Source organism: Tyto alba, unplaced genomic scaffold (genome assembly GCF_018691265.1).
Source record: "Tyto alba isolate M040663 unplaced genomic scaffold, T.alba_DEE_v4.0 Super-Scaffold_32, whole genome shotgun sequence".
Classification (NCBI taxonomy): domain Eukaryota; kingdom Metazoa; phylum Chordata; class Aves; order Strigiformes; family Tytonidae; genus Tyto; species Tyto alba.
Genome location: NW_024881307.1, coordinates 2,212,366 through 2,353,675, shown reverse-complemented (window position 1 = coordinate 2,353,675; position 141,310 = coordinate 2,212,366). Strand labels below are relative to the sequence as shown.

General features: G+C 50.1%; 1 protein-coding gene across 2 annotated transcripts; it reads left to right on the top strand.

The window, feature by feature from the left end:
* Positions 1-28,418: 28,418 nt before the first annotated feature.
* On the top strand, positions 28,419-106,633 carry ETS1 (ETS proto-oncogene 1, transcription factor). Of its 2 annotated transcripts, XM_032982267.2 has the most exons (10): positions 28,419-28,525; positions 35,300-35,382; positions 37,401-37,545; positions 81,409-81,528; positions 82,190-82,390; positions 85,782-85,859; positions 86,787-87,035; positions 90,483-90,743; positions 100,811-100,929; positions 101,555-106,633. In XM_032982267.2, the coding sequence occupies exons 2-10, from the start codon at positions 35,311-35,313 to the stop codon at positions 101,768-101,770; spliced, it is 1,461 nt and encodes a 486-aa protein (XP_032838158.2). In that variant the 5' UTR covers positions 28,419-28,525; positions 35,300-35,310; the 3' UTR covers positions 101,771-106,633. The 2 variants fall into 2 exon arrangements, with proteins under 2 accessions (XP_032838158.2, XP_032838160.2); XM_032982269.2 differs by lacking the exons at positions 28,419-28,525; positions 35,300-35,382; positions 37,401-37,545 and adding an exon at positions 57,662-57,799.
* Positions 106,634-141,310: the final 34,677 nt, after the last annotated feature.

Below are 141,310 nucleotides of genomic sequence, written 5' to 3'. Positions count from 1 at the left end.
ATTTTTTTTCCATTTGAGACACATTTGGTTAGAAAGAGCCCTTTGATTCTATTTCAAACAGCGTGAAAACTCAACATTTAGGTGTTTTGATATTCTTTCAAAAATAAATATTCCTATTTTCATGATTCCTTCCCCACCCACCCCACCCCCCCCCGCCCCCCCCTTTTTTTTTTTTTTTTTTAACATATTTTAGCTGGAATAATCAAAGCTTCAAAATCACCAATGAATTGGAAAGTGCATTTTTTGCCCTGCTTGGTGGAGTTGCCTGTCCTGGGGGACCTGGCTCATCGCTGGCTGTTCCTCATCCTGCTCTCGCTGTGACGTTGCTGTTGACTCCAACGGGACCAAGACACAACCAGCTGTCAGGCAATGGGAAACTTTGTTTTTAAGTCTGAAAGCTAAAAGATGCTTAAGCTGCTACCATAAATAAAACGATTTGCCAAATGCAGGCTTGCTCCTAATGCATCTTTAGGATCAGTGGACTTGGCAAGCGTTGGGATGAAGGGCTGAGGATCTCCACAACCCCGAGGCTGAGCCGCGCAGGCTGCAGCTGAGCTGCAGGCAGGGCAGAGTGGAATGTATAGGCTTCCTGCCCAGGCTATATCTGCCTGGTAATTATAGAGACAGCCGTGATGTCACCCAGGGTGGAGATTTACATTCACCAGCATGAAATTTCGCATGAGCAGCCTGTAAAGCGACGTGGCGCTCGCCCCCTCTCCAGCACGCGCGCAGATTAATGGGTCTGCGAAGGAAACCATCGCCCTCCTGCCATCCGTCCCGTACCTCGCTGGCAAGTGGAAAGCTGCTCAGAAGAGAGTGACACCGCAAAACGCCGCAGCTTTGCCTCCGAGAGGGGAATTCTTTCCATTCCTCCCCAAAGCCGTGCCCCAGATTTTGTCCTGGAATAAAATAAAATCCTCCAAGGATTTACTGTGGTGCTTATTAAAGTTTCCAGCGTGCTCTGCGTGTCTCCTAAACACCTGAGAAAGACGAGCCTTACCCTAGAAATCTCGCCATCCAAAACACCTCCTCGCCCAGCAGAAACGTTGTCTCTGGGCAGACAGCCACGTCACAAGCTGAGTAGCTGGTGGAGGGTGAATTATTCCTATTACTTAACATGCTACAAAAATAACAGCCAGACCACTTACTCCGGGGCTCCCGTGAGAGTCTGGGCACAAGCTGAGTCAGAAGTGGGTGCCACCACCCGCCGTGGGTAGACCACTGTGAAGTGACTTGCATACCAGGAGTGGTGTGCGTGGCTGTGAAGTGGCTCCTCACATTGAAAAGTCCCTTGTGCTGGGTGTTGTGATTGCTGGTCGATTTGGAAAGTGATAATTTCGGCTGTCCCACAAACTTGTGGGGCCTGGACGTCCTCGTTCCCCGTCTGCATCAGAAAAATGGTCATAGCTTCCAGCTGAGCTGGCTCGAAGAATTGCAAGAGTTAAAATAGCAACACTTAGGAAAAAAATATCCCCCCTTAAATCTGGAGCTGCCTGAAATATTTCAAAGCCCCACATTGCCCGGTGTACAAGTGCAACTGGGATCACAGCTCTCTTGTTTTTAAATTTCCCCACCCCATGTATGCACTTTTTATCTGCTAAATTCAGATCACCTGCCAAGGTCACAATGATCATCGCAGCTCCAGGGACGGTCCTGTCCCTGCACAAAGGCACAAACAGTTCCTCTATAATTAGTCAGATTTTTCTTCATATTAAAGAAAATACAGTGTCCCCCAGAGAAAGATGCAGGATTTGGTGGCATGTGGAAATACTGACAAATATTTTCACCGAGTCCAGGACCTGACTGTTCTCTGCTTTAATCAGACTCCTTCTTGCACTCGTGGTGGTTTCACAAGGCGCAGAAAGATTTCCAGTTTTCAAGGCTTGAGATTATTCACTGCCCTGATGCATCTCGAAATTGCCAAGGAAAGATATACATCATGGTATTTTCCACTTGGCTGGGCAACATGAGATGGACCCGGTTGGAGGCAAGCAACCTTGGCAGACAAGGAGAAGGATGCTGAAGCTTCCCATGCTGGCCAGAGACAGGACAGCACCACCCAGAGAAAGAAATGTTATTTGTGCAAAGAAGCCAGTATCTGCTCCCTGAGCTACAGAGCGCTTATTTTCCTTATTTATTTTATTTAACCCCTTGCTCCAGGGGAATTAAATGATGCAGAGATCAGAGCTCAAACCTGGTCAGTGGCAAATAAATCAGGTTTGCTGGTGTAGAGAAATCTCTCTGCGTTTCTGCCTGGGCCTTTTCTAAATGCCTGCGGAGGAATGAGCTTAGGCAAGCTCCAGAAAGGGTGGTTGAAAGGCACAGAGTGGAATATCTGTCTTTATTTAACTTGGAAGCAAGGCTGCTCCTGCCTTTCTATTGCCTACTGAGGTCACCGCTGCAGCCGGCCGTGCTTGCTGGCTCCTGGCTGCTGGGACGTGCCGCCCAGGACCCGCTGGCTTCTCCATCCGACAGCCGGCCACCGGCAGAGGTGTTTTTCTTTGCATCGCCGGTTCCCGGTCTCGCCGGGAGACCTGCTTGCACGCCAGTGCCTGTCACCAAACTGGAGTTCCACCTCATCTGCCAGATGATTCATTTCTCCTGACTTCAGACTTTTTTCTACATATATATATATATATATATACACACACATATATATTTACATATGTAAAACCTACCGCAGCGGTGTCTGGGAGGTGGAAGTGCCCTCTTGTGGCACGCTGTCCCCTGGCTTTGCTCCCAGGGATCCCTCTCACCAGCTGGGAGGAGTGGGATGGGGGTCATGCTCTCTGCGGGACGCAGCGGGGGCGGCCGCTTTGAGCAGGGTTGCAGGATTCGAGTTCAACTCCCAGCTGCAGCAAGGCTCAGACCAAGGAAGACAAACCATCCCACTGTCTGCCTCCAGCATCACAGCACGGTGCACAGATGAGCAGATCTGAAAGCTCAACCGACGGACGAACGTCACGCAAGATGATCCAGACCCAGTCACAACCTTTCAGCTGTGATTACTGGGCTTTCTTTGAGCAAGCACATGAAAATTGTAAGCAAAATCGGGCCCATTGGGTGGCCAGGGCTGCTGTGAGCACTTGGAGGCATGAGCCAGGCTGGGGTCTAATGCCCTTGGACCTGTCATTGACTTGCCAAGTCACGCTGCGGAAAAGACGAGTGTTTTTGCATGTTTTTACACCTGGAGGACTCAGTGAGCTTAAATCAATGAGATTAAAGCAATGCAGAAGGTGGGCTGGGGCACCGGGGCTAAACTGAGAACTGGCCCCATTTGGGTATGGCTGAGGTTAACCGGAGCAGAAAACCAGATCACGATGTCCCCACTTGGGATTGCACCAGCCTGGGGGCACTGGTGTAACCCAACGAGCTTCCCTTTCTGCGGGGATGTGACCTCCCGCCCTCCGAAATGGGCATTTGTCCATTTTAGGTATGTTAACACAGCAGCGTTTCCGGGCCAGGCTATCTGAAGACTCAAGGACATCCCACGACATCGACTTATGCTCAGGCCACCAAGCGAAGATCATCCCAGCAAGGACTCAGGTCTTGGTTGGAGAGACCCAGGTTTCCATTCCCGCATGCTCTTTGTGGGTGAGCTTGGGCAAGGTGCTGCGCCTTGCTCCCGTTGGCTTCCCAAATTCCATCTCCGCGGAGCTGCGGAGCCCTGACCACAGCCCATCGGTGGTGCCTGTTTGCACTTTGGGATGAGTTTGCAGAAGGAGAATGAGAACACTTCCTTACCACCCAGGGATGCTATAAATACAGTAAAGATTATGTCATGTGCAGATGAAACAGGCCATAAATGTCCATCAGAGACACCCACACGGCAGGAGGGCAACAGCTCTGCATGGGGGTGCCCTGGGGAGGCAGGTGTCCAAATCCCCCCGGGATTTCATGGCTTGGTGACCAGGGATGTGAGTGCTTTTCCCTGGGAGCAGGGACGGTGCTCATACCTGCGCTGTCGACGTGCCGTGAGGCTTTTGTGGAAAATCCCATCATGTCACATCAGAAAGAAGGTTGCGACCTGCAGGCTTCACGAATATGCCTTCTTTCCCCCTTTTTTTTTTTTTTTTTTTTTTTCACAGTTATTTTTTGTTGTTGTTTTGGCTTTATTGGTCTGACCAGATGTTCTAAACATCTGGCGACGGCATGTTTATTGTTTAGGCTCTTCTGCGTTATGTTAGTGACATAGCAGCAGAGAAAGGAGCAGGAATGTCTCTGTCACATCTTCTGCCGCGTAACCCAGATGTTTCGGCATCTTTGCCCCTGGTCCCCTGGTGCCCAGTAGCACCCTGTGGCGGGAGGGTGGCTGGCACCACAACGTCCCCTGGCTCTCCTGTCATGGCTCCAGGCAAACTGGGCAACCTCCAGTTTTTCCCAGTGCCAGGAAGCTTAGTTTTGAGGCACGGTACAGAAGGAGATGAATAATCAATGGGTTTGGCTTTGGTAGGGCTCTGCTTCGTGACCTAGAGAAAGTACCTCGCTAACATGCTTTAAGTGCCATGTAATAAGTCACATGTAAAGTTCTGGCTGAAAGTTTTCCCTGAAGAAAGGTAGTGATAAAATACTATTTTATTTTCGAAGCGAAAAGATTTCACAGACTTGCCTCAACTGTAGAACGGAAATATTATTAGGAAACTATAAATCAATATTTTTTAGTTGTTTAAAGAAACGAGATAATCTTTTATTCAACAAAAATAAATTGGGGGCATAAAGTAAAACATTTGTTTTTCCACTCTTGAGCCGAGAAGTCCATTTTATATGTGTGTGGGGAAAAAAGCCGAGCACGCGTTCTGGACAAGCTCCATTTATGAGCATCCCCCGTCTGTCGCAAGAGAGCACACACTGTCAGCTCTCCAGCTGTGGTTTTGAACTGCCGGCCTGCGGTGAGCAGGAAAGTAATTACTCTATAGCGCCGTTTTCACAGCTCTCTTTTATGGAGACAGTATTGTCTGGAAGCAGGGTCTGTCTCGCTAAATATTCACTGATAAAGCTGCAGCTCGCTGCTCCAGAAGTGAAACAGGAAATTTATCCAACACCTCTGCAGAGCTGCAGAAAGCAGAATGCTGGAAGATTGGAGAGCGTAAAAATGATTTCAAGGTACAGAAGTTCTTGGCCTGGGCTTTGGGCTGTGAAAATTGAGGTTGCTCTGCTGACATCAATACAGATTTGCTGCAGCAAGGTGAGGAATTTCATGATTGCAAAGGCATATTCCCAAACAAAATTGTCCTCCCTTGTTGTGGTCTTAATAATAAAGCTCCAAACCAGCTGGCTGCTCTGTCTTACCTCAAACCAAAAGGGGATTTGTGTTTTTACCATATTACCCATCAACTTCAATTATCTTCTTTTTCCCTCTGTGTGGGAAAGAAGACCCATGAAACGAGCCAGAAGGGAAAGAAATATATTTTTATAGAAACAAATGTGTTAATTCTCCCATCTCCCCATCTCTAGGGGAGTGCTTAGAGAGGGGGGGGGCTGTGAATCAGGACTGCTGGATCTTATTTTAGAGGGAGCTTTTCAGGGATGCTGAGGGGATGCCTTGTGGCTCATCAGCCGCTGAGTTTTTAAGGAGTTACAGAAGACACCTGGAGCCACCGAGGGTTTTGGCTGCTGTGTCCCATCTCCCAGGTGTCTCAGCTCCACGCTGAAGGGATGGGCTATGTTAGTGCCTAGCTGGGGATCAGGATGTATGGAGGATTAGAGGAATTACCAAAGGCTTGCTGGGCAAGCTAGCAGGGTGTCAGACAGTTATCGGCACGATGGAGAAGCTGTATTTCTAGTATGGCTTTCCGTAAGAGGCAAAAACCTCAGCTGAGTTGGAAAAAGCCCCATCAACTGCTCCTTCTTTCATCTAAGACTCAGGGGATCTCAGAGAGGCTCCGCGTGCCCCAAGGCAGTGACTCCTGAAGGAGGACTGGGTCCACAAAGTTGTTTTTCTCAGGCTGGGGCCTGATGGAGGGCACAAGGTGAAGGGCAGGTGGTCAGACGGGGCACGAACAGAACCGAAAGAGAGCTGCGAGCTCCCCAGGGCTGGCCTGGGGAACGTCCCCCAGCAGCAGCGATAACTGATACAGCAAAATGGAGAACTGCCTCGCCTTTCTCTCTCTCAGTTTGGGGAAGTGAGAGGGATATCTCCTACTGCAAAATGCCTGCAGATGCTGATGAAGAGGTCCAGCAGAAGCATCTGCACAGTCCCGGAGAAGGATGATGTTGCCTTTGAGCGTGGAAGGAGGCAGCCCTCAGTCCGGGAGGAGAAGCTGTGGTCCTCACAAGCGCACGGTGCTCTTTCTTGCACCAGTGAACGCCAGGATGTGCCTCATAACTGGGCAGCCATGGGCTGATCACCACACGATGCAGCCCCAAAGCCGCATCCGACTGCTCTCTGCAACCTCAACAGCAATGATTTCCACCTGCCCGTGAAGATGCTTTCTCCCACCTTCCCCATCTTTGCCCTTTCACAAACACAACCCATGGGGGGCAAAGAAGAAGAGCTCCATGGCTGCCTGGGCAGGGCTGGAGGGGAGCTGGTGGAGCAGAGTGGGGTTCAACCCACGCTGCAGGTCCTCCCCGAGCTGAGCTCCCCCATCTCCTGGCTCCCAGCACGGTAACACTCTGAAATGCTGGCACCTTGTGGCAGCTCGGAAAAATAGCATTTTTACCGAGGCCAAACCTGCTCTTTGAAATCCCTCGCCATTTCAAATCCGGTTGGATGGGGAGGAAATTCTGATAAGCAGAGAGAGAAACTGGGCACATTTGTTTGGGGAGAAGGTATGAGGCTGCCAAGAAGGGATGTGGAAGTCCTGCTCCTCCCACCGCGCTATTTCTGCAGCAGCCCTGTCCCGGCTGCACAAGCCTTTCATAGGATGTGGTCTTTCAAACAACAAACTTCCCAGATGGATTTTGATCCTGATCCTTCCTCTGTGCCATATTTTGCCCTCCCTGTGGTATCTGGGCTGGGGGTCTGTGTCAATCAGCCGAGGCACCGAGACCACATAAGACACTTTCCCTCATCCTGGAGATCTCTCTCATCTGATTTTGGAAGATCTAAGAAACTTGAGGTTTGATGGCAGCTCTGTCCCCACCGGCCAGCAGTGCTAAATATATTGTAGGGGTAAAAATTATCTGTGGGTTTGGCTCAGATCTTGTGAAACTCTTTTTTTGCCAGATGGACTCTCAGCTGAGCTCAGCTGCAGTGCTGGGAATCCTTATCCAGCAAAGGAAGGGTTATTTAAACCATATGAACAAGTGAGTTCCCACAGACACAGTTTAAGGTTGATTCATATAGGTGCTCAGCGGGTGCCAAATCTCTTCACTAAGAGTCTGGACAGCCCTCCTATAGAAGCACAAATTTTTATCTCAGTGCATTAAATTGTCAAGATACTGCAGAGCGACTCCCCTCCCTCCCTCCCTCCCTCCCTCCCTCCCTCCCTCCCTCCCTCCCTCCCTCCCTCCCTCCCTCCCTCCCTCCCTCCCTCCCTCCCTCCCGCTCCTGAGCTGCTCTCCCAGCGCCGATTTTCCACGCACGCTGCTCCTGGCGTGGAGACACTGTCTGAGATGCTCCAGGAGCTCCTATGACCATCGCTGCTTTACGGCTTTGAAAACGTTTTGGGGACATGGAGCCCTTTAATAGAACAGGAAACGTCAAATATTACATGGATATAAATAACTCAGTAAAAGTGCGTTACAAGAACATCTGGTTTTGCACACTCCCATACAGTCTGATGGTACTGGGAGAGAAACAGACATAACTCTCAATTTTTGTCCACGGCAAGAGGCTTTTGGATGTCAGCAGGGCCATGCCTTGGTCACCTGAACCTGCCCAAGAACAAGTCCCCTGTCAGCTGTGATGGAAATCCAGGATTAAGGATGGGTCCAAGTCAGTAGTAATAGTGAGCGGACATATGTCCTACCTCCGAGGCACAGTCCTACTTGTCATCAGCTCTCCCAAATACTTTCTCCTGCCTACCCGAGTTGACTGTCCCATCCAGGTTAAGGCTCAGCCAGCTGGCCCATGGCCAAGGGCAGTCTTGCTCAGGCGCTGGGAGACGTGAGCTCAAAAAACCCATAAAGGCTGAGGTAGATGCAGGTGTCCATATCGCTGTCCTTGTCACCTGGAGGTGCTGTGAGCTGCCATCTCGTCCCTGCTCCCCGTGGCTTCATGCCTTAGCTTAGGGGCAGGAGGATGGGAAGGTGTCAATAGAGATCGGGGGAACCAGGGAGGTTTTTTTCTGCAGAACATCTCCTTGTCTCGCAGCCCACGGGGGGATGGAAGGGCCAGGGTGGCTACACGCTCCCAGGGAGAACATTTTGTGAAATGTCTGCTTTCGCAAGTTGTGCTGGGTTGCTTCTGAGAAAGATAACCAACTTATAATGAATGTGCAGACTTGCTGAAGCAGTGTTTTTACAGCCATGATGGGTGATGGAGTATGATGCCTGTAGAGAAAAGACCAACTTAAGATAGACCCATTGCAACAGTGGGAAAGAATAGACAGACTTTTGGGGGCAAGATCAGTGACTGCTTTGTGCTTTTATTTTACTGGTGAGACAGCCTGTGAGCATTTCATTACATGGAGAGGCTTCTGTCATATAAGCTCAGCTCTAAATATCTTCCTCCTTTATTAGAAATAACCATTGGCACAAGCTGCCACGGGAAGTGATGGATTCTCCATCTCTTGAAGTCTTTAAATCAAGACCGGATGCCTTTTTGGAAGAGATGTATAGTCAAACAGAAATTATTGGGCTCACTGTAGGACTAAGGGGATGGACTCATATGGCCTGCGTTAGACAGGAAGTCAGCCTGAATAATCTATGGTCCTTTCTGGCTTTAAGATCTATGAAGGTTCAGATCTGCAGCCAAAGTGTGGGACTCTTCACGTGCCTTTAAAACAAAAGCGCCCCAGGGTGTGGGAAAGCCTCTGAACTGCTTGGAAAGCTACCAGTACCTATGGATTTATTTTCACTGGTACCTTAAGCAATGCCATTTCCCAGTAAATTATTTCTTCTCTAGACTTTAGATGGGGAGAAGAACTCAGAGGGCCGGATGGGGACCCGGGAGGCAGGCAGGACACTGTAGGATTTGGGCTGCACCCCTACTTGGAGCGATAACTTCTGCTGGAGGGACCAGGTACCACAGCATGAAGAAATGCCCTGGCATGGCTGCTCCAGACTGCTGAGTTTGGCTGCCTAGATCTGCCGATATGGGATAACCCTGTGGAGAGAAAAAGAGGGGCTGGGGAAGATTTTGTCCTCGGGACCTTCGCACTTACCGGCTTGCCACAGAGCAACCACCCCCCTTGAGGGCGACCTCTTCCCCAGGAGGAAAATGAGAGACATGGCTGCTCAGCCTGATGCAGTAAAATAATAAGTAAACCAAGGCTTCGTCGGCCAGAAAAAGGAGGGTAGGCAGGCAGGTTTGGAGTCCAGGAATGAGTCAGTGTGAGCGAGGTGTCCCTGCGCGCCGGCCGGCGGCTGCGGGGTGCACTCGGGTATGTCACCGCGCGGTGAGGTTCAATCGTACCCGCCGGGACCCCCCGCCCCGCGGTTTTCGTTGCCCCACACCTGCCTCTTCAGCCCAGGTGGTGGTTGTGGTGGTTTGAGCTGGGAGCAGACTGAGCCTCCGCCGAGCTCGTTTCATGCTACCCACCAAAAAGCCTCCAAGTGCTCGCGGCTTTTGGCTCCCAGGGGTGGTTGGGCGCTCGAGCCATGATTGCAAATGCACCTTCTCCACCATCCACCCCCTTCCTAGTTCTTCAGCGTTAGGGGATGACTCTCTCCCACCCTCTCATCCCAAGTAAACTCATCTCACAGTAATTACAGCAGCAGGCAAAGCTGGTGCAAGCTCCCTGGCCCTGCAAGGAGAGTGGCCAAAACGAGCGGAGCTCAGAGAATATATCTTTGGCTCCATCTCCTCTTTTCAGCGCTTGGGAGATGAATGTGGAAAGCAAGCCAGAAAAGCCAGTAGTGAATGAATCCACTGGGTGCAAAATTAAGATGAAAAGCACGATCCGGATCTGTTAACAGCACCGTTGCACTCCAGATCTTACAAGGGTGAACCGAAAAGAACAGAGTCCAAAGACGGAGTTTATGAGTTTATAACCCTCGTGCACATTTTCCAGCTGATCTAACAAGAAAAAAAACATGTTGCCCTATAACTTTTGCCTCCCTGAAGGAGACGAGGAGACAGAAGAGGAGTCTTTCTTCAGCTACAAGCCTGTCTGCACCTGCCAGATCTTGTGACCTCGGCCTAGAGGAAGGTGGGTTTGTGCTACACTTCACTGGGGCTCACTCATCTCGAACCCTTCTCTGTTGTTTGCTGGCTCCAGCCCAGGGCTTGCAGTGCCGGCCGGCCGGCGGCAGGCGGCTCCCAGTGATGCTTTTGAGGCCACAGCTTGTTGCAGGGTTAAAACAAGTCCAGAAATACAGGGAAGGTGAGAGTGTCACTTCAGAGAGAAGCAAAATGTAAAGTATTACGCAGATGTTTAGTTCTGCAGGGAAAAAAAAAAAAAAAAAAAAAAAACCAACAAAACAAACCAAAACAAAACTCAAACCCAAACCAAACAAACAATAACAAAATAATAAGAAGTACCAGAAAATATGTACAAGTCTTCCGTGGTGAAATGCACCCGCAGTGCATCCAGCTTTGGCTGAAGCTCAGGTGCTTTTTTCATGTAGCGGTAAGTCTTTCGAGTGAAGTTGGCAGTTTAGAAACTGTCCTCAAGCCTTCAGATTCACCTTAGCCTTAAAACCAAGCTTCTTCATTACAGGCAAAATGCCTCTAGATTTCCTCCTCTTCTTAATTTAAATGAAAATATTGTAATGTTGTAGCTCAAACACTTGTGCTAATAGATGAGAGTTTGTAAGTGGCATTGCCTTGCTGCTGATAATAAAAGGAAGTGAAACTGGTTTAAATGTTTTCTTTCATTACCCAAGCAGAAAGCAAGCAAGCAAGCAAGAAGACTAATGCATGATGTTTTTTCAGTTGTAGGAATGGAAGGGCTTCACTGTAACACCAGTGAGGATTTTGTTTGCTCTTGCTTTGAGTTGGAAAACGTGCTTTTAATGCAACTAAAATAAATATCAGAAATGTGTGTGGGTTTGTTGAAGTGGGAGCACTAGAAGCATATTGCACCGAGCCTGGGTAGGTTTGTTGAGCCTGAGGGGGGACTCAGCAACGGCTGTTACTCAGTCACGATGGGCAAATCCTCCCTTTCCTTGTGCTTCAGTTTCCAGCTGTATAATGAGGACAAGAAAATCTTCCTCCTCTGTGAGGAGCACTGAAATCCTCTGTGGGTGAGCACAGGGGGGGGCTTTGTCCTGTAGGTACCACGTTGCTCCCATGGACAGACATTCTGCTCCCTGTGGATGCCCTGCGTGGACCTTACCCCGTTAGTTAATCCCGCTGTGGGGTAGGATCCCCTGATGTACTGTGATGCTCCGACATCGCCCCACGGAGGTGCCTGCACTGGCATTTTTTTTTTTTTTTTCAGAGCCGTGTCACTTAACCTCTCACTATAGCTCAGCTCCCGACCCTTTCGAAAGTAAATACACTCCTTTCCTACGGTGGGGGGTGACAGCACTTCCCTGCCCTACAGATGTGCTGCAAAGATAAACAGCCTGAAGGCTGTGAGCTTCTCTCCAGGTGTTGCGACGGGGGGCAACCGGCGGCAGAAATAACCCAGAGGAGCAGGGTAACACCCCACCTGCGTGCTCCAGACCTGCTCCCCGCGAGCACAAACCTCGCGACAGCACGGTGATTTTTGCCAAAGCAAGGATTTGCTTGTGCGCAATAATTCTGTTTTATCCGAGGACCTTTGCTTGTCCCCCCCGGGGAGCTTGTGGGGTGCAGGGAGGGGGGGGACCCCCCCCGGGTGAGGATTGCCTTCAGGAGGCGTGCTTGTGCTTTCGTAGGCACTCGCCGCCCTAGAAGGGAGAGGTGAAGCAGAGATGAAATTCCTCCTGTTTATAGCAAACCGGCTGTCGAAAACACAGCGCCTTCGCGGCAGGAGATGCGGCTTTCTGGGAAGGTGCTGCCCGCTACCACCGTGAATTAAAAAAAAAAAAAGCTTTTAATGGTGAACTACAAAAGGTTTGGGGCTTTGAAGAAGCAAAACCAACTTCTAGGATGCCGGGTTGGGAGGAAACTATGGGCTTTGGCATTACGAGTAATTGCACTGCGGAAGAGAAGAGCTTGTTGCCTGTAAGATGTGGAGATGCTCCAAACCCCAGTGTGGGTCTTACGTGGGAAGGTGTCCCGAAATGGGTGCCCCTTTCTCGTTTGGGTGGAGGCTGTGGTCATCTCCACTTCCCACGCGGGGTGGTTTGCCAAAGCACCCAGAAGTGGCTGCCCTCTCCTAACCTGCACCGTGACCTCCGGAGGGGAAGAAATACAGTGGTCTGAGCAGAGGGAGGGGGAATCGGGAGTTCCTGAGCAGGACTGGAGAAAAAAGAAAAATAATTTGGAGGAAGATAAAGTCTCAGCCCCAAATCCCCTTATTCCTTCCCCCAGGGCTGCATCCCCCTCTTTGCATCCTCTTCACCAGCTCGGGGAATGGGTCTGGCAGCACTTGCTCCCTGCTCAAGCCTTGCAGCTCCACAACATTTCTGAGCAGGATCACCAGAAAAGCACCCAGACGAAGCTGGGGGGGCCACGGCTGCTTGCTGCGATTCTCCTCTTGATGAAAGCCAGTGGGGTTTCTCACCAATAAGGCAGGAGTGAAAGCAGGGCCTCAGCATTCGGTTTCTTTTTATTAAATTGCTTGTAATTCTAGGCAAGGTCCCAAGGCCTGCCGAAAGGGCTGTGTTCATCATACAACAAAATAACAGCCATCATAATTAATAAACTCTAATGGGAAAACACAGAAGCCAGAGCGCAGGTAAATGACAGGGGCAGAGGATCCTTTTAATGTCTAGAGGACTAGCCCAACACACTTCCCTCAAAGCTGAATGCACTTCAAGCATTTTCCGATCATTTAAACATTCTTGGCTTATAACTTGCATTGCGTCCCTTCGCAAACACGGTAGCTGAGATTTCCAGGGCGGTGACGCTGGGAGCACGCGTGGATTTGCTGTCCCCACTTAGCCCAGAGCGGGCTAGATCCTGCTGTGGTCCCCCCCCTTGTCCTCTCCTTTCCTGCCAGCCCCATCCCTGAGCACATCTGGCCTCTGTGGGAGCGCGGCCAGAGGAGATGGAGAGGATGGGAGGGTTGGCAGTCGTTTGGGGCTGGGAGAAAAGGGGGGAGCGGGAGCGCTTAAAATAAACCTGATCCCCTCATGAGTGTTATTGCAGCCGTGCCGGGTAAGGCCGGGGCTGGGTGCTCCCAAGAGGAGTGCTGGCCGCCAGCAAAAATCCTCTTAACAACAATTAATGGCATCTAATTACTCTTTCTTTTGTCTTTTATTTAGCAACGGGGCTCAGCCCAGGAAGTCCTGGCTTCCACTGTTGGAGTGTTTTGACTCTAGGACTGAAAATGGTCTCATTTCTTGGCCAAGCATGACCCTGAAGGTCCCCAAGCTCCTTCTGGTCCTCTCCTGCCCACCACGTACGCCCAAGGGTGCCGGGTGTCATGGAAACATTTCCCCCTCTTCCAACCCCAGCTCCTTTTTTTCCCCAATGTCCCCTCAGGGGCTGTGTCTGTCCCAAAGAAGAAAGCCAACAGCTTGGAGGTGTGGGATGAAATGGTTGCATTAAGCCAAACCAGTGGCCCCACTATTGGCTCATACTGGGAGCCAGAGGGGGAAGTAGAAGAAAAAGGCCTGATCCTTCCCTGGTATCCTCTCTGAGTGCTGATAGCCACAGAGCTGGGATTTCCTGACCCAAAAGTGGTTTCTTTAGTAGCCCTCAATTGATTTTTTTTTTTTTTCTTTTAATTTCTTGAGCTGCTGCTTGACCCTGTGCCAGCCTTTCATCTCTCCTGGCAGTTTCTGATAGCATCCGTTCCGTCGTCCTCCTGCGGTGGCCAAACGGGCTCGAAGTTGGGACGCAGCAGGATTTGACCCCTGGCTCCTGGCCCAGCATTTCCACAGATGCAGGAGATGAAAGAGCGGGACCATCTCCGTGGGGGCACTTGCAAGGAGAGAAGACCACAGGGATCAACTTCAACCGCGTGGAAGGAGCAGCCCGATGCTGAACACCAGCACAGATGGCGCAAGTGGGCTTAGGTGTCTGGGATGCAGAAGCAGCTCGCTGCAGACAGGGATTTTTTGGGAAAAGGTGGAGGATAACCACAAGCCAGTCCCTGCCAGAGCAAAAGGCTGCAGGGACTCCCCGTGCCCCGGAGCGTGCACGGCGTCCCACTCCCCAGCGTGAAGCCACGTCTGGGGAGGGTGGGTGTGCAGCAGGGTAGCAGGATTTACCTCGATCGTTTGGAAAGCATGAAAATGGGGGAAAATTCTCCCTTTAAGTTGAGGGCAGGGGAGTGACCCCTTCTCTGGCCCAGGGCAGGGCAGCAGCCACACGTGCGGGCAGGAAGAGGCTTTAGCTAAAATAAGCAGATGGGTGGAAAAGGGAGGAGAGGGCATTAAGGAGATAACAGAAAGTTTAGAGAGGAAAGTCAGAGGAAGTGAGATGAAAACAGCCTGAATGTCATGAAAAGGTGAAGCCGAGCCTCACGACAAGCCCCCCGAGCACCGAGATTAGCAAAGCCGTGTCGTGACGTGTCAAGATACACTGCAAGCTGCCCCCCCGGCATCCTCCTCCCTCCGGCATCGACCCGGGGGGTCACTTGGAAAATTGTAACGTCAGACGCCGGCTCCCGAGGGCAGCGTGCAGGCAGCCTGCAGCATGCACCCCTCCCTCGTGGGATTGTGTTTTTATTCTCTCCAGAGGACAGCCCGCTGCTCTGTAGCATGCAGAACGTCGCTGGCATTTGGGAACGAAGCGCGCAGAAACGCTCGGCTCTGACCATTTCTAATGTGGGACGGGTTTTGTTTCAAGGGCTCGTCCACGTGTGGGAACAGAGCTGGTGTAACACTCCGCTGCTGCTTCAACCTTATCGTGAGCCAGATTGAAACACTCGGGGGCTTTGTGTTTTCCAAATGCAGAGCAAGCTTACGAGTAAGCCCCCAGGTGCCATTACCTCATGTTTGTTTGCGCTGGCTGGGACTAACACCAGCAGCATTTGGTGTCAAAGCCCTGCCAGACACCTTTTTGCTTGATGTAATTCTTGCGGCAGCCACCCCAGCACCGAGGATGCTCTTTGGCCCTTACGGTTTACTCCCATTTCCTGGCTGCCAATCTTCATTTAACTCATTGAGCTCTGCATCACGACACAGCCAGGGGGATGAGCCTCGTGGCCTCGGCGGAGGAGCTGGGGCTGCAGCAGCTGGAGAAAAAGGAAGAGGAGAGGATCGGGGAGATAAAGCCCCCTCCCCAGCAAGCCTGTGCTGCAGCTGATAAGAGCCCTCACGGGTTGTAATGGGAGCCCTGGCTGCCTGTTTCCTCACAAAGTCATGACTCAGGGATAATGTTCACATCCTCTGAACGGCGAGGGAGCTAAAAATACAGCCAGGAAAATGAGAATGAGCGAGCAAGCATGAATGAGAGCGTGAGTGAGAAATGCACTGGGGAAAAGAGAGAGGAAGCATGAATGAAAGAGCCTGGGAGAGAGAGAGTGAAAATAGCCGGACCCTTCCAAGTTTCCAAGCTGCAAACCTTTGCTTGCAATCAGCGCTCTGGCAAAAGCATGCTTGCGAGAATGTAAACCCGTCCCGTGAATTTGTCTTTGCAATCAGCCCTCCTGGCATCACCCCCGGGAGAGAGGGAGGGCAGGACACCCCTCTCCAGAGGGGCTGCATCCCCCGGGGACGCCGCGGGGGGCTTCCCCGTGCCACCCACGCCGCAGCATTGTCCGCGAAGGAGGGTGTCCTGCCTCCTTGGGCAGACTTGAGGATACAAAGACACGCTTACGCCTGCCCGTGCACAGACCCAAACGCACAGGCAAGCCGCCCCACGGATGCACACGCCGTATGTAGTCTCTCCTGGAAGGAGGGATGTGCCTCTGCCCTCGGCGTGGGTCCTCGCCAGGGTGGAGTGGGCCTGGGGAGCCCCACTGCTCCCCCCAGACCCGGTTTCTCCAGCATTTCCCAGTGATTTTTTTTTTAATGAGTGCTCTTGCTGTGAGTTACTGCCTTCCCCCTCTCCGAGCCCCAGGCACCTGCACGCACACAAGAGCTCATTCTCCTGAAAAGACAAATTATTTTGCTACCCCACCCCACCCCGTAGCCCCCTTATAGCGCAAACGGCCCCTTGGATCTGAAATGTGTTTTACACATTTATTGCGGCGCTGAGGTTTCACCCGCAGCCTCCTTGGCACTGGGCGCCGAACCAGCGCAGAGGAAAGGATGCTCCCTGTCCCCCATCCCCTACAGTTCCCCTCCTGCAAAGCCAGGGTGGGTAAACGGGCCTTAAAGCAGGTCTTTAAGATTAGGAGAGTCTCTTTACCCGGGGTAGAAAGTTTATTCCAGAGCAGGATTATAAGAAGTGGCTCTGGGTGCTTGGGAACCGCCTGCAACATCGTTTTCTCTCTGAAGGGGAAACCTCCTGCGGAAAGCAAAGCCCCTTTTGTGCAGACTGCAGGAGTTCGGTAATCACAGAGAGGTTTTGCTGCCGAAATGCCTTTTTCTGATGTCTCCCCTCCCTCGCCAGCTCAGCCGGCAGCGCCGGACATGTGGGCTCGGGCAGGCGAGCGGCTGGTCCTTGCCCGCAGCACCCAGAGAAGGCTGGCAGGGAGCAGTCGCCCCGACACATCCCATCTCCTGGCACGTGCCGGAGCCTTGTTTTAATTATTTCCTCCTGGGGATCCGGCTGATCTGACACAGGCCCTCGCCCGCCACTTCCCCGCTCCTGGATTTCGTTCTGAGTTTCTTTTGTCCAAGGTTCCCTCCGAGGTGTTGGGCTGGGAGAGGGATGCTGCTGCGTGGGGCAGGGAGAAGTGGGTCTGCACATCCCGGGGGTGAGCCCATGGGTCTGTAAGAGCCGTTAGACACGCACCGACCGTGTTTAACACATCCCTGGGAGCAGCTCTGGAGCATGCAGGTGTTGCAAGGGTGTCGGGATGCCGGGGCCAAGCTGCGGGATAAAATATGGGGAAAAAGGTTCACGGCTGGATGGGGACATGTTACCATGCTGGCCCTGGTCCCTGGTGCTGATGGCAGGGGCTTTGTGGCAGAAGACCCTCATGCCAAGGACTAAAGGTGCTAAGAAACCCCTGAGAACCCCACTGCCTAACTGGGATTGGCCTAAACCGAGCAAATCTAGCCCAACATGTGCTAAATGCGTAAAAAAGAGCAATTCTTGCACCCCTCCCCCTCCCAACCTGCCCAGGAGTTGGGCTGCGGAGGGGACGCAGGTTCCTAAGCAACATTTTGGGGGGAAATAAATAAAAAGGGATTGCTGACTCCTGAGTCATATAGGTCCTGTAGGCACTGCAGGGTGTCTGGCAGCGGGAAGACGCGGCCGGCTGCTGTCTGGGTGCCTGGATGCCAGCGGGTCACGGAGGGACGAGAGCAGCCAGCAAAGCCCGGCTAAATTTGACCCATATCACTGATAGGAAGCGAGATTAGGTCCTTCTCCGTCATCGCTGCCAAGCCCAGCTCTCCTGACAAAGGCCCCAGGGGCGAGCCTGGTGCTAATCCAAGGAGCCAATTTTAGAGCCCGCTCTCCGCAGACAATCTCTGATTGTTTGGGCTGTTTTGAAGTTTTTCCCAGCCGCACCGTCATCGCATCCTGTGACTCGGCAGGAAAGGCTTTTGCGCAGGCACCGCTGCCAAAAAGCCCAAGAGGTGTGACGGCGTGGGCTGCATGTCCCCCCCCCCCCCCCAAACCCCCCGTGTCCCCCCTCCTGGGTGTCGGGGAAGGGGCTTGGTGACCTCGGTGGAGTCGCTGGGGAGAAGAGGGTGGCTCCAGGGAGCAGATTGCTGTGCCAAGGGGACTGAACAGAGATGGGGCAGCTCAGAGCCACCCAGCCCAGGTGTGGGGGACCCCCCCCCCCCCCGGCTGCTGTGGGGGGGTGGAGGTGGCTTCAGCCGCGGGGCACCCCGAGGAGCTCAGACATGGCCATGAGATGCCGAAAGGAGCAGGGGATTTTCTCCTGGGCTGGGGGAAAAGCCATTACAACTGCAGCACAAATCCTCCCCGTCATTCTCCTGCTAATGAACGTATTTTTCCTCCCCACACGCCTGCCTATGCACCCCCAGAACCATTGCACCCCCTTTTCAGCTCTTCACCCGCAGCCCAGCAGCTGCCAGGCACGATCCAGCTCTGCCCCTGGGTTTTCCCTTTCGGCTGTCAGCAGTTTTGCCAGCTCTCTCGCGGCCAAAGCAAGCAGAGATACCTGAACCTGCCATGCATCCACTTCTTGTCTGGACTCAAGATGTTTCAAAGCTCTCCCCTTTCTATTTCTATCCTTATTGTTATCCTGCCTTGAGAGGAAGGTCTATTATTCCCCTCCTCCTTTTCTCTCCACAAAAATGGGACATTGTTTCTTCTTTCTTTGATTTAAAAGCCAAAAACAGTTATAGGAAACTGTTCAGCAGATGTTTTACAGTATGAACCTAGAAAAAAAATTAAAAAAAAAAAATAAAAGCTCTCCAATTTTGCTTGAGGATCTATATTTAGCCTAATGCTTCCTCCGATTCAGGGTTTGTGTTGGCATAGATGAGGCGTAGGTTTAAGCACTTTGATTGTAGTATTTATTTTATTTCTCCCATTTGCTGCATCCATTAAAATCTGGAGCTGACTGCACGAGCTAATGAAGCTCATTCAGGGAGGAGGTAAATTCAGCTTGCTCTGTGTTTCAGCAAGGTCCCTTTCAGCCCACAGATGCTCAGGGAGGGATTGAAAAAACTAATTTCTCATCCTATTTGCATTAGGATAGGCAAGGCTGTGTCCACGCTCATGGCAGCGCCCTGTGCCTGTGTCCAGGGTGGCCAAAATAAAACGAACCTCCTGGCTGCGATTTATAAAGTCTCAGAGGGAGATTTATAGGCTCTGAATGAACTGATGCTGTGAGCCTTGGTTCGTCGCAACGCACTGAAAATGGCGTTCGCTGATTTTTGGAAACAGCTTCAATCAGGACAGCCAAAACTCATCCCGTAAACCTTCCCCAGGCCAGACTCCTGCTGACTTCAAAAACCAAAGGACTCGGGACCAGCTGAGCGAGACCTTCCGGAGGAGGACGAGGGGTAACGGCGCCAGCGTGTGTGTTCCTCCCTCAGCCAGCAGCAACAGGACAAACCTCATCTTTGCACCGTGAGATTGTACTGAGGATGGGAAAGAAAAAACCCACCTGCTACCTGCAGCTCTGGGAAAGGCTGGGCAACGATGGCACCTCACCCTCTGCGAAATCTGGCCCCCCCATCACCGTGTGGCCCCTGGTCCCAAAGGCTTCCAGTGCCACTTGGCAAGGCAGACCGAGGAAAGGTTTGCTGGTGGAAAATCAACACCGGGAGCTTGCCCAAGGGACTGAGGGGAAGCCAATGCCACGTTATCACCGCCTGGTGAAGGCTGAGGTGTTCCCCTTCTGAGAAAAGCATCTGGAGCGGGAGTGACAGCCCGGTGATGCTGCGCCACGGGATTCTCCATCAGCCCTCCCTGCGAGCCGGGCTCCCCTTCTCTCTCGCTCTCAGCACGAGCCAAAATTTCCGTATCCTGCTGAAGGGCATAGGGGTGGAGCTGCCAAATGCACCCCGGGCATGTCGAGGGAAAACCTTGGGGAAAACCTGCCGGGATGCAGGTTCCCCCGGGCTGGCACTGCGGGTACATAGGCTTGGGGTGCCCAGCGGTGGGAGCAGGAGCAAGACGCTCAGAGGTACCTCTGGGATGCGGCTTCTTCTGGACTTTGTGCTAAAAATTCACATTTTGCAGCTTATGAAGGGTGGGGATACCAGGACTTTGTGCTGGGCCACCTAAGGGGTGTCTGCAGCGGGACAAGACAGGGCAGAGACACAGTAGATAGTAAAAGATGGAGAATCAGCAGCAGAAGAAACCAGGTGTTACTCAAGTGCACAGAAGGTGTGTGTTAATGAGGATACGGCTCGTTTGCTACAGCCAGGCCATCAGCTAGCCCAGAGATCCTTTGCAAACCTCCTCATCCTAATGGAAAGCCAAATCTAGGACCGAAAGTAAAGCCAAATCTAGGACCGAAAGTAAAGCCCGAACTTGCTTACTATTGGAAGTTTTTAATCAGAAGAAGCCGTGCTGTGGTCTTATTTCCAAGGCTGTAAACCCAGAGCGTCTCCACTGAGGTGGGAGGTTCACAAAGGCACCCAGGTATAAGGGCAGGGAGGAATTAATCGATGCTGGGACATGGGCTGGCCTTAAATGTGACGTTGGACATCACTGGCAGTGATCTGGGCTGTGGTTTCGAAATTGAAATCAAAGCTGTGTTTCCAGACATTAATGGCTTGTTTGTTGTCTAAGATGGTGGAAAACCAGATAAAAGCTGTAGCCCGAATGACCTGTTTGATTTCCAATAGGGCATTGTTCGTGCGGTTTCTAAATAGCCTGCATTAGAAAGACAGAGCAATTAAAAAGGCAAACTCACCCAAATTCATGGGCTGAGCTCTGGGATGATGGGGAGATAAAGGTCTAATTCATAGAAACATCTTTGGCTCCTTTATTTAGGATTTCTGTATATGCAGACAACCAGGAATGTCATTTTTTCCAGACTTCTTTTTGCATAAATTAGGATTGTTTGCTGTTTGTCAGCTAACCCCGTCATGACCCCTCCCTCCCCTCCATCCCCCCTTGCTCTGCTTAAAACCTGAGGGCCCACGCTGGCTCCCACAGACTTCTGTGGGTGCTGGGAAGGGGGAAGGCGAGCTGGGGCATCCCGAGCTGCCCCGGGGTGTCTTTCTTGGAGAGCTGTGGAGCTGCAATAAGGATGGGCAGGTTAATGAAGTACCTAGGAGAGGTTGTAGGACACCGGCGAGGGTCCCCCCTCTCTCGGGTAGGTGTGCCTGCCTCAACCATCCTCGGAGGATGGATGCTGGGGCACAGTCATGCTCTTGGGGTCACAGATTGCTGCATGTGCTGAGGAAACGCCTCGGGAGACACGAAGAGTTCCTTAACGCAGCCTGGGTCCGGGTGGAAACCTGCTCGGCCCTGGGAGTGCTGATAAATGAGATGCTGCTGCTTCCCCTCCCACCCACACACTTCCACTTTCACTTCACATGTGGGACCCAGCACTGCGATCCCCAGCCTGGCCATAAATAACCCCTCCATCACCAGGCAGTCATGGTGACAGCGTGTATTAAGCCTGCCGGTACAAGCGTTGTTTTTCCTTTTTTTTTTTTTTTTTTCCTCCTGGAGCTCTTGGCATCCTTCACGGAGGGGAACATCACACCTCTCGGGGGATGTCACCTGTGTCCTGTTATCCCGTTTGAGCTCCCCCGATAATCAACAGAGGATACAAAAGAGAATCTGTCCAAATGTGCTCGGTAGAGCTCAGGAATTAAATATGAAAAGACACAGCTGTTCTGAAAGCCTAATCTTTGTCACAGACAAACTTTCCTTGACCTGGAACCATGTGGAAAATAAACAGAGAGGTAAAGGACATGTTAATAACTCACTTCCACAAAACCAAGCCTCACATTTCTGCTACCGTATTTTTTTCCCCCTCCTGCTCACTCTCGTAACAAAAAGTATTTTGTAGGACACGTACATTTTCTCATTGGATTAGGCGTGCAATTAGAGCAGTGGACTGAAATGTCTCCAGACTATGTTCAGCTGCTGGGCACATCACACAGCTTCCCTGCCCTACAGTTTCTCATACAGAAACACAGGATAGGAATAGTTTCTTTGCTGAGCACATAACTCATGTTTCTGGCTGGACAGTGGTACCCGGGAGGACACAGGTTTCAGCTCGGACCTCCTGAGATTATTGTAAAAACCATCAAACCCTTGTTGTCCTCTGTTGTGGGTCTGTCAGCTAATGGAGAACAAAAAGGTCCGTTTGATATTGCAAAAAAAGCCTCAAGAAAATGAATGTTTCCCGGGTTTATCAGCTGTATAACCCAAACGCAGTGGTATCTCTTAATTCTCACGTTATTCCAGTTCTGTCTCCCCCTCACCCCCAGCACAGTGGCAATTCTGACACGGAAAAGATGCGAGCCATGAAAGGAGAAGCCCAGCGACTTCAAAGGGTGTGCTGCGTTGGGTCGGAGTCAAGTGATGAGTCATGGAATGATGGTGCTGGAAAGCTAACCGCTCTTTTCTCCAGGCCTGGGATCACGCCCGGGGACCACGAGCTGATTTATGGAGGCAGCTGAGATGCTGTGCTCGGCACCGAGGTGTCCCTCCGCACCTCCCGAGGTCTGCAGGACCACCTTGAGTGGAGCCAAGCGGAAAACCTGGGCTCCTTCTTTGCAGCCCATTCTCCAAACGCCGGCTTCGGCCCCGCTGACAGTCCTTAGGGGCAGAGCAGGAGTTTTTTTGCTGTTCCCCAACGTTTTTGGAGGCACTGCGCGCCAGGGGGGAGGTCTTCCAAGCCCAGGGCACGGAAGCCACCGCACCCAGCTCTCCAAGCAAGGTCACCTACACGACAAAACCCAATATTTAAAGAGAGCAAGCAGCACAAGGGGACCCAGCTTTCAGATTTCGGCTGGTGTCCTCAAACAACAGCAACAGCAGTAATGATGGTTACAGCTTCCCATTCATTATCATCATCGTTTAACCATAATAAGCTGCTTATTACTTCCAGAATGGGTTTTATATGACATTTTCACAGCGGTGCTAATCTTATTTTTTTTTAAAGAAGATGCAAAGGGAAGCAGTTCAATGATCTCAATTAATTTTCTGTATTTTTACACTGGCTTGAGAAGCAGTTGACTTTCTTAAAATGTCAGGATTTTTATCAACATTTTGAATTTCACTACAGCAAGATGCAGGGAGTATTTTAACAGATAAAAGAAAATAAAAATATCCCTCTTTTTTTTACCCACGTGCTAATAGTAAGTTAAGTAATAAAGAGCAAGTGATTAAGTGGCTGCTGAATTCATTTCAAAATCTGGCCAGATGTGTTCGAGCAGGAATTGTTAGTTGATAGCATTTTTGTGAATCTGATCTTTATTTATATGCTTGCCTGGGAAAAGAGCACTTCTGAAATCTGGCTTTATAGTCTTAGATTGAAAGATTTTGGATGAGGATTTTAATTTACAGATTTGAAGAGGGTATATGTGATGAAATCCTATCTGTCTTTTTTTCTGAGTTTATCAGATAGTCTAATAAAAGATCCCCCTTCCAACCAACAGGCCTGATTTTTCTTGAAATGAGAGAAATGGTAAATGATGACTGATTTTTCTGTTAAAATTTTCATAAATTATAAATGATTTTCTTTTTTTTTTTACAGATTTCAGGAGTTCCTGTGCATCCTTCCCCTGTGTTGTCAGTGGTGTGAGTGGAGCAGGCACCTACACAAAGGAGATTAGAATGATAATATTTATGCTAGCTTTTAGAAAAGTGATTATTTTTTTTGTGCTTACTAGGCAAAAATCACAAATTTGAATCTTAAGGGCTCAGACTGGCAATGGTATGGCTAGAACTTCCTTAGAGATGTTGCTTAACATCAGAGTTAGAGCTGAGTGGTAATTTCTCACTTCCTCTTCCAGCATGAAAATATGGATGGGACTTGGTGTTATTTTAGGTTTTATCATATATATACACGTATACGTATTTATAGTCATGTGTGTAGACTAAAAATGAAAACTCAGAGTTGAAGGAAGGAATTTTTCTGCACATTGTATCACACCCAAACCAGTCTAACATCTTCAGACGCCAACATTATTTAAAGCCCATTCCTTCACAGTTCTCGTATCCCTTGTAGAAGTGAGATAAACCACGTATGAGCAAGTTTATAGCAATTCACTCAATCCATATGAAGAAGATTTAACTGTAGCAGCTTCTAACTTAGTATAGCCTCACAAAAGTCACGTGTGGGCCAGTTTTAAACATTCAGGATGCTTCTATCTCTTCTCTTCTCTTCTCTTCTCTTCTCTTCTCTTCTCTTCTCTTCTCTTCTCTTCTCTTCTCTTCTCTTCTCTTCTCTTCTCTTCTCTTCTCTTCTCTTCTCTTCTCTTCTCTTCTCTTCTCTTCTCTTCTCTTCTCTTCTCTTCTCTTCTCTTCTCTTCTCTTCTCTTCTCTTCTCTTCTCTTCTCTTCTCTTCTCTTCTCTTCTCTTCTCTTCTCTTCTCTTCTCTTCTCTTCTCTTCTCTTCTCTTCTCTTCTCTTCTCTTCTCTTTCTCTTCTCTTCTCTTCTCTTCTCTTCTCTTCTCTTCTCTTCTCTTCTCTTCTCTTCTCTTCTCTTCTCTTCTCTTCTCTTCTCTTCTCTTCTCTTCTCTTCTCTTCTCTTCTCTTCTCTTCTCTTCTCTTCTCTTCTCTTCTCTTCTCTTCTCTTCTCTTCTCTTCTCTTCTCTTCTCTTCTCTTCTCTTCTCTTCTCTTCTCTTCTCTTCTCTTCTCTTCTCTTCTCTTCTTCTCTTCTCTTCTCTTCTCTTCTCTTCTCTTCTCTTCTCTTCTCTTCTCTTCTCTTCTCTTCTCTTCTCGTCTTCTCTTCTCTCTCTTCTTTCTCTTCTCCTCTCTTTCTCTCTTTCTCTTCTCTCTACATTGCTTCTCTTTTAATGCATATCCTGTATCCATTACATTGTATCCAAGAAGGGGGATTTGAGCTTCTCTCTGACCCAAGGATAGAAAACCCCTATTCTCTTGCTTTTGAGCACAAATATTTCCCCCAACTTGTAAAGGTCATGCAGCATCCTTGGGCTCCATACAAGGAGGCAATTAATGGGGTGTTCATCCCCAGCCCGCTGGCCAGAAGGGATGAGCTCTGGTGGTGCCTCCAGTTTGTTCTTGAGGCCAGGCAGCCTCAGCACCTGGAGACCAGATGTGCACAGCTCTTGGTGGACCACTGCTGAAGCATCTGGGGCACAGGCTGCGTGTCATTGCCTTGAGTTTGAGGAGGGGCAGGAGGGAATGCTGCTGCAGCCTGGGCGAACCTGCCACTATATTTACAAGGACAGGCAGCTCCTTGATCTGTCTGTATCGCCTTCTCCCAGGGCAAAGAGAGGCTGGGAAGGTAACCTTCCTAATCAAGATCTCCTTTCTTTGCTCCTGTGTACTGAGGTCAGCATGTAACACCACCTAAAAGCAGACAGATTCGGGTGCTCAAGGTAATTTTATCAGTTCCTGCACTCTTTTTCCAGCGTAATATGGAAATGATGATACTTATAGATCCATAAAGGGAAGTGGAAGCTTATTACATGCTGCTTCTCACCCTTAGTGCCTTATGATCCTCAAGCCTGACCACAAATCTGTAGGATCTTTCCCTGGAAAGTGATCCGGGGGCTGCAAGGGGGTGAACTGCGGTGGGTAACAGTCAGTGAAACTCAGAGCTGTGATTAATTTTGCCCAGGTGAACCATGTTCACTCCCCAGCTCCAGGATGAAAACCGTGACCCTCTCCCATCGTAGCCACCTTCACAGTGAACCTGCTCTCATTTTCCTCTAGCTCCATTCCTCTAGCTGCAAAATGGTGATGAGGATTTCTTAGGTTATTGGGAAAGGGGCTGTTTCTACTGACACCTATGTCACCTTCCAGAAGGAGCCTGTGTGCCCGTGTGCCCCTGAATTTAAGCAGCCTGCCAGTGTGCAACCCGTGAAACATCCACAAGACATCTCAGATTTGGTAAAAACATTAATAACTACTTAAGTTAAACATTAAGGAATCATTTTATTTTTTTACGAGTACAAAGAAAATCCAAACCATCTGGAAAGGAAAGTACTTCTCGATGCACAATGGCTCTATGATAAATTCCACGAGCTACCCGAAATTTAACCCAACTTTTCGCTGCGGGCTGAAGCAACTGGCTTAGGTGACTGATGTGACAGCAGTGACCCCGAAACCAGGCGACCGCGTGCAAGCCGAGCGAAGCGATCTGCACGCAGCAGACGTTGTGCTGCCTCGTAAGAAACAGCCGAAACCAGAAGCCTCTCCATTTTGCAGACACACAGTCGATTGGACAGCCATAATACAGAGGCTATTAATATATAGATTACTGTATCATCGGAAGAACTGTCTGCTGCAGAGCAGAGCAGCCAGCCCAGGGAAAGACATCTTGTCTGCAGCTGCCAGCGAGGTTATCCTGCAGCCTTGGGAAGAGTTGCCCAGATAAAAATTGATTGCTGGATACGTTCCACTCCTTTGGCGCTCAGACGTGACTGAGCCTTTGTACCAAAGCCCAGGAGGCTGGAAACCTTCCCGAGAAGATGGGAACCCTGTAAATAATTTCCTGCGTTAAAATAGCTACAAGAGTGATCCGTGCCTTACGGCTGCAAGTTCAACAGGTAAGGTATATTCGGGTCACCTGTAGCTGCGTGTTTCTGAGTTAGGGCAAGGGCTAAAGGAGAGATTCATTCTTCATTTAGAAGCTTGAGAAAATCCTCGAAGGACCTGTTAATAGTTCTATGTGCATAAATATTTGGGTTTTCTTCTTACTTGTCACTGTGCATTTGAGCAATCTCCTGGACTGGAGGTGGGGGGGGAAGAACTGGAGAGACCTTTACGCCTGTGAACACTAGTTTTGCACGTTTGATTTCTCTGGGAAGCACCTGGCAGCAGTAGATGCCACAGAAGCCCTTTGCAGGGCAGAAATTATCTACATGATAGCAAATACAGTTTTGGTCTGCACTTTACAGATGTCCACTTAGCTGAAGAAATCCAAAATACCCATTTTTGGACTGGGAAAGGCTGTCCCCGGGAATTATTTCTCTCCCCACCCGTGCTTCAGCTGGTATTTCCAGTGACAGTACTTAGACGTACACGCTGCATTTTTTTATTGTGAGGATGCTGCAAGCTTCCCTGAAAACCAGCCACTTCTGCAAATATTCTAGCAAGCAGAATATTACGGCGACAGTGCATTGAGGCAATAAGGACTGTGTCCCGTGGCTGTGTCCTCTTTTTTGCTGCTGCATTACAGCTTGCTATTAAAATTTCTAGGGAAAATGACAGCAGTTTTTTTCCAGCCTCCCATTTTGCCCATAGAGAAAATGTCCCAGAGCAGCACCTATGTAACCTTTGGTGTTTGGGCTTTTCCCTCCGCTCCTGGGGCTGTTGGCAGGGGCTCAGCCGGAGCAGTTGTTCACGAAGACGAAGTGATGGGGATCTGAGCTGGAGCGGGAGAGGATTTTCAGCCTGGAGCCCTCTCCTGGAGGAAAATGCAGCTTTGCTGCCTGGAGAGTGAGAGCAGGAGAGGCAGGATGGGCACGTCCTCCTGCATCCAGGATCCGCGAGTAGCGCTGGGGCTTTGGAACTCCCTGGCCAGGCTGCGAGGGTCGGGCAGGGGGAGGCAGAGGCGTTAGGAGAGGTGACCCCCCAGTCCCGTTCTCCCAGAACAGAGCGGGTAATTTACGCTGAGGTTTTGGGAGTCAGCCTGCTGCAACCTGTGTTTCTGCCCCTCTCCCTTCTCCTGCCCAGCTGGGAAAGAGCTTCTGGTCCCAGCAGCCTTCTCCTCCCCGGAGAGCCCCTGGCATCCGTGTTAAAAGCAGTCTTTGGGGTGATGCATGTTGGCACCTTCCACCTCTATCAGAGGAGGGAGCTGAACCAGTGGCTCCCAGTGCTGCCTGAGCGTCTCCCCTCTCTGGTGCCTTATATAAGGGGAGATTGCTTCAGATTTTATGTTTTTAAAAGCAAGCAGCAGCTATGATGGCTTTTCTTTTTTTTTTTTTTTTTTTTTTTTTTTTTTTTTGGCATGCTTGGTACCAGAGGCATGTGATAAGGGGGTTCAGGGTATGCTACCAGGCTGGATGCTTCCCTGGGCTGGGGAAGAGAGGCAGAGCACAGCACTCTGGAGCCAGCAGTGCGCTGGGATCAGCAGGGGAGCAGGAGAGACAGAGGTGCCCAGGGGACTTTTTAGGAGGAAACAGCAGTTTCTGCCATTAGGCACCTCCAGGCAGAGGCAGCAGCTGAGCTGAGGTTTGGGGATCAAGGCTGGACAAACCTCACCTTGGTCGTGCTCTGTGTGCCTTTTTTTTTTTTGTTTGTTTTTTGTTTTTTCAGTCACCCTGCAAGAATAAACTCCACTTCACAGGGGCTTTGTGGGGCTGGAGTAACCCTTGCAAAGCCCGACGAAGCCCTCGGATCACTTTACAGGAGGCAGGAGCAGCGTGGAGCCAAAGGCCACCACTGCAGCCCAGCACCCCGCACCAGGGCGGGGGGGCTGCCCCCCATCACCCCCTCCAAGCAACACTTTTATTTTTGTTCCCCGCCGGCGTGACATCTGCCAGAGGTGGCTTTTTCCTGGCTGGCGGTGGCTGCCGGAGCGTGAGCGGCATGGATCTGGCTTTTCCCACCGCCCTGGATGCGGGGCTGACCACTCCCCCTCCCTTTGAATAGGCGGCCCTGCTGCAAACACTATGGTATTTCCATCCTCCCCAGCTCCAGCGCAGAGGATAGCACCAGGTAGTTGGAAAGAGATCGGAGACAAGTGTGGGAAGCCGTGGAGGACATAAGCTTTTCCCCTGGTCTTTCAGCTAAGTAGTAAGTGGCGGTGGGGAGAGAGTCTCTTTAAACTCTTTTGTGGGTTGTAGGTACCTGTGTTCATTTTCAGGACATCTAAGGTTTGCTTTGCTGGTAATTTACTCTCTCCATTTCCAGTTTTACCCAGTAACTGATTCATGTGTTTGCTAGCAGTACCGCAGGATCTTATATAAATGCCTGAGCTGATGCTTCCCTTTAAAAACCCCTTTTTTATATATAGAGTATATAAATTTTATATGTATGTTTAGGAAAATATTACTATTTTCCTCGTCTCGGTAGCAGGCTGCACCTTGGCATTATTGCAGTGGATTAAATTTGCAGTTCCTTTTATATTTTGAGTTGCATTTCGGTTTGGATGGGGGTTGGTTTGTTTTTGTTGTGAGACAGGGGGAGAAGCAAAGTGCCCGGGGTCAGATGCTCCCTTGGCTCCCTCCAGCCCTGTGCACGGACAGACAGACTAGGAGCAGACCCCCTCAGACTGGGGCTGATTTCTGTCTGTGGAGGGGTGCTTGTAAAGGGTTTGCTGCCGCACTTCCACGTGTTTTCAATAGAAATGCCATCCCCCCCAAAAAAGGGCAGAAAGTGCCACAGGTGCCAGCGTTTGCTTTTGGGAGGAATTGGAGCTCCGAGTGTGACGGCCACAGGGACGTGCTGCCGTGTCGCTGCTATTCTTTGGGAAGGGCACAATCCTGCACCCCTCGCCCAGCCGAAAAAGAGCCAGTGGGAATTGTGAGTCCCCAAAGAGCACAGCCAAGGCCTTCCCCCTTCCCATTAGTCTCTAAATCATTGCTTTGCATGTGGCCACTCATTTGGTATTACAGTTACCATTAACTTCCCATCCTGTGCTGTCAACTGACACCTTTTGGGGGCTGTGGGCTGGGTCCAGAGTGGTTTCCTGCTTACAGGCTATCCGTGCTGGCTCTAATTCAGCTCGTTTTTTAAGCTTTCCCCTGCCTATCATGGAAACAGTTTGCTGGCAAGCCAGATTTTTTGGGCTACCCAGGCATTTTCTCCTTGGGCAGCAGGGAATGGCACCACTCACCCAGTGCATTTAGTGCACCCAGCACTGGGATGTGTGTGTGTGTGTCCCTTGTCCTCAGCTTCACTGCTGCCACATGCTACCCCAAATCAGAAAACCCCTCCAGTGCACTTTTCTTCTTTATACGAGGCACAGAGAAACAAAAGGTAGCCTAACTTTCTAAAGTGCTCTGGATACCTGATGAAGGGAGGCGCTTAGTGGGATTTTCAAAGCACCATCAGATCTGGGCAGGCTGGTCCTCAGCATCCTGCTGCGGGTCGTACAGGGAATCTGGAGCAAAATGTAGACTTACAGCTGGGCCGCGAATTCCTGGCCAAGATCCCTTTGCCACAGGGCAGATGGGGCTCTCTGAGACTGGGAATGTATGCCAGATCCCTCCCTGGCACAGGGGATCCCTCACTGAGCAGTGGGAAGCTCATCCAGTTCTTTCCCCCTTTGCTTTGCCCCAGCTGAGGATCTGGCCCATGACGTTGTCTATTATTTCATGAAGGGAAATTCGTGAGTGAAATAACAGATGACCTAATTAACACTCCCCCCCACACCCATTCACATCTTCCTGCAATTGCAAGTAGCTGCTACGATCCAAGAGAGAGCAGCGTGACTTAATGGCAACAGCCTCCCTGGTTTAGTATCCCACCTCAACCCCTCTCCCTGCCACGACCTGTGCTGTCAGCTCGCTGTAGATTTGGCGGTGCTCGTGATGGTGGCATTAGTTTAGCTTAATTATAAAATAGCAGCTGAGCAGTAGGCGAATGAGCAGGGTAAAGGAGAAGTGTAAAGCAGAAAGCAGTTTACTACCAAGCAGAGAGCAAGGGCTCGTTGGTATATAAGACTGGTCCAGACCTTAACTGTCTTGGCACTATCTCACGAGCTCTGTCATCCGTCCCAGCTAGAGTTTGTCAAGCCAAATGGGAAGGCTCTTAAGGTACCATCATACCTCCTTCAGATCTGACAGCCACTGAGAAAAGAAAGGGCACGGCGTTAAAGCAGGAAGCGATGTGCTGACAGGCAGCCCCCCTGCCCCTGTGAGCTGCCCCGTTCCCAGAAACAGCGCGGACAACCTTCTTACGGCAACGCTAATCCGACCGCAGTCACCACCGTGTCGTTAAGATAGTGGCTCAGGGGCTCCGATCCTCGGCCTCTCGCCCTCACTTTCCCTGGACGACCTTAGCCAAGCCGTTTAATCTCTTGGAGTATTTACAGAGGGTGCAGAAGGGCAATTGCTATATTGGCCTGTTTACCACAGCATCCTTATTTACTGCCCTGCCCAGTTTCCCTTCGGTAAATCAGGTATTATCTTTGAGAGCACCGCAGAGTTTTTGGGATCGTAACAAAGGGGGGATCCCCTGATATGAAATGGGGACAGGAGGTGGCCGATCTGTTAAAAAGCATGGTTTGCAGATAGGCAGGGAGAGAAGCATACTCATTTCTACTGCTTGTATCCCTGCATTAGAGATGCTTCTCTTATTTGAAGCTGGTGCCAGGGTTTGATGAATTGAATGAGGTTTTTAACATGCCAACAGATCAACAAATACTCCTTCCCCTGAGAACTGAATTGGCAGGCGGCCTGGAAAGTGCCAGGATTTCAAGGGTTAAAGCCTTGCTGAAGAATGTCATTTCCACGAGCTATTTTCCCCACCCCCTCAAAGATGATAAATTATTACTTGATGCAAAAATAAAATGGCTATCACTAAGCAGCTTTGGGTCAGCGAGCTGCCAGCGCAGCAGCCCATGGAGGATGGTCAAGTTGAAGACGCTGCTTCTCATTTTTAAAGTCTTCATTCACATTCCTGAAGTCAGAAATATTTTGATGGGAGTTGCTGATGCTGCCCCATCCTCCCGGCTTCCCATTTAGCCCCATGGAAAGGGATTCGTGCTGATTTATTGGGATGGAGAAAAGCACCCAAATGATGTTTTGTGGATGTCCCAGTTGTGCCACCCTGCAGCGACACCTTTACTGGGTTGCCAGCCTGGGGCTGAGGGATATGGGATGGGCAGAAGCCGAGTGTGGTCCTACGGCTCAGAAATTTGGGGAGCAATCTGAGCTGCAGGATTTTACAAGAGACGGGGGAGACCCGTGCACAGAGCACCAAAGTGGGAGACAGAGATGGGGGCTGCTGGTCTTGACTCTGCCATGGGAAAAGTCACTGTGGCCTCACTCCACTCCCCTTTCCCCATCCTTAAAACAATATAATACTAAAACACTATATGGGAATATTGTGAAGGGTCTTCATATACCCAATAGAGAAAGTTTGCTTTGGTTTTATGTACATTTTTAACTCCTTCCTAGCTTCTGCATGGGCATGTGTGTTAATCATGAGGACAAACAGCTTCTCCCTTTTTAAACTAAGCTTGGTCATTCATTAAAAAAAAAAAAATCTCTTGTAAACGAGAAGGGATGGATGTTGAAATGAAATTAAAATTTTAATTTAGTTTAGAAATGACCCAAGAGTCTAATAGCTTTGGCTGATACTTGATCAAGTCCCAAAATAAATGCTGTTTCTTCCACACATGTTTTCACAATAAGACAGGAATAATAAGAGCAAACAATAAGACTGAAGTCAAGCTGTTAAGTCATTAAGGATTTTACCAAATGGCTCTGATTCCCCTCTATTTATTAACAGCTCTCAGCAAGCTGTGGATCTTGATTATCTTGGTGTAAATCTGCAGTGATTTCCTTAATATTGGCCAAGTTACCTGCCATGAAGAGCGCTATCATTGAATTTATTTCAGCTGCAAGCTCCTGAGCGGTCATTAAAGCTATCTAATGGCATCCAAGGGGAGGAAAGGAACTATTTAGGCTCTTATTAGAGGAAGCTAAAGAGAAGAAAAACATCGCTCAAACATCAGGGAAACTTGCTGACAGTGAGAGATGTATTGGGCTGTGAAGTAGTTTCCTATGGGAAGTGGAGGAAGTTCTGTTAAAATTAGCCTGGACAAAGCGCTCCAGAGCTCCCTTTCTGCTGTCATCTTGCCTCCCGTTGCTGGCCTTGCATACCTGTTTTTTTCCAGAGCCCAATTATTTTGTGCACAGAATCTGCTCACCTGCCTTTTTCAAGCGTGGCTTGTCTTCCAGGTCCTTTTTGCAGCCTCAAGCCCGCGTGTCTCTGTTGTTTAACCGCTGTCACCCATGAAATCTGCATCAGGTTGGGGGATTGACTTTAACTTGTATTTTAGCTGGCCTTGCCTTGAACACCCAGGGGTGTGGGTGCAAATGGTTGCTGAGGTTGCACTGTATTTCTCACCCCCCCATTTGTGCTTTTTAGCAGCACAGCTTGCAGGGGAAGAGAAACTGAAAAGCAAACTGTTCTTGCTATAAAGCTGTTGGAGCTGCAGTCTAGAGATGGTAATTCCCCTTTTCCAGTCCAGGGCTCGGGAGGAGGTTGCTGGTGCTGCTTTACAGCTCTGGCAATCTTATTGATATTCTTTATTGCATGAAGCAATAAATCCTGGGTGTCAGGATGGGTTTAGTGCTTCTCCTGTGACTGAAGCACATGCTGCTTCGAGCATCAACGTGTGGTAACTTTGCTGGAAGGTTCATCTGGCAACGGCATCCTGTGAAAGATGCAAATGACATTCAGCGAGGCATGAAAGCAGTTCTCGAGAACTGGTGTGCCTTTGGTGTCTTGATCAAAAGAAAAAAAAAAAGAACAAAACAAAACAAAACCCCAAAACATCAACAAAAAAAACCCCAACTGCCTATTGCACAAGCTGCAAAGCAGGAAAGAGAGCTGCTCATGGGGACTGCTCTTTTAACTGATATTTTAATGCTGTAACTCCTTACTCTCAGACATGTGTGTGTCATTGAAATAGGTGAATCCGGCTAGAGATTTCTCTGTCTCCATTTTGCAGTGTCTGTCTTGCTTTGGTACAATTTGGCAGCATTAGTCTTTACTCCAGAGCAAGAGGGAGATCAGTCCACGTTTACGTGAGATGGTTTACACTTGTTTAAGGTTAGGATCAGGGGACAGGCGTGTGATGGACTGGGACTGAGCACCTTGCCCTTCATTATCCGAGTTGCAGAAATGGGCTCCGTGCACCTTCCTTGTTTTACCCATCTGCGAGCTGACCCAGCTGCAATGAGATTTAAGCAAATGTGTTTTAACGCCTAGTTCGAGCAGGCTGGCAGGGTGTGCACAGATGCTGAGATTAGTTAAGGCTTCTCAGCCACAGTAACTTGCAGCATGTGTGTTTTTTGGGTTGCTCTAAGCACAAAGAGAAATAAGCTCATTGTTCTTTCTCCATGTAGGTAGTTCTCAGTTTTGTGACTTAAAAAGAGAAGTTTGAAAAAAAAAAAAAAAAGAATAATACTGGTGTTAGAGCAAAAGTTAGTAATAACAAGCAGGAAATGATGATAATAATTTAGTACGCATACACACGCAGGTGTTTCACATTTGGCCATTAGTCACAGAGCGCGGTGGGAGGCGCTGCCTGTAGTCCCGGTTTGCTGAAGCGGTGAGCGAGGCTCAGCTGCAGCAGGCTCTGCCCTTTGCCTGGATGTTTGCTAACGGCTGGCTGGCCCCTGGCAGCCGTGGAGCCCCCCCCGGCCCCGTGAGCAGGGCAGGAGGGGAGGCTGGGAGTGGGTCCCGGTGCCTCCGCGAGTTATTTGGGGGCGCAGCAGCGGCTGAAGGTACCGTGGTTGCGCTGGCTCTGTCTAGAAGATGTCTCGGGCAAGTGTTTCCATCTGCAGCGGTTACAGTCGGTAGCACAGGAGGGCTGCAGAAATCAAAAGGGAGGTGTTTGAGAGGAGCCAGAGCTGCTGTGTCCTCAGAGAGGTTAAAGCAGCGGCAGCTCTTCCGTCTCGCAGGCTGTGCTGTGGATCAGCGTGATGAAAATAGCCATCCCCCCTGGCTCCAAGTCATGTCCTGCCTGAGTGAGCCCTTCCGAGCCCAGCCTACTCCCCCTTTACTCTTTTCTCCCAGCACCTTTAAGTCATATTTCCCCAAACACAGAAAGTGCCTTGGCCTTCCATTTTCTGCCGTGCATTTAAAGGAGAAGGGGAGAAACGTCTACATATTTGAAAACAGAGACAGTGCAGCTCCTTCACCTTCAGCTACGCTAATCAATGATTAAAAATCACGTATGATGAGCAGCACTGGTAGACGACTTGCTCAGAGGAGTACACCCCGTGCCAGGAATGACACGTGAAACCGTGACAAGCTCCTATGGGCTGAGATGGTTATTCAGTGCACTGCAAATACGTCTCAGCAATGCAAGGGAGAGCTTTAGCAGGGGCAACGCAAGCTAACGCAGGAAAACAGAAGATGTCTCTTGAAAACAGTGTTGTTCTTTGTGAAACTGTTTTTGACAAAACTTTTACAGGAAAGGTGTTGAGCTCAGCGAACCGGTGCCTTTATTTATTTATTTATTTATTTTTCTCAAAAGAAAAAAATTGGCAACAATTTCCCACCTATTCTACAGCAAAGGAAATATGACCTCATCTTCCCCAAGAGTAGCTCCATCAGCTTCCAGGTGATAATTCATTCACCATTGTCAGTCTCTCATCAGTTTACACTAACGGATCTGTGTGTTTGCATTGTTGATACAACACGTCTAATCACAATATCTGCTATTAATACAGATATTTTTCCTCTTAACTTTACCAGCTTAAACTCATTAAGATGATAGTCTGGTCCTAGCTTTATATGGCTGTGAGAAAGCACAGATTTAGTGGATGCAATCAATTTTTATGCCTTCTGCAGCAGGGCATCTAATGTCCGTCTCCATTTCTGCAGGCACCTCTGAGATGATGAGTTACTATATGGACACAACCATCGGCAACACAGCCCCTTATCCTTTGGCTCGCCCTGGAGTGATGGTAAGAAATGAGTCTGGGTTATTTTTCTGTCCCTAGCAGTGGGTTTCCTCTGGTTGCTGTGATTTTGCCAGCCCATTCACTGACACCGCTGAATCGTTCCAAGGTTTCACATAGCTCAGAACAGTGTCCGAACGCTGAGTGTTTACCCAGAGCTTATCTGAACCTCTCGAGCTCGCAAACCTCAACTGGAAATAGGATCGCTGCATCGGATTTCCTGCGCTTGTGTTCGCAGGAGGATTGTTAGGGTAACCATTGTCCCGGTGCCTCCGCTCCCCGTGCTGACCTTCACTGATGAATGCAGTGGGATCAGCACAAAGCAGATCAGGCTTTCAAAAAGGTTCACTTGGCTTGGCCAGAGTTTTTGGGCCACTTTGGTGCTCCCTTTTCCCAGCCAGCTCCTTTCTGTCTGTGCAGCTGATGGGTGGCTATATATCACATATATTAGAGTGTGACCCTGGGCATGCCCGTGCCAACTGCCAGCAGCCCCGGGACGGCTTTAGCGGGGCTTTGACCCTTATTCAGAGAAATCACAGTAATAGACATTTGCCCAAAGAATGCTGACCAGTGTTAAAGATCCTAGACAAGGTCAGATGAAAGCTGTGACTCTGAGCTGAGACACCAGGCTGTGCAGAAGGCTTGCTAGAAAGCAAAATTTTCACCAAATTAGGAAGAAAAGACCACTCTGGTGCATGAATTATTTCTCACACTCCTCAATGTTTTTCCTTTAAATGGTTCCAAGCATGCATTTAGCTTTTAAATATTGATTGGAAATGAAACAAAACTATTTCCCTGCAGGGAAATAATAATAAAAAATGAAAGCATCCTGAATTTATTTATATGTATGTATATGGTGTTAACCTCTTATATAGTGATATACACATATATGTACCGTATATATATTATCTAGTATATAGGTATAGACACATATGTATGTATGGTAAATAATGTATATAAGTTGTATATATACACAGACTATATATACATATTTATAAATATATATGTATAAAATAGGTATGGATAAAATACTTATATCCTGGGATTATTTCCATATACCTATATATGCTTGTATATATAATACATATATTTTCTTTATAAAGTATAAATATAGCTTTATATGCAAGAAAAACAAACATGCAGCGTATGGCAGTTATAGCCTTGGATTCCATATGTGTGGGTATATACAAGCCTATATCACACATATAATCAATACATATATAATATAGTATGTGTAAGCATATATAATATATCACACATATAATCAATACATATGTAATATATTAGGTGTAATCATATAATAATAGAGTTTATTTAGTAATACATATGTAATAATACATATGTTCATATAAATATACATGTGTGTATATCCTTCATGTGTGCATATCTATATACACATGTATGGATACACACACATCTGTGTCCACAGACACATAAATATAGCTACAAATAACATATATATATAAACAAACATAAATATAAACATAATAATAAAAAATAATATCAGTATAAACAGGAATATGAACAGAAATATGACAGCTTTCCCCAGCTCCTTCCAGTATGGGGTTGGGCTTCCCCATGGTGCCCAGGCTGCGACCTGACCAGGGCCATGGCCTCTCCAGTCCCCCACAGGCCCCCCACGTTTTTGGGGTGCGATCCGTCTTCCTGCTGCCAAAAAATAATGGTTCCAGCTGGTGGGGCTGAAACAAGCTCCCTCTCATGGAGGCTGCCCTCCCCACAGCAGCGCTGAGGAGAGCCCTCTCCTCGCTGCCATCTTGCTGAGCACAGCCTCATTACAAGCCTTCGATCTTTCTCCTCATATTTGTTCAAAAAAAAGGGCCTTTTCGGCCTCATCACGACGCCCCTCAGCGAGGCGGGTTTGGACGAGACTCTTTCTTCCGAGCAAACCCCGCGGGCCTGGGGCTTTGGGCCTGACCTGGGGGAGAAAGGCGCACGGCCAGCTGGCACAGGGCGGCCATTTTGGGGTTCCGCTCCCCCGACACTTTTCCCTCTCCTGCTCCCAGAAGCAAGGTGCCGCCGGCCCCTGCGAGGATCCCTGGGTGACCTGCGGCTTTCAGTCTGCCTGCTGCCAGCCGAGGACGTGCTGCCCGCTCTGGGATGAGCCTGCCACGCAAGAGGTGCCCACCGGCCTGGAGCACTACAGCACGGGTAGGACACCATTTTGGGGGTGGCTCTGCAAACCAGGATGGCGGCTTTCCCCCTCTGTGCCGTGGGGCTTGGCAGCGCGCTCAGGTGAAAAGACAAGACTTAAAGGCTCACCATGCTCTTGTTTGTTGCCTGGCATGTCCCCCCCTTGTCTCCTTCCTCCTATATTTGCTTTCTGCCCCAGTCCTAACTTAAATTTATTGGGGTGTTTTGCCCTTAATGTAGCCGTATGACGTGTACCACAGCATCAGAAGGTTGGTACCTGCCTTGCTGTTCGTCAAGGGTCTCCCTCAGTGGAGATGGAGCCAGAAAGCAGATAAAAACCTTAACACTGCTTTGTTTGACTACTCTGCTGTCAGAGTGATGCTGAAGGATGGGAGCTTGCTTCTTCCCCGCTGTGGCTGGAAGAACCCCTCTTCTCTTTCAGGTGGTGACTCTGATGTTCTGTGTGCACCTCCCTTGCATTCAGGGACTGCAGCCCCGGTTACTGCTCCCTGGGGTCCTGACAGACATGGGGGTCTTGACAGACATGGGGGTCTCCGGGAGGATACGCAGGCAAGCAGGACCTGCCAACCTGCCGGTTGCATCTTCAGCATTTCTCATGGCGTTTGCAGGACTGACGTCCTTGCCGGTGGCTTTGGAAAGTGGCCTCCATGGAGGGTTGAAAGGAGCCGGGGACTCCCAGCTCTTAATTCCACTGTGGCAGTAATTTTGGGTCTCTTGCTCTTGTAGCTCATTTTCCTTGCTCCTTGGGAGGGTGGTGGCATGGTCTTCAGGTAACCACAACTGGAGATGTGTGGTCACGCTGCGCTGTCAGGGCTGCACGGTTGCAACGTGCTGCACAGCTAAAGCGATTCACTGACTTGGGCTAGATGACCATCTTCTCTAATGCATGAGTAATCTGACAGTTGTTACAAAATCGCCGGTGACTAATTCTTGCCCTGTACGTTGTTCAACCCGTGAATCTTCAAGCTGAGCTTGCAGTTTGGGCTGCTTCTTGTATAACCAACTGGCAGCGCGGATGTGGGGTGGATTGGTGGTCCTCCTCCCCGTGGGGTGGGTGATGAGGCATCTGCAAAGAGCCCGGTTGTGCTGTGACAGAGGAGAGGGCTCAGGTACGCTGTGGCACAGGCCAACAGCCGCAGGAACTAAGTGAAAGAGCTCAAGTTGCATGAATGTGACCTTTGCAAAGGGCCAATATGAAGTTTATGTTTCACTTAAGTCCCACATAAGCCTATCATGAAGCACTTAAATCCCACGTAAGCTTTTGCATGGCATGTGCTGGTCTTCTGTGACTTGTTCCTGGCTCGTTAGTTATGCACATTGGCCCCTTGGGAGGGGGAAAGCCCTGATGTTTAGAGACTTTTTGCAGCTAAAGAGTTCAGCAGAACCAGTGACTGTTGCGGTCAAATGTACAGTTTGAAATCTCTCCTTGGCAAATATTCAGGCATTTCAATTTTTTTTTTTTCCCTCCTTTGGTGAGCACTTGTGTGTGAGCAGGAGATGGATGCAGAGTGCTGTGCCTATGGCTGGAGCTAAACTCTGCTGCCTATTCCCAGCCATTCTTATTTCAGCTATTTGCTCAACTCCTGTGGGTGACCTCTCTCAGCATGATGTCAACTCTGCTCTGATGAAATCTGCCCTTGCAGCATTTGGATTTACTCAAACATTTTGCAAATCTGTGCCTGGAAAGTTTTCTTTGTGTTTTTTTTTTCCCTACCCTCTCCCCTTTTCTGTGAAAGTGCTCTCTCCAGGGACCAACATATCTGCAACCCAGATCTTCATTACCCCATGCTGGGTCTGTGAAATTTCTTGTTGCAGAGACTGGAGCCTGGCTCAAACCTCAGTGAAGCCAATAAAAAAAAAAAAAAAAAAAAAGCTGTCATTGTCTTCAACAGGTTTCGATCAAACTTTTGGTACATTGGGATGGATAGGACAGTCCTCTAATTCTCTTGCAATACCTAAGAATTACTTTTCAGTTCTTCCTGTTGCAATGCAAGGTACTCTTTCTCTGATTTTTTTTTTTTTTATACTGCTGTTTCTTCAGTCTAGAGCACTTTCTAATTTTAAATGAAAGGAAACTCTCATTTGTATATACCGCTAGGAACGGTCTTTCATTTCTCCTTTGTGTTTCGGGTGTGCATTAAAACCATTTGTCATCTATTCTTCTGGTGTACTAGAGGCTATTTTGGTTTTCATGGTCTTGATGCTGGTGAAAGAAACAAGTCAACAAGGAAAATGCAAGTGTGAATATATCCTCTCGCAATAGAAACCCACAACATTTCTAAAAGTTTTAGAGCTGCTTGCGTTTAGAGAAGATATTTGCCTTTGAAGCTTGAGTGAGTTTATTTACATTGTGCTTGAAGTCTGATTAGATTATTCAGTGATATGGATAAAGGAAAGCCTGAAGTGGATTTAGCTTGTTGATAAAGACAAGAAGTGGGGGTGGTGTTTTTTTATTTTTTGTTTAAAAAGCACAAATTTGGAAATGGTATAGAGTCAGTTCTACTTGTTAGCTTGCTACCACAACCCACAGCGCATGTGTTGGGACTATTACTGCCTAGAGAATCAACCTGAACTGGGTCCACAGCAGGCAAAGGGCACATCCCAGAGGTGGTAGCAAAAAACTGACAAGAAGTGAGCTGCTGCCTGTTTATGAAAGGTAGTTCTGCTCTGTGGGCAGGTGGGAATAGGAGTGTAAAGGCTGCTGTACCTTAGCTGAACCATCTGGCAGCCAAAAATTAAGGGTGCCATGTGTTTGCCTAAAGCGGCAGGATTATTGAAAGGATGCTGAAGGCCACACTTAGCACTGTATGTTTAATTCACAAGTTAATAGTATCCCAATATTACCCTCTGGTAATATTTTTTTGGCTGATACAAGGCATAAAACTGGAGCAGAGGAAGAGATTTGATAGTGGTCCTATAATTTCAGCATGGACATAGTCCTGGCTGCGCTGCCTTTTTGAGCCAAGGCCACTTTGACAAGCCCTTCCACTCTGAACGGGTTTGTTTTCCTTAGTGATAGGGGAGATAAAACTGTTGTTAATGACAAGCGAGTGATAAAAAAGTTTCTACGACTGTTGTGCTGAATTAGCATGCTTGGACTGAAGGTGCTCCCAGCCTTTTGGACACTACAGGAGCATTTGGGAGAGTGATCTTGCTTTCACTGAGGCAAATGGGATTGGCTTTGGGAATTTGCAAGGCAAGAAATTAAATGAAAGTGTTTTCTAGAGGAAAAATTAGAGCTGCAGCTCTGACTCTGCTTCCCAGGCTAATGAAAGCAGCCCTGCAGACTTTGGTCAGGCTTCTTGCAACGAGACACTGTCACGAATAAAAACCATCACCTTAGGCTCATCCCCGACACCCAGTGGGATTCTGTCCGGTGCTATGGGAAGGCACAGCACAGAAACCAGCTTTACCCAGTCTGTGGCTGATGCTGACCGGCCACATTAGCTTGGTGCCGCTTCTCAGCCCAGAATATTTTTGAGTTGATTAGCTTTGGGGGTGGCACATCCCTCATGCAGCAAACTGGCATCTGTCTCCCTGGTGCTTGGTGGACCCCTGCAGCCTGGGCCGTAGTGGTGCTGTGCTGGGTTTGGCAAGAAAGCAAAGCCCTTGTAGCTGGAGCAATGCATTGCAGCTCGCCGCATTGCCCCATGCCAACAAAATAGGGATGCCCTCCCTTTGCCCCCCACCCTGCTAACGCTGGCTGTGATCTTCTTTCAAGCCCAGCTCCCAGCTCAGCCTGGACTGCAGGCAGGAGTCCACGGGGACCACCTGCATCCACGGTCATCTCTCCCTTCTTTTCCCCGTGTTGCCCCCTCCTTCACCGCGAGATCTACTCTTTCCCTGGTGAAGGTCCCCAGAGGAAAGCTCTTTCTGTGAGCTGTTTCTGGGCCGCCTTCCAGGCCCACGCTCAGAGGAAGGGGGCTTGGGGAGGAGGAGAGAGGGGGGAAGGTGAAAGCTGACCAGGCTCAGCCCGATGGCTTCTCCAGCTGCAGCACATTTTCTGAGTGAAGCTTTTTTTTTAAAAAAAAAAATCAAAAAAAAAAAAATCTGCATTTTTTTTCATGTCCTTTTATCCTATTTTTAACTATGGCCTCCTTCCTTTTCTCAGCCTCCTCCAACACTTCCCTCCTCCCCTGCGCTGCTGCCTCCCCCGCACGCTCTCTGCAGAGATGAATGGGCGTCTTTTCACAGGGCACGCACATCTGCTTGCGGCTGGAGACCTAGCAGCACTTCTCAGGCAGCTCTCCTGGACTGGCCAGTCTGTCCTGTCCCTCCTTAATAAGTGAGGGACAGGCAAGGGAGGACGTGGAGGAAGGTGAAGGGAAACAGAATGGGGAATAAAAAAGGGGTGAGCCACCACAGGGAGGAACGAACAAGAGCTGAGGTGATGGATGCCAATTAATTTCAAGGCTCAGCAAAAGCCATGCACAAAATCCTGCCTCTGCCCAACCTGCTGCCAGTGGTTCCCCCAGATCTGCAGCTCTCCCTGGCCATTCACTCTGGCCCAGGGGATGAATGAGCACTTTCTGCTGGGCTCTGTTGTCATCCTCAAGCCTTGGGATCTGGTGCTGTTTATAGCCTGGTTGGAATGGGCTTTTCTTTGACCTTTTTATTTTGTGGCAGGCTTTGGGCATTTCACTGGCTCCGGTTAGTCATGTCACACCTACTATACTTGGGCGCTTTGGGTTTGTTGAAGGTCATGCATAATTTTCTCCATGAAAAGCGCTTACTCCAATCTGTCGGTGGAGAGAAAAGATCCCCTTGTGAATTAATTGCAGAGCTGTGGGCTGACTGTGGTGTCTTAGACTCCCCTGGCCCTTTTGCAAGGGCCCTGTGAAGAATGCTGAGCAGTTATTGGTTTTCTCTTCAGGTCAGTGGGAGCCGGACTCAGTGTCTGATATTTGTTGTTTCACAGGTGAGGAAAACACATACAGGTGATGCTATGATACCTAGTTATGCTCCCTCTGCATTGTAACCTGCCACAGGTCAGCACTTGGAGAGGTTTATCTGCACTGAAGCAATAGAATTACAAAAATCCAGGCTTTCACTTTTCCATTTGTTTCCTGCCTGACTCTGGAAAAATCCCCGTCTTGCCTCTCAAAGACAAAACCCAAGGGAGCTCCCTGCACGTTGGGTCATCACCAGAGAATGAGCGCTGAGCTCTTTTCCCACTTGAGCTGCAGACTGGTGTCAGCTGGGGATCAGCTGCCGCACAGGGAGGAATCTGAACAGGGAGTTGGTCCCCTGGATGAGGCTGGGTGAAAGCTGGAAGGTTGTTGCTTGGGTTCTGGGCGATGCCTACAGGTTTGCTGAGGGCCACCAGTATAATCCCACCAGGATGGGAGCTCAGCAAGAGGGAAAACGCAAGTTATTGTGTTGCACCAGGGCTGTTGAAAAAATGAGCAGCAGCACTGGCAGCTTCGGGATGCCACGGGGAAGGAATAACTTGATGTAGTGTCAAGGAGGAAAGGGGCTGAGCAACAGGCTATTCAGGGTTTCTGTGGTACCTTGAGGATGACTGCAGAAGATGTCTTATTTTGGGCTGGTCTTGGAGTAGGGCTGATGCAGGGATAGAGTGAGGTGGCCGTACCTGTTTCTTTTTCCAGAGGAAGAGGCCATCCTGCTCCATCAAACACTTGCTTCAGACAGGCCACACAAAGCACAGCTGATTTTTTTTTTTTTTTTTTTTGAGCTTTCCCAAGCTCCTGTGCCTACAGACCCACAAGCATTTGCTTCTGGGGAGAGTGGGGAGCAGATCACCCTCTCTAGAGGGTTTGGTTGCATGTGGCTAACCCTTCTTGTAGCAGCACCGAGGTGGGCTTTGCTGCACCAGCAGGGAGGGCAGCGTAAGTGAGGCCAGCTACTATTTTCTCTCTGGACAGACAGGAATGTCTGGGTGATGCCAGGAGACCTATGTGCAGGGCAGGCAGAGGAGGACATGGGGAGCGCGGGGGGCTGGGACCCTGGAAACAGCCTGTTTCTTTCAGCTCCTGGCAGCATGAAGCACCTCTCTCTCCCTCCAGATGTTCGCTGTGTTTATAGCTGCTGAAGCAAGAGACTGAACTCTCTCATTAATACATTTCTCTCTCCCTTTTTCTCTCTCTCTCTCACATTGAAGCCAGAAGTCTCAGCTCAGAGGTTGCAGCTGGAAAGGAGCTGGGGGTGAGGGGTGGGAGAGAGAAGGGAGGTGTATGCAAGCCTCCCATCCCATTCAACTCCCCCTCTCCACTTTCCTCCCCCCGAATCCTCCCAAAATACACATGCCCTGAAAAAAGAAAAACACTAGCAGATTTTTTATTTCAGAAAGTAAACACTTAGGCCATGGGGGTCTGGAGGTTATGGGAAAAGAGGAAACCATTGGGCTAATCAGGCTGGGACACACTTCCCCTGCTGAAATAAACCAGAAATCATTGCATTACAGGGCGCCGCCGCGGTTAACCCTGGTGCTGCCAACGCAGCTGAGCGCCGGGGAGCTGCCGAGAGCCCGTAGCCTGCCCACGCATTTTCCCCCAGTCCCTGGTTTCCAGCCAGGGCGAAGCGCCGATGCAGAAGGGGAGCCAGCACTCTGGAGCAGCCCTTTGGCATGCCGGTCCTTTGGGAACAAGCCTTTGGGAATTTTTTTAGTAGGAAATGAAACCTTTTTTTCTATGGTTTATGAGCCATCCTATAGAATTTCATAGTTATTCTTGCCTGAGAACTCTGCCTGACGGTTGCAAACCTCTACAGAGAGGAAATCTTTCTCTGCTTGAATCAGCGAGATTTGGGGGGTTATTTCTGCAGAGCTCTGAGTGGTTTTCAGACCGCTTTTTATTCTCATCCTTGCTAGATTTGCATTAGGTCTATCAATTATTCGATTGCTGGTTATTTGGTTGCAAACCCTTTGGGGAGGAATTCTCACTGTCTTTTACTCTTGTGTTTGTAAAGCACCCAGCATACGGGATCTGGCTGTAAGATGGGAGACTCTTGATGCTCCTGCAGGACAAAGAATAATTCTAGTCCAGGTGTAAGTGAGCTAATGGGCCCTTTGTACCAACTTTACAAAGAGATCTTAATTTACCCTCTCTAAGCCTGGCCTTGGACTTCCCCTGGCCCCTTTCACAGTCTGAGTTGCATACTATAAATGGATGCCCACTACCAGGTCTCACACATTTTGAGATGGCTGCAGCTACCTGTGTCTCAGACAGGCTGGATCTGTAAGCACGAAAGATTATCACCATAAATGAATATTAGAGAATGCCCATTACCGTGAGCCTGGGTCTGTTTGATCAGAGCTCCTCACTGCGATTGCTGACTCCCTTCACATCCTGCCAGGCTGAGATTTTCAGAGAAGCCCAGACGGGTTTCGTACCCAGCTCCTTGTTGCATCCAGGCTGCTTTGGAAACCCCAAATCTTAGCACGATTCCCATGCTGACACGGTCTGTGACGGAGCTCACGGCACGACACTCTAAGCTGGTGCTCTCCCACAAGGCTTCCCTCTGATAGCAATTATTGAGAGGGAACGGGGCTGAAAGCAAAAGCCAGCGTAAAGCACTTTGTAGCCAAGCGAAAGTGATCTTTCCATTGACCCCACGGAAGAAGGTTTTACCTCATCTGTTACAGTGTCAGCGCTGGCGGTGAAAGGTGCCGTCACCGGTTCCTTGAGCCATCAGCCCAGCTCTTGCAACATTCCCACCAGAAGGCAAATCCCCAGATAGCCCACGATAGGGGAGCTGCAGACCTGCCCTGTCCCACCCTGCTATCTCAAGAATGCATTTGAACAGTAGCTGTTTCTGCAGACTCTGGAGGTCGAGGCTTCAGATGGAAATCAAGCTCTATGGAGATAGCCCCACAGGGCAGATTTCAGAATTTTTGGAGTTGATGTTCAGCTCAGATAAGCCCTTGAGAGCCCAAATACTTTATCTGAACCTTATCTGAGCTATTTGCATCACTTCAGACTGAGAAATCCAGCTGTCAGACATGTGGGGAGGGGGGCAAGTTGTATTAAGGCAGCCTGTCTTTTTTGTTATTTCTAACACACCCACGTTCAGGAGGATTGGACTGTCCTGTGCCCCATGCAGCTCAAGAAGCTTATATGTAGGTTGGATAGATGAAGAGCGGGAAGGAGAAATACCATGCTCAGAGCCACACAAGAGTAAGGACAAGATTAGGATGATTAACACTTGAAAGCCCTCTAAGGGAATGCATCTCTCTGCTCTCTTTCTAAAATTGAATAGAAATAAGTTTGAGCTGCCCCTGCTGCCAACTGCGGGTGGAAATGATTCCTCCTTTTCAGAGCAGACCCAGGTCTGAACTTCCTCAAATGTAGTGTGCTTTCTGCACCTCATTTACTAAGACCCTGTTTTACGCACGTGAAATTTCTCACTTTGCCTGGATCTCCTGGGGGGGAAATATGGGGCCCGTGCTCCCTCACTGCTCTCTCAGCGTCTCTCCTCTTCGTTCCTGCTTTGCAGCAACCAACTGTTTGACTGAAAGGACCCTGCAGTGCCTGATCCGTGTAACGCAACATGCTCTTCTCAGACTGTGGGGTGGTTTCATTCACCTGAGCTCTCAGTTCTGGTGGCTCTTCCCCAGCATCCATGGTCTTTTTATGGAGGAAGGCTTCTCAGGGATGAGGACAGCAGATTTAGGAGATCTGGCTGAGATTACAGGGTCTAACAGCTGGGATTTGGAAAACCTTGGCTACATCACTTAACAGAAAGTTTTTAGGCATCTAAACCCCACTGACTTCCACTGGAGTGAAATGCCTAAATCACTCAGAAGGCTGCCTGCGAGCCACTGTGTCGCAGTTTCTCACATTGGAAATGTAGATGATTAATTCATTGCACATTTTATTGCGATGCCTAATTCATTGAGGTCAGGCGAGTGGCTGGAAGTCCCTGGAGAACAGAGTTGTACAAGTGCTTGATATTGTAAAGAAAAAAAAAAAAAAAGACGTCTTCAGCGACACCGAGCTGCTAGAGTGGCTGAGCCCTTGAAGCTGCTCCACACGTGCTGAAGTTTACACAGCCCACCGGATGGACCTTCCCCTGTGGGGTTTTGTATCAATAGGCTTTGAAAAAGTTGCAGCAGGTCAATTGTTGGCTGTTTCACAATAGATGAAATACAGTTTCTCTCTCTGCAGCTGGTTCCCGGGAAGGGAGGCTGCCTCTCTGGCAGCAGGCAGGGCTGATGAGGCTGTGTGTGTACGTCGGGAAGATGGTTCCTCTGCAGAAGAGCCATGAGAGACTTGCAGCGGGCGGCTTGCCGGTCTCCAGATGACTCAAGTGAGGTGTGGGAAGAGCCTGGGATGGAGGATGGAATTTGCACGCAGGCTTATTTTCGGTGTTAGGCTTATGAAAGGAGATTCTCAGCCAGCGTGAGAGGTGCAGGTCCACCCTTTGGGAGCTGCCTTGGGAGACCTCCGATCTCCTTTTAGAGGCAGGGCTCCTCTTTTGGTGTTTTTTCTTCCCCTGTGATGCTGCAAGGGCAGGGTAGGATTCAAGGCCAGGATCTAGCCTTTAAACCCCCAAAGCTGGCTGCAGCCCTCGGCAAGTCTGCGGGAAAGCTGGGTTGCCTTCAACCTGCTTAGTGGGAATGCTGCCATTGATTTTGGCAATGGAGGGGGTGGGCACACACACCAAAAAGCGATATAATAACGTTCATGAGACAGGACTTCCCTTCCTGGAAAGGGATACAAGGCTGCTGACACGGTATACACTGCATGAGCAGGGGCACATGGGGCAGCAAAACCACTTTCAGATATTCATGCTTCCCATAGAACAAATGGGATAGAGCAAAAGAAACTGCTCCACCAAAGTGGAGATTTGATTTCTAAGAAGAGCTGGCTCAAACTACTTCTCCCTAACTCATTAGCAACTATTTTTCAGGGGTCAGAAATGCCCTTTTCCCCTGGTTTACGTGATTCACTCTCCACATCCTAAGTTTAAGGCGGACAGAAGGCACTCATCTTGGCCAGACTGATGTCAGCATTGAGGTAGAATAGGAAAAAAGGAGGAGGTGCCCCAAGGGAGCCTGTTCATGGAAAATTTCTAATTTGGTCAGTTCCAGGCGTCTTGCAGAAGAGCTTGCGCTTGGGAGATTTCAACCCAGTTTTGCAGGCTCGAGAGGCATGAATAATTATGGAAGGTAGTGATGGAAACAAAGCTGGCACCTCAGTCCTGCCCTGGACCAGCTCTTCACCATGCTGCTACCTTGGGTTATCTATATCTCCTCTGAAATGTCTCCAGAAGTGATCAGACCTTCTCTTCCCCTGTTTTGCATCTAGTTACTGCCTAACCCCAGGAGACCAGATGCTTCCTTTGTCTGGCAGCTTTGGTTGTGTTTCTATCCAGGCAAACAGCTACTACATGAAAGTAGTAGCAGTTTTCATTGCTTTAAAGTAATCAACATGACAGGATAACGAGGCAACCCAGTAGCCTGCTTTGCCTTCCACTTGTGCCGAGTTCCAGGCTGGGTGTCAGCTCAGTCCCCTATCTAGATGAAATACGTCTTTTTTTTTTACTTTTCTTCTCATTGCTGCCAAAAGTGACAGATTGTTCTGCGGAAATCATCAATATTTTGTCAAAATGTAATCCAAACATTTCCAGCCAAAACTCAGCATTTTCTGGTGCTGGCTGTGTTGATGCAAAAACAAATCTCCGTGGGAAATGCCAACATGGGAAGAAAATGGAGAAATAGGTTGGACTATTGTGCAGGGTACTTCTCCTGGCTCTCTGATTCAGATGTGTGTCTGAGGGGCTGCAAGGCAGAGGGTGGTTGAACCCAAGAGCTTAATCTGGACCACTCGTATGTTTATTTAGACCAGATTGGTGTAAACAGACGTGCTCTGCTGACATGCACAAGGAGCCTGATCTGTGCAGTTTGTGTCACAAAGTCTGCGTGCACAGTAAGTACCGACCCTCGCTCCCTGCTTTCCAATATCAGGACACGAGGCTTCCTCCGAGCTACAGCTTCAAGTTAAGGGAACTGATTTTTAAGGTTTCGTCCATCTGCTTTGGCCTCATTCATGGCACCCTGTCTTCCTTTCCCCCACATTTGCACCTAGTAAGGCTGTTGGTCTGCCTCTGTGTTTAGTGTAGCAGATACTTCCATAACCATCCATCTTCTGAAATCCCTCCCCGGGGGCCTCACAGCGCTGGAGCCAGCAGCTACAGTGGCACCAGACCACAGTGGGAGGACTTTCCGCTCCACACCCACCTGAAATGAAATGGTTTTATCGGGGCTCTCCCACGCCTGCCAAGTGCATCTCGACGCTCCCCTCCCCATTGCTGCTGCTCCTCACTTCATTAGCGCCGGAGATGTTTATAAATGGAAGAGATAATATTTTTCGTTTCCAGTTTGGGTTTCCAGGGCAGCCACTTTCTAAAGCACTTAGGAAGTTTAGAGAAGACGAGGTTATATAAACGATTTTTCCCCCCTGGGCTCTTATTAATCAAGTGCCTTGTGGAGCCATTCCCATAGCTTTGGGATCAAGGGCACTAGCTGGGTGAGGGGAGGCAGGCAGTTAATACAAGACATCTTTTTCTTGGCTCTCACCCTTTTTTTTCGGTAGGTTTGCGATGAATGAAACAGTCAGACCTGGCTGTTGGGGTTTGAAAGCAGCGGAGGGATGAGTAGCATGCTCCTAGGTTACATTCAAACTGTTTCGGGCTTGACTCTTGTATTAGCCCCTTCTAGGCCTTCAAGTGAGTCATGTAGCATCTCTTAATGATGATTTACCTGGCCCTGTAAATATGACATGTGCCTGTAAAATGTGATTATTTGATGTAAAACGTTTGCATTTCCTGAGCACAGAGTAAATATGATTTCGATAGCAATGGGCAGTGATTTGATCCTTGTGCTTTTACAATAAAAGCCTATGGACGTGCATACACACACACACACACACACTAATGAATATACTTCCTGGCAAGCCCTGATGCATTTCTAAAGCTTCCCAACATCTTCCCACCCAGGCTCCAACAGAGGCTGCTACCCAGGATGGCTCTGAGCTGCATGGGCGGCTCATGGGTTTGGAAAACAGGAGCAAGTTTTTGTTCCCATTAGAATGAAACCAAGCTCTGCCTCCTCCTCTGTGGCCTTCCTCCCACTCTCTCCCCACCATGAGAGCTGAGGAATGGGGTCTTTCTGTTTTCCTTGGGTGGATGGAGCTCCGTCTGGAGCGGCAGGTCCAGCTGTTTCAAGCCTGGAGCTGAAGGTCCACAGGAAATCAGCTCATTAGTCTGCTGACCCACCTTCCCAGTTTTTCAGCCATGCTCTCTTGGTGTGAAAATAATGATTTAAATAGCCAAGGGTGGAAAATAATGATTTAAAGGGAATATTCGCAACTATTGCTGACTGCAGACTTGGCAGAAGGAAACTGTATTTCTTCCGGGTCTTGGGAGCGTGTGAGAAAAGGTGTTGAACATCTGGAGTGATTTAGCAGTTTCGTGCTGTGGTGTGAGGCTGCGCACTCGTGGGGCTGCAAGCGTAGCTCAGCCCGACGAGCTGGGGATGGGTTGAGGGAGAGAAAAGCCGCCCGTGGCATTTGGCTCGAGCAGGTGCAGGTTGGGCAGTGCAGAAGAGCCGTGCGACCTCCTCCAGGGACGGATGCTGGGTCGTGGTGGCCTCCTCAGTGAGGTGAACTAGGTGAAAAGAAGGTTTATTAACAGATTACTTTTAATTTACTTTTTTTTTCTTTTTCCCCATTTTGAAATTTCTTCCCATTTTGAAAGTATAAAAATAGAAAGTTTTAGCTCAGGTTGAATGACACACCATTTTCCATGTTTATTTTCTTTTCGCTGTTTTAGCCCAATGAGAAGTGTGTGAAAGAAATCCCAAACTGGTTTGCCTCAACCCAGAACATATTTAGACAAAATATTTACGTGTGCTTTTTTCCTCCAACTACCAGCAAAGCACAAAAAAAAAAAAAAAAGAAAAAATAAAACAGCTGTTTTCACAACTTTTGCTGCAGGCAGTGGGGAAGCAGATAGGGAAGCAAAGCAGTTTGTGTGCTGAACCCCCTTGTATCTCAAGATCTCCGTTCAACAGCTTTCTGGCGATAATTAAAAAACCTGAAATAATTGGTGGTGATGAAGATAGCTGTGGATGGGTGACCATTCTTCCACTGGAGTTTCAGGCCCCTGCCGACCAGCTGTCTCTTCCCCATTTACACCAGCAAGGATTTAGGACCTAGGCGAACTAATCAGGAGCCCCTCATGGGGAGAGAGGCGTGTTATTTAATTAGCTTTACAATGGACTGACTGGGAGGCACGTGGTGACTCTAATGGAAGGAGATAGATGTCCTTTTAGCTGGGCTAATTGTTAGGAAATAGCAGAGTCTTTGTTCAGCCCCAGCATGTGGCCTGTGATCTCTCAGAGCCCAGGGGCTGCCCGCTTATAATTTTAGACAGATCTATTCAAGCCTGCTCTGTAGCGCAGGGCTGAACAAGACGGGTATTGTTGCAGAGCCAGGATCGCCGTCCAAGAAAACCACCCCGAAAAACCCAAACACGTGTAAAGAGGAATATTTCTCTGTCGTTTATTCACTATTGGGCCGGGTTGCCAAGCAGAGACAATTGCAAGTGAGGAGGTTTCCAGTGCTGGGTGAGGGCTTTTCCTCTTTGAAACACATAGGCAGGCAAATCCTTCAACGGAGGAGCGATGTGGTGGGCTGAAGGGGTGTCTCTGCCAGCAGAACCTATCTGAGGAGAGCAGCTTTAGGGCTTTAATGGTTATTGTGGGTGTCATCTTGTAATTCCCTTGCTGTGGGCATGATGTACGTGGGGTAAGCGTGCCCATCGCTGAATTATCTCCATAGACTGACTCTGTGCACCTGTCATCTCATGGTCATGGTGGGACAGTGGTTTGGGCTGGGGGGTCTCGGCTTTTGGATCAGTGTCTGTGCCTCCCAGGGTCCTGCGTGACAAGGGACAGGAGTCCCAGTTCTCTTTCCTGAGCTTTCCCCTCAAATCTCTCTCTGGAGAGACCCCGTCACGGTCCCCAGACCCTGAACTCTTCCTTTGGGACCGCCAAACTGATGCTCCCAGCCCCCTGTGAAACAAGAACGTGTTTCATTAAAAAAGGGGGATGGAGGCACAAAGGTTTGTAAGAGGTCATGTGGAAATATTGACGAGGAATTAAACTTCCATCTCTTGAACCCCTCTGTCCTGGCCACAGCGTTAACCTGGGGATCATTGCAGTCAAATGTTTTATTTCCCTGTGCTGACCACTTCCATCTGTGTGCAAGCGTGTTTTTCTGGTGGCTGCCATTTCTTAGGCTGTGAATTTGTATACTAGAGGCTGACCTTCCCTGAGAGGTGCTTGTGTGGCTCCTTGCACCTTCGTGAAGGTGAAATGTGGCTGTTACTTGATATTTCTTGAAACAGAGGGTCTTTTTGGGTTGGTGGCTTTTTGAAAGATTGAAAGAGCAGATGAGTGTTAGTGAACATAGTCTAGTGGTTCAGGAGATCTGTTTTATTAGCAATGATCCCATTGCTTCTCCTTTGTAATCCCTCACCTGTGTCCCAGGGAAGGGGATCTCAAGGACCATCAGAAAGTGTTTCAGTAACCTCTCGCCGCAGATCAGTGAATGCCAAGGGTGAAGTTGCAAGCAGAGATGTGTTGGGGAAGTCTGAGCTGGCTGTATTTGTTTCTGTTTTGAAGGAGGCTGCCCAAGAGATCCGACCAAAGATGAGAGGTCCTACAGCTGAGGTTTGATGTGTATCATCTGTGCATGCTCAGAGTAATTGCGAATATCAAGAGTTAAACAGCAAAACCCCTCACATTATGTTTACCAAGAACTCAGTGCTGTTACTTGAGGAGGAAAGGGAAAATATACCCAGAGCAAACAGCGCTGCAGAACAGCTTACGAGGATTTTCCATCCAGCCAGTTCTTCCAGCAGGGTAACAAGTGAGTGACAGCACCCCCCGCCAACGAAATTCAAGGCAGAATTACATTGCTCAAGCCCAGATTAGCTAATCAGGTTACGAATCAGCAGGGGACCTCTGGGAAACCAATAGCAGGAGGCACTTGAAGATGCTCAAGCAGCTTGCGAGACTGTTGATTGAGGCACCTGTGGCGTGTCGACTGGAGCTGTCGCTCCCTCGCAGCCACGCGGGGATGTGTGCGCGCTGGAGTCCTGACTCCTAGCTGGCCACAAAGATGCTTTTGTGAGCCATCTCCGCTGGGAAGTTAATGAGAGCAGGAGTCGGGGAGGCTCGGAGGCGGCTTCCTCTGCTCGCGCCTGGAGGGCAATCAGAGGACGGTATTGTGGCAGCGATGTCTTGGGGCTGAGCCGGGGCCTGAAGTCTGGATCTCTGCAGCGTGAACAGAAACTTATTTTTAACGCAGGGCACGCGGAGGATGGGGACTTTCCGTGACTCCAGTCTTGTGGCGCGGGGGAGCGAGGGGACCCCAGAGGCCACAGCCATCTGGGTCATGGAGGAGCCAATGCTTTTGTGATGGTCATCAACTCCTGGCCACAAATGCTAGATCTGAGAGCAGCCCGCCTTCCCTGCAGCCAGCCCGGGGGCACGTGCAGTACGTGCTGACTGACGTTAGCTCCATTTCCATGCCCGTTGCTTAGCCAAAAAGGGGAGGCTGTAGTCACCAGGACTACTAATCCAGCCTCCCTTTTGCCAGCGTAAAACAACTCACTCAAATACTTCCCAGCTATTACGGCGCTTGAAAGAACTTCTCGTATCATTTTAAATTCCAGGAAAGGTATCTCCCTGGGGAATGGTTATGGCAGCTGCTTGCTCTTTCCTCTCATTGCAGAGGGCCACCTCCACACCCAGAGCCACCTCCCTGCTCTTTCCTTTCTTGGAGTGGTGGCTGCTGCTCTTTCCAACAATGTCCCCCTTACGATAAATCCTTTCATGTCTCCATTTCTCCCTGGAATTGTACGAAACTTCTTTTTTTTTTTTTTTTTTTTTTTCCCCTTTGCTCCTGATTTTTGTCTCATGCCCTCTGGATATTGTTTACTTGACAAAACATCAAACCGAAGCCCTGACCGCTTGCGGTCATTAAAAATCCCATGGCAGTTTTGGGGAAGGCTCCAATTTGGCTAATTACGTTCTGCCATAAATATCCCCCTGCAGTTTTAATTGGATATGGTGTTCTTCATTTCCTGTCCATAACAGCTGGGTGGTGTTGCTCCGTGTTATTACGTAGCCGTTGTATTTCACCCCAGAGGTGGCTGCGTTTTGGTAGCAGCAGTGCTAGGAAAAGCTCCTTCTCCAGACTACCGGTAACACCTAATCCTGAGCCTGCTGTAATGAGAACGGATAAATCCAAGAGAGAGGAGAAGCTGCCCCAGCTCCATAGCATCTGGAGGAGAGCCAGCAGCTGCCCGTTTGCAAAAGGGCCGTGACAGGAGGGAGTTTGGCTCTGCCGAGGGGAAAGAGCTGGCCCCAGCGAGGAAAGAGGTCATGGAAGAGCAGTCCTGCCCTCACTGCGCGTTCGGAAATCATGGCAAAGGCTCCGCTCTCATTACACCTTTCCTCGATGCTAAATGAATAATTATTATTCTTCTTTTAAACCAAGGTTAGTCAGCGTCCCTGGGAACAATGTGGCATTACTGCCCGTCCTTTCTTTGTTCCAAACTGTTGAAAAACAGTCCGGCTGCATTGTGGAGAGAGGGCAGATGGTTATCTCTGATCAACGGCAAAATCTTTTGGCTATATTAATGGCAGGAGGGCTGTTCTCCGCAACTCAGCATCCTCCCTCAACAGGAGAGAGCCCGCAAAGATATTAACATTGAATAACGACAGAATGGAAAAGGAGGGTGAGACTTGGATGTGGAAGAGGAAAGATTTCTCTAAAGCCTCTAAGCAGCAAATAAGAACCAGTTGCTGAGGCGAAGTCATGTTTGGCAGGTCTTGGACTCCAAATGGTCACATCCCAGCTGAAGAAACTAATCAATGGATTCCTTCCATGCCTTCTGCAAACACTGAGCCATTGAGCGGCTCAGCTGGAGTTCAGAGCCAGGGCTTTCATGTTGCAGGCTCTAAAAGTGAACACAAATTACGGCGGCCGCTAGGACGGAGTCGAGTTTGAAGGAGAGAATCAGCTGCCCTGGGAGGAAATCTCTGTCCACGGCCCCTCTGCTCTTTTCCTCCACTTTGGTGGTTTTTGCCCCAGCGCTACTTTTGGAAGCGTTGCTAATTTCCCCACGCACAGGCGCTGCCCTACTTGCGAAGCAAAATGACACAGAAGTTTGGGGGAGTGAGGCGGGGGAGTGGAGCAGCTCAAAGCTTCGCCGCAGCCATGCTGCACCAAGCTGTGGCTTAGTGTCGTCGGCTTTGTGGGATCAGGGCTGAGCCGGGATGCCAAGAGCGTGTGTATCTTTCCTAATAAAAAACACACAAGCTGTGAGAAAGATCTTTATTAGAGCCTTTGTACTGGTCCAGAAGAGAAGGAGCCCCATTACAGGTGCACTGGAGTGCAGCCAATCCTTAAGACCGTAACGCTTGCAGGAGAGGCCGAGCCAAACGCATCGGCCCACGGGAGCGAGGCTAAAGCACAGACACCAAAGGGGCAGCTGCTGCCTCCTCTGGTGCCGCTTTTTAACCCCACCAGCTCCGTCCAGGACCATCTTTGCTCACGAGAGCCTTCTCCTGCGTGGTGTGGGCAGCGAATCCCCATCAGCGCCCGCTCGGGCGACATCGCCGCGCACCTCCTCTTGTTTCAGTCTGGGGATTGTGGTTTGCTGCAGGAGGCTGCGCTCGCTCTGAGCACGGTGGGTTTTCGAGTGCTGCTGAATCGGGGAGGGGGGGAGGAATGCTCAGGTCGTTTCAATACGGCTGGGGGGGGGACCGCAGGTGCTTTCTGATGGCTTCATCGCTGTGCAGACTGGGGTGTGTGTGTGTCCCCCGCGCCAGCGCGCACACGCACGCGCTCTCCCACACTCGCCCCGCTGCAGGATCGCAGCCTGCCTGCACACACACTCGCCCGGGAGTTTGCAGCATGCCGAGCAAAGTGTAGGAAGGGAAAGATTGTCAGGCTGCGATAACTGCATCAGGTTTCTCTTCCCAAGCCTGCTCTGGAAGGGATCGTACAGAAAGGCAGCTGTTTCTCCTGAATCCCCTTTTGATTTTCAACTGGAAACATTCTGCTAAATCTTCTCTCTGTAATTTCTTCCTTCAGTCATTGCTGTCCATCCTGTATGGGGAAGAGGGGAAAGAAACCCAAAACAAAGGGCATGTGCAAGCTCATTATCCTGTACAGGGAGAGGCAGCGGCGACCAAGTTTTATCCTTACAGCCATCCTCTTCACACTTTCAGATCTCCCGGTTCATTCCCGTGGTAGGTTTCAAACCAAGGACCCACCATGTGAAATTTCAAACCTGGTGCCCTGCCTGAGCACAGCTCAGGTTCCCCGAAGCACGTGGGAATCAGTGGAGAGAGGTTATATATTAGTCACACAGCGAATTGCTGGTCCTGCTCCATTGCTGCCAGAATACGTTGCCCATAACTGAGCTTGCAAGTAAATTGGAAACATGATTGCCTGGAAAATTGGAAATGCGAGTGCTTGTCAATGGATGAGGTGCCTGAAAGATGAACTTTCAGCTGGAGCTAACTGCCTGCCCAGCTTTGCGAGCTCTCAAACTTCCTGCTGGCTGTGTCTTGAGCTATCCACCTGGGTAATACCGGCTGCTCGTGCGAGCCAGAATCAGGCTTTTGATTTCTGGCCCCAGCACCTCACAGCTTCTTTCAGTTACACGAACTTTCCTTCTATAAATATGCCTTAGGCGACTGAGAAAGGCACCACTGAAGAAGCTAGAAATAATCCTGAGCTGCTACGTTTTGCATCTGCAGCTCATCTTTCCGTGCGTTTGAAGGGTTCAGTGGTGTTTGCAAGCAGGACCCTGGTTCATCCTCCGGGTTAGCAGGCAGCCTGGAACCCCGACAGCTGACTCACATGGCTGTCCTCTTCCCCCCGTTACAGCCGGGACGTTCATTTGAGATTTGAGCCCATCTTTGATCAGAGCAGCCCAGTCTCTGCCAGCATGTTAGAGACAGTTGAGACTTTCAGAGTGAGAGAACCACAAGAGCTGGTTGCTAATTTTTTTTTTTTTTTTTCTTTCAACACTTGTACCGGTAAATTGACATCTGTGAGTCATAATCTCCCTTCTGCTCTGCCGTTTGTGGTCTGAAGTTTGCGCTACCTAAATACAATAAAACATATTTCATGTGAAAACCGATATTCTTCTGTTAAATTCATGCCATGCTGGCATGATACCCATCTTGCACCTTGAAGATGTTTTTTATCCCGGCGGTTCCCAAACCTTTTTGACCTCCCACCTGTACGATGCCCTTGAACAACCACCCCTGGCCTGTGCACCCACGCTCGGCCCCTGATGGCACCCGGGCTTTTGGGTGCGCTGGCGGGTGGGAGAGGATCCAGCTGCTCCGAGCAGGGAGCAGCGCCGGTGATGATGCGAGCACGACGGGGTGATGTGTGAAGGGGGGGGATGTGAGTGTGAAAGGCGCTGGTTCGTCTCAAAACAGGCAAGGTGAAGGCAACCGGCCTGGTTTCAAACAATATATATATATTTTCAGCAGGCCGCTCCGGCTCAGGGCTGCGTGCTAAAACCCTCAACTCTTTTTCCCTTCGTGCTTCGGCGCTGGGATGCAAAGGTGGCAGAGGTGCAGCCAGCACCCAACTTCACGTTAGACCCGCTGACACTCCCCGCCGCCTCTCCCCTTCATCCCCCCCCCAGCCCCCCATCCCTTCCCTTCTCGCCTCCCCTGGCCTCGCCGCTCCCTCCGAGCCCCGGGGCAGCGCCTGCTCCGCTCCCCGCGGCGCTGGGGGGGGTGGTGGGGGGGGGGAGCCGGGGCCGCCTCCGGGGCGGGGGCAGGCGGGTCCCTCCCCGCCGCTGTCACCGCTCGGGGGCCGGCCCAGCGCCCTCCCCTCGGCGGCTCAGCCCGGGCCGGGGCGGCGGCGGCGGCGGCGGCGGGGGACGGGCGAGGCGGAGCGGCCGCGGAGGAGCGCGGAAGGGGCGGCGGAGGAGCAGCGAGGGAGCGTGGAAGGAAAGGAAGGAGGAGGAAGAGGAGGAAGAGGAGGAGAGGCAGGCAGGCGCCCGGCCGCCCCGCTCGGCGCACGGCGGGGCTCAGCAGCCGCCGCCGCCGCCCCCCCCCCCCCCCCCCCCCCTTCCCCGGTCCCGGCGCGACGCCCCCGCGGCGCTGCCCCAGCCATGAAGGCGGCGGTGGACCTGACCATCATCAAGACGGAGAAGGTGGACATCGAGCTCTTCCCGTCCCCCGGTGAGCGCCCTGCCCTCCCCTGTGTGTGTCCCCCCCACCGTCGCCGGGGAGCCCTTGGGGTCCCTTCTCCCCCTTTTTTCACGGCGAGGGCGGTGGCGGGGGAAATACCTGGCCGGGTGAGGGTTGAGAGTTGGGGTTTTTAGTGGTTTGGGGTTTTTTTTGTTTCTTTTTTTTTTTTTTTTTTTGGAGGGGGGGGTTGTCTTTGGGAAGGAAGAACGGAACGCACCCCCCAAGTTGCAGCGGAGCGGCGCCGCCCGGCCCTGGAGCACCGCTGGCGGAAGGCGAACTTATTTCCCGAGCAGTTTTAAGACTTTCCACCTCCCCCAACCTCCCCCCCCCCCCCCCCCCCCCAATTCCTTTAAAAAAGAACCCGCCGCCCCTCCAGCCTCCTTTTCTCATGCTTCTGGCATCCTCGCGGGGATGGAGGCAAGCACCTCCGGCTGGGAAGCAGGAGAGATGCACTCGGGTGTTTGATTTGTTGGTTTATTTTTCACGAGCTCCGCGGGACACCCCCACCTTTTCCCGAGTGGGTGAGCCACACCGGGGCTGGCAGCCCTGCACAAGCTCCTTATCTGGGGTGTACGTTCCCCCCAACCCTCGCTGGGAATGCCTTGTGTGGTTCAAGCAATCCTGGTATTTGGGAAACAAAACTCCAGCGGCACCTCCTCTAGATTTACCGCGTTCAAACGAGGAAAGCCCGCTGCTTTGATTTTTTTTTTTTTCACCCCCCTCTCTGTCGCTGGAGAAATGGGTGGAGGAAGGGTGTAGGAACTATCAGGGAAGATAGCAACATCTTACTGCAACGGGGTGTGGGTTTTTTTTTTGTTGTAGCGGTAAGTTTAGCCGCTGTTAGCTGTGGTTAATGCTTATAGTTGAGCCTTTACTGTAAGGGCTGTTGTTCACGTACTGCTGTCGTCTGACTGCCTGCTGACCCCAGATGCTCAACTGATTTCTGCCTTGCTCAGTCGAGGTAGAGGATGGGGCTTGGAGGGCCTGAAGGGAAAAAACCCTTCTCTTTCTGGGTACTGGGGAGGGTAAAATAAGTCCCGTGGCTTCACCTCTCCCTGCTGTAATTCCCACCGCGCTGAAGTGGAGGTTTACTGGATTTTGTGCAGCGCCGGTGCGGTGAAGAAAATCAAATTAAAGATAGAGTTGGGCGTTTCTTTGCCAGTTAGCAAGTTTCTAGGAAACCCAGAAAGAGGGGCTCGGCTCCTGCCAGGCAATATGATTTCAGGCTGCATGTGCGAAATAAAATGACAGCTGACTGCTGGAGTGCAAGAGGGGCTGGAGCAGCGCAGGGGTTGGCGCTCAGACTTAAAATAGATAGGATCAGGTTGTCTGGAGAGAGCTCCGGTAAGTCAGCACACGCCTGGGACTACCCGGTGTGGGGAGAGGGTCTTTCACATGGTCCATCTTCCCTCTCTACCTGCACACAGAGAGGAGCCGGTTACTGGTTGTAGTGGTTTCGGTGCTCTGACAGCAAGGCTTTCAGGTGTGGGCTTCAAAATACAGTGGGGCCGCGGAGGATGATTTTCCGAAGCACTTATGCAGGTTAAATGAGAGGCTCTGGTGGAGTTGAGGACCCGTTCGTGCCTATTTTCCAAAGCTTTGGTTAAAAGAACATTTACCGGAGACTGATTCTTGGGCTTCAGGTCATGCAGCGCAGGGGAAGAAAATGGGATAGGAAGAAACACCTGGTCCATTGGGGCAGGGCTGGGGGGATGTGGCGTTTGTTTTTTAATTCAGACCAAAGTATCTGTTTAAATTTACATGCCTCCTGGCATGTTACAGAGGTGTCAGTGTTTAGGTGTTTGAGCATTGGATCAGTGTAATTGCAGTGTGCCTGAAGCGAGGACTGAGTGTTTCTCGTGTGCTGCCTTAAGTTAATTTTCTTCTCTCCATGAAAGCTTTTTTGCAGCTGATGTCAGCAAGCAAGTTTTAGAGTTGACCCAGAGTTTAAACTTTGTCAGGAAGAGCACTGAAAAACAAAAACCATAAAGGTAAAAAAAAGCTGACTCCCTATTGACTTCAGCTGCAGTCGCTTCTGTTTTGGTGGCTGCGCTACTAACACTGTGAGCCAAAAAGGTCAATGTTGTCAATTAGCTGGCTTAACCTCACTTCCCCTCGAACTTTTTGGAGAACGCTCTAGCTTTGGTCGATTTGATGTTGAGAAAAGGAGTATGGCTGCTGCCAGCTTATGTTTCTGGGATCCAGCAATGCCATGTGCAGGGGACAGAGCTTTACTCCTGTCTGCTTTGGGCTGCATCCGAGGACTTAACTGCTCCCTGATGGCTCCTTCAACCCGTGGTCTTGGTTGCAGAATCTGCCACCACTTTTGTACCCATTGCCCTTCTTTTCAAAATGGGCATTGGCCTTGCTGAGAAGGAGACCAGCTCCTTGTTTCTTTACGTGCCAGCAAGCAGTAAAGCAGATTTGCTTCACGGTGTCCATAGGGTTAACCTCATGCAAGGAGAGTCGTTACAGGCATGGGTTTTCAATTGTGCAAGATGTTTAATGTGCCAGGTGCTTGATGCCCCGTAAAACTGCAGAGATGCATTGGCCACGTAGTACTGTCCCCCTCGCTCCCCTGAAACAGAACCCTGCTCCAACCCACACGTGCATGTAAAAGTTAGATGGGATTTGTAGTGTGTCCAAAGGCTTTAAAAATAACCTTGAAAGGGATGTGAAGTTGTACAAAGCTTCCAAAGCCAAATTCCCCCCTGCTGTTGCCAGCAAGAGTGTGTGAGTGAGATGAGTAGGTCAGGAGCCAAAAACCCACGGTGGTGGCCTTCTCCTTTCATATACAAGTTGTATGTGGGTGGGTTTTCATTATAAGGGTCTGCTAGAGTAGATGGTAGCATCCGTTTTGATTGCAGATATATGACTGATCCACCAGTGGGTTGGTGGGACTTAGTTTACCAGCTTTTTTTCAGACAGTAAAAACCCAAACCGTGCTAAAATCAGCCCTAACAGGAACTTAACCTTGCAACTGGTAAATGCTGCCCTCCACAAATCAATTTGTTTCCTCCAGTTCTGCAAAGCTCTGTTTGCTTTTTGTGGTCAGAGTTAAAAGCAGCTCCTCAACCCTTGCTGGAAGCTGGCAGTGTGTAATTGGGACTCCCAAGTACTGAGAGATAACTAAATTTCTTGCTAAATGAAGCTGCTGACTTGCTGCCCCTGAGGCATCCCGCAAGGTAGAAGGGCCATAATGGCAGGTGCTGATGTTGGGCATCTCTCGAGGGAGGTGGAGATGCTGGGCTCCCCTCTTGCTTCCTTTCTCTGGGGATGTGTTCCAAGCACGGTGGTGGATTTTTTTCCTGCCTGGCATGAACAGAGGAATCGGTCTGTGCACATGCGGTGTAGAAATCCTGACTGCTGGGAGGTGGAAGGACCCCGTGCGTTTCGGCGCTTCCCACGTGTACCCTAAGGACAGCTGGGAGACAGACGTGTTGTTTCCATTGGCCTGTGCGTGGGTGGCATCCCAGGGGTGTATTTTTATCTGGCAAGAGCCTTTCCCTCTGTTTAAGATTAGGGACAACGTCGGGTCAGGGCTGAAGCAAGATTTCTCCTGTTGTGCTTGCTGCAGGGTACAAGGAAGCGGACAGCTTCTACGCAGCGTGTATGTGGATATAGGACCTGCCTGCATCACACCACTTCCCCTTCCCATAGCCAGGTCAATCTTTTTATCCTTTGCTTTCACTTTCAATGCAGACAAATGAGGGCGTTTTGCATTTAAAGCGAGTCTTCTGGCAAATGCATACCCTCCTCCAAAATGCCTTGCTGCAGAGTAAATGGCGAGGTGCTTTATGTGTCTTCATTACGGTTTTAGGATTGGATTCTTCATCCTTCCCTCTATCTTGTCTAGGGAGGACAAGCTTCCAGCCATACCTTTGCTCCCAGGTCTTTATATATGTGCGCAGAATAGGGTCACAGCTGGATCAGCCTGTTCAAGGGGAGTCAATTTGCTGAGCTGGTTGAGGATGAGAGTTGTTCACAGGGACTCGGAACATCTTCTCTTCCAAAATGAAAGGTTTGATCCTGCATTATCCTTGCACATCACTCGGACTCCAGGTGGGTCCCTACAGCTGTGCCAGCAGCTGGGTGACTCAGTTTCCCTGCTGATCCATCTTGGTGGTGGCTTGCATGGCCAGGTTTTTGCACGTGGGATAAAACTCAGCAGCAGAACACCAGCATTTTCCTCTCTGCTTCGTGATATCCCCTGTCCCTTCCTCTGCATCAGTTGTACTAGAAGAGCATTTACCTGTCCTCACCAGGATGGGCTGCGTGCACATAAAATGCCCAAGTGTTTGCCTGGAAGCCCAGCAATGCCTGAGGAAAGGAAACAAGCACAGAAAGGTGAAGTGATTTCAGGGGGGCAGAGAATAGCATCCAGCTTCTTTCTGAATGCTTCTGCTTCTGCATTAGCAGAAAAGATGAGAGCTCAGTTTTGGCTGTGGATTGCTCTGAGTGGGCATGAATCATCAGCCAACAAGGGCGAGACTCTAATAAATTGAGGGGTTTGGGCTCCTCTGGCATTTTCGATGCTGATTGCCTGTGGAGGAGGTGAGAATTTGAACTGAAAAAGAGCAATTATCTTTCTATGCACTTACAAAATGCCCATTACTGTGGTATCTAGCCAGGATGGAGGAATGAGAGTTTCCCAGGAGGGAGGGGACTGTCTGCACCTGGCTGCCACTAGCTCCAGCTTTTTTAGTGTCAACTTTTGTCTACTTAAGGGACAAAGCTGTGAAAAGAGGTGGGAAGAGGGCAACTCCATAGACCTTTCTTTCTTTCTCTTTCTTTCAGGGATACACTGACTATAGTGCATCCTTGACTACATCATTTTTAACCTGGGTAGAGGGAATGAGATGTCCAGGAAAAAGGAGCAAAGCCCCATTCCTTCCACTTTTTCCTCATAAACTCCCCAAAGCATGTAACAACTGTGTAATTACAGTCTTGTTACACGAAGTGGCTGCTAATTTGCCATGTAATGACGGCGTGACATGCTTTGATAGGCCTTATGAAATGAAGGGATAACAGAGTCTCATGCTGGAATGCTGTGCTTAAGCTCTCCAAAGCGAGCTGACGAGCACGTCCTATGCCATCCCACTCTCCCAAATCCATAGCAGATTGCTGGCAGGCAAGGCAGCAAGTCGCTGGGAGCGTGCACGCTCTCCAGCAGGTCTGTGGTATGCTGAGTTTTACCGGGGGAGCCAGTTTTGGAGCATGCTGCTGTGAAAAAGCAGCGACTGCATCCTCCTGGATGGATCCCTGTCGGGTGGCTGAGCTGGGGGTGCAGGGGGGACGGGATTTAGAGTCCTTGGGATGATAGTTTGATGCTGGAGGCAAGATGGAAGGTGGCGCGGTGTTCTTCACCAGTTGCTGTTTTGGTGAGAGCAGATGCATCTCAGGCAACTGGGGAAGAGGTAGGTGTGTGTAAGACCAGACTTTTGTCTGAATACAGTTTGGGGGTGTAAACTTGCAGATCTGTCATCCCAAATGGCTGTTTTGAGTTGTGGTACCAGTATCAGCTGGGATTTTGGGGAAGAAAGGAACAAATCCAGGTGGATCTGTCCCAGACAAGGAAAGAGGGTCTTTTTCTTTTTGCACCATCAGCTGGTCCTTGCATGGGCACAAGGTGAGCAAATGACTTAGGAGAGCAAGTCTCATTGCTGTCCCTGGAATGGATCCAAAGGATGGAGCTGCTGGCATCTTCCAGGCTTACAGATTTTGCTCAGGGGAAGACCTGTGCTTGGTAAAATGGTGCCAGGGGACTGACTGAAGTGAAGAAGGAGGGGGATGATCTGCCTCACTTGAGCATTAAAGTGCTGCTGGAGCCAGGGACTGACTCTTCATTGCACTGTGAGTTTGAGGCATCCCCAAGGAAATTGGGGTCTTCCTTCTGGATGTTTCTGTAGGTTGAGATCTGACTCTCCCGATCTGCTTCTCGGCTGTGAGTTACGGGCCAGTCTGTGGCTTGTCCAAATCAGTTGTAGCTCCACCAAAGCTGGGGATATATGCTCTGATCCAGCGTAAAGCCTCATCACTGCAGAAGCCAGTGGGACAAATCCGTAGCTGATATAAACTATACAGCTGTCTTGCAGCCGAAAATTGGGCTTGCATCCCCCTTTATTTTTTTTTTTTAACCCACGACACAGCTATACATCGCAGCTCTTTTGTTCCTCTTCCGTGACCAAGCTGCTCTGTGTGTGTGTGTGTGTGTGTGTTGTTTTTTTTTTCTTTTTTCCTCATTGTGTAGTTTATAGTCTTCCAACTTGATACAGAAAAAAATTTGTTTGCAGCGCTGGCCAAGAAGGCTCTGGTTTCGCTGGCGTCGGGCCATGCTTATATCTCCAGTCAAAATACTGCTGGTTAAACAATAAATATTTATTGATTCTCCTACAAGCTGCTACATTTTTCCCAGGTGCAGTGGAATTTGAGGGGGGGGCCACTTGAGTCCTGCTGATCGCAAATTGTGAGATGGCTCCAGAGATAACGGCTCTCTAGTGGTCTTGGATGCGAAGGTGACCCTTAAAAGCCTGTGTTCAGTCCTGCTGTATGGCCCTGGCACATCCAGCCTATAGATCTGCATTGTTCTGTCTGTCCCAGCTTCCCCAGGTTTGAGTTGTGCCTGAACGCTGCAGGCTTTGGTGGTAATCATGTGAAAATGTGCAAATCTGCAAGTCGCTTTACCTGCCTGAGTATCTCCTTGAACAGCGGAGGGGAGGGAATTGCGTCTGGAGGGGATAGGTAGTTTCAGGTCAGGTTCAGAGGGGTGGCAAAAAAAAAAAAGAAAAAAAAAAAAAGAAAAAAAAAAAAAAGGGTGGTTTCAGTTTGCAATTTGGTTAAAAGGCTCAGCCTTCATATCTAGATTGTAGACACCCGCGGATCTGAAAGCTTGTAACATTAACAGGGTGAAAATGTTTGCATGCAAAGCCTGAGCTTCTGCAAGGCTGCGTGTGTTTAGATGAAGGCAAAGCTTTCGGTGCTTGCAATCTTAAGTGCTCTAAGTTGTTCTGTTCCCTTGTTGAATGCGGTGGGTGGCTCAGAGCAACTTTTGGCTTATTTAGCTCTGGATGGGGGGCAAACCCAGAGCTTGCCACCGTTGCTCGCCTCTTTCTGAGCTGTGAGATGAAACTGCACATTTTTGTGTTGGGTGCTTTTTTTGTTTTTGTTTTTGTTTTGTTTTGTTTTTTTTTTTCCACTCTGCTGGCAAAAATCTGAGGCTTGGTTGGCTCTTCTGTCCCATCAAGTCATTGGGGCAATATCTGTACGTGCAGGACCGGGAAAGTGATATATTTTCCCTCAATGCCTCCCCTTAATCTTGCTGACCATGCATGATTTTTTTGGCACGTTTCAAATAGCTATTGGTGCCCGGCTCCCTCCATCTAGCTCTGTGCATCGCGCAGGTAGGACTTGTTGCTTGCAAGAAGCCAGGATGCTGTGCTGGTGCAACGCAACCGTTCAGTCCTGCATCTGGTTCCTGTAGCCACACAGCCTGGGGATAAATATAACCTGCCAGAAAAGTATTACAAATGCAAGGAAGAAATAGCAGCTTGCTTTCCCAGAGAGGAAGATCCCCTTGTTCCTGTGGCTCCCTCTGGTTGGGGAATGAGAGCTGGAGATCAGAGGTTGCCGTGAGCCCTCAGCTGTTTGCTGTGTGCTGGCGGCGGCCCCAGTTGTGGATTGGGATGTGCAAAATCGCAGGGCTCTGTCTGGGTCTGAGCTGGTCCAGCTCTGGGTCTGCAATTCCCGTCCCCATCATCTTGCGGCTGGTGTTGGACACAGCAGCAATCCCCTGCTCCAGCAATTCACCGCTTTCCAGCTTTTTTGCTCCTGTTAAACCTTTCCTGTAAAGCCAGGAGAGGCAGGGAGCTCCATCTCGGGTGGCTGGTGCAGAAAGCCCAGCATTATTCGGACTTCAACAAGTGCCTGGTGGGCTGAGCTGTGCTGACTCGGGATCCCCCAGCAGCCTGGGTGGGTTTGCAGGGGGTTTGCTCTCCCGTAGGACACAGACAGACGTAGGAGACCTTCCCTGCTGAAGACCATGTTGCTGAGGTGACTGTGGAGCTGCAGGCTGGCTCCTAACCCCAGCTCAGCATTCAGAGCTTGTTAATGAACGAAATGCATTTTCTTACACGGGAGGGGATTTTAAATTGGCTCCACATGGATTATGTATGTTGTCGCACTTTCCCGGAGGGTGATGGCATGAGTAGGAATGTGGGTTTGATGAAAGAAGCCAGACACTGAGTCAAAAGCAGAGCAGCTCCCCCCGCGCTCCCCTCCTCGTGCCCCCTCTCCCCCCCCATCTCATTTCAAATATTTGACGTGATTCCAAGGCATTCTTCAGATGGCTGGTGGGGAGCGCAGGAGAAGCCAGCCAGTGGGACTTTGGTTTTTTTTTGTTTTTTTTTTTTTAAATGCAGCATGCTTTTGGGGCCTCTGACCCCAAAAGATGTTGAAGAAAGGCTCGACAAGACCTGGTTTTAGGGGAAACTGAGGCACGGTGCCCCCATTATGGTGCAGCAGGGACGTGGGAGCATCCCCAGCCAAGTGCTCCAGGTCTCCCTCTACTTGCAGTATTTAGGCTTTCTTATGGTCTGCGTTGAGCTGTACTGCACCTCTCTGGCTCACCCACAGCACCAGGCAGGCCAGAACCCATCTGCCTTTTGAGATTTCCAGTTTGAGTCTACTGGTTGACTCTCGATCTGGGCTGGGAGCTCGACTGCGGGGAGATGAATGGCTCAGCCCTGCGTCCCTCCAGGAACCAGGACGAGGATTGCGTGTCCTCGTGGTGGCTGGAGTCCTGGGCTGGGATTTCCACGGGGACCCTGCCTCCCCTGGGATGGCCTTGGAGGTCTCTGGATAAAAGTGCTGACTAAGGGAAAGCTGCCGCTGAGGTTGCAGCCAGTAGACCCCAGAAACTGGAGCCGGACACTGGGAAGCGCTTTGGGGTTTGTTCTCTGTTGCTTTTTTGTTTTCGCCCCTGTCAGCACCATCTATCACAATAATCAAAATGTGGCTTTTTGACCCACATGAAAGTTCTTTTTTTTTGTAGGTGTCTGCATGTGTTTGTGCAAAACCACTTAATTTTGGTCAGTGTTCTAGAAGCAGCGATATTTTTTTTTTTTTTTTTTTTACCTTTTAGTTTTGAGAAAATGTTTACCAAAACCTGAACCATCAGAAGAAACAACTTGCAAAAACTCCTGGCTTTTTCCACTGGAAAATTAAAAAAAGATGCAGTGGAACACGTGAAATTTAGGTCTTTTTTTTTTTTTTTTCCTTCTTTTTTTTTACACATTATTGTTAGAAGCGGCTTTAAAACGCAATGCCAAGTGCTTTCTCTTTTAAAATGCTCAAGGCATGTTACCCAACCACTCTTGTCTCTCCAGACCGCTTCATGAGGTCAGTAAACACAATTCATCCTTGTTTTGCAGCTGGAAGTGGGGAAAAACTCATTTACTCAATCCCCAGCATCAGCCACAGGCGGCAGATGAGTCCGGCAGGTTGGTAGCAGCATCGTGGCTCGCCATCCCGTGCCCTGACCCCGTAGCTTTTCCCGGACTCGTCCTTTCCAAGGGATACAATGAAATTTGGGCTTGATGTCAGAGGGCTGTCCCCGGTTCTGGGAAGCCCGGTGCCGCTGCGGCGCTGGGAAAGTTTCGCTTTCCAGCGTCAGCAGTGGGGTTTCAGAGCTGTCACGGTAGCCGTGGCCCGGCGGGGTGGTTAGTCACTGGGGCTGGTTTCCATCCCTTTAAGCGGCTCCAGATTTGAAGCTGGCTCTAAAGCTTGCAACTTGAAAGGCCCCGGCTGCGCGCCTGTTTTGCCTTCGAGCTGGATGACTCTCGCGCGTTCCTGCTTTCAAACGGCCGAGCCCCGAGCAGCCGGGGCCATATGGATCCTATAGAGTGACCTGGCTGCCCGTCGGACCGGCGTAACATCAACAGGGTGAGGAGGGAAGGGGGCTCGGCGGGGAGTAGGAGGCTGTCCCTGCTCTGAGCTGGTCCAGGGCTGGCCCAGCCCTCTCGTTACTAGCCCAAGCCGTTTGGCATCTCCAGTCTGTGATTAAGGGCTGCCTCTTCCTTGGCCTCCCCAGGAGTTTGCTGGCTGCTGGTCCTAAGCATTCATTAGGCTGAAAAAAAAAAAAAACAACTTTAAAATAAATGAAAAAAAAAAAAAAAAGGAAGAAGCAAGGGGAAAAAACGTAGAGTAGCAGAAGGAAAGCAAAGGGGAGGGATAGTGTGCCTTTAAACAGCTGTGCGCCAGCGTGTGTAACTGTGCTCGCTAATCTGGTGACTAATTCGGTGCGTTGCAAAGCAGCAGCGAAGCCGGCTGCCAAACCGGGCTGCGTCCCCAGCCGAAGGCTTGAGGAGTCATCGGGTCCCCTCCCTGCTTTCATCCCGCGCCCCGCCGGGGCGCCGTCCCCCCCAGCCACCCCGCCACTCCCCATGGCAATTTATTTACTCATCTGGAGGGCACAGCCCCGGCGGTCTCTTGACTCAGCAGTCCGGGGCTGATGGGAGCCACGGGAGCAAATTCCAGGCAAGAAATAATCTCATGACTTGTCTCGGAAAAGATTGCTCCGAAAAGATCCCCTTACGGTCACGGAGCGCTCCGTGCCTGCCCCTCCGGCAGAGCCCTGACGAGGCTCCCGATTTCCCAACCTCGGGGAGCCGGGGCACTCGGCCAAGGCAGCTCAGGGGACTCGTTAGACCTTTCTCCCTTGGAAAAAAAAAAAGGGATGGATTTAGAGACGGGAGGTGCTGTGGGGGCCCCGGAGCCGGTGCCTATCCCCACCCAGGGCGCAGGGGTGTGGGGAGCTGGAGCTGGCTTGCTCGGGGTTTTGTTGATTTTGGGGTCATTCCTTTTTTTTTTTTTTTCTTCCCCCCCACTTCCCAGGGAGGGGTTTAAACCCTTCCTTTGCCCTCAGGCAATTTCGGTTCTTCCATCAGTGTTTTACTGCATTACCTCTGGCAGGCCTGGCGTTGTGAATGACTTTCAAACCCTATTTATACTTTTTTGTCTGTTGGCTTTTTTTTCATCCTACGGTGTCTCTCTCAGCCTGACCTTTTTTCCCCACCTCCTCCCCATCCACAGTCACTTGAGTCCCATCCCCTTCTGAAGGCACTTTGGGAGGTCTGGTCCCATGCCCAGTGTCTTCCCATGGGCGGGATTAGACTAGGTTGGGAATTGAGGAGCTTTGCAAACCTGCCTTTTTCTGGGAGCAAGGCTGGCCCCCTGGGCAGGCGGGGCTGCTGAGTTGACAGCTCTCGTACCTCCTCTGTACAACCGGGATCAAGGTTCCAGGGTCTGGAGCACACAGATCCTGAGGCTGTGATGGCAGGGACACGAGTCTCTGCAGGCTTCCCGCCTCCCTGGAAGGGTGTCCATCCACCACGGTGGCTGTGCTGCTTTTTGAGACAAAGATGCCTGGGGAGAGGAACCAGCCTGCAGCTCCCGCTCCCCATATACTTACGATTTCACCCCAGCTCAAGCAGCAGGAGCTCAGGGCTGAGCTGCTGAGGGCAGCAGGTAGGCTCGCACCCCCGAGCCACCCAGCCAGGGCCCTGCCGAAGCTCCTCCAAACTTGTTATGGTCGGTGGAGGATTTTCAGAGTTCCTGGCAGGGGCTCCTGGCTCCTGAGTTGCCAAATGACACCCCCTCCACCCCCTCCTCCATTTATGTCTCCTCCTAATAGCCTCTTGGCCTGAGCAGCCGAATTCAATCAGGCCTTTCACCATCTGCTCCCAGGCACTTCTGCTGGGGAAGGCTCGGGGCCAGAGAGGCTGTAATTCCTTAATAGCTTCCGGATGCTGCGCGCGGGGTGGATGCGAGGGCTGCGAGTGTCTCAGCCCCTCTCCCCCCAGCCTTCGCTGAGGTTTCCAAGCTCGGGCTTCCTCTGGGCAAATCCGAGCACCTCCAGCCGCTCTGATTTATCCCTGCCCGCCCTTTGCTCTCCCCTCTCCCCAGGCTGAGGCCAATAGGTGACATAATCCCCATCCTGGATAACCCTTGGCTCTGGGATGGGGATGATTGAAGCTGATGGGGCAGCCCAGTTCAGCTTTGGCTGCCCTCCCCAGCTCACTCCCACCTTCTTCATCTTCCCAGGGCTTTGTTTGGCCCAATCTCTGCACTGGTCCCTTCCCTGGTGAGAAGTTTCCTAGAAGTCGGAGCTGGAAAAGACCTTCCTGGGGTTGTTTGGGAAAACTCTTTACTCTCATGCATGGGGATGCTCGATAACCTGGAGCTTGCATGGTGTAGCCCAGAAGGGGCAAAGCCCAGGACCTCTGTGCTCGCCCTGGGATGGAGGAGGCTCAACCTTGTGGCTCTGCAGCTGGCTGGTGTGCTTGGGAAAATCCTCTTGTTCTTTGCCTATGTTTCCTTGCCTGCTTAAAAAGAACTAATACCAGAATCGTTCCTGGGTTGTTGTGAAATGAAACTGGTTTGGCACCGGTGTTTCTGAAGCACTCTCTAGCACAGACTGGAGAGTTTTGGTTCCCTGCTTCCCCCGAGGGCCCTTTCTGGCCTCCATCCTTGGAGGAGCTGAGCAGTCTTGGTTCACTCTCCAGAGACAGGGAGGTGAACCAGTGTCAGGCTGGCAAGTAGCGTCCAGGGATGGCCTTGCCCCTTGTCCCCTCCTGTCCCCAAGGCCAATGTGAAGCTGACCCTCATTTGCCTTGCCCCAGCAATACCTTTGCTTGCACAGCTTCCAGCCCAGCCAGCAAAATCCTCCCTGCTTTGTGGCTGCTGGGGTCATCTGCTGCTGTGCTGTGTCTCAGGGCTGGTGGGTGGAAATGTTCAGTGTGCAGTGGGTGCAGCGCGCGTGTGGCTCTTGTTCCGTGGGCTGGGACATGGATGGTGCTCATGGAGGTGTAATTTGGTGGCATTAACTGAGTGACAACCCTGAGGGCTGCCCGGGGAGCTGAGGTGGGGCTGGCTCGGGCAGCAAAGCCAAGAGAGCAGGTCCTTTGCTTTGAGCATCTTTTGCCTCTTCTGTTTAGTTGGTTCTTTCTCCCCTCCTGTTAAATGATGCTGTGCTGAGAGATGCAGCTAGCGTAGGGAAGATGCTTGGAGTGTGCAGTGAATATTGGGAGTTATTTTGGTTTTGATTTTGGCTGCAGGGGGCTGTTGTGTGTATTTGTGAGCCACAGAGAAGGAGGAGGGGGAGGAGGGGTTCAAGGTACTTTCAGTGCAAGTCTTCAGTGGCAGTAAATCCAGTGATGCAAAGAAGTAAATCCATATCTAGCACGGGGGAATTAGAGGTATGTGGATCGTTACGCTACCTGCCATCTCTTGGCAGCTGCTAGCAGAGTTGGCTCTTGGCTCTAAAGAGTTATAAATAATTTTGTTGATTAAAATGATTGATTATCCTTGGTCTAATATTATTTAGTCAGAGCAAACAGTGCTGAGATTTACCAGCCACACTCTGACCTCCCAACCCTGATCTGTTTGCAAAAAGCCTGTGCAATTATTTGTTTGATTCCGAAGCTAAATACCCTAATCTCTCCTCTTCTCCTTTGGTAACTGTAAAGACAGCTGGACAGCTCGGCCTGATAAGGGAGGACAGACCTGGAGTCCTCGTGTGTGGTGGCAGGTCCTGGGGCAGAAGGGGATGAGGTGGGGAGATGGGGACCTGACGGTCACCAGGTGAGGACAGGGTAAAGCTCTTGGGCTTCTCCTCCTCTGCACATACTCACCTTTGCTCATCGTGCTGCCTGCACTTCCCAGGCAGAGCTGAAACACTCCCTGCTGTATGAAAAAAAAAAAAAAAAAAAAAAGAGATGCTATCAAAATCCTGATATTAGAAGAAGGGCTTTCTCTGGGTAAGGCAGCAGCAGCGATCCCTCTGCAATCCACGGGGGATGTGATCCGCTGCAACTTGCACTCTCCCATTGAGCAATCGGCGGTGTTGTTTTTGTTTTTTTTTTTTTTTTTTTTTTTGCTGGCTTGGCTGTACGTCTGGCTGGCCTTGCCCTGAAGGGAAGGGTTGGCCAGGAAGGCTGCGGAGGTGAGGGTGGGATGGGCGGCAGGAATCTGCAGCTGCAGAGCAACGTGGCAAGCTTCGCCCCCGTACCCTGCCGCCCTGGGGCAGCGTGTGTGCTCGGGGAGGGGACCTGGAGCTGCCCAGCCTCCCTTCCTCATCATCGCCTCCATCCCTTCTGCATCACTGGCTTGGTGCTCTTTGCATCATGTGGAGATGTCTTGGGCTTGAGGAATACTGTAGGAATATCAGTGGGCACTCGTGACCCATAGGCATTTTTACTGTATGGACACCAGCAGCGTGTCTCCACAGCAGGTCTGGTCCTTCCAGCTTTAACAAACATTCTTGATTTATGAATGAGAGAGCTGGTGAGTGGAGAAGAGCGACTTTGATGTGGAGGGAGATATTTTGGGGGTTGAACATGATCCTAGCTTGAGGGCACTTGAAACTGTGTCCTGCCATGTGGTACCCTTGTGTCTGGCATGATGGGGCTTTGACTCAGCCTGGGGGCGAGGACTAAGGCCAGGACACAGAGAGATCAGTTTATGCAGGGCTTGGCCTGAAAATTGAGTGAAGATTGGGGAATTCCTTGGGACAGACAGATTGGAGGCGTTCGGCTGAGCGTCTGCATGTTTAATCCCTTCCTGAGGCAAGGATAATTGAGGCTCCTTTTTGGGACCAGCGGGCTCCCAGCAGCAGGGACATCTGTGGAGTCTGTCTACATCAGAAGTGTGTCATATCATGGTGATGGGCAGCACAAATAATTGTTTTTTCATTCTGGGCACAGCATCGTTTCGCGTGACTGTGGATACGCAATGAAACCATCATGAGCTGTGAGGTCATGTGTAGCTGCTCATAAAATGTGTCGGCACGGTGCATTCTTCAGGTGTGTTTGAGCTGACTTAGAGGGGTTGGGATCTCTTTGTGGGGTGATGAAAGAGTTCAGTGTGAATGAAGGTTCCTTGGCCCTTATTCCTACTGTGAGGGGACAGCCCTGCCAAGAGATCCGAGCCTTCCCTTTTCACAATTCCGATCCTGACAACATCTTTCTCGCACGATGCACTGCCGATTAACCTCAGCCTGGCCTTGCAAAATCTCTGCTCTCCCTTTTCTGGGAGACTATCGTGTGTGGTTTGGCAGCCCCATCCTTCCCCAGAGCAAGCAGCTGCAGGCATTGAAGCTAAATCCCCATTGCATGCCTATCCATATCCCTGGATGGTGAAGGACAGGGAGATTAATATCTGAAGGAGAGAGTGAGGGCTTGTTTGGCTAGGGAAATGCTCAGTCTGAAGTGCTCAGGTGTGATTACAGGAGTACCTTGGTAGCATCCTATGCGCTCTTTTGCAGCCCAGGGTAAATCTATGTCCAGGTACTGCAAGATACTACATCCTTCTCTTGGTACAGATCCTCCAGTCACACCGCTTCTTCATCAGAGATGCCAGAAGTGGCATCATCAGCCAGAGATTTGAGGTGAGAACAGCGGAAGGGCTGGTTTTAACCTGGCTGGAAAGGAACGTACGCTCTTGCGGCTGGTGGGAAGCGCTGGGTGTGGGTGCCCTGGACCACTGTCTCCTCCGCAGAGTGCCAGAGCCCCGCCGTGGGTTTGCTTTGGGAGGGCTCAGGCCATGCTCTTGTGGCTGTGGAAACCTCCCGGGTGGTGAAGCCAGCGCGGCTGGCCTTGCAGGGCTCCCAGCCCAGCCCGAGGAGAGCGAGGAATTTCAAGAGGCTTCTGGTCCCAGGCGTGAGCCGTTTGAATACCTCGGGCACCCTTCCAAGAAGCAAATGAATATCTAGTTGTTTGTTCGGTGGGGATCGCTGGGTTTTTGGAGTTTTCTTTTTTTCTCATTGCTGTTGAGCAATGTGAGCTTCACTGCTGGGACTCAGGGGGTGAGGAGCTGGGGTTTAGCCGCTTGTTTGCAGAGGAGCATCTCCCAGAGCTGGAGCACTGATGCAGGGCAGCTGACACAGGCATGACCTGGCCTTGCTATTTACACTTGACCTCCTTTCAGTCAGGGCTGGGTGTCCATTACAGGCTTTACTGAGCCCACCCCGCGCTCCCATTAGTGTGTGTGTGCCTGTGCATGGGGATTAGAGCTCTTTAGCAGCACGGTTAGCAGGGATTAGAGCGAATTATCACAGGGGAAGCATGTCTCATAGCTTTGCGTGAGGCAGGGAGTGTCCTCCCAGCCCTGCGAAGGAAGGATCGGAGGCAAACAAGCCTGAAAGTGAGATGCTAATCCTATCTTCAGAGGGGACGCCCCGGCTCATGTGATATTCGATTGGGAAAGCGGGAGGGTGAACGGCGGTAAGGGCTGCAAGAAGAGGCTTCAGCTCCCGAGCAGGAGTGGTTTGAGCACGTGGAGGTTTTTCCTCGCTGCCTCTGCGTTGGCTGCAGCCTCCTGGTCTGGCTATCTCGGGAGCGCTGACCTGCGAGCGCAGCCTCCGCACGGGTTTTGCACGAGTTTAATTAACCCCGGACTCTGCCGTCAGGCCGGCGGGTTCGGAAAAGGCTTGCGCAAGCTTTTAATTGCAACGCTGTTAAATCTGAAGCGACAGAAGCTGTTTTGAAGCTGATTCAAGAGTGTTTGCCTTTGTGGGGAGAGGCTTGTGTTGAGTTAACGGCGGTGCTGGAGCTAAACCACGCCGGCCTCGTAGCACAGCCTAACCTCTGCTGTTGCTTCGTCTCGATGGAAAAATCTTTTTGCTGACTCCTTTGCATAGTTTTGATGAGCGTTGTTAAACCGTGGCCACGTTCCCCAACCTCAGAGGTGGCCACATCTTCCCGGTGCTTGCTCTTATCCATCTGTGTTCCTTCCAGCATCTGAAATGGGGAGGGTGGAGTGAAGCCCTGCGCCGAGGGAAGCCCCACTTTGAGTTGCTGCAGGAAGATGAAGTGTAGGTCCCGTTCCTGCCTGCTGAGGCTGGGGAAACTTTCCTGTAATTGCAGCGAGTGTTGACTCAAACCTTGTGGTTATGCTTAACTTTGGTCCAGGGGTTGCACTAGCACTTCTTTCCCTCCTCTCCCCCACAAAAGCTGGGGGGGACTGAGCAAGCTGACCACCAAGCTGCTGTTCCCCCGCAAGCTCCTGGGACTGCAGGGGATGCTGCTTTCCCAGGATCTCCATCCAATACATTATAAAGCTTGGGGGGCAGAGAGAGGGAGCGGAAAGGAGCCTGAACGAGGGCAGCAGGCAGGCTCGGGGGGGCGAAGCCTGAGACTGAGAGCACCGGGATAGTCGGTGAAGCATCCTTTCGTGCTGCTGCCTGGTTCCTCGCAAGCTCCAAGATGCCCAGAGCCAAAACCCTCCCTCAGCTTTTGGTTGCTCTGTGTCCAGTTTCCCCCATGGGCATGTCTGCCCCGAGCACCCTCTTAACCAGCTTGCACCCAAGCGAGGGTGTCTCCATTTTACAGAGGGGTGAAGTAATTTACCCCAAAGCCTGAGGCAGAGCAGAGCATCCTGACATCTCACCCTCATCTGAACCTTCCCCCTTCCTCGCTCCCTGTGATACTCTAAGTGCCGAGAGTCCAAATCTTGGAAGAAATGCTTTTATCTGCATTTTGGGAAGACAGTTTCCAGGCCTTTTATTTAGGGGAAGAGCTCGCCCCCATGACACACCACATCTCCATAAGAAAGCTGCTGAATGCCGGAAGAAAGCCGGCTTTGTTGTGCTTTCTGCAGTGCTAAGCAGTGTGGGCTTTCGGTTTCCTCTCTTGTTTTTCTCTTGAAGCCCAGCTTTCATCTCAGAGTATTTATTTTTCACTGCTTGAAGGAATAAAAAAAAAAAAAAAAAAAAAAAGACTTATTTTTCTTTTTCCTTTTTTTAAAAAAGAAATATATTTATTTTAAATTAAAATAGCAAATGTCTGTCAAATGTCTGTGCCTTTTGTGCTATTTCTTGCAGAGGGAAGCAGGGCCGGTCTCTGGCGAGTTGCTGCGGGAAGGGGAACCAACTCTCCCCTCCACACTGCCCGGTTCTCTGCCTCTCTCCTCCCATCCCATCCCCACATCCCCAGCAAACACCTCTCCCTGTGCTCATCGCTTCGCCCTATCCATCCCTGCTTCCCAGATTTCCCTCTGTTCCCTTTTTTCCAGCTTTCTGTCCCACTTTCCCTTTCCCCCCCTGAATTTTGCTGCCCTTTCGGTCCAAGGAGCCCTAATTGGAACAGGCCGTCTCCTCTCCTGCTTCCTGCGTGGGAGTGAGAGGCAACGCTTGTGAAAACAGTTCAAAAGTGCAGACAAATTTTTGCCTAATCCTGCCTAAATAACAGGGGGCTCAGCCGGGGTTATTTGCCCGGGCGTCCCCGCTCCAGAGCCGGGGGCACCTGGGGAAGGCAAAGCAGCCCTGGGGGGGAGTGGAGGTGCCTGGTAGTGGTGGTGGAAACCTGAGATGGGGAGATGGTGCCTCCGTGGTGCCCGGGTTGCTTCAACAGGGAGCGTGGGAAGGGTCTCGGCTCCCGGCCCCCTTCTCCCCAGCCTCCTCTCATCCTGAGAAAGGTTTCTCGGCTGCTGAACCCTGCCAGCTGGGGGGACGTTGGGAAATCTTCTCCGTTTCAGCTTCCCCCCATCACTAACTCTGCCCTAGTTTTGGTCCTGGTGAAGGCTGGGATAGAGGGGGGCTCGGCGCGGCGGGGGGACGAGCTCGGGCAGCACCGGGCTTGATGCAGGCGGGAGATGGGGGAATATTGGGGCTTGGTGGTCATGGGCTCGCTGTTGGGCACACGGGGAGAAGGTGGGAGAGCAAACCCACGTCACTTCTCGCAGAGGCTCTGAGAAACTCCCGCCCCATGGCAGACATCCAGCAGTGGGGGGGACATCCCGGTCTGAGGAGACCTCGAGGTGGGGCAGCGCTGGTGGCTGTCAGGCGTGGGGCTCAGATTTGGATCTCGGCTAGCCCGGAGCTCAAGAGCTGAGGTCTTCTGAGGGAGACGGGCACAAACTCGTGCAGCCCGATGATTTTTCTTGACTCTCGGCGAATGGTCTGGTTTGAAACCAACACGTGTCTGCTCCCAAACTCATCCCCGTGCCTCTTTCAAGCCTCCAAAAGGCTTGAAATCTTCATGATCTCAGCATGCCGTGGGGTTAATCTCAGGCCTGGGAAGGGGAGGATGAGGAGGCTGGGCAGGGAACGGGCTTTTACCTGGGACAACAGTGCGTTGGGTTCCTGACCTTGGTGTCCATCCATCAGAGCAAGGGCAGGAGGAGGCCGCCAGGTCAGCGGGCTCCACTCTGACCCTGCCCTACATCCATTTACACACAGGCTCCTGGATAAAATAGCCGGGACCAGACAAGGACACACTGGGGCTTTTGATGGGAAAAAAAGTGAGTGGCCGAGGGGAGCTTTAAAGAGGCATTGACCCTGAGTGGAAACCCGGGTGAAAAATGACTTTACTCCCATCCTCCTGCTCAGAGCATCTTTTTTTCCTTCACTGCCATTTATTTTGCTTATGCAATCAGATGTTAATGCTTTGGCGTGCAGCGGAGTCGCTTGCATTTTAAGGTCAAAATCCCTAAAGTTTGTAAATCGTAGTCCTTTAAAAAGATCAGATGCGTCGAAATAGTTTATACATGCGGAGCCTGGTGAGAGCAGACTGGGAATTTGGCTGGGAGATGAACTCTGTGATCTTGGCCTCTTTAGCCATTTGCTGGCTGGCTTTCTCTCAGGCTTCACGTCCGTTGGTGCAACCACCTAGCGCAAGTGGGGTGGTGGGTTTTGGGCAGATCCTCCTTAGCATGAAGCCCCTATAGAGATGCAGCGTTGGCTCTCGGCAATGTCAGGGTCATTATTATCCTCTTGTCTTTCTGAAGTCCTGTCCCCAGAGATGTCAGGGAGCTGGAGGAAGAACAGGGGTCTCGTTTTGAGAAACTGAGTCCCCAGATCCCTCCTTGCTTTGGAACGCTGCAGCCAGATGAATAGATGTCCCTCTCTGCCTTCCCACTGTGCAAGGCAAATTACTTATCTCTGCTCTACAGATGCTGGTGACATAATTTTCCAGAGCAACTGCAACTCCTGTTAGTATTTAAAAATCAAACCATAACACCCTGCCTGGTCTCCCAGGAGGAAAATCAAATGCAGTTCCCTGTCAGTGCAGCGGCAGCAAGAGGAGGACATGGCATCTAGGCAGCAAACTGCACGTGGCAGCCGTGTCGATGAGGCTTTAATGGGTGTCATAAAAACCATCCAGCAAACAGAGTCTGGGATGCAACACCGTGGTCGCCTGGCCCCTGCTGCTGCGCTTGCTTTTCGGATTAAAACCCTGAAATTTCTAAACCGAGCTTAGGTGTAACAGCTGGGTTTGGTGCTGGCTAATGCTGCTTCCCATACATTTCTTCTGAGCCCGTGTGTGTGCACGCATGCATGCGTGTGTGTGCTTTGTGGACAGCAGGAGGTACACAAAAGGAGACATTTTATTTGTGCAAGATTTGATTAAAATCTTGGAAACAGGTTTCAGATGGCAGTGAAAGCTGAAACCAGAGGAGCTAAGCCTGGGTTGCTTTTGTTACCGAAATTCTGCTTGGCTGTGACCTTTATGCATCCCAAACTGAAGGTGAAGGACTTGTCTGCAGGCGCTGAAGAACATCACTGGGGCTGGATTCTCCTCCCTGGGAAGTAACTCCCCTGCCCCCAGCAAAGCTGCATCGGGCAGAGCCAGGTAAAGCCCATAGTGCTCCCCGGACACACAGAGATTAACAAAGAAAATTATATTTAAGTAAATTCAGTTCCTCCAAAGCGGCACAGGCAGAATTTACATTAAAAACTGCCTGTCCCCCCACCTCTTTCAGATCACACAGCTAAGACCTGTCCACAAACATGTATGCAGAGCTTTACAAACAGGTTTAGTTTTACACGTTCGAGTTTTTCTATAGATGTGGGACACTGCTGACTAAAACAAGGCTTCTGCAAGCGTTAGCAGGCTTGGGGCTTTTTGGCTGTTTTGTCTTCTGAAGAATTTTTAACTAGTAGCTACAGTCTAGCAGGAAAAAAAGTAGATGATGTTTCAATCCTAAATCTGCCGAGTACAATGTATTTTGAAGGAGAAGCCTTGAAATGCACATTTTGGTTTATTTTGGTATTTAAATAGAAACCCTCCTCTGGCACTTTGCTTTTTAAATTTTTTTTCGAAATCTGAAAACAGACTGTTTGCTTCTCCAATGACCTCTCCCTGGGGATCACTTTTAAGTCTTCCCTGTTTTGACATATTGTTTGTGCAGAGCTCAGCGTTCACCTCACTAAACCGAAACCTTATCCCCCGCTACTGAAAAATTGATTCGCTGGGTATGTGCAAACCCAACCCCATGAATCCTGCAAGAGAAAACAGGAGGGACCGGTGATAGGTACTCGCTTGTATTGCAGATAAAAATACAATCTTGCACGCACCTCACCTTGCCCTGTTGCTCTTTGTTGCTTGCTTAAGGAAGTCATCTCCACACAGGTTTTTGCGAATGATTCAGTGTAAAAATTGGGGTTAGAAACGTTTTCTTACCCTAACTCTGACTCATCTTCCCATAGCACCCGGGAGCAGTGAACTGCCGTTTAACCAGCCAGCGGAGGGGAGCAGATTCCTGGGTGGTCCCTGTAACCACAGAGCACAGAAAGCAAAGCATTAGAATGTAACATGAGGATGAAGGGAAAGGGGCACTGAACCACTTTCTCCCAGTGTTATCTCAACGCAGCAGATGGAGAACAGAGATAGTGAGGCTGGCTGCTCATTTTTCCGTGCCCTCTCCAGCCAAATCCAGTAAATAATGAAGTGTAATTTGCCAAATAGCCTTTGAATGTATTATTTGCTTCCAAAGGTCCTGATACTTCCACTTTGGCAGGCGATCCTTGATTTATGCGGTGGGGCTAGGGGGAATGGGGTCCCGAGAGGCTCGGTGGCGGGAATTTCACTAGTTCTACCTGAGCAAAGAGTCGTGCAAATCATCACTTGAGTGCCGTGGTGATTAGCGTCAGAGAGAGCTGCCAATAGAGAGGGTGATTTTGCATGTCTTTTACTTGGGGATGATATCTGGAAGGTGCAAAGATGGACACAGAAAAGTTGCTCTGTTTGGCTTGGCGGTGGAATTGCATTTGGTGCATCCAACGGATGCTTTTGGGATGCTTTTGCAGGGTGGGTGATTATTGACCCAACTTCCAGATTCCCGCTTGCAAAACAACCCCAACATTGTGTTGTTTGGGCTTGAAAAGATGCCTGTGAGTTTGGCTGTGGAGGACCTGAGTGGAGCAGGAACCCCAGACTGGAAAGCAGCGTTGTTGCACTGGGCTGCCCGTGCTCGGCGGCTGCAGCGCTGTCTCCAGCCGTTGCATTAGGGGTGCACTCAACGCTGATGGAAAGAAGTGCTTACCAGCACTTTGCAGGTGTAAAGGCTTATTAAATCAGAGCTTAAATTAATTGAGAGCAATGGTCAGCCGAGGTGGCTGGGGTTTCCACAAAACAGAGAATTCTTTGATTTTTTGATGCCTACATCCTGACATTCATGAAAACACCAGAAGAGCTTGTGCATGTTGTCATTTTTCCACTGAGAACAGTTTTCATTGAAAAATTTCCAGTAGGCTACAGTGCTAAACTAGCCTCAGGTGGAAGATTTACATACGAGACCGATAAAGTTCAGTCGTTTGAGATGGCGGTTGTATGAGGTTTTCCTTCTCTGTGAAAGTTGTTTTTCAGGAATGCCTGAAAACCTTTATTCAGATTGAGGAGGGTTTTGTTGTTTTGTTTTTGTTTTTGTTTTTTTTTTTTTTTAAAATAGTTGCTTTTGTTTATGAAACTCTTTGGCTACAAATACCTGCCTCCTTCCAAATAAATTAGAAAAAAGAAAAAAAAAAAAAAAAAAAAAGAAAAGAAAAGAGCTTTGCTTCTCATCAGGACTTACTCCAAGGCCTGGCTCTTGGCTTGGGCCCGCGCTCTCCCATGGGGGCGGCTGAGCATTGTTCACTGACTCACCCCGAATCGCGTCGCTCCGTGCTATGGGCTGTGCATGATGTAACTTTGTGCTAATGTGGGATTTTCCAGCTCTTTGTTTTCCCTCCCTCCTCGAATGGTTTTTCTGCCGGTTCTCCATCCTGCCTCAGCCTTTTCCAGGATTGCCCCTGATTCTTTACAATTAATTTCTTCTTTTTGTTTTTCTTTGGAGCAGGATGCCCAGAGGTAGAGCAATAATTCAGAGGTGCTTTGTTCCCTTCTTTCTTCTTCACCCTGGTGAGGGACTCTCTACCTTTGCTGGAGCTCTCAGCTATCTCCCAGGCTCCAGACGCCACCTGGGGTGCTGAAGCCCAGCAGGCTGATGTTTGGAAAGGTCTTTGATATCACCATCAAATTTCCAGTAGCACATTCGTGGTTGGCTTGTAGGGAGACCATGTGCGCCATGTAACCTAGCCTACCAGACATGCCTTGTTTATGCCCTTTAAGTACAGCCTTATTATAAGCACAGGATTCTTTTTCTTGTATTTAAGAAGCCTCCTTATGGCCTTGCAGGGATTAGATGTAGGGTTAGAGTGTCTAGGTATGAAAATTGCAGAAGGAAAAAAGATTTCTCTGTTTTTCTGACAACTCAACGGCCAGCACAGCTCCTGTTGTCTTTCCCAGTCCCGTGTCCTTATGGTTCTTTTTCTCTCCTGCTTCTTTCAGATATGGAATGTGCGGATGTGCCTTTATTAACTCCCAGCAGCAAAGAAATGATGTCTCAGGCATTGAAAGCCACCTTCAGCGGCTTCGCCAAAGAGCAACAGCGGCTGGGGATCCCCAAAGGTAAGACGTGTTTTCCCACTGAGCAACCGTGGTAGCCCCAGATTGTGCTCTCCTGCCAGACTGCCCTTCTCCACATCTGCTATCTCTTTTGTTGATTCTCTTCATGTAGTATTGTCTTGTTTCTTGGTAGCTTTAGCGGGAAAAAACTGGACATGCAGGCAAAACCCTTCAGTACCACTTGCCAACTCCACCCGTCTGACAGATTGTGCCTGGCTGTCCCGCTGACCTCTGCTGCGTGACTGCTCTTGCAGCTCTGGGGACCTGCTCTGGTGGAGGCAGCTCCAGGACTTATATTTGTGGGTCATTTCCACTCTACAGAGAAGCAGCAGGGACCGTTTACCAGAGGCTGATGACAGGGAGAAATCAAGCTAAATGGAGAAACGGGTGGGAAAAGGGGCCAGAAAGCTGATGGAATCGTTAAAAGCCCCAAACAAATCCCAAACTTGCTCCTTGTATGAGATTTGCAAATATGACTGATCCAAACTTGTAGGCATGGTGTTCCCCCCTCATGTTGTACCCTTACGCCAGTGGGCTGCTGGTCTGTATGGGATGAGGCTGTGCAAGTGCAGTGCAGCTGCAGCACCGCCTGTGTCCTGTTTTCCTGGGGAAATGGCTTGTGGTTGCTCATTCAAGGGTGTCTTCTACACCCCCCTTGCTGCAGATCCCCAGCAGTGGACGGAGACGCACGTGCGGGACTGGGTGATGTGGGCGGTGAACGAGTTTAGCCTGAAGGGAGTGGATTTCCAGAAGTTTTGCATGAATGGAGCTGCCCTCTGCGCCCTGGGCAAGGAGTGCTTCCTGGAGCTAGCGCCTGACTTTGTGGGAGATATCCTCTGGGAACATCTGGAGATCCTGCAGAAAGGTGAGTGCTGGAGCCTCCAGGGTGAATGGCTCACGCTGTCCTGGCTAGCCTGACTTTGGGCCTGTCCAAAGACCTTGGCTCACAGTCTGGCTCTGCAATTAGGTGTTCACCTTGGGCATTAATCCCAATAAAAGCAACTTTCAAAGCCCAACTTTCCAGTCGGATTTCAAACGGGCATCCACCAGTAGTGGGCAATGCAAATCCTGGCACTGCTTGAAAGAGGAAGAGTGTTTGCCCTGGCCGCTTGGCAGGAACCCACAGTGGGCAGGGATGCTCTGCCTGCCTGGAAATTATGGTGGGATTTTCCAAAGTATTCTTCCACAGCTCGTTCAGCTCCTGTTGTGAATTTTACTACTTCCTCTGGTAGAACTGGGTACAACAATGCTACCAAAATCCCACCCAGTTGTGATTGGAAGCTTTGTTTCATGTCCCGAAAGGTGCGGTGGCATTTTGCTAAAAGTGGCTGCATCCCCCCCAGGAGACACTCTCTCTGCCGGTCCCTGCATGACAACATTCAAGGGCATTAATTTCCATTGACTGTTGGACACACACGTTGATTTTGGGTGTTGATTTTCATAGCGTCTGGATGCTTAAGCAACACTTAACATGGGATGGTTTCAAAAGAGCAGGTGAAGAGCTTATCACCTTTAGCTGAGCCACGAGCAGGAGCAGCAGCCAATATGGGCTCTTTCTCTAGCTCCTTTCTGTGCAGAGCTATCTGCTTTCCTGGAATATCCCTTGCGCTGTCTTACCAACTCTGCGTGCTTGTCAGCGGGCCTGTACTGGTGGCAGGAAGGGGAGGGGGAGCAAAGTTATGCCTTCCAGGAAACCATTGACAAATGGATGTTAATTGCTGATTACTAATTTTACTGCTACCTGTGGTCTGTGAAAGGTAAACACGGCTCTTCCCAGGGTCTGTGGATGACAGGCTGTTTTTCTGCTCTTTGACTCTATATCTGTTCTGTTCTTCTCATTTTGCATAATTTTTATTGAGTGCTTATATCAACAGCAAGCAGCTTAACCAAACAAAGCAAAACATTGTGGTCAGTCCAATTTCTCCTTGGTATAAGCCATTGCTTGTAACGTAGCTATGCCTTCCCGCAACCCTTCTTCATTTGTTTGGGCTGTAACCCGCTGGAGAGGGGTGCAGTGTGCTCCAGGTAGTGACCGAGGCATCAGAGCTGGGTTTGCTTCTTCCTGCAGATTCCTCAAGGCAGAGAGATAAACTTGGTGCTGTAGTTTCACAGTAAAATAGGGACCATGTTTCCTCATAGCGTTGACACATGCAGGTGGTAGGATGCTGCAGTCATGAGGATGCAAAAGGCCTGAGACAGAGAGGAGTTTTTATAAAGAAGCTGGAAATCTTTGTGCCTGTTGCAGCTTTTCTGCCAAAAGGGTGAAAAAGAAGAAAGCTGAATTTCTTCATCTCAACACTGTTGGCTTAGCCCTGGAAACCAAGAAATCTCTGTTCTGTGTTCAGTTTTACTGGTGACTTTGTCAATTCTTACATAAGCTATCTAAGCCTTAGCTTCTATGGTGGGTTCTTAACACATTTCTGAGAAGGGCAGTATCTGTGAAGTGTTTGGAGAGTAACTAAGAAGAGTTTCCAAGAAATATCCAGCATCATCCCAAGGACTAATTTCTGTTCCCTGTAAGTCATGGGACTCGTGTTACTGGTAGTACATCTCCCAGCCCCTGATAAGATCTGGGTTCTGTTGCACTGGCGCTGGACAAACGTAACATGCAAAATTGTCCCTGCCACACCTCTCCCCACGGAAGAGGAGATGGGTGTCTCCGCTTTGCAGCTGAGGATGTGAAGTGTGAAGAGATCAAGGTTTCCCCAGGCTCGACCATGGAGTCAGGGTCCCGCTTGCCAGGCCCTGTCTCTTCCGACTTCCCCAGCCACCCACCACCATCACATGGGGGGGGTGGTGGTTAACCCCAAAATCTTTGGCTTTACCTACAGCGGTGTGACCGCCGGCATCGGGTCACGCTGGGACAGGCTGTGACCTTGCTGTCCCCGCAGCTAACATGCCTCCCTTGTGAGCTCTTTCTGAGAGTGACTCATGTACCACAGGCTGCTCGGGGTTTAAAAACGGCAGCAGATGGGTGACTTTTCCCTGCATGGATTTGGGTATTTTCAGGCATATTTTTCCAAATTTCTTCCTAAAATAACCTCTTCAGTTACCAGCAGTCAGCAGTGCCCTCCATTTGACTGTAAGCATAGCTGAAGGTTGCTCTCTTTCTCTGTGGTCACCCACCCTGCCCCTTGGCAGACACCGTGGGGAGAGGAAAAGATCGTTTCTCATTAGGTCTCTCCATTTGCACAAAACCTCCTTTTGTTAGAGAATATTTTCCACCCTGTAATCCCCAGGAGAGAGGGCCAAAATTAGGCTCCTTGCAAGCGAACGTGCGTTATCTTCAGTTCGCTTCTCTTTAGCTTCAGCAGAAATAAACATAACCCAAAGTTGTCTGTGTGTTTTTTATTTTGGTTACCCTTTGCAGAGAAAATAAAATCTCCCATGCCGGTATCTCTGCCCACATGCCGTGCTGGAATGAGTAAGGTGTTAATGGAAAAACTGGTCAGGGTAGGGGCAATGTGGCTTTTACATGGGAAAGCAAATTCAGCGCCAAGCCCAGCAGTACCAAAGTGCTCAAAAAAAGCAATGGAAAGCAGAGAGTCTATGCTTTGATGTGATACATGCTCTTTCTCAGTGAATTATACCCTTAGAAAGGCTAAAATTTTGCATGCTGCCTATACATACCTGGTAGAGTCTGTATCAGGAGTTGGGTGACAGAAAGTGCGTCAAAGCTTTTTTGAGCATGGGATCTTCTTCCTGCATCAGGTGCAAGGTAAAAGGTGCTGTGTAGGCTGGGAATTAGCATTAATTTTGGGTTTAGAAGCTGGTTTTGGTATGCATTACCCACGCACTTGCACATACGGACTGCTGGTCTAAAAATAGGGGCTTTTTCAGGAAAACAACTGTCCTTGTATGGTGGAGTTTTTTCACAAGCTCGTACATGTAAGCATGATAAGCAATCCTCAAGAGAATGAAAGGCGACAAAAATTAAGGCAAGCAAGGAAATTATGCAATGAATGTTTCAGAACCACCTGGAGCCTCTGATTGAGAAAGTTGTTGCTGTTTTGTTTTGTTTTGTTTTGTTTAAATTTGGGCATGCCTGCAGCAAGAATTCCCAGAGGAACCCACGTGCATCAGGCGCTTGTTTCAGTGGGATTTTAGCTCCTAACTAATTCCTGTTCCTTTGAGCATCCCAGTTTAACCCAGAGAGGAGCATTTTAGGAAGTTCAGACCTCTCTGTATTACAGCAAGTCTTGCGAAGCACGGTATGCCTATGGACATGTGACATTTCCTTCCTTTCCTCTTTGCAGAAGAGGTAAAACCGTACCCAGCAAACGGAGTGAATACAACATACCCAGAATCCCGCTATACTTCAGACTACTTCATTAGTAAGTCTCAATTATCAGTATCATTCTGGTGCTTCCAGACATGAAAGTGCCACCTACTAGAGATTTGTCTGCGTCACGTGAGGGCTGCACCACGCAGTCGTTGCTCTGTCGTGGCAGAGCATGCAAAGTGTGTAATTTTGCCCTTCCTACTGGTTTGGCTTTATTTAGAAGCCATCTGCATTTTTGGTGACTGCCTTGAGATGCCATAATCTGACTTTGCAAGCACTGTTTGTTTGAAGCTGTAGCTCAGCAGACCTGAAAAGTGACCTCAACACTCCAGAACACGGGGACTTTTTAAAAAACTGTTTAAAAAAGGGAGGGGAAGAAGGCTTAATTCGGGATTGCTAAGTAGGAGCCTAGCAAGGAAGGGGATGAGTCATCATCAGTCTGGACTCCTGCACTTCCCATTGCCATTGCTTTGGAGATGTTCTTTAAGGGCGTTTGAAATCTGTGATGTATTTTCATGAACCAGCAAAAGGAAACAGCTCACCTGAATTGAGACTCCAGGCTCTGGGCAGTGAGGAGAGATGACTGTGGAAGTGACTCATCTATTACAATCATCAATGAAACCTTTTTGGCCTGTATCTCCTTTGCTGAGACTACACTCTTCATGATTTTCCAGCTTTTTCCCACTAGCAGCTTGCTTGAGAGGAGTTTGGCGTGATGCACTTTGGTGACGGTTGAGGATGTGTTATTTTTTTAAATTGCTGCAATTATAAGACACCATCTCTCCGTAGCTTTCAGAAACCTTACTCAAAATTGGTGCCCAGTTGTGCCAGGTGTTTTATATCCCAAGGCAGTCTGCTCTTGCACTGCAGACCTCAACTCTCACCGTGCTGTGGGAGACCGGAGGGGGAGCGAGCAATGCTCTTGGTTTGTTGGAGCTTTGTGTGTGGGTTCTTTCTGACGGTCCCGTTCTGCCGGCAGGTTATGGCATCGAGCACGCCCAGTGCGTGCCTCCCTCTGAGTTCTCCGAGCCCAGCTTCATCACAGAGTCCTACCAGACCCTCCATCCCATCAGCTCGGAAGAGCTCCTGTCCCTCAAGTACGAGAACGATTATCCCTCGGTCATCCTGCGTGACCCAGTGCAGACAGACTCCCTGCAGACAGACTACTTCACGATCAAGCAAGAAGTAGTAACGCCAGATAACATGTGCATGGGACGTGCCAGTCGAGGTAACGTTGGGCATCTCCAAGGGTTTGCTTGGGTTATTGCTATTCTGCGTATAACAACCGAAGTGCTGCCTTCCCTTCTGTAGGAGGTGGTGCTTTGGGGGCACCCAGGCCATCAGGGAGCCCTGCAATGCCGGTAACGAAGCCGTTTCCCAACATATATATCTTACGGGCTTGAACTCCCAGATGGATTCCCTGATGGCTTTGAGCCCTCCCTGCCTTTCTCTCCAGGGAAAACACGACGAAGGTCTTTCTTTCCTCAACTCTGCTGCCTGTTTTTACAGCATCTGCAAAAATATAGCATGTCTGGCTCTGTACTTTGATGTCGAACTTGAATGAAGTTGAAATAGGCTTTAAGGTTATTAGAGAGGACAGACTGCTGTGTGGTTGTATAAGTCCCATTTTCCTAGGAGACCGGGCAAAACCCCACAAATTCTTCACAAGGTCGCATCAGGAATTACTGTCCAAGGCTCTGAAGGGTTTTACACTTGATGATCCAGAGTCTTTATCCATAATGTCTATTGATTTTGATGGCTGTTTGCTTGAACTGACAGTCTGTCCCCATGGACCCAAGCCCTGTGCTCTGTTAGGAGATGCCGATGTCATGGGTTCAGTCAGTGACAGAGCTGAAGGACCCCCTGAACCCCTGTGCTACGACCCTACATCTCCAAAGCGTTATAGGTACATGGTTCCTGTTTGAGATGATGGGATTTAAACACCTAAACACTTTTGAGGATCTGAGCGCAAATACCTTTTCAATTAATATTATTCAATTCTGAACACATGGGGCCCAGGAGCCTGACTACTTTATAATTACATTGCTTAACGCAAGGCTGAGGGTCTGGCTCACAGTGTATATTCAAAGCAAAAGTTTAATCCATAGAGCTCAAAGTCACTTAGAAAGGGGTATCATTATCTCCTGATTCCAGGTAGGGAACCTGAGGCACAGGGAAGAGATCTGACCTGCCTGTGATTGCGCCCTGAATAGAATCCAGGTGTCCCCATGCCTAAAATTCATTAGAGTAACGTGTTGCTGTGAGCCAGGTTTGATGTTGAACATTTAAACCCATTCATGCAGCAACGAGAGCTGAAGACGGGCTGGTTCCCTGTGAAAGCTGGAGCCCCTTTGCAGGGCTGCATCACGTACGCGTTGCTCAGTGGAGCTCATTTTAAGTTTCTCATTCTTATTCCAAGCTGGGAGAGCTAATGACAGGAAAGTTGTTATTTGTATTATTACCTCTGCTTCTGCTGCTGGCTGAGTGTTAATGTGAGAGGTGATTTGGACGATACGGTGAGCCAAAAGCACAGCATTGTTATAATTTTAGGTAAGCTCCTCTTTCTGGGCTTGTTTTTCTGGCTATCTTTCATCAGTGTCTTTCCCTTTTCTTGACCTTTTCTTTAACATAGGTAATTTCATAATGATCGTCATTGAAATGCAATGATTCAGGCCTGCTTTTGCAATTGTACCTGGAGCCTGTTCTCACTGGCAAGCCTAAAAAGGCTCTAGGGGGGGGAAGAAAGAGCCCTTAGCTCAGCATTGGGGACCAGGGGCCTCTGGTGTTAGCAAACACTTCAACATATTAATTGCAATTGAAGAAATGCAACAGGCTATGGCTGCGCTTACACTAATACTACATTGCAGCCGTGTAGAAGGGCTTTTGGGTGGCATTAATCCTTCCAGAGCAGTATAAAGAAGCCTTAATATAAAGCAGAGTCCAGTTTATTTATATTTACGTACGTTCTTACCTTCCACTTTATTAAAAGGTTATTCTGCCGTGAAGTCAAGTGCCTCAGCAGTGGGAAATTCAGGATGAAGGTTTTCCAGACAGTCACCTTTTGCCTTTCTTTGTGTGGCTTTAGGAATCAATTTTGTGGTCCCACAGGAGTTGTTTGACTTTGCCTTATCAGTGAGGGCGTCTGGTTGGAAAGTGTAGCTGCCAAATTCTTAACAAGTTTCTCCTGACTAGGTACAAGGCGTGATTTTCCAAAGGCTCACATTTAGGTCAAATTTAGGTGAATTTTCAAATAAGTGACCCGAGTCACGTCTCCGACACTGTGGCTGTTCATCTGGCAGATTTTAATTCCTTTCCTAAACGAGCTTGTGCTGCAGGACTTCTCAGCGAAGTGGTTATGCCAATTAAAGAACATGCACAAAGCGGTGCTCATTTTCCCCTTGCAGGATTCAGGAAGTGATTGAAGTGTATTCTGTGAAATTCTCAAAAAACTGAAAAAAAAAAAAAAAAAAAGAATTTGAAGCATGGATATTACCAGCAGAATCAAGCCAATGGATCCAAACATCAGATGATTCTGGGCCAGCAATCAGGGCAGAGCCCACGGTAGTTGAGTCTTTTTGTAGCAAGTGCTCTTCAAACTACAACACAACAAATATTTGGGGGAGTGTGCCAGCGCCCTTCCACGTTCCTGGTCCCCTGTGATTTACTATCTGGGCCCAAGCTGCGGGTAGCTGTGCCAGTGGAAATTTCTCCAGGAGCTCTTGCACAATCCCAGCAGCTGTTTTTAGCCCGGTTTGGGAAATTAGTGAACTTGAATGATCCTGTTACGCTCTTAGTTTGTCAGTAAAGATGTTGAGCAATCGGCAACGTACGGGAGATCAGAGAGAGCAATTTCAGTTTGTTTTTTGGATCCTTTTTTAGTGCTTTAAGTACAGAGGGTATACTTACACTGTCTCTAGTGGGTGTAAATCAGCGTAGCACTGCTGAGGATCTGGCCTCATGTTCTGGTCTGTACTAAAAATACTCCAGAGAGTAGCCTTGATACAACCCAGCTGTGCTCACCTTACCAGAACTGGAAAAATAGCTGTTTGGGCTTTCAGCCTTTTGCTCTCCTCCTCCATTAAATCTGCTGCTGTTCGGGGATTTGGGGGTGGAAGCTGGTTGTAACATACGGCAATAAAAGGCTGCTGTATAGTTTTGCAGGAAACTTCAAAAGTAAAGAAGCTGGGTGTCCAGTGCCCTTGAACATGCCTGAGCAGCATTTATATAGGGCTAGCAGATATCATATGAGACTTAGAGGAGACCCGTGTCTTTCAGCAGCAAGAGCTCCTGGCACCTGAACTGAGCCTTGAATATCTGTTTAAAGTGGATTATTTCTCTGCCACTGCCTTTCTGAAACAGAGGACAACTTCCAGTTAGCCCCAGGCATCAGGCTTGGGTAGAGAGTCTCTGGGTTTTTCCCCTGACTCTGCCTTGCTTTGCTGCCTGAATTTCTCTGGGGCTTGGATAGCCGTGCTCTGAATTACAAAGATAACAGAAGTCTCCCAGTTTCAGGCCATACTTTCGAGTTTGTTTGGAGATGGTGGGACAGCAACATTTGCCTGGCTGCCTTTCTGCCCGCGCAGCAGGCAGGTGAAACATCCTTCTCCTGGCCGTGGCAACCTAAAGCATCCCTGTGCTGGCCAGGCACATCTCACATGCCCTTCCTTCTCGCCAGGTAAGCTGGGTGGCCAGGACTCCTTCGAGAGCATAGAGAGCTACGACAGCTGCGACCGCCTGACGCAGTCCTGGAGCAGCCAGTCCTCCTTCCAGAGCCTGCAGCGCGTCCCTTCCTACGACAGCTTTGACTCGGAGGACTACCCCGCCGCCCTGCCCAACCACAAGCCCAAGGGCACCTTCAAGGACTATGTTCGAGATCGGGCTGATATGAACAAGGACAAGCCTGTCATTCCTGCTGCTGCCCTTGCTGGCTACACAGGTAGGGTCATGCTCCTCAGGAAACAGCCTCTCAGCCGAGAGTCTTGGGTAGAGCCTCTCCATCCGTGGAGGGCAGAGCCTCCAGGGGTTTTGGGTTGCCCAACATCTGTACCGATGGCTCAGCAGTCTGTGAGTGAGGAGTTTTGGGGTGCCTTTGGGGTCAGCCACGTGCATGCCTCCCAAGGCTGCATGTCCTTCAAGCATGGGCATTCCAAACCTCGTGGAGGATAGAGGACCTGAGTGAGTGCCGGGCATCTGATGCCTTGTGTTTTCATTTACATCTGGATGCTTCCTGGTTGGGTCTGGCAGGAACCGCTCCCTCCTTTGTATTACTGAGAGCACAAGGTCGTAGAGAGCCCTCATTTCCCCTGCTGATAATTTTACACAACGTGCTGGCCAATTGCTGGTGGTTTCCCACCTCGGGGAGGAGCGGCTGCATTTCTGGTATTGCTGTGTGTGATGTGAAATGATCTTCTCCCCTTTTGACATGGAGGAAACACTTGGTTTTGCTCTTTACCTTGGTGCGAGGCAAGAATGGCGTGGGGCCAAAGCAGACCCAAACATTTTCCACTCCCTGCACTGGGAGATCTGAGAAGGTGATAGGCCATGGAAACTCCGGCTTTTTTCATGACAGCCCTCCAGCAATCTGGCATCTCCATGGAGAGAAACCTGGTGGGATGGGGCTTCCAGCTAAAACTGAGAGAATCCTTTCCAGTCCTTCTGTGCTGTGTCTTTTCCCTGTACTGTAAGTAAAATTCGCAGGGCAGACTCCTGCCAGTTCCCCTTTCCCTCGCACAAACTGATCTCTCCTGCCCCAGCTGGTAGCAGCTGTGGCCCAGAGGAGCCAAGCAGTGGAAATAGCTTGTGCAGATAAAGATCGTGAAAAGGTTCAGAGCAGATCCTGAGGTGCGACTGTCCCTGAAATCTCCTCCCACGCAGGGCTCATCTTAGGGCTGATATCTAGTTTTTTGTGAGGGGGGAAGAGATGCAGAGGGGAGGAGAGGTGGAGAGATAATTTTAGGAGCTCTGTGTAAAAAAGGAAGTGGTTTGTTACTATAACTTTAGGTAGAAAGAAAGCTCAGCCCTGCCTGCTGAATGAGCCTGTTTCGACCATGTCTATGCAAAATCAAAGTGTGCTCTTCTATTCCTGAATGGTTTTCGGCTGGGGGATGTGGTGGAGAGAGGCATGAGTGGTAGGAGGGGCTGTGCTGTGGGACACCATCCTCTGCCGTGACACAGAAGTTGATGTTCCTAAGAAAAGAGACCAGTGAGCACAACTTGGAATTTTTATTCCTATTTTCTCCTGATAACACTTTTCACTACGGCCTGTGGAAGTGTTTTGCGTACCTGGTGCCTGAGCAGGCGTGTTGGTTGCGTTTTAACAGCTGGGGAAACTGAGGCACGGAGGCGCTGGCGAAACTAGGAGCTTTGTTTTCCAAGCTGGATGTTTCCCTCCACGTTTGCTGCAGCTCATGGAAAAGAGCCTCCCCCGGAGAGAGGAGCCGAAGTCGGCGGCTGGACCCCGTGTTTTGCCAAGGAGTATTAGCACCCCAAAGAGTGTCCTTGGATTCGTGCCACCAGGAAGGGGAGACTTCAGTTAATGCAATGCCAGAGCACGCTTCCAAACGCTTTTTGCTGCATAACATTTTCCTTTGCCTCATTTCAAACCCCATTTTGAGCCGGGAGGATAATCCCTTGGCCCAGGCGTTTCAGTGTGATCAATAAGTGGGAGCGCCTGATATTTTTTTTTTTTTTTTTTTTTGCACTGCTTCCCTTGAGAAACTTTAAATGGGGAAAGGAAAATCAGAGGTTTCCAAAATCAGCAGTCCCTTGGAAATCCTTGGGCTGGAGCCCTGCTTACTTACTCCAAAGGCTACTAAGCAATAATTCAGTCCTCGGACTGCCACAGCCTGCATTTACCGTTGGGAACGATCTTTGGACAGATGATCTTTGCAGGCGTGTCACTCCAGAGATGTCTTCTGTCCCTTTTGAAAGCCTGCTGACCTGCCGGCACCTTGTTTTCTGTGCAAAGGGAGCTCAGCGTGGGTGCAAAGTGAAGCCAGGTTGCTGTGAAAGCAGATCACAGCGAGAGCAAGTGAGAACAGGTTGCATTACAAACTGTAGGAGAACTGGGCACTCTCGAAACTGCTCTGTGTTAATGTATTTCTGCAAAAAAAAAAAAAAAAAGAAAAAAAAAAATTCAGGCTGGTCGCTGAGAAGTGCTGGCCCCTCTTTCTTGGGCCAGCTGAGCAAGGGGTGTGGGGACTCTGAGAGAGAACTCCTAGGTTCTTCTTTTTTTGCTTTGCTTCACATTACTTTTGCTTTACTTGGGGGAGGAAGTGCTGTCTAGCATCTCGAGCAGAGGAACTTAGTCTGGGCTCTGCTTGCAGCTCTGGTGAGGAGGTGGAGCCTCCAAATGAGCAGAGCAGGGGGATTACCAGCCCAGGGTCCCAAAGTGGCCAGGACCCCTGCTTTCCTTTTCTTACTCAGATGATGCCTGGAGCACACATCCAACACCAGCCACCAGCCAGTGGGGCCCCCACAACGTGCCCTGGTGCACACCTTTTAGGCCTGGAAGGGTGAGCCTGGGAGATCACGTCCTGCATCTCCAGGGCGGCTCTCTGGGTTGACTTTAAGAACTTGACAATATTGTTCAGGTTTTGTTACCAAGGGCCTGTTTTGCCAGCGGCCCAGGGAGGTGGCACAGTGCTTTATCGCAGCCGCGGCACATCTCTGATGGTATCTGCCCAGAAAGGCACATGCTTTGGTGAGAAGGTGCATTTTGGCGGAAGCTCCATTTGTGTTTGATGTGTTCTTCACCCTGCTCGCAAGCAGCTTTTCAAAGCTGCGTTATCTGCCCCCACATCTTGACCTAATTTAACAAGTTGCCATGGTTGCTCAGATAGAGGTTGATGCAATTTTCTTATCTTTTTCGAAGGAGAAATGTAATTGCTTAGGAGTTGGTGAACTTCAGTTTCCATAGCTGCAGGGAGGGCCAGCTCTGGACACCTCTGGGTTTGGGGCCAGCTCTCTCAAACCTTGGCCAGCTTGAGTGTTACCTTAAGCCAGATTTTTTTTTTTTTTTGACATGACCTAGGAAATGGAGACAGAATAAATTCAGGCAAGCGATGTGTCAGGATGCATCTCCTCTGCAGGCTAAACCTCACTTTAGCTTAGCCGAGCTCGGTTGAAGACCCCTTGTTCATGCAACAGTGCAGTGTTTGGCGTGGGTGGGTGGCTCGTGCTGGGTGTGTGCTGGCCCATGGGCATCCATCCCTCCATACCCGAGCCCAGCTGGGCTAAATCAAGCTCAGCTTTGCCTCCCTGCCACCTGCAGCCCTGCCTGTGCCATAGCTGGATCCTGCAAGCCGCTGCCTCTGACGGGGACCATGGCCACCAGCATCCTTTGTGAGACCTGATGCCACGTGGCTAAACGCAGACGGTCTGTCTCCGAGAAGCGTGCAGCCCGTGCAGAGAGCAGGTCTTGAGAGTCTGACCACACCAGGCTTTGGCCTTGCTGCCCTATATTCATTTTTCCACTATGCTGACCTACTTGTGCTGCTGACCTCCTGGTGATGCAGGTCCAGCGGAGGTTCAGACCCTCCCTCTGCCCCCGTGGTTGGCAATAGCCACTCAGGGCTGGACTGGTTTTGGCTTTTCTTGAGCGCCCCAAAGCACCTGCGTGGGTTTATAGCCAAGATGTGCTGTTTGTTGGCTTTGTGGTACGTAGGACCTCAGCATCGTGTGTGCAGGCCGGGGCTTTCCATCTCACGGTGCTGTCTGCATTGCCGCAACACCAGAGCTGTGACGTGCTGAGCTGCTGCTCCCCATAGCTGAACAAGCAGAGCAGAGCGATTCCCCCCTCGTGTTTGAGGAGCAAAGGGAGGAAAGAGGGAGGAGAAAGGTGAAGTGAATGCACACCAAGCCTTGAGAAGCAAAGGGAGGAAAGAGGGAGGAGAATGGTGAAGTGAATGCACACCAAGCCTTGAGAAGCAAAGGGAGGAAAGAGGGAGGAGAATGGTGAAGTGAATGCACACCAAACCTTGAGCCCTCACCTGCAAGGCTGGTTTCTCATTTGTGATGCTCTCCTTTCTTATGGACCTGGTTAGGAAGTCACTGATGCCTTTATAGACAATCTCAGCACCAGGAGAGTTAATGCCCCTTTCCCAGCTAATGTCACACATGACCTGAGTGTCTCTCTTGGCAACACATTGATGCTATCTTCGTTATCATGTTGTCCTTAAGACAGAAAGTAGCGCAGGGAATAGCCACCTCTTGCAGATGCTCTCTCACCCCAGCACCCGGGAGTGCTTCTGTCTACCAAACAGTTTTGCCCAGGCCAGATCCAACCCTGATCCTTCTGATGGCGTTCACGTTGCCGTGTGAAAAGGGCCCAAATCTGCCTGCTAAACCCATCTGCCCTGTCTGAATTGCCTGCGGTGCAGAGCCTGAAGCATTCGACAAGCCTCCGTTTCTGAGCGATGCTTATCTGTGACACAGAAGTGAAAGGACGCAGCTGCTGTTTTGCAAGAAAGTCAAGTCAGTGCCAAAGAAAGTGGGTCTCTTTCAAGAGAGCTTGTGTGGTGCTTCTCCTCTTCTTGTTGCCTGTGCTGCTGGCCCGAAGCTTCCACCAGCGAGCTCCCCAGATGTGCTGTGGTCATTGGCATCTGAAAACCCACCAGCAGCTGCCTTCCCGGCCCCCCTCCCACCACGGTCTGGTGATCTAGCTGTCCTTGACATCCAGGCTCTGTGCAGTGGCTTTCCTAGAAACATCAGCATCCTTCCCGCCTGCTTGCTTGTGCTTCTGGAGAAATGTGCCTGTATGGGCATCCGTGGCCACTTGTAGCTTGGGTTAGGGGAATTTGGAGATGCCGCCAGCTGCCCCAGCAATCAGAAGCAGCACAACAGCACTTCTGTCCCCGCTGTGTGATGCAGGGGGGGTGCTGTTAGCTCGCTCCTCCTGGGCCCTACCCTTTACCTGCCCTTGCAGGGTGACTTCAGGTGTGAGCAGCCAGCAGCTCCTGCCCGCTTTCTGCCGCCGGCGCGGAGCCTTGCGTGGGCTCAGCGGCCCTTTTTGCCTCTGCGAGGTGGGGAGCTCAAGGGTGGGGCTCGGGGCTGGTTCAGTGGCTCCTGCTCCACCTGCCAGACATGTGCAGATGGCAGTGAAACCAGCCCCACGCAACGCTGCCCACCCGTGACGGCGGCTCAGCTCTCACCAGAGCTGCTGCAGCCGCCCGCAGCGCTTCCTCCGCGGCCTGGAGGCGATGGCAAGGCTTTGGCTCTCCTTCGAGCAACGGGCTGGAGCCTTGCACCACAGCTCGTGGCCTGCAGGACCACCGAGATGTGAAGCTCACGAAACCCCTCGTGCTTTGCCAGATGCCTCTGGAGTGAGACCACTCCTCCCAGCATGTTTTCCCGCAGAACAGAGCGGGGGATGCATCAGGAAAGCAGAACTGGCCCAGAATGGCCCACCTGGCTGCTCTCCTCTCTACAAGCACAGCCAAAAAGCATGTGGCTCCCCAAGGAAGGTACTTTCTGGGTCCTTCCCTGCTTTCTTTTCTTTGGTGATGCTTCTATCGGAGCTCCATCACAGCCCTCCCACCCGTGCAAAGCCAACACTTTGCGGTGGCGTGACTACCTGCCCCAGGCTGGGCAGGAGCTTGGGAGGAGGCGGTTGGGCTTGGTCTAACAAGAGGGCGATGGGGACGAGCTTTGCCATCCCTCAACAGGGTGGGGGGAAATTGGGGACCTTCGTGCCATCGAAGGGGGCTCAGGCAGGGCAGGCACGTGAGTGAGGCGCAGGGTGTTTTGGAGATGTTGCTATGCCCAATTGTTTTGTTGGGTTGGAACCACAAACCACAGAGTGAAAAAGCATAGGTGCGCCGCTTTTTTTTTTTTTTTATTAGGGTTTTTTTTTTTCTTTTCTTGTTGTTTGAAGGAAGGAAAACAAAACAGAGGCCGTTGAGAGGGGTGGGGGTGTGAAACTGTCTCGAGAGAGAGTGAGGATGACACGTTTCAGGCTGTGCCTTCCCGGGCACGGCGTGTGGTACCACGCCAGTGAAAGTGGCCGCCCTGTGTATTTTGGTTTTTGGTAGGAAGGTGGCCAGGGACCTCCAAGGGAGGATGGCACAGGGACGGTGTGACACCAAACCCTTTGCTCTGGGGACACCCATGGGTGCCGTCGGAGGAGTGGTGGTGTGGAGGCACCGCTCAGCCGACGGTTCCTGCTGTAGCAGCCGGCAGTCATCCGGCTTAGAGGCATATTTTCCCCCTGACGTGGGAGAATTCTTGCAGTGTGACGGTCTCTGCTGAAGGACCCCCGTTCAGTGCCACCGAGGCCAGACAGAGCCCCCATTCATTGTGGCTTTGGAAGGCAGGCGAGCCCCTCCGGTGGGCTCTATTCTTAGCAGCCTTCACGGGTGCCGGAGGTCGCGGCGGGGCGGGAGGACATCCCACCACCCTTTGAGTCCTCGCCTTGTTTTTTGTGGAACGGGGGGCTGCCCCCGTTCCCCAGCCTGGGGCTGGGCTTGCTCTGGGAAGTCCCTGGATCTGCGCAGCAGCTCCCTAAAAGGTGGCTTGTGTCCCTCCGCCCCATACGTGGGGCTTGCACCTAAAAACCAGGCAGCGAGAACGCTCCAGTGGCGGTTGGTTTTGGAGAGATAAGCAAGGCGCCGAGGTCGCGTGGTGGGACACACCCGGCCGAGCCACACCAGCCCTCGGCCGTGCGTGCGGGTGCCGTGAAGCCATCTAGAGAACGTGTGTCAGTGGGGATTTCCAGCCCTGGCCGGGGGACGAGCGGCAGGGTTTGAAAGCAGAAGGGATGGAAAATGGGCGCTGCTCCCAGCTCCTGCGGGGGCGGAGGTTCGGGGTGCGGAGACAAGCCCGGCAGCTTCATGCTTGCCCTGCTAGCTCTGGGGACGCGACGTCCCGGGGGTGGCATCCCCGCATGAGCCAAACGTCACCGTGAAATCCTTTTAGACATCGGGAAGAATAACCCCCTGCTGGTCTGCAGAGCAGGCTAAAGAAGCTCATTGCTGAAGATTGTCCTCCCAGCACTAATTACAGCTGTTCTGGCCCACCCGAGGTGCACGGGCCTCCAGCACCCCTTCCCAGATCATTTTGTCTTCCTACCCTGTGGTCTCCCCAGAGCTGTTTTCGCACACGCAGGCTGGGGCATGTGCCGGGGTTTGGTTCCTGCCACCTCGTGCATCGCCCGCCTCGCTGACATTTCGGAGTCGTGCCCGAAATGCAGGGCCTCTGCTGCCTTCCCCTCTGGCAGGGCGTGTGTTTATAGGAGCTGAGACATGCCTGCAAGCCCTGCAGTAAACACATTCTTGACATAATTGCTTGTCCAACAGAGAGGAATTTGGGGTTTTACGCGCGGCCCGCAGGCAGCTCGGAATAGACCTTGGGAATCCCTGTTCCAAGGATGACACCGCTTCCTTCAAAATCCCAAAATACCCAGCAGAGCGGCACCCGGCGCAGCAGCAGGAACCCTACCTCGCTTGCTGGAGAGAGGGAGAGAAATTGCTGGGTTTCCTGACACCTCTCCGTGCCAGCTGGCAGCCGAGCTGCGAGCACCAAGCGTCAACCGTGCCGGCCGCTTGGCTCGGGGTTAACGACACTTGAACCTTGAAAGGTTCCCGCAGAGCCGGGGTGGCCCAGGGATATTTTGAGGGCATATGCTTACCCAAGAACCTGGCGCCTAGGTGATGAGTTTCCATCCGTCTTATTTTGGGGAAGGAATTAAAAAAAAAAAAATAAAATAAATCCTTGCTCTGTGGTTGGGCAGGAGAGAAATCCATGTGAGGGGATGCACGTGGTCTTGCTTCAGTCTTGTCTCCTCTTGTCTCCGTTAACCTGATTTGGGTGTTGGATGCTCTCTGTGTCTGTGTAGGGAATTGGTGTAAAGTCAGACGGGCCAAGAGAAACCAGCTCCATGTGAATTCACCTGTGATTCCCCCTGGAGGTCCTCAGGCGGCTGAAATAACCTTTTTGCCCAACGTTTCCTCTGTATTTAAAGCTCGCTGCTATAAATAGCTCTGAGCTTTGAGATGCGGTGGCATTTCAGTTCAGGGGTTTGGCTCTTCCCTTTCAAATGAGAGGCGAAGGCGTCATCTGAATTTCCTCCCTCGTTTTGGCGTGGATAACCCAGCTCCATCCCTACCCAAGAGCGCGGTCGTGGAGTCAACGTCTTGGCAAGCTCCTGCCGAGAACGAAGGGCTGGAGCCTTTCCCCGCTGAGTGTCGTCTTCCCATTTCCAAGCAGAGAGATGCTGTGAGCTCCCTGCTTTGTCCTGCCCGTGGCTGTGCGATAACCTCCGGGGCTTGGCGGAGGACCCGATGCCTGCAAAACCCTGGAGCGGTTCCTTGGGGATAACAGGAGGGAAACAATTTGGGGAGGGCTGGACGGGGCATAGTGATTCCCCTGTCCCGGAGCCAGCTCTCTCATTTCCTCCTCCCCAGCAGCTTGTCTGCTTCTGAGTCATTTTAAACCTTGTGGAAAAGGGGGAGCAGCCCTCTCTTCCCTCTGGGGCAGCCACAGCTCTGACAACCTTCATTGTCATTCGTGGAAATAGGCTGTTCTCCAGCCCTTTTTCTGAGTACGTAGCTCTTTTTTCCCTGGTGGAAGCCTGTGCTCATTGGTGTCAGGTTTACCCCAGCCTGTCATTCTAATCCAGCCTGTGCAATTCTTTTTGTGATAAATCATTTTCTCTAACCTCTGGCTCTGTTTATTAATATTACTAGTATTTTTATTATTGTCATTATTAGTGATACAGTCTACGTTGCGTTTAAAACATAGCAGCATCACTCCCAAAACACGTTGCCCAGAGCTTAGTGCAATATTTTGGGTGCGGCCACATTTGGAAGTTGCTCATCAAAGAGATTTTTGGCTCCAGGGCTTCTCCTCTACCTTTGACTGGGTGCAAAGAGGAGAGAAATATTTTGAAATCATTCCCCGTACACCATGAATCCAGCCAAAAGCAGGGTGGTAGGAGTGCTGTAGGTTAGATGTGTTGGGCTCAGGTCCCCGGGGGCAAATTGCTCTTGGCCAAAATTAGCAGCCAGGGGAAAGATGGGGACCGCAGCCTTGGAAGGAGAGGCTGAACATCCGTGGCACGGGATGCTGCACGCCGCCTCGTGCCTCTTCGGATGGATTAGGGGAACCAGCCGCTGCAGGGAGGTTTGCTAAGACCATGCCAAGACCATGATGGGGAGATCCACCAGTCTGTAGCTGGGGAGATCCACCAGTCCGGAGCTGGGGAGATCCACCAGTCTGGAGCTGGGGAGATCCACCAGTCCGGAGCTGGGGAGATCCACCAGTCCGGAGCTGGGGAGATCCACCAGTCTGGAGCTGGGGAGATCCACCAGTCTGAAGCTGGGGAGATCCACCAGTCTGAAGCTGGGGAGATCCACCAGTCCGGAGCTGGGGAGATCCACCAGTCCGGAGCTGGGGAGATCCACCAGTCCGGGTCTGGGGAGATCCACCAGTCCGGAGCTGGGGAGATCTGTCTGCCGAGCCAGCCAGCCGCTGCCTTCCCTACACTGAGCTCTGCGAGCTGGCATAGCCCATTCCTGCAGCAACACGCCCTGGGAAGAGGCCAAATAATTTTCATACCTGGGTCCCCCCCCCCCCCTTATCTCGGTAAACAGCGACGGAGCAAAGAGTCAAGGTCGGGAAACAGGAGTCTGCCGGAGTTCATGCAATGGCCGGCAGCTTTTTGGCACGGAGGAAACGGTGGTGCCCTTGTGCCAAGACAATGACTCCTCGCTGTTTGGTTGCCAGAAAAATAATCCTATTTATGTAACTCGAAGTGAAGCATTCCAGTGCATGAATATTCAGCTCTTACTGCAAATAGGAAGCTCTTTTACCTGCAGAATTTAACTCTCAAGCTGTCATCTCAGCCCGGATCCTACCCTGTGGCTGCTGATGGGTTTTTTTTGATGGCAAAAGGTTTTATTTTTTTCCAGCGAGCACTGTTTGCATGGGATTTTTTTTCATCTCCTGGGATAGAAGGGGCCGTGCTTTCCCTGGCATTAATGTCTCATGTTTCCTTTGTCTTTCTAGGCAGCGGACCCATCCAACTGTGGCAATTCCTGCTGGAACTGCTCACTGACAAGTCCTGTCAGTCCTTCATCAGCTGGACGGGCGATGGCTGGGAATTCAAACTTTCCGACCCAGACGAGGTAGAGTGCCTTGGAATTAAACACACAGTCCAAATGCCGCTGAAATATTGGATACAGTGGATATTTGGATGTAGTGGATAACCCTCCCCTCCTCCCTTCAGGGATGAGGTTGGGGCGGTTACGTTGTTCTGGTCTTGGGTATGTGTAGGGGAAACCAAATTAATTAGAGCCCGGCTGAAAACCTGACAAAAATCGGGCTACAGTAATACCTAGGAATCAGTTAATTTCTTCCCAAAGTTTGTGGGAAGCAGCTGAAACACCGTAGAAAGAGATGTGTCGCCAAAGCTCTTCAAACAGGACGCGTACAGGTGAGAGGGGGAATTCCCACGGAGTTTGGGAAACAGTTGGGGACATTTGTTCCCTTCCTTGACTTGGATGTCCTCATAGAGTCTTCTCCAACGTTCTGCCATTCCATGAGCGTTGGTTTTCCCAACGATTGTGACCCCTCGGTGCCCACCTTACAAAGATGAGGAAGGTGCTCTCCCTTCCCTTGTGTGCTGCTTGCCTTTGGCTGCCCAACCAACCCAGATTGATTTTATTCTATTTTTTTTCTTTTTTTTTCTCCCTTCCCTGCAACGTGCATCCCCCCCGCCCCGCCACTGACCCTCCTCACCCTTCCCCCCAGGTGGCCAGGCGATGGGGCAAGAGGAAAAACAAACCCAAGATGAACTACGAGAAGCTGAGCCGCGGGTTGCGTTACTACTACGACAAGAACATCATCCACAAGACGGCCGGGAAACGTTACGTCTACCGTTTCGTCTGCGACCTGCAGAGCCTGCTGGGCTACACGCCGGAGGAACTCCACGCCATGCTGGACGTCAAACCAGATGCCGATGAGTGAAGGTGGCCAGCCGGGGCGGAGGAGCGCCCCGTGGCATTTTGGAGAGTCGATGGGACCTCTTTTCTGTTGGTTCTTTTTAAATTTTTGCTGTTATTTTTGTTGTTCGTTATTTTTTTTTTTTTCTATTTTAAAAAAAGAGCAACTCAGATTTGATACTTTCGAGGATGTTGGGAGAGAGGGTGGCAGAAGCGTCAAACTTTTGACCAAAACCTAAAAAAGTTTGGTTCGGAGAAAGATGGTTTTTTGTTTGTTTTTTTTTTTTTTTTTTTTATCTGAAAGCTCCAAGACAGGCTTTTTTGGGGTAAAATTCTGAGTTTTAAGAAAGCCAGAAAAATGTAGCTCACTGAAAAAAAAAAAAAACAACCCCTCCCCATCCCTTGCTGTTTAGAAAAAATATTATCAAAAGGATCCCTTTGGGTTTTGTGTTATTCATGCACAAAGTGACAGTTCAGGAAATAACAGTGTTCCTGAGGATTTGAGGATTTTAAACTTTTTTGGGGGGCAGGGAGGGAAAACCAAAGTGGGTGAATATTCCTGCTTCGGGGAGGGGCAATATAGGAAAGAACCAAGAACTGTTTGTCGTTCTTGTTACATCGCCTTTCTGTCGGTTGTCTTCTTTTCTACAAAAGAGAGAATTTTTGCTATAGGAGGGATCAAGACTTTTTTTTTTTTTTTTAATTTGTTAAAGTTTTATTTTATTAAATTTTGTGCCAGTATTTTTTTTTTTTTTAAATAGTCTTAAGCTCTAAGATGGTCTCAGTATTGCAATATTGTGTGTGTTTGTTTCTGTTATGCCAGCAGAGAGTTTTATCACAGTGAGGAAAAAAAAAAAAATTTAAAAAAAAAAAAAAAAAAAAAAAAAGAATTTATGTAGACCCCACTGGAGATGTGTAGCACTACGACTCGGCGTCTCCGAATCGTAAGTGAAGGAAAATTAACTCCAAGCTGGCTCCTAGTAACCCTGGCTGGGTGTGCCGCTCTTGCTTCCAGTCCCACACGCTTTGCTCCGCCATTTGCTGATAAAGCTGGTTGAAATTTCTGCTTTGGTTGTGGTTAAAAAAGGAGCCTTTTTGTACGGCTGCGTTTTGTGCAAGAAACCTACCAAGGTTTGCGGGGAAAATGTCTTTTTTGCGTTTTCCAAATGACTTTTTTGCTCAAGGAACACTTTGGTGCTTTCAGAAAATTTGGAGGGTTGTTTTTTTTTTTGTTGTTGTTTTTTTGGTTTTTTGAGGGGGAAAAGGGAGAAATTCTTGTTCTGAATGTGGTAAATGGAAATTATAGAAGTGGATTGGGGGGAGAAAATCAGGAAAAAGTTGAAAAGCCAAAGGGAAATGTTTTTTCCTTCCTGTTTCGACCAGCTCTATCTTTATTGCTGTATGTCTAAACCACTCTGGGCACACGCAGAAAGGAAATTGTCCTTGCAAATGGGTTCTTTACTGCTCTTTGTAAGCCTGATCCTGCCAACCCTGGCAGGGTGTGATTAACATGAAGCATACGACCGGTGTCGCTGGGGTAAACGAGAGGTCTCGTGTGCTTGCCCCAGATGGTTGCAGGATCAGTCCCGGGGCTGCTCCGTCTGTCCTCCAAACTTTTTGCAACTGGTTTGCGTTCAGAGAGGGGTAAATCCCGCGGCACCGAGCACTTCCCGGGATGCTCTGAGAGTCCGAGGGTCGGGCGGTGAGCGTTCCCACACCCAGCTCCGACCCCGAAGCCGGATCCGCGCGGATCCCACTGCCAAACGGGGCCTCTCACCCCAGGGAGCCGCTGGGCTTTCTCTTTCTAAAGACAGTATTATGTGTTTGAACCAAAAGTACCTTCTTTTTGTGTCGTTTGTCTGTCCGCCTGTGTGTTTTAGGTAATCGTGTTCATTACAGAGGCACTGTGGGACAGCAGTGGGGGGCATCTGCTCGCCGGGCCACGCCTGCCTGATACAGGCTGATGTATCGGGTCGGCAGGGCAGGACTCTGCGTGCAAAGAGCCAAAATATTCAGGCACATACCCCCCCCGCCCCCTCCTCCCGTGCAGCGGCAGTGCTGGATGGGGAGCTCGGCCCCTGGGCAAGGGGATGCTCCGAGGTTTTCCTCCGGGCCTGGGGGGCACCCAGCACCTCTGTATCCCCAATTGGTCATTTGGGGGCAAGTCGACCCCGAAACTGCCGCGTGCTTAAAAAAAAAAGGTGGTGGTGGAGAGGAAATGAGTGGGCCAAGAGGGAGCTCCAGCCAAGGGGGATGGACGCAGAAGGTGGTTTAGGTAGGGGGGGGGTTCTTAGCTGTGCTGTTCGCTCACGGGGGCTGCGCACCATCCCACTGAGCGTACGGAGGGAAAATGGACGGGAGGGAAGGCAAAGGGGGCGAAAGGGAGGTTGAAAGGAGCATGCACCAAAGGGGGAGAGGGGTGCTGCCCCTTGGGAGGTTAAACCTCAGCTCGTCTCCTCGAGCAGCCAAGGAGGATGGGAGAAAGCATCTCGGCCGAGCTGGGGAGAGGAGAGGAAAACAAGATACGGGGGATGAGGCGCCGGGGCAGAGCTCGGCCGCGGGGTCCAGGCTCGCCGCAGGCGCTGAGCTGGCCGAAAAGGGAGTCAGGCAAGAGGTGAGAGCGCGGAAGCGTGCAGGGGAGGAGTAGTTAAAGAGCATCCCAACGGGACGTACCGTAGGGGTTGGATTGTCAGCAATCAGGTGGGTTTTCGCAGGCGTTCCGGGGTTGCTGCCTTTGCACGCAGCTGCGGGGGTGCCCTTAGCTTACCCTTCACGGGCCACTGCTAGCGGTGCTTTGAAAAATCCCCCTTACACCCTTAGAAAAGGCGCCCTCCCTCCCGCCCTCGGCACCGCGCCGTGTCCCAGGACACGTCTCCTGCTTTGCTCGGATGCTCCACTGCAGCTGAAGTGCCTTTTTCAAGCGGAAAACAGGGATAAAATTTCCCTCCGACAGAAGGAACCGCAGGTTCGGGTGCCAGCCCCATCCTTCTGCCAGGCTAAATCCCTTGTCTGCTCCACCGGGTTTATTTTTTCCAGGTTTCCAAGCTGAACCTGTGCGTTCCCAGTGACTTTGGGGAGGTGGTTTAAAGGTGAGAAAGGGCGAGTCATGAAAAGCAGCTCTTTTTTTTTGGAAGTAGCCCCTGGCTGGCGCTTCGCCATCGTTTCTCCCGGCTGTTTGCCATCCCAGCTCGCAGCCTTTGTGTGGGTGCAGCAGGAAAAGGGCAGTACAATCCTAGGGACAGCAGGTTCATCATTTTCTATTTTCCTCTTATTTTTCATTCCTAGTCTAGAGACCATCCCGGAGAGGGCTGTGTGCTGTTTATACACTGGAAATTTGCAGATTTGTTTTTGTTCCTTTTTTTTTTTTTTTGGATTTTGATTTTTTTTTTTTTTACTTCTTTCTGCTTTGTAATTGCATGTTGACTTTTGGCGAGGGATGTGCTGGAACCCAAACCCTCTGACCCGTTCTTTGAAGCCACGAAAATTTGGTTAACCCCACTCACACGTGCTGGGCCAGGAGGATGGGTTAGAGAGGGATGGTGGAGATCTGCCTGGGGTGGGACTCGCTCCTGTGCTGGTTTCTCTGCACGGGGACAAGCTTCACCCTCGGCGGGTACACATGGCTCTTAGAAATTGGGTAATTTTGTCATGTTTTGGAATGTCTCAGGTGCTTTTGGTGATTTTTTTTTTTTTTTTTAATATTTTCTGTGTCCTGCTTGTGATCTGCTGTTCTCTGCGTGGGGGCACGTCCCCCTTGCCTCTCCTCCCCGGCAGAGCCTGAGCCCTACCTTGGGAGCGATGCGCTTGCAAACAGCTTTCTGGGGGCTCAGCAGTCGATATTTGGGACCTCAGTAAAAGATAAAAACCAAAAACCTGTTGGAAAATGCAAGTGCTTTCTCTGCTGCCCGTCTCTCCCTTTGTGTGTAGGATGACCGTGACCCTTGGGCACTCGTGTGTGTGCAGGTGTAGCTCCATTTAATTTCCACTCTACCACCGTCCCGCTCCAGATGTCATCATTTGGGTGGAGAAATACCCAAAGAGGGCAAGAAATAAAAGATACTGTATGATTTTAACCTTCTCACATCTTTCCAAACCAACACCTCCCCCCAAAAAGGTCCCAGTAAGCACCAGTAAATTCAGATGCTGCAGGAAACATCCCCATCTTCCGTCTCTTGCTCTTCTGGAGAGGTTTTCTGTGAGGCTTTAGGGCTTGGTTGCTTTGTTCCTCATTAACGTCACGAAATTTGGATGCCTTGGCGTGCTCTGCTCTCTGGTAGGGTCTATATAACATCCGTGAGCTGTTGTCTACATTCCAAAGAGGTTTAAATAAATGATAAATCTATGTATACATATATGTTATAATGGAATATCTCCAGGAATTAACTGCCTCAGTAAAAAAAAAAAAAAAAAAAAAAAAGTCTTTTTTTTTCTTTTTGTTTTTACACATGGGATTTTTTTTTTTAAGCTGATAAACATAGAAGAAGAAAAAAAAAAGAGAGATTGTTATATTGTGCTGTTTGACTATTTTCCAACTTGTATTTTCATATAATTTATATTTTTTAAAAGTGGAAAAAAATTTTAAAAGCGAGATTAAAAAAAAAAAAAGGAAAAAGCAGGTGCTTTTTAAAAAAACTGAGCTGAGGTAGCTTAGAGATGTAGCGATGTGTGTGTGTGTCCGTGTGTTGTGTTTTGTTTTGTTTTGTTTTGTTTTTAAAAGATACAAAAAAAAAAAAAATCCCTCCTACATTGAATTCTTAAAGGAGGGGATTGGTTTGGTTTTAATTGCTGATGCTGGCACATCATTTTGCTGGAGAGTTTTTTATATACTGTAGCCTTATTTCATATCGTATTTTAAACCATGTGAAATTAAAAGAAGAGTAATTCCTAACCCTCGGTGTCAGTGTGCTTATTTGTTGCCTTTACTCTTTAGATTCGGGGAGCAAAGTGGAAAAACAATGCAAAACCTTAGAAATCCCGGCAACTTCTGTGGGTTTTTTTGTTTTTTTTTTTTTCATTATTAAAACAAAATTGCGTGGTTATAGGGCGTGGGGGGTGGGAGAAGGGGGATGCTGTGCCCCGCCAGCCTCGTGGGTTGCCCTCTCCGGCTCTTTGGACGCCGTCGCCGCTCGGCTCCGCTGTCCCAGGGGTGACTCCACCCGTTCAGAACGGTCCGTGCATCCTCAGTCGCCCCTGGCAGCTCGGGCTACCTGTGGCTTACCCCCCCAAATGACTTTTTAGAGGAACGTTTCTCTTCATGGGGCTCTTGTGAAAGAGAGGCCGCCAACCCGCAAAGCCCCGGGGCCGCCCGCTCGCCCTCGCCGCTGCTTTCCGCCTCGAGACCTCGGGCTGTGGTCCGTCTGGAGGAGAAACCTCCTCCTGGGAGATCAAATCAGGCCGTTGCGCTTCAGACCTTTGAAAAATACATCTATTTTTACACCTTCTCTCTTTCCCTGTGAGTTTTATGCTGGCTTGGGTATCCCCCCTTGTCCTCACCAAGCCAGGAGGAAATCCGTCTTGTGCCTTAAGTGGACGGGGGGGGTTGTTTGGAGCCCGTTAGCGTGTAGGTCTGGAAGTGCTGATTAATGAGGACGGCATCTCGGGGAGGTTCACGGACCAGGAGCCGACGCTTATTCACAGGGCCGGCGACGAGTGCTGGGAAATTCCCAGAGGGCAGCATCCTTGGCGCTTGTTTGCTTGAATCATCAGGGAGCGGGCTAGACCAAGCGTTCAGAAACGCAGCGCCCAGATGCCTTGAATACCAAGAAGGGCGGACAAGTCGTCGGCGTAAAGAGGACGCAACGGATGAATCCAGGATAAGGGATATTTAGAATAACTCCATTTATAGTAACTCAGCTTCCAGCCAGGCAGGAAGCGCCGTGTCCCAGGGAAGGACTGAAGGATGAGAGGTGGAGAACCACGATGGTCCCCGTGGCATCACAGCGGTGTCCCTGTGGGACACCCCCGGCTTTCGAAAGCTCAGCTGACGCCCGACCTTAGTGACACCAGGGTCTGGCGGAGAGGCTGGGTGAGCCCCCAAAACGGGGACACCCCTGGGGCCGGCGAGCACCCGGCCCGCTCCATCCTTGGCTTGGAGACGCGAGCCCGCCGCGGGACCTTGAGCGTGCCGTCGTCGCTCTTTTCATCGCAGCAGGAGCTGCCAGGCCCGGCCGTGTGGCCTCATGCTCGGCAGAGCCCGGCCGCCCTGGGTAAATAAACAGCGAGTGCAGCTCCTTTCCCATCCGCCGCTTTCAACTCTCCGTGCAGCTGCTCCGTGTCGGCGGCTTTTTGGGGGGCCGGGGGCGGGGAGGGGGGGGGGGGGGGAGACGCTCAAAAGCAAAGAGGTGACCGTGCCCCGGCTCTTTGCGGGGGGTTTTGCCCCTTTTACCGAAGGGCTAGGCGAGCAGGGGAAGCCCGCAGCACTCTGCAAGCTCTTGCAAAAGCAGAGGATGCTGCTGGTCCTTGCAAGGGAGAGGGAAGGAGAGGAATTAAAAACCGAAGCGGAGCCACAGGCACCCTCTCGTGCGTGCGTGTGTCCCGTCCTGTGTCCCCCCCCACCCTCCCACCCCCCGTCCCCCCCACCCCCCGGCGAATTGCAGATGATTGCTTCAACGCTTGCACTAAAAATACCAGCCGGTGGCCAGGCGGGGGAAGCCCCCGCGCACCTGGGGTACCCCCTAGGGAAATGAGGGCCAGCAGTTAACGGCCCTGGCAGCCGAGCACCCCACCTCCCCGCTCCCCCAAAGGAAGCACCGGGGGGGTGGGTGAAGCAAACGCTCCCCCCTTGATGCCCCTGCCCTGTCTTCCCATCTCCTTTTCCCCCGCCGAGGCTCTCCGTGCCAGCACCGGGTGCAATAACCTGCTTAGGAGATTTGGGGAAGCAGAGCCTGGGGAGGGAGCTGGCGCTCTGCACCCCCAAAAGCAATCCCCGGCTGTTGCAGCAGTGCATCCTGCCAGCAAGCTGTTAATAAAAGTCCAAATTTAGGTTAAGAGAAAGGGGTTTGCTGGGAGGGATGAGCTCCCCAGCAGGAAAAACCTTCCCATTGGGGGAATTGCACCTTTAGGAGGATTTTGCACGGCTTATTGACCCCAGGTGCTGTTGTGTGGCTGCTCAGGCGCATGATTTAAACAAAGCCAAGAGCAGCAAGCAGGGTTTTTCCAGACTCCAGCATACATATGTCCAGGGATAGATGCATCCCGTAGCGCAGAGGAGCAGGAGGCAGCCCATCCCCGGGGGCTGGGGGCTGGCGCTTGCGGGGTGGAGGGGGTTTTGCACGCTCGAAAGCAGCCGCACACGCCGAGAGCTGCTGCTCTGAACAGAGGCCAGAGAGCAAAACGGGTCTTTTTCGGGTCGGTGTCTTGAAATGAGACATCTAAACTGGCGCTTGAGGGAAATAAAGAGAGATTGAAACAGGAACTGAAATTACTGAAGACTAAACTAAGGGAAGGGCTATCTAGAAATCTCTGAAATAGAACAAGAGAGGTGGAAGGAGGCGGTGAAAGAGGAGAAACGTGAACACAGGGGAAGGCAGCAGAAAAATGGGGGGGGGGAGAGGTGTGAGGAGGTGGAATGGGGCGCTGCAGCGGTGAGGCGATGAGCTTTGCTCCTTCCTTTGGCGATGCGGGGCACGCACGCACGTGCAGATGCACGCGCCCCCTTGCACGCACATGGCCGGGTGCTTGCTGGGACCAGGCAGGGCCTCACACCAGAATAACTGGAGTTTTAAAGCTGTTGGGAGCTATTTAGGCCCTTTGGGCCTTATTCACTCGCCCGGGGCTCGCCGTGCCCGGGGTGGTGGTGCCGGGGATGCCTTTTTGGAGTCAGCACTTTCCGCTTCCACGCGCTGTTTGCTTTCCGCGGCCGGCTCCCTCCCGCTGCTCCCAGGCCTCTGAACGCCGTCCAACAGCAACTTTCCGGCTCCTCCAGCGGCCCTTTCCCCCCGCGCCGGCGAGCGCTGCCGTTCTCTGGCCTCGCTTGAAAGCCGGCCCCACAATGAGCTATTGTGCCAGGCTGCTCCGGAGGGAAAGCAGCGACCGGGGGCCAAAACCCGGCTGCTGGAGCCCGGGGGGGGTTGTGGGGGTGGGTTGTGTGCCTGCCAGCACCCAGCTGCCTCGTGGGGGACCCCAGGACCGGGGATGCTCCCCGAGATGCTGCAGCCCCGGGGTAGGGATGCTCTCCAAAAGGCTGTATCCCCGGGGTAGGGATGCTCCCCGCAGATGCTGCATCCTGTGGGGTGGGAGCAGGGCATTTGCAGCCCTGGCCGTGCTGACCTGAACTTATTTCTTCCTTAAGACAGCGCTGATGCATGAGGCAAACCCGGGGTGTCCTAATTCCCCTCACCAATTTGTATTGCCCCTGATCAGCCCAGCTCTGTGCCGTTTCTTAAGTGCCTTCCTACATTCCCCCCACCTCCCTCCCATCCCCTTCTCCTCCACCTCTCCTGCCACCCCAAACCCACCATCTTCTGCTTCCCCCCCCCGACCCGGGGTCACCCCTGGCCCCCTCCCTCCCACCTCCTCCTGTTCCAGCTCCGGCACCGTGGAAAAGGCATCGCAGGAACGGTGCCATGGATTTTTCAGCGTCGATTAAGGACATTTACCAGCTGGAAACGACGAGGCGAAGCCAGAGCCGTGCAACCCGTTGGCTCGGTGCAGACCACCAGCGTGCCCACCCCAGACCACCAGTGATCCCAGGGCCCCCCCCAGCCCAAACCCAAGCAGCCCTGGAGCTCGTGGGCAGCTGGGTGCGGGGGCTGCGTGGGCTGGGAGGGATGGAGAGAAGAGCAAAGCGCAGCTGAGCTCAAACCGTGGCAGAAAAAGGGGTTTCTTTCGGAGGGGGGAAATCATCCTTTCAGGGACTAGGTGCTCCAAGGAAAATTAAAACTGAAAATCCCTGCACTGGGTTTTTTACTTTGGGTTTTATATGTTTCTCCCCTTCCCCATCCCCGTCGCTCCTGCAGAAATCCCAGCCACGGCTTTGCGCCGGTGATGAGACCGCGGTCCTCGTGCCGAGGGCTCTGCTCGAGGCGGGCGAACCCCTTGCTAAACGAGCTCAAGAAATCAGGCAAGAGGGTTTGGCAGCAGGGAAGGGGTTTGCTGTCGGTCTGAAAGGCCAGGAGGGATTGGGAGGTGTAGCTTTAGGAGGCAGAAGCTGTTACTTGTGGAGCTGTTAGGATGTTTGGCCTCTTTCACGCTCCGTGCCTCAGTTTCCCCAAGTGCAAACCTGTTTCCCAAGCTTCCCCTGACTGGCTTAAAAAGACCACACGAGTGCCGGGGGTCCCTGTTCGGGAGCAGGATGGGATGGCAGCTCCTGCCAGCCCCGTCCCCACCGCGTTATTTCACCGAAGCCTTTTTTCAATTACTCCTATACCCGGCCAGAACAAACCCAGCGCTGTGGAATAAACCCATACCCGCATCTCTGGCAGCTTTTCCCCATCTCTACCCCAAATATCTCCCAGGAGGGTGAGGTGAGGGTCACCAGGGGATGTTGTCTGGGGTTTCCATGCACAAAACTTGGGGGCTGGGACCCCCTGCACGGGGCTGCAGGGATCAGGGACCCTTGGGGAGGTCGGTAGGATGCTCAGTCCGAACAGCTCAGGGCACTTGCCTCCTATGAACAGCCTTTGCAAGCGGTTATGTTCTTCCAAATACACCCACCTGAGTCCCCAAAACGCTTTTCTGGGAACATGGGGGACAGTTGAGAGAGCAGAGGCATCAGCACAGAGGATTAAAAATTAACCCCGGGTGATTTTGGACGGTAGTGATGTGCAAAAGCCAGGCCCCGCTCTGCAGAGCAGTGCTTCATCCAGCTTGGACCCATCCTGCTTTTTTTGGGGTCTGGTGGGCTCAGGGACCCTCGAAATGGGGTCGGTGGTGGTGGCTGCACCTCGGTGAGGGTGAAGGCAGAGGGGGGCACCGTGTCCCCGCTGCAACTGCCCCAAACCTTGGGTGAAAGTGGCCCTTTTTGGCCTGGGCTAGAAGCCTTTTGCAGCCCTTGGCGTGAGCACCATCAGCATCTGTTTCCAATTCGCCTGCCAACTTCTGCTCCTCTCCCTCCGACCCCCCCAAAACCCTTTCTCCTCCACAACCCCCCAGTCTGGGCAAGCGGAAAGCCCTTGTCGGAGCAGAGCTCCCCGTAAATCACAGGCTCTGCATCACCGGGGGCTCGTTTTTCATCACAAAGGCCCCAAAAAAACAGCGAGTGGGGGAAATAATTGCTCTCGGCACAAAACTGGCACAGCCCAGGTTCAGCTTTTCTCTCCCCGTGAGAACCAGCCCTCAGCCCAGCTGGCTGGCACGGGGTGAGATGTATATTTATTTTTCCCTTTCCCCTTTTTGGGGTCGTGGCGTTGCTCCTGTGAGGTCCCATGCGGCGGCTTTCATGCCGGATCCAGTCCCCGCCGATACAAATAGTGTGGAGGGCTTCATGCCAGCAAGGGAAAGAGGAGAAAGAGGGGATGAAATGCAAAATAAATAAATAAAGGCAAGCGAATGGCACTTGCTGGGCTGCAGGAGGGTTTGTGGATCCAAGGGGTTGCTGGCTGCCCCGGGTATTAATACGGGGAAAGGTCTCAACTGGTGTGATTTTGCCACCATCCTTGGCCGACGCAGGGGAAAACCCCTTTGCTGGTGCAAGGCAGTGGATCCGTGCTGATTTACGCCCTTAAGTGTTAATCTAAATCCTACAGCCCGTTTCCCCGTTGAATTTGAAAATCTCTGTCACTCCTGACCTATTTAAAGGCAGTGCCAAGCTCTTGGCTGGGATGTGCCAAGGGGTTTAGGTCCCACGGTGTCAAATCTGTTTGGGTTTCTCTGGGATGCCAGCGGCTCCTGCCGTGATTTCAGCCACACAGCACCTGCCCGAGCCCCCCCCGGGACTCCCAGCACCCACGGGTGCCTTTGCAAATAGCATCTAGGGGTGCTTTGTGCCGGTAATTCAACGTGGTTTAGCATCTAAAGAAGCACAACCCACCTGATAGTCTCAGATGTTATAGAAACGATCAATTTTTGCAGGACTCTGTTCACTCAGTGAGATTTGGTTTGGTGCTGCCATGGAGTTTGCCAGGTTTTGGTAAGATCTGGCCTCAATTATGTCCGAGCATCCTTGTCCCCCCAGTAAAATAAGGATAACCACCAAAAAATAGTGCCTGGTCTCATGGCTCTGCCAATATATGTATCTGATTTGGGGGTGAACAAGCAGTGGAATATGAACTGGGAGCAGCAAGGAACATCCCGGCGGTGTGACAGCTTTTGGGCTCCAGCAGCACCAAAATTTACAGCCGGGGTGGGGGAGCTGCAAAATTGGCCTCAGTTCAGGGCAGAGCTAGGAAAATGATTGGAATGAGGCTCCGGGAGCTTCATTTCTCTCCCTATGGGTAGGAAAAGGCTTATCCTGGCTCTCAGGCTCCCTCCCTCCATGGGGAAGAGAAATTTGGCAGCAGAGGACTGAGGGATCTGGAGGCAAAAAACCGGGCGGTGAACAAATTGAAAGTGGAAATGAGGAAGCTGTATTTAGCGGTGAGGTTCGTTAACCACTGGAAGGGCTTGCTCACAACTGCAGTGGCATAAATGGAGCTTTGGCGGGCTCTTATTTTGCTTTTCCCTCCCTGAATATTTGCTCTCACTCAGAGAAATACGTCCATGCCTTGTAGCAGAGGGCACAGCATCTCCTTGCAGAGATCCCATCAGGCTGCCAAGGTTCTGACAACAAGCAGGGGATTTTCACGTGACTTTTGGGAGATTTTTTGCAACCGAACTTAATTTTGAGCTGGAGAGGTACCTCCATGCCAACGGGAAGCCCACTCCTCACTAATCCCAACGTTGCAATGTTGTAGCAACAGCAAAATGGGATTTTGCATCCTCTCCTCCCCAGCCACCTAGGCCTGCACCAACCCAGCTCGAAGCTGGTGCCTGTCCCCAAAACCTCACAACCCGAACCCCAAATGGTGGTTGCAATCAGACACTCAGGGAAAAATCTAGAGCGATGTGGCCACCTTTGCCTGGTCACGGTGAGTCATCAGCAGCCTCGAGACCGGCGAGGCCCTGCCAACTGCTTGCTCACCCACCAGCAAAGAGAAAAAAAAAAAAAAAAAAACAAACAAAAAACAGCCAAAAAACAAGGCAAGCCCAAGAACTCAAGAAAAAGCCATTTTCAAGTCTTCTCAGGAAGAGCCACCGGGTGCACACACAACACGCTGGCAGGAAAACACGATGCAATTTCCATAGGAGCATTCCTGACGGCAGCCTGGGGATCTGCTCAATCCTCCTCCGTTAAAATTAGCAACGAGGAATGTGCAATTCCTACCGGGATGGCTTATGGAAATGATAAACAGAAACAGAACAAATAAAGTTTTATGTGTGGATTTAGAAATCTCAGCAGCTGGAGCATTCGATTCCCCCACCATGAGCATCGGGCTTGTAGGAGAGGGGGGAAAAAAACACAGCGCAAGCTGCTTCCAGAAGTTGCACATTTTAGCTAAATTAGTTTAATAAACAATTTGGTTTATGATTCAAACTTGCTTAACCACACAAGCAAAACTGATACAAATCAGTCGTAGGCTGGTATGCGCTGGCCAGCTGGGTTTGCTTGAATCTGAGGGCTGATCCTCACTGCCCGTGTGCAGATAACCCATCGCAGATAAGGGCTGGATTAGTTTGGGAAAGTGGAGAAAAGAAGGATTTGAGGAATCTAGCCCCCAAAATCTTGCCTTGACCATGACCAAAATGAGGTGGCACAGGAGGAGCACCGGCACAGAGGAGGTGATGGTCCTCCAGCCCCTGCGTTATGGGAGGACCTGCATCCTTTTCTCTTTGCTGTGCACATTCCTCCTGCACCCGGACCGTCTTTCAGACTCGTTGACAATTTTCTCAGACATTCTTTTTAAGCCATAGAGATCTTCGTTTTGGGTTGCCGTAACTACAGAAATAAACACAGAAGTTCCTGGTGGTGGATAAAAATGACTTGTGGTTTTTGACTGACCAACTTCTGTGCATTCAGCTTCCAGATGCTTCGAAGGGGACGGCTTTTCAGAAAGTGCTGATGACGTTGTCTGGGAAAAGCAGGGGCTGTTTAAAGCCGTTCAGAGTGAGGGCCCAACATTTAGGGGATGGTGTTATAAGCAGGAGCTGATGGAGCTGTGGAGGAGGGGGGGTCTAAGCTTAGCAAGATGCATGAAGGTGTAACAGGAAAAAATGCCGGTGCTTTCCCATGTGCGCTTCTCACGGCTGATGAAGGTATTCTGCAAGGGTTGATTTTTTCAAAAAGCACTTAATAGATATGGTCCGCATCCCAGCAGATACTAGAAGGGCTGACAAATGGGAACTCAGTTCTTGCCTACCCTGTTTTCCCCCCAAAACAGAGAGTGATTGGAGAAGAACCCAGGCTCGCTTGTCCATTTGCTTTTCTTGTCATGCTTTAGTGGCACGGAGAGGTCCAAGCCACGCATGTCCCAATTTCTGCTGGGCAAACTCACTGTGTGAGCTTCATCTCACCTATCTGCAGCCACCAAAATTTCTGGCACAGTCCCTGACTCATTCTTGAAGCCCCAACACAAGGATGTGATAGATGAATGATGAGAGCAAAGTCTTGGGGGGCTCCAGCCCCGCACATCCTGATGAGGAGTCCCATGGTGTCCTCCCGTGGATGAAATCCCAGCCACCAGCAGTTGCATTTTGGGGAACATCCCGTGAAAAAACAGCAAGGGAGGAGGCCAGCAGATCTCCTTTGGGAAAAGCAAAGTCTGTAGCAGAAAAGCTGGTTGCAAATGAATGAAAGTCCAGCAGAGGAACTTGGAGCTGTGAAGATCTCAGCCCGCTAGCGGGGCTGCCTAACCTAAACCAGATTTCTGTAGGAAATAACTCTAGGACATTTCCACCACAAACTATGCACTGCTGCTGCTTGGATAAGTCCATACACCGTCTATTTTTTCCCCATCTTCCCTTCCAAGCATTGTTCCAAGCCTGAAGACGCTGCCGCAGCCGGCTGGGTGCCCTGGGAAATAACTTTCCCACCACTTTCTCTCTCCCCATGAAGGACACGGGGGGAAGCAGACAAGAGGTCTCGTCGAAGTCAGCGGGAAGTATGCAGTTGTGTGTTCATGTGTTATTATTTAGGAGCACGGCTGGGAGGAGGCACCGTTGGCTCTTCATCCCCAACACCAGCAGAGCAAAGCTGGGGTTGAGTTGGTTGCTCAGGCTCCACGCAGGAGAGCGTGGGGCGGGCTGGAAAGCAAGAAGCCTGGCTTGAAAATCAGGATGGAGAAGACAATATCCATCTGCTTTCCAGGAACGGAGGATGAATGCAAGGGACCGTGACCTCAAGCAGAGTTGAATGGGCCAACACAGTCCCAGCTTGTTCTTCCATGCCGGATGCTCAGAGACGCAGGACATGTTTACCCTGCAGTCCCATGGCTCTGCCAGCTTCCTCGTCGCTTGGATTGCTGAATGAAAGAAAAGCCTGAAAAGGGCATAATTTGCATTCCTGGAAAGGGCAATAATCCCTCAAGACAATTTTCTAGGTGGAGAATGGGATTTCTGATAAATCTCCTAGGTTTTTCTAAGAGATGTCTGCTTTCCATAGAAATTCTGGTTTTGACGTTACAAAAGAGGGGAAAGAATCAACACAGACTTGCACAGAAATACTCAGTGTGGGAGTAAATTGGGTAGAGTTTGACTTTTAACTGAAAAATAACAATTTTCTGGGGGCGGAGAGGAACCAAATTAAACCAAAACATGTTTTGACCAGCTCTCCAGAAAATCCCATCATCTTTCTCTCCCAAAGGCTGCCAGGTACTGGAGACTGTATCCCAAGCAGTTTTCCCAGCATGGCACAGGGGCTCTTTCTTCCATCCTTTCCACATCTTGTAGCTCCTTCTGCCTGCAAAAGTAAGCCCTGATCTTGCTTTGAGAATTGTAACCCTCCAATAAGATGACTTCAAAAGCTTAGAAATAGCTGACCACGGGCAGGTATAAAGAGCTGCATCTTCTGAGATGAAGCTGATAAGACAACACTGAAATGATTGAAGTGAGGGAGAAGTTACTCATCACTGGAAGGCAGAGGGATAAACAGGTAAAGCAGTTAATTGTTGTCTAGGAAAGCAAGTCAGATATGACTTGGTTGCTGGCATCTCCCTCCAGGTCTGTAAGCAATGCTGTGCCAGTATTTCAAGCGGCAGAAATCTCTATCTCCAAAGACATCCCAGCCCTGAGGATTATTTCGGAAGGAGCACGGGATGGAGGTCAAAATGGAAAATCTTTAGAAAATCATCACAGTTAGTGGGATTTCTAAAGGGTTTGCAATCCAGTGCAATGGCTGTTGGCGGTCAGCGCTGATGACTGGAGTTTTCGGTGGCCATCCAAAACTTTGGAGTCAGCCAAGAGGGATGGATATCTTCATCTGCCTGGGTGAAGAGACGTGACCCAACCTACCGAGGCCTTGCTGGTGCATGGTGATGCCACCGATGTACCCTGAATAATTAATGCACTTTCAAGGCCACCTTGTTTTTCTGGGCAGGGAGGAGTCTTGTTTCCAGGAGCTGGAAATGAGGCAAACCCATGAGGTTTCAAGGCATTTGGGGGGTTTCTCCCTGTAGGTCCAGGCTGGTTGGTGTGAGGGCAGGAAGAATTAACTCTCTGAGGATCTGTCGGCCCCTCAACAGCAGCTGCCTTGGCCTGAAGCCCAGGAAAGGATTTATACCATCAAGAACAAGAGGATAAACTTCACCTCCACATCGCTGACAGCTAAAGCTACCTGGAAGAGGAAACTTTATTTTCTAATGCAGCATTATTTTAACATCTGTTGGGGAAGGAGTCTGGGGAGCCTGAGCGTTTCCTCCTGGGGCTAGTCCAATTAACCCAGCATGGGGAAAGCCTTACGAGCATGGCTGGAATTGCCATGGTCCCTTTGGGTGAGGGGAACATGGGGTTTAACCCTCCCTGGGGAGATGTGGCTTCATCTCTGAAGCCCAACCACGGGAGCATGGGGGCTCCTAACGCCGAGCTTGGTGCTCATGGACTGGACAGGGTTGCTTTCATCCCATGGTCCTGAAGCTCCTCCCAGCTTTTCTGATTTCTCCTAAAATCCCCCTACCATCCAGGATTTGGGAGTAGCCAGCTCCGGTCTTTATAATTTGAACAAAGGAAAGCAAATAAAAGTATAAGGAATAAAATAAAATTGAATTTAGTAATCCTTTTGATAGGGAAGGGATTGAAGTTAGCAGAGAGTCGCTGGGTGTGAGGAAGATGCTGGTCCTGGAGCTGGCTTTCTGGATGTCCCCAGGACTACACTGTCAAGACAGGGAAGGAGGAATACTGCTTTGATCTGCTTTGTTTCACGATTGCCATTGCGAACAACTTACCGCCGCTCACTCCCATTCCTCCCCGTATTACACCACTGGGTTTCCCACGGAAGAAATGAGGACCAGAGCAAGAAGAACTCCTCCGCAGAGAGCAGGGAAAGCGGGGGGTACCCCGCAGCTGCCGGGACTCGGGGTGCCCTGCCCTGCCGCCCTGCTCCCACCCTCCCGGGGAGCCGACTTCAAAACGCCGACCGGTAACGTGAACCCGACCGCCCCGTAGGAATGAAGGGTTTTACCAGAGCTGGTACCAAAAAATTCCCCGAGTCCCTGAGCAGCATGTAAGCCCTGGGAGTCTAAACATGTTCCCTGGCATTAATCACTGGTAATAGAAACCAGAGCTGGCTCTTGTCCCCGCTGAGTCAATGCAACCCTTGACAACGCGTTGGGAAATACGCACGCAGGCTGAGAACGGGGCATGAAAGAAATTCCAGGCAGGGCTTTTTTTTTTTTTTTTTTTAAGTGGAATTTCGAAATTGGAAAAACATAAAGGGAGTAAAAATAGAAACAACAACAGCAGAAACCTCAGCAATCTGCTGGCCCTGAGTCTCCCTCCTCTTCTTCCCTCTTCTACCTCCTTCCTCTACCTCTCTGACCATCTCACCCCACTCCCTACACAGGGTTTGGCTGGGCTAGGGGGGAGCAGGTTAGGACCTTGGGGCAGAGAAAATCCTCCTATGATCCATTTTCTGAGTGGTTTCGTGGCACCCTGGAGCTAAGGGTGTCAAGGTGGCATCAGAGCCACACCATCCAAGGAGACCTCCGTGAGTCCCGCTGCGATTTCTGGTGCCAACGCTTGACGTTAAAACTTCTCATCCCAAATGTTTTGCCATGAGAAACAGAGATGCCACTCGGGGGATCGGGTTTAAATCCTTGCTCCCCACCCTTCTCCATCCCTGGGTGTCGCAGGTTTGGACCTTTCCCCCTTCTCCAGTCACATTATATGGGATGAGCTCAGAAGAAGATTGCTTCAAGACATTGCAGTCGCAGGAACCATATGAGCACTTAGGAGAGATGGATGCTCAAAACACTTAATGAGGCTTCTCTGAAATGACAGCTAAATGATCTCCTCTCCCCAGTATTTAGGAAGTGATTGGTAGAGGCTCATGATGGGGAGATAAATCTCTCCACAACTTTATCAGGTGGTGCCAAAAAGCAAAAGGGTTGTTTTCAAGTCGGTGTCCGTAAGCATATGGAGTCACTGGGGTGTTTTGGAGCATCAGGGCTTGACGTCCATACAAAGAAAATGGCAATCAGGAAAAAAAAATCCACCCCAGGCCCCCTAAACAACCATCCTCCCTCACTGCAGATTTTTCCCACCAGAAGAAATCTTGGATGTTTTATAGAAATGTTAAAAAAATGTGATGACAATCCCAGCCCCTGCCGCAGCCTCATGCTGGTCCCTGGGGGGATGCTGAACTCCAAACATTTTGAAAATCCCCCTGGCCCCTTGTCTCGTAGGAGTTTTCCCTCTACCAGAGGTTTCAATGTCTAGTGGGAGCGATTTCTCTTCCTCTTGAAATTCCTGCTGGCTTGATGCTGGTGTGACAGAGGGAACGTCATGCCTGGGGACAGCACGTGGAAATGTTGCTTTAAACACTGGTGATTTTGACAAAACTGACCTAGCCATGAAGTTTTAGTTTCTCCTTAAGATAAATGGGGAAACTGAGGCACGCAGCCAGGCACAGGAGTTGGCAGTCAGTGCCTATATCCCCCAGTGAAGCTCCTGGGGGACAAGGAAAGCTGAGATTGCCCCCTCCTTTTGACCTTCAACATCGTCCCCCTTTCCCAAAAACATGACAGAAAGACAATGAAAATCAGCTATTTTATAAAAACTTCTGTCTTAAAAGCTCTGTTGAAAGTGCCGTAAGAATAATACCATGTATTTGCGTTATCATAGCATCTAAGAGCCTCTCTGAGGGAAGAGGTCATGTTTATCTGTGATCTGTGAGAAAAAATGGGGCAAAACCCAATGGTTCCTGCCCACGCACTGCGGCGTTGAAAGAGATACTCCATCCCAGATGGATGCAATTAGGGGGAAGGCAGCAAGAAAAAATATTACGCAGGTGCTGTGGGACATTTCTGGAAACTTCAGACGCTGCTTTTCCCAAAGCTTCAAATCCCACTCCTATTTACTGAATTATTGCCATTTTCCTGCGTGCGCAGTCTGGTCCGGGAGGCTTAGGATGCACTTGGATGGTGCTGGAGGGTATTTTACCTTTTTTCTTTTTTTTTTTTTTTTTTTTTTTTTTCTCTTTTGCCAATTTTCCCAATTTTATGCCCAACCACATCCCAAAAACGTGGCTTTCAGAGGCTCGATGCCCACATTTACAGCCAGGCATTGGCATCACTGTTGGTCCCTCGCTCTAGCCACATTGAAATAATTTCGCTGGCACCTCTCTCTCACTGTGACACCTGTGGCTTTGAAATAAGCCCTTTTTTTTTCTCTGATTATCCTACCCGGATAAAAAACCCCAAGTTTTTCCAAGGAAAGCACCGTGGGGAGGCTCCTTGCTGCTGGCCGGTCGCTGCTGGTCGTGAGAACTTGGGCTTTTAGGAGGGATTTTGGTGCCTCGGTTTGTTTGATTTATTTATTTTAGCTCCAGCAGAGAATAAGGGGATGCAAACTGAGTTGGGCAGCACAGTGGCAGGTGGCATTGCCTCGGGTGGAGGGCATCACACGTGTCCATGGGGAGCTGGGCAGCAGCTTTTATTTTGGTCAGGATTGCACGAAAGCTTGCATGGAAATGCCATCTCATCCCCAGGATACGAAGGGGAGGGCATTTATCCATCCTTGCTCTATGTCTCAGTTTCCCCATCTTAAAAATCATATAAAAAAGCACTTCTCTGTGTGGGTTTTTTTTTGGCAGAAGGGATCCCCGGGCTCTGTGTTTTAGGTCCAGGGCACAGAGCTGAACACCACCAGTGGAAAGGATGGAGGAATGGGAACCCTCCCCACCCCCCCCCAAAAAAAAAAACTAAACTAGGGGAAACTCCTGTTTCTATTGCCTTGTAAACAGAACAGCAAATTCTGTTTTGTTTTGGGTTTTGGTGGTTTTTTTTTTTTTTCAGGGACAGGAGGAGCCAGTTTTTCTGCCTCCTGGTATTTTTAGCAGCTGCTGCCCCTGGGCAGCTCGTCCTAATCAGTTAGCCGCCATCTCATGTTAAGAAATTTTGGTGACAATGCATCTTACGCGGGGTCACTTCCTCCAGGGCAGGCTCCTGCTGGCCACAGCAACACTGCAAGCTTCTGTTTAACATCTGGTCCTACTTCTCCTGTGGCCTTTTGGGTCACTGGCTCTGCCCAGCACATCTCCCCTTTCACCCTGGCTCGCTCGGTGGGGATGGGGAGAGGGAGCATCGTTCCCTCCCCATCTCCCCCCGTTGCTGCCTCTACGGCTCCTGTGATGAGTTTTGGTGTCTGGATGTGCTCCTCGCCCCCATGCGAGGTCATCCGTGTGGGTCACATTTGGTGGCACCGGCCTTTGACCCGTTGCTTCCAAAGAAAGCAGCTTTCCCCATCAAATAACTCTAGCCACCTCAGTGGGGCATTGTCACTCCAGCGTGGTGCAGTGTATTGTTGTGTGAGCACGCTGCCTGCTTAGCATCCACTTTTCCACACAGGATTTTGGGTCCAGCAACCAAATTTATCATGAGCGTGGAGGTGCTGGGCTGCAGCACAAGCCCAACCCTTTATTAGACATCAGAGTCTCTACTGCAGCTTCCATGAGCCTGTTGGAAACTCTGTGGTTCCTGCTTGGTAAAATTAAGGGTTTGGCTCCCTACCAGAAGCGATCAACTTTCTGTTTTCCAATAAAATGGATTTGATAGTAGTATGAGGGAATAAGGTCCTCAGAGGAGCCACGGAGTTGAAGGTTCAGCAGCAAAGTTTATGGCCCTGGAGCCTTGTTTTTTTTTTTTTTTTTTTTTTACATGAAACCCCACCAAAACATCAATAAAAATTTCTTCCCCGCTAGTTTTATAGGGGAGTATCTCACCTGAGTGAAACGTCACCCTCGCCAGTGTGTGGAATTCACCTCCTGATTTATTTGGGTATCACTGGGTTGGGACCTGCAGGTCCCCGCAGCCACCTCTGTGCTTGGGCAGGAGGATGGGGCATCCGTGGGAAATCAAGCGCATGGTTTTAATTTTCCTCTCAATCTGTAGAGAAAAGGAAAGCGAGAAGATTTATGGCCTCCCTTCTCTTCCTCCAGGTTTATAAATAGCGTTTATCAGGTGCTGGGCACATGGTGGCTTTTGGGGGGAACGGCGGAGAGGGATCAAAAGCAATGTTGGGTCCCTCCTCCTCTCCCCTTTCAACATGTCTAATCTCTGCTCCCATCTATAAATGGCCACATTAACCTCTCCGGTTCAAACTGGAGATTCACTGGGGGGGATTTCGCCACCTGAAACCCTTGAAACCAGCCCCCGGCTTCTGTGCACCAGCCCCGACTCCCCACAGCTTTGATGTTTGAGCTGGCTTGCCCTGGGAAGTTCAGGTTATCGCATTGATGCAGAGGAGAGGGGGAAGCTCCGGGGGTCCACGCGAGGGGACCCCACTTCCACGGGTGCTTCGTGGTGCTCACACCATTAAAAGGGTCCTTGGGGTGAAGGAAGGCAGCATGGGAAAGAGAAAAAACCAAAAAACTGCGGAGGATGGTTACATATTGTCATCGCACAGAAGTAGTTCAATAAGTGGCTTGTTCATACCTTTGTTTTTTGACATTATTTTTCACTTAAGACAGTGATTTATATTTTTCGCCGTGCCATTTTCCTGGAACTGTTTTTTTTTTTTTTTTAAGATTGAAAATTTTTCTTCTAAAAGAAAAGTTCAATTTTAAAACTAAAAGGTGAACCGCACTCACAACCAGGAAACTCGCTCCAGGAAAGGAAAAGAAACAATTTTAAAAGGCCAAGCTGGCAGGGAGGGGAAAGAGGTTTTTAAAAAGAGAGGAAAATGTCTACATTTTTCCTCTTTTACCTGAATTTCTGCAAGCATGCCTTTAATGATGGCACCCGGCCTCCTTGGGATGCTGGAAGGGTAACACTTGGCTTTACCAGAGAGCTATTAATCTGAATTACCAGGAAAGGGAAAAGCAGTTTTTTGATACCAAGAAGTAAGAGCTTCTAATGACACTTCATAGAAAGAAAATAGCAACTTTAAAACCTGCAGAGCTCAGTTTCTAAGTCACTCTGCTAGCTAGAGCTCCAGCTTTGAAACACCATCATGTTTCATCCGAAACGTTCAGGGTGTCCTGGCCAGACCCAGTGGAGGTGCCACCCTTTGCTGAAGCCATCACCGCATGTCACATCCTGCCTCCCTAAAACTGTATCCCCACGATGAGAAGAAAGTATCCAAAAATCCTTCTCAGGAGAAGTCATGGGCTGCCCCTGGAAGGTGTCGTGCAAGGAAAAATGGCCAGCAATACTTTTCCATCAACTTTTAAAATGTTTCTTAGGGAAAAGGGAGTTTTCCCCTATGGGGCGTCAGCGCAAGGCTGGTTCTGTCCCAGCAATGGCACAGAAACCATGAATATTTATCTTTCCCTGCTCTGAGACAATTATCACACGATCATTATCTCCCAGCATTAAAAGGAATTAAGATGCAAACACAGTCAGGGGCTAATCCTCCTCCCTCCCTCTAGCAAAGCACTCAGAGGCACCCCAACCCAACCAAAGATAACAGTTTCCGATGGGGTTACAGCTTCCAGAAGGGCTGATGGTAAAGTTGTGCCAGGATTAACCTTTTCAGACCCCCCTTTCTGAGTTTTGGAAAGTTGCTTGGTTATTTTATTTTTTTTTTTGAGATGTCAGGCTCAGGAACAAATAGATGAGAGAAGTTTTCCAGCACTCGATGATTCAAGTCTCCTTCCCTTTCCACTTACAAAGGTTTGTTTTTTTTTTTTTTTTTTCTTTTTGCAGATGCTTTTACTGATTCCAGCATAACTGTGCATCAGAGAAGCTGTAAATGGAGGATTAAAAATCTTCAGTAAACAATGCTGTTTGACACACATTTGGAGCAGATTTCCAGGTGATATAAGTCCATGAACGTCAGCAGGAATGGACATGAGGTTGGAAAATCGTTGTCAACAGAATTGCAAAACAACCAGCTGCTGGCTTAAAATCGCTCTTAAAGCAAAATGATGAAACAATGGCTTTTAAACCAATTACTGTGTTTTAAATCTGTTTTTCAAATGCCTTTTTGCTGGAGCCCTGTGTCTGACCCATCCCGGCAGCCCTCCCTTGCTTGCCCCGTGCTCTTGGCTGACAAGTAGTGTTGATTTTGATGAGCACGGCGGCATCTTTCGGGCTGGCAAATAAATGAATCACAGACTTCCCACTGCTTCTGTGTGCCCAGGGAAAGCAGGCTTTGTATACCCACCCAGGAGTGGGACTTTCCAGCCCCCCTCAGAGATGACCTTCTGGCCAGCTGGATTTAAAGGATTTGAGCCCACTTCCATGACTCTCCCCAAGTGCCACGGCCTTTGCGTCTGCTGTTTCGCACAGTGTCTTCAATATTTAGTTTAGACGTTTTCCAGACTGACATTATCTCCTGGGGCCGGCCATTCCCACCATTACGGGTGCCCCCATCCAGTCGGGGCAGCTCTGCATTCCTGCGGTGAAAGCAGGAGCTGAACCCTGCTACCAAACCCATCCATCCCGAGCGCCGGGAGTGAGCTCGGCCATGTGTTTGACATCACCTCGGGGCTCGGCATGAGCCGGTAGATGCCGACTAAAAACCCCGGTGAGCAGTTTCAGTCCTGTCCATCCATCCGAGAGGTCCCAGGCAGCCCCGCCGGCAGCTTTGGGCTGTGCAAATCTCAGGCCATCGCCCCCAACAAGCTCCTTTGAACTCCAACCCTCTGGGCCACGGCGGCCACGAGCGAGCGTTGTTTGAACATGGTTTTAATCTGGTTGGATATATTTAATGCACCGACATGTCTTAAACTGGAGGAGATCTAAGCCTTGCCTGGCAGGTGTGACAGAAAGCAGATGCCGTCTTTGTTGGGTCTCTGGCTTTGGAGATCCTGGTGGGAAAAGCATCAGAAGCACTTGCCTGGACAATTTGCGGTGTGCGAGCATCCACCAAAGTTGGGTGAGGTGAGGGAGAAGGTGAAAAAACACAGAAAGTGGAGAGGAAGCAAAGGGCAGTAATCAGAAAAGGGCACAGAAAGAAGAGATGATGGGGACAAGGCACCAGGAGAAGGCACCAGCTTCTCAACAAAAGACAAAGGTGCTAGAGCGGGCACTTTCCTGCTGACTTCTTGTGAGAGCACACAGTTGCAAAAGAAATTGGTATTTTCTTGCTCTTCCCTGTTTGTCTTCAAAAAGTGTCGAATTTCCAGCGAAACCCAAAGCCAAACTCCTTTGCCACGTAGTGTGTATCGTAAACAGCGCAATGGTAATTCGTATTTAACCTGAGCATCCTTGTCTTTTTAAGTCAAAAAGTAATCTTACAAAAAGGTGCTTTAGATAAATGGAAAACGCCATGGAAAATTATTCTGCATAATTTGCTGTGTTGCCAGTTTTTGTTGCCTTTCAGGATAGACTGTGGAGCTGGGCAGCTACTGCCCATTTCTACCCCTTGGCTTTCTCCAGCTCCAGTAAATTAGTGCTGATTTATCCCAGCAGGAGACCCAGACAGTGGCCTGGAAATGGGGGAAGGAGAGGGTCTGGCCCCTGCAAAGGTGAGCAAGGAAAATCTCAGCTCCTTTTTCTGACACTCCCACAGCTGCAGTTGTCTCTGCACAAAGTCTGTGTGATCTATTAAACATCTCAAAGAAGGATTTAATTTAGTTTTAATAAGACAGTTTGGGAGATGTTAATTAAATTGAGTTATTAAAAACACATGGGCTGGACTTGGCTAATACATTTCCTTTTTTTATCAAGTCCATTAAAAAATAAGAGAAGATAGAAGGGAAAAAACCAAACCAAACAAAACCAGACCAAACCAAACCAAACAAAACAAAACAAAACAAACCCCAACAAGCTGTCTGTAGATGCAGAAACTCATTCAAAAGGCTTCTTTTTCCTTTGCTGCATTAAAAATGTCTCAAGTGTACTGGGAGATGAACAAATACCAAAAAAAACAACCAGGTGAACTTGAATCCTCGCAGGCTCAGCAAGACTTGACTTAAGGATGAAGCCAAAATGATAAATCCTCTTGAACCTAAGTGCCCAACAGGTGTCTGCACGCTCAAACCCAGACTTTCCTCGCACCTCCATCCCCCTGCTTCATGCTGCTGGATTATCGGTGGGAGCGATGCTGGAGCGATGCAGCCACACATCAATTCCAACCACCGTGTTATGCTCCAGTTGGGAAAACGGCAGGAATGCACCTTTTTTATCACCTCACCTAATCAGATTTTTCCTACCTCTGGCAAAAAATTCTGCTGGGAATCGCTTTAGTTCAAGGGATTGTCAGAGTGATTTGGTTAAGCTGAAGAAAAACTCCCATGTACTTTAAAAATGACAAATATTTTATTAGCTGGAAGTGTAACCAGCTGTAATTAGCTTAGCAGTCCCGAGTTAATAGATTTATAAGCTTTAGAGGATACAATGCACTGGTGAGACATTCTGAACTGACCCGTGTAGGAAATTTATCCTGTAGTTCCCAAATTAACAAATTCTTTATGTCTGGGCTATGTATATACAACTCCTGGAGAGGCATGTGGCTGCAGAGGATGGGGAACCCACCGAGGCTTTATCGCAGCCCTCTCCGGCCTGTGAGGCAATTCAGAGCACTGAATTCTCCTGCTTTACTCCTTAATTTCACTAGAATGTCTTCTTTTTCCCAAGCACCTTTTGCTGTTATTAATGATCTATCGATATTGGCAGGTCACATCTCCCAGCTGCAGATGAGGTTTGGTGGATACGTGGCCCTTCTACACCCTTTTCTGCTCAGCGCATGGATGGAAAGGGAATAAAACAATCAGGTCAAATCTTAGGGACCTGTTTATATTCGCCAGAGCTTTCAAGTGTGCTGGAAAGTGAAAGCAAGCACTCAAAACCAAAACTAGACAGCCTTCTCTCCATGCTTGTCCCTCCTCAAGAGATTCACAATTGATTTCTAATGGCTCATGGTGCAGAGGCGCCAGTCTGCTGGTTCTATTATGAAGATTAAGATGTTAAATGCTAGAATGGCATTTAAAAAAGCATATTTATTATAGGCATCCCTGTGCCACACAGGCATTCACTGAGCCGAGGGGGAAAAGATCATTAATCTCGACTGAATTGCTGGGGAAACTGAGGCAGGAAGGGAGCAAAGTGTTTCTCCGCGCCCGGTGGCATTGCAGTGATGCTGGTGTGAAGACATTGATGAGTATTTTTGTATGTGCCCCTGGGGAAGTTGGACTTAAGCTAAACGTCTTTGGACCTGGGTTTTGGAGAGACTATTGGATTTCCATGGCCTTAAGCTGGGCTTTAGCTGACCTGCCCAGAGCCACCCACCAAGGGTCCCACACCGAGGTCCCTATGGGTACCTACAGCGGGGAGATGTCACTGTTCCATGCATGTGTCCTCCTCTCAGCAGTGTTTATCCTTCTGTCTAAATAATAATCTGCTTCTCTTGGTTCCTCATAGCCTGGGTGATCCCGGAGAAAATACAAGGGGGAAGAGATCAGGGCTTGGGAATGTTTCTGGAAGGCCTGGTGGGGAAGTGACATTTATTTTCCTGGTGTGGGGAGGGGGATGCTGTCACACAAATGGATGCAAGAGGTTTTGGCAAATCTGAGGAGGGGCAAGGATCTGGTTTTCATTGAAATCTCATAAATTTCAAGGGGATTAGTTTCCTTCCCCAGCAGAAGTAATGTTAATTAAGAAGGTAAATAAATAAATAAATACATACATACATTTGGGGCTTTTTGGCCAAAAAATCTGAATTTCTTCCCCAAATTCCCCTGTTGCAGGGCTGAATGGCTCTGCAAAATCTCGCCATCCCATGTATCACGGGCCATCTTCCCCCTTCTGACCCTCCTTGCTCCTTCTCCCCCCATCCTCGGCACGAAGAGCCACAGCAACTCTTCATTGGAATTGGGAAAAAAAAAAAAAAAAAAAAAAACAAACAACAAACCAGTAAGTGTTTGATTTGGTGTAACCACCAATTTTATAGCTTCTAAACATCAAAAAGTGTTCCCACAAATCCCTGTCGTTGGTTTCTTCCTCTCTGTGCTGCTAAGATCTCTTGTTTGTCCTCACACCATGTGCCCAGAGCTCTCCTGCTCCTCTAAACCCCTTTTCCCACCGAATCGCTGCAATATTTGTGTTTACCCTGGAGCTTCATCCTCATTTTGAAGGGCAGCAGGGCTATGCTCGGGCTCTCTTTGTAGGAAGGAAACCCCATCCTTATAAGTGATACCTCTTCACCTCCTGTGGGTAAAATAAACCCCCCAGACAACTTCAGATTGCCTTGGGGATGCTGGTTCTGGAAACGGTCCACGGAGCCATCCTGAAGCATCTGCTGTGGGCTCTAGAGGTCTGGGATATCCTCTGATGTTTCTTGCCATACCCATGCTGAAGCCATCTCTTCCCTGGAGAAGAAAAGCCACTTTTGCGAGTGCTACAGCACCATCCTAAGCATCTATAATGTTATATTAAAGATAAAGATGTGACCTCATGTAAGCAGAAATTGCAGGGCCAGGCCTGGGGGAGGATGGGGACAGGTAGACGTGCCTTGCAAAGCCTTTGCTCTCTGCTTACGCCGTGGTGAAGACCACAGAGCCAGCAGCCTCGCAGCAGCGTGAATGAGAGCACAGTGTGGTTAGGCATGAGCCAAATTGCTTTGAAAATCTGCCTATATTTGGGAAAAAAACCCCACTTAAGCAGCCCGTCTGTAGTGAGAGCCACCGGTCTGAACCAGATACACAGAATTAAGGTGACTTTCTACAACAAATCTGGAAGATCAGGCAGGTTTTTCATACCACGGGGTTCACTATTTCCCTTGTCAGACCTTGCCTCAGTTTCCCCATCTGTAAAATGGGTGGGGTTACGTGGGCAGTGTCCCATTGTGTGGACTCCACGAATACAGCTGTGGCCTGGGGACATTTTTTAGGTCTCATGCCATCTCCTCCCTTCCAGCCTGCCTGCACAACAAAGCAGCCTGTGTCCTCTCCCCCCCCCACCCCAGCCCTGCGCTGGGGCCTGGGCTCTGATAAAAGCTGCTGAGTTTACAAACGGGGAGGCTCTGGTTTCCTGAGTCACAGCAGCGAGGCGAGGGGAGCGCGTGGGAGGCTGCGACGTGGCTTTGTGCAGACGCCGCCTCGAGATGTGCAGCGAGAGGGACCTGGGAGACACAGCAGCTCCAAGGGCGATCCGAGGGGAACCGAACCCCGTGGGTGCTCTGGCCATCGAGCTGAGATTTATTCCACATCTCAGGAAAGGCTGGGGGGTAAATGAAACCTGCGTGTCCCAATAGTTTCCTCCCCGGGTAGTCCAAACCCTGCTTGCTCAGCGTGGTGAGGACGTGGCACGTGCAACCACCTCCACCTGACCGCCTCCGTGGTTGCAAAGCTCTCTGAAACTACTCCAATAGTTTCAGGGCACTGATTTTGGAGCCAGGTCCCTGGGTCCCCATGGGATCCAGGGCATCGGCCCCACAGAGACGTCTCGGTGCCAGGTGACCTGGGCTAAGCAAGATGGATCCCGCCCTTAGCAAACAAACACGAGTGCGCACCCCACCGAGCGCTTGTCCACCCTCTCATCTAGATGACCAGGAGATAAAGAAACCCACAACTCTGAGTGTTTCTTTCTAATGACCTGAACATAAATAAAGGGAAATTCCACTTCCCGTAGCTGCCACTAACTAGTCAGTAAAAGAAAGCTTTTCCTTTCCAGTCACTTTATTTCAGATCTTTTTAGACATTCAGTATGAATACGGTTGGGCTTGATGTCCTGTGGTGCATGAAGGCTTTGGGAAGTCTCCTCTGGACACGGAGGAACTGTGGGTTTTTTCAATTACACCATCAATGTATGACCCTGTTCTTCTCTCTCTCTGCTCCTCCTTACTAATTAGAGACGGAGTTTATCTCCCTTGACTGTAGGCTTCAAATCCAGGTAGAAACTATATTTTTCCTCCAAATGAGGGAAAGAGTAGAGAATGATGGGGGCACCTCCAGAGAACTCATCAGTAGCACCAGGAGCATTGATGCGGCTGGGGACTTGTGTAGGGACTCAACCAGGAAAGCCCAAAGGGATGATGAATGCAGGGAGAAAATACTTGCCGTAAACCCACGGCAGGATCTCCGAGCTCGTTCAGAAGCATCCTGGCTACCATCTGGGAAGAAGGTGGATCTCCAGCCTCAACTACATCAGCTGTATTTTCCCTGCTCATTTGAGGTGGATCACCAGCACCATCCTTTTTTTTTTTGTCCTGAGAGAATACACACCTGCCTGCTGGAAACTCCCATATCACACAACCCCCACCTTCCCAGATGCACAACTTCTGTCACCCGAAAGTTCCACCCTGCTTCCAAGAACTCGCTTCCCTTCCCCAGCTGCTGCCCGCTTGCAGGAGCAGTTTCAGGGTGCTGAAGGTGATGCAGGGTGGGATTTACGCTGGCAAATGGATGCACGGTGCTAAGGCAAAACTCATTTTGCACTGACTGAAGCAGGTCTAGCAGACGAGTAAATAGTTACAGCGCTGAGAAGCCTCAACCTACGCTGGCAGCAGGACCTTCCTCCTGCCAGGATGTGGGTGGGATGCTTTGGATCTGGTTCGCCAGCTCCACCTCAGAGACAGTGACATCCAGACGCCAGCTTTCCGTGGAAAATGCATATGCTATTTTGCTTTAGAATTAAAATAAAATTCAAAATGAAAACTAAAGCCTTTTTTTTTTTTTTTTTTTTTTTTAATTTACATTTCTCATGAGATCTAGTCTTGCCAAGACCAACACATTTAAAATCATACTGGGAGCTGCTTCAGTCCCTTCCCTACCAGCAATTGATGAAACCTATGGAGTGCATGTGCAAGCTTTCAGCTGAGTTTCCACCTTGTTACCATCCTCAGTGAAGGAAATTTGGTTTCCTTGCAAAGGCCAGCTCTGATGAACACTCTTGCGATGTGGTAATATTTCTACTGACTTCCTTACAAGGAATTATTCGTGTTATCCGTCCCTCTCCCCTGCCCCAAACCCCACAAACAGTGATACCTAATGACCTAATAAATAAGAAATTTTTTAATAAAAGTTTTTATTATGATATTAAATATTGATTCATAGGAGCTCTATGGACTTTTTTTTTTAAACTTTTTTTTTTTTTTCCTATTTTTTTTTAATGAAAAAATCAATGTTTTCAGGCAGCTGCCCCCTTCTGCAGGTGAGCCCACCGCCAGCCTGGCCGAGCAGACAACCCAACACTGAAAAACCCAAAAACCTTGGGCTGGGCTCCGGGGGAGGAAACATCTGGAAATATATTTGCCTTGCCTGTCATAGCCAGATAAAGAATAAATGTTAAATGACAGCCATGGGCTCTGCACATCTGACAGCCCAGCCGGGGCTCCAGGTGGGATTTCAGGGGGTAATTCTCCATCGTTGGGTCAGGACCAGGGGAAAAACAAAAAAAGAAAAAAACCAGAAATATTGGAGCTTCATGAGCCACGGGGGCTGACGCAAGGCTATTGTTTGCATGTCGCTGTTTGCACGTCGGAGGGGGGAAAAAAGGACTCGTGTTCCTCCAGCGATGAGTAGACGGAGGGATTGACGTCCCCACCTGGACCCAGAGGTTGAGGGCTGAGGAACCGGCAGCAAAGACAATTATTTATACAGCATTTTGACTAATGAATGGCTTTTAATGGGGGTTTCCTGGAGCGCTCGCTCCACCCAGCTTTTGTAAGGGTTAGATTAACGCTGGGAGTGTTCTTGTTTGGCTTTGTTTAATTCCCCGGCTGCTGGGACTGCACTGGGGGGTTTTGGGCGGTGGGAGGGGACTGTGATAATGAGGATGTCGGATGGGGGATGGAGTTGGGCCCCCTGGGTAACATTTGCAAACTATGGAGTTAGCAATGTCTCTGTTTAGGCAAAAAATAAGTGGAAAAAATGGGGATAAATCATCCCCCTGCACAGCACAGAGAGGACGGTGGTGGGAACGAGCCACCCTTCTGTCCAATCTGCTGATCTCAACCCATTTGGAGCAAACCCACGGGTTGATTTTCCTCCTTTTGGCAATTTTACCCTCTTTCTGGCACGAGCAAAATGCTTTTTCCCTATGCCTCGGCCCTTCCTCTGCCAGGACAGCATCACAGCGTTGGCGGGGGAACCCTCGCGCTCAAGCAAAAGCAACAGAAACTGGGGTCGGGTGCTCACATTTTTTTGACACACCTTTTCTCATTAAACACCAATTTATTTTTTTTTTTCAGCCTGAGATGAATCCCTCAGCGGAGAGAAGCCCAAACCCCATCCTGTTTTGGCCCAGCTCTGTCGCAGGGGTCACTGGCAGGGGGGGGAAATGCCTGCGAGCTCCTGGCAACACCCGCGCACCAGCAAATGTCCTTTGCCAACGTTGATAATTTACCTCCCCAAACAATAAAAGGTATTTGGGCAAAAGGTCTCTTTTGCTGTAATAAACTATTTCACACACGATACCAGGCCAGAGTGTAGATTTTTTTTTTTTTCCCTCTCATAATACAGCACATGTACAAGATTTGCCTGCATCAAGGCATGGCCATGGCCATGCACCACTGGGCTACAATCCTTTGCCTGCTCTAGGAGAGAATAAAAAGCCCATTTTGGACCCAAATCTGAGCCTGGGTGTTGTTTTGGGGTTACACAGTGTTTCAAGGAGGTAAAGGGACTTGAGATAGCCCAGATGTTATTGCTTCATGCAAAGCACGCCTGTACTGGAGGAAGCAATGAATATAGAAAGGGTTTGATCCGACAGACAGAAAAACAACGCAGTTGTTTCCCACCGACAACACCTATTTTTTTTCTGCAGTGGGTGAACAGTCTGGGGACAAACCCACCCGGGTTTGCAAGCTGGCGCCGATCCACCTGATCCCTTTGCCATAGCGATAGGATGTCTTACAGCACATCCAGGCTCAGCCCATCTTTCCCCAAATTTGGGGAGCTTTATGGATTCGCCGGGCGCATCCCAAGCCGCTGTCCCTCTCTCCGCTGGAAGGATAAATAAGATTTTATGGATGTCTCTGAGGGGTGGCCGGGACCGGCTCCTCCCGAGCCCCGTAAACAGGAAAGCGAGGAAGCGAGGAGTCAAGCCCCGGCTCATCCAGGACGTGGGGTGCTCGCGGGGGCTGCCGGCACACAATGCCGCGCCGGAAAGGGGGTTTATAAATACTCGGGGTCAGGGCCAGGCTCCGGCGAACAATAGGGAGGGGGAGGATGGAAAAGGCTGGCGAGGACGAGCCGCTCGCTCGGCGGGGCCAAGGCCGCCGTGCCGGGCGGGTAACGCAGCGATGCTGCTGGGCTCTGGGGGTTTGGGGGGGGTGGAATTGGCCTCTGCGGGGTGGTGGGTGTTGTGGGGTGTGCTGGTTTCCTTGTGGGGTTGGGTAGTTTGGTGCGGGCTGGGTTCCGGGGGTTTGGTAATTGGAGCTCCCTGCTGCCAGCTCTGGGGTTTCCACTCCCCAAAAAAGGGGTGCGGGTGCCTCCACGGGTGCTGGTTTGCCGTGGCAGGGGACACAGCACCCGGTTGAGGTTCAACGGAGGGATTTAAGATGCCACCACGGTTTCACGCTGAGCATCCCAACAGCCTGGAGAGGAGGGGTCACACCAAAGCTTGCAGGATTTTGCAAGGACACCCTAAACCTAGCCAGGCCTTTACACCAATGCAATATTAGAGGTGTTTGGTAGGGAGGGAGCTGCTCATGAATGACGTGAGCACCTTCAGCTGCTCTTCCAGAGCTGGCTGGAGGCAGGCAGGCTTTCACACCCTGCCCCAGCACCTCATGGGGTTATCCGTGCATGTTGCCACAATTCCCGAGGACGCGGGAGGCTGCGACGCTCCCCAGCTGTGTGATCCACCTCACGGAGCCACCTCTGCACCGTGCTAATCTAAAGACGTCAAAGGAAGCGAGAGCCACGGGCAGATAAACCCGCGTAAAGGGGGATGCTGCAGCCCAGCTCGATTTCAGCAGGGAAGGTCAGTGATAGCTGGCTGCTGGGGGTGCCGAGCACCAGGACCTCACTCGATAACAAAAACCAGGTCAGGGCCAGCAAGAATTGCAGGAAACATCTTGTCCGCTCGTGACCGCCGGCGAGAGCATCGTGGCGGTGCTGGAGGGGAGCCCGGCCCCTTCCTGCGCCCCAGACAGCGTGGTCCCCCGGCGTGGGGATGCTCAGGAAGCTGCTCTGCTGGGACCTGCCTCCCAAACACCAGCCCGTGGTTCAGATACGTTCGTATACATTGATTTTTCCATTTTGGCCCTTGGGAGAGGCTCGCTGGGCATCAAAATGTCCCCCCTGGGGCTTATACCCCTGCACAAAAGGGCTTTTTAAACCGGTGTGTGGAAGTGTTTGAGCATCACTGCTAGCAGGACGGAGACCTCAGTGATTTTGGCCCCAGAAGTCCCCTCATTTAGGTCAGAAGCTGGGCTGGGGTCATTGCTCTGGTCTCTGGACTTTGCACCTTGGCTGCTCGGCTCTGAGCTTGCCTGCAAGAGCATCCTCCCGTTGAGAGCTGGCAGGTTTCTGCGAGCCAAAACCCATTTCTAGTGGCCTCCTGCAGGCGGGTAGCACCTTCCTGAAGGCTCTGCTTCACCCCCGGACTACAGACTCACACTTTTCTACGGTCCAAAATGATTAGGGAGCAGGGCTGGACCTTGTAACCCACACCTGCATCTCTATAGGGCTGAGCTCGGAGCAGTGTGGCCAGATCTTCACCAAGACAGAGAAATCCCTCTTCACTCCCCCTTTCTCCTCCAGCTCTCCCCTCATCACTGCCCCTATTAAAGATTGCATTTCCCATCTCTCCTCCTTAATGGTGTCTCCGAGGAGACACCGCTTGCTCTTAATGCCTTTACCCCCCCTGGGAATTAGCTAAATGAGAGGGTTAATTTGGGAAGGGGCAGAGGATGCTGGAAGTGGAGATATCATTTAGGGATGACAGCTCGGAAATGGCTGGGGAGAACATCTCCCAGCATCCCTGCCTCGGAAGCATCCCTTCGGGTCCTTATGGCAGGAGCCAAAATACCCTCAAGTCTGCTCCTGTGGGGTCTCTACCTCTATATTTTGTAAGTTGAAAACCAAATATCACAACAGAAGAATGCCAGGAAAAGCTGTTCCTTTTTTCACTTCACAGAGGAATGTGGAAAAGCAGTTTAAAAACCCCAGGAGAAATAATTATCAATTTTCAGCCGCGGCTGCCTGGAGCTGATGGGGTCCCACAGCCCACGGGCATTAGCCATGGCAGGAGGGTCAGCGTGGGGCAGTTCCAGCCCAGGAGCTGAATTCCACCCAAGAAGGAGAATTACATTCGTGCAAGTTGTACTGATAGAAAACAACTTTATACACGTACAAATATACCCAAAATGTGGATTATAAATACATATAAAGGTACTGGCAATTGCTAAAGGAGTCTAAAATATGTAAGATATGCTGTTGTAGGAGACTTGGAGAAGTCTCTGTAGCAAAATCCTTCCAAATAACCTCTGGTACTCTTTTTTTTTTTTTTAATTTTTTTATATATATATATTTTTTTTTTGAGGCGTTGGGGGATGCACAAGCAGCTTTGCCATTTTTAAGACAGTGGATACAGAGAGCACATATAGGAAGGCACCAGCATCCCTTGAAACACTTTTTTGGGCCCTCTAGTGGTGTTGGCTGTGCTGGGGGTCAGCTCTGCTTCCAAAAAAAAACCCCAAAACAAAAAAGGAATTTTAATATTTTACTTATTATTTTTCCTTAAATGAGGAGAAAAAGGCCCACACCTTGTTTTTTTCTTATTTTCTTAAAACACACCAATGGAAAGAGCCGTGCATCTGACCGGTTGAGACCTTTTTCTCTGCACCTTCTGAGGCAACAAACAGCGAGTGAACACTCATTTCAAAACTGAAAAAACTCTTTCAAAAAGCTAAAGGAGGAGTGATGCAGCGAGATGAGAAATGGGGCTGTGTGAGGATCAGGCTCTTTTTCTAACCTTTATTTTCCCCCCTTTCCATTTCAAATTAAAATGATGTTACTGGGGTCTCTGGGAGCTTTGAGGGATGGAGGATTTGCAGAGAGCTTACGTGTTTCTTTCCAAGTGGTGTTTCTAAAGTAAATAGATGTTTATTTTGGTTGCAAAGGGAAAAAATATTTGAATTTTGTTTCCTGGCTGGAAGTTGCAACCATTTTAACAAAGGGAAGAATAAGAAAAAGCGGCTTGAAAAGCATCCTCTTTGCACATTTGGGCACTGTTTATTAAATAAACCATAGATAATAAAATAATCCCCCCCTCTAGACACCCTGTCCATCATATCCTATCCCAGTTTTTCACAGGAAACTTTCAGCTTTATGTTCTGCCTATAGATTAAACATCCTTCATCGGTATTTATGCTGCTATAGCTTTGTCAGTTAGGGGTGTGATTTTTTTTTGCCAGAAATAGCTGTTTCTAGGGGTTGCAGCGGGTGTAGGTGGAGGCAGCGTATTTAGTGTGGGCTGTGAAAGGTTTCGGGGTGGATTTCTGCCGTCTGCTACCCAGACGTTCACTCTCCTGGCATCTCTGCAGGCAGACAGACTTGGTTGGGAGGTAAAAAAATAATGATGCAGGGGGCATTTTGACGGATATCCAGGGGGCATAACTTTAAAGGAGACCCATAGCCTATGCTCAGAGTAGGTTTTAAAGAAACCTCCCGTGCCATATGGAATTATCAGCCTGAAACCGACTCTCTCATCCCTTTCCCACCCCCTCCGATGCGCAGGGGTTGGGGACGGGTGGTGTGTGATATGAGTTGGGTCAGTCCTCAGCAGCCTGGCAGCTTCTGTAGGTGTTTTCTTGATGCCCAAACCCACCGTTTCCCACCTCGTGCGCGGGTTTCAAAGGGCTGGAGGCGTCACCTGATGCCTGTTGGGCCATTACACGGCTTCACACAGAAAAGATCAGTCCCTGGGGAGGGTGGAAGCAGAGGTGTAGGGGACTGGGATGGAGCTGGCGTGGGGAAATACCCCCGGGCTGGACAAGCTTTCCAAAGTCAAGGTTGTTCTTGGCTTGTTTCAATTGACTGATTTGGGTGGGTTTGGGTTCAAAATGTGTTTTTTCCAATGAAATTTAGCGTGTGCACACCGGTGGCGTGGTCTGAAGGGCTCTGCACAAGGGACTCTGTATTCCACACCCTTCAACTCCCCGTCCTGAGCCCCAGTTTGCTCTTTTTACCTGGCTTAGAAGCACACACCGGTCCGGTAGCACTGCTCGTACAGCCCCCTGGGGCTTCGTGCTCACATCCTGATGGCATTTGCAAGGTTCGGGTGCTGGGTACCACTTTGAGAAGCCCACGCTGAAAATAACAGCAAGACCTGAACGTGCAAGGATGGAGAGATGCCTTCCTCTCCTTAATTACATTATTGGCCATAATAACACTGACACAAATGATTGTTAAGGATGAATGCAGAGGCGGGAGCCTGTGCTGAGCATCATATAGACCAGAGTGATTGTGCCCAATCGCCAGCGTAAGGGAGAGGTGGCAAGAGGTGAAGATGAGGCGGTGCCAAAGGGCACTCTTCTTTTTATAGTTTTTTCTCTTTTCTGGAAAAGAGGGCAGGTGGGTGGGGAGAGGGAGAGGCTGTTTCGAGCCCTGGATGAGCAAAACGGAGACAGAAGATAAGGGAAGCGGCGCGCCGAGAAGGTTGAGCTGGAGGGGGAGGGTGGATTTGCCAACACACCCACTTCTTTTGGAGGAAAAGCGTTTTTGCTTTGCTACGGGCTGGCATGGCGGGCTGAGTCAGTGCTCCAAAGATGAGTGTGCGGGTGGAGCTGGTGACCTGCAGCCCCTCCACGGCAGGGTTTGGGGTGAGCCCCCGGCGGGGCCTCGCGTCTGCATGGAGCCTGGGTCCCCGCCGGGCTCTGAGACACAGCAAGAAGCACAGAAAGTTTAATAAAAGTTAAAAAAAAAAAAAAAAAAAAAAAAAGGACTATTTTAGGTGCATATAATCCACCTTGTGCCGGGGTACAGCAGCGTTTCACTGGATTCATCATTATCAGGTGAATTGTCAGCATCTGCCCACACATCTGGACACGGCTCGGGCTCTGCGGTGTTGGGCATAGGATGAAATAAGACCAAACAACAGCTTTTGCTTTTACCCCCCTTTTTTTTTTTTTTTTTACAAGGAAAATGCTGCCCAGCATCTCCACTGAAATACAGATTTTTGGGGGGAAAAGTGCCCAGACCTAGAAATTACCAAGATGTCTCTGGGGCCAAAGCTAGTTTAAGATGCTTCTATCCACTCGCTTCATTTTTTTAATAACTGGGGGTTTCTTTAAGCATGTAACCCTCAGGAATGGTGCCTTTGGGATAAGGGACAAACCTATATATATCTATAAATCTTCTCAAACGTGTACAATGCTGGTCCTGCACCACGGGATGGGTGTTTTGGTGCAGGGTTTTTACCGTCGATCTCCATTTCTCCATCTCTCCGGCTGCGCTGTTATTTTTGGATTGCATTACACATCTCCCCAGATGGAAAGCCTCACTCCCCGGGGGGCAATAAAATGGATTAAAAAAAAAAAAAAAAAAAAAGGAGAAAGGTCCTGACCCCATCAGTAAAATAGTAACTGCATTTCTCGGAGAGAAAAGCCTTTTATGAGGTGGGGAAGAGGAAATTTGGGGCTGGGGGGATGGAGCTGGAGGGAAAATGGGGATCAAATGCACTAACCCCATTCATTTAGCAACTGTTGAAGGTTACAGTAGCATGGGGAGGGGATATAATTACACCAGGCTTCATTAATAAACCTCTTTTCAGTGTGAATATGGGCAAAGCGGGGACGAAGGCAAAGTCCTTGGTCCCCAGGATGCTCCAGCCCTTCACTGCTTGGCAAAACAGACTGAGAAAGGTGGAGGCTCTTTGCTTTTTTATTGGTATTTAGGTTGAATTGAACCCAAATGGCTCCTTTCTTCTGAGGCCTTTAAAATATTTTCTCATGGAGGGGAAGGCTTTGTGGCTGATCAAAAAAATATTAATATATCCGTGGAAAATTGGGATTTTACTAAATGCAAATTGTCACTGAGGTTGTCTGCTTTCTTTCCAACTTGCCCATAAAAAGAAAGCTGGAAAGTTTGAATATTTCTGATCCTGGAGGCTTATGGTTTCTAAAGAAAAGCCTGTTTCGGGACAAAAAGTGAATGGAGAGGAAGGGGAGAGTTTATTTTCATCTGAAGCTGCTGATGCTTCTGGGCAGACCTCTTCATCTGACCAAGGGGCAGACAGGCACTCGCTGAGGATGCATATATACGTTCTTTATTGAACATATTCTTTATTATTTATTTATTCAACCTTTATTGGGATACTTGAACAGGCAAGGCAGCTTCTCTTTTTAAAAGACAAAATACAACTTTACATGGGAAAATATCAGCTGCCTTCAAAAAAGGGAGACTTTGTCAAAATAGACAATGGTTTGTATTTTTGGAGATGAGCTTTACCTTTCCAGCCTCATTTCCTCCCCTGACTCATTGTCAAAGTTTCCCTGGACACAAGACTCTTTTCTTACTGGTTTATTATCAACCCCTGATTTACTCCACCAAAACCATAACAATGATCTACAAAATCCTCCAATAAATGTGAAATATTGCAGCCATGATTTATCCCATCCATGCAAGCAAAGCACATCCCCATGCTGTGCCTCAGTTTCCCTGTTTCTAAAAATAGGGGGTTTTTCACCCTTGCAAAACACATCGTGACTGTCATCCTCCTGTGAAAAATTATGTGATTAAAGGCTTTGAGCTGCAAATGGATTAAAATCCCCCGATATAAAGCTTATTGCAGCATCTGGGCCAGGAGCTCTTGCGTTTTCATCTCTGACCTCAACTCCTTTCAATAGATTTGCATCGATCTGCAAGTTTTTAACGGGGGAGATGCTCCATTTCTATTTGCAAATATAATCTGGAGGAAGGAATTGAAGCCCATTAAACCATTTTCTGCTCCAGCTGAATCATCCCCCAGGTTTCTCCACCTGAGAGCTGGAGCAGAAGCACCGACCCAACCACCACCCCAGTACTGGCTCTTGCGGTTCTTAGCTCTCTACGCCTATATATTTTGTTTTGCCTATTGCAGGGTCCTCCGTTGCTATTCAGCCCTTTATCTTGATCACCAGCACTTCGCTCGGCTTCTGGGCAAAAGCATCAGCAAAACAAAACAAAACACAGAAAATTAAAAAAAAAAAAAAAAAAAAAAAAAAAAGAAAACAAAAAACCCAAACCTCTTGCCTTTAAAAAAGGAGCTGTTACCAACCCGACCCGCAAGCAGAAATGAGACGGGGAGCTCTTTTCACATCTACCCGAAACCGATATCACACATACCTCTGAGTCACCGCGCTGTTTGCCTCAGTTTTTTTGGGTGTACATGGTAACACTCAGGATCTCAGCATGAGAGGACTCGTAGAAATCTCTTTGCTGCATCTACAGTATTTGCTTTTCAGAGAAATGCAGAGTAAAAGAGACATTTAAAACAACCGATGCACCTCATCGCATGGAGAGCAGCCTACCCAAAAGCTTCCTCTACTTCAGGGCTGAACATCCCTGGCAATATGGCCCAATATAACGAGAAATGCAGGTCCCTTATCGACTCCTTGAGATTCAGATTTATGAGCCGAATGTGAACTGTACCCTCCTGAAAAGTTTCAGTTTGCAATGGCAGAAATTTTGGTTTTAACCAGATTTTGGCTATTAGAAGTTTGGTCTGATGCTCTACCTAAGAGCAGTCCCAGATGTTTCATCACCAGCTTTTGCTGAGCAGCTCCATCCACCTTAGACCTTTTTCTCTCCTTCTATTTTTTTTTTTTCCCATTTTTTAATATTTTTTTTCTCTTTTTTTTTTCCTCTTTTTCCTTTTTTTTTTTTTTTTTTTTTTTTTCCTATTAGCAATCTACCTGCAAGGTGGTTTCGGAGTGGCTGAACCCGTATGGGTGAGTCAAGCATGGGAGGACCATCTTTCAGTCCGTGGGCAGCAAACTGCTCTTTGGGCGTGGGATTTCAGAGGCATCGCCGAAAGTCACTCAGACTTGGGCAATAAACTGCCACTTCCACCCCTGTAACCCTCCCACAGCAGCCACAGGTGGAGTTTTTTACAAGACCTGCATCTGA

What these genes read in the sequence shown, in the direction of transcription:
- ETS1 (XM_032982267.2), top strand. Translation starts at nt 35,311, where the DNA reads ATGATGAGTTACTATATGGACACAACCATCGGCAACACAGCCCCTTAT. An exon ending in TACTTCAGACTACTTCATTA is followed by an intron (nt 85,860 to 86,786) that starts GTAAGTCTCAAT and finishes TTCTGCCGGCAG; the next exon opens with GTTATGGCATCGAGCACGCC. An exon ending in TGCCCTTGCTGGCTACACAG is followed by an intron (nt 90,744 to 100,810) that starts GTAGGGTCATGC and finishes TTGTCTTTCTAG; the next exon opens with GCAGCGGACCCATCCAACTG.